This window comes from Macaca fascicularis, chromosome 18, assembly GCF_037993035.2.
Source record: "Macaca fascicularis isolate 582-1 chromosome 18, T2T-MFA8v1.1".
Lineage (NCBI taxonomy): Eukaryota > Metazoa > Chordata > Mammalia > Primates > Cercopithecidae > Macaca > Macaca fascicularis.
The window spans coordinates 53,621,565-53,764,698 of record NC_088392.1 but is presented as its reverse complement, the minus strand read 5'-3'; the positions used below and the strand labels follow the sequence as shown (position 1 = coordinate 53,764,698).

Below are 143,134 nucleotides of genomic sequence, written 5' to 3'. Positions count from 1 at the left end.
CAGTTTAGGACATTAAAAATAAAATGACCAATGAGTGGCTAGCTATCTAGAACTTAATGCATGTCATGTACTCCAGATACATTTCCAGTGACCCTCATAATACATAAATAGTAAGCATTTTCAATGCTTGACAATCTCCATGGCCACAAATAACAGGAATACTAGACTTAATGTGCACAGTTTCTACTGCTTATATTCCCAACCGAAAAGCCCATACCAATGTCATCAGACTAGCATTGTAAGAAGCCTAGTGTGTGTGTGTTGGGCCCTGGCAGGTACCCGAGATCCAGGTGTACTGCCCTAGCAGCCTGTAGCTGAGTAGAGTAGTAACTACCGCTATTGCACATTAGGGAATCGGGTGTGGAGCACACTAAGAGACTGGGGGATCACAGAGTACGCCCCATACACATGCCACTTTCTATCAGCAGGTCTTCCCGAACATCTGCCATCTGGTGGTCTGAGAGCTTGTCAGAGCAACATAGTTTTCTTTCACTACTGAATGGAACATGAGATATGTAGTGCTCTAGGCATGGTGTGATTTCCTTTTCCCAATTACCCGAAAACCTTTAATGGGAATTTAAATAATGAAACATGCATATTTTTTGACTGAGCACCTATTCCAAATATCTGATGGAAAAGTAAATTCACTTTACCAAACTTGTTTTATGTGTCATGAAGTGTAAATCTCTAAACATATACACAAACATTCAAGTCTGAAGAAAACCTCCAAGTTTCTTGGATACATAAAGGGTCACATATTTTATTTCTGTGGCAATTACACTAACAGATAAAGCAGATAACTCACATTGCTGCAGTACCTCACAGTACTAATAGCCAGGCAGAATTTGTCTCTTTTTATTAAGTGGGTTTCAAAAAGTTAAATTAGTCTGTGTTTTGTAAAAGGAAAGCAAAAAATTCACAAATGTATTAAGATCCAGCAGAAAAATACAGATTTCACTTACCAAATATATTTTAAAATAAGCCTTTCTAAACCAAATTTCTAACATTTTATACAAAAAATTCTAGTATAAACCAAAACATATTATTTTTTCAGTGTTGAATAATCAAACACTAACAGGAAAAACTACTATACTTACATGTGGAAGAAGGTGTAAAAAAGCATCACCACTCAAAGTCCCAACGGCCAGTGCAACAAGGAAACTCAGGAGAAATTTGAAAAACACCCGATTCATGAGGGGCACTAAGATAACCCCCAGCAGAGACAGGAAACTGATGATGGAAATGGCTATAAAACCACCAACCCAGGCTGTCAAACAAAACAAAACAAAACAGAGCAAAGAAAAATTATACAATTAATAAACTTCACAAGAAAGACTTTTGGAGAGTAGCATAAAGCAACATGTAAAAGGAGAGAAGCTAAAAACACACAAATTCAATGCGAATAGGACCTACTGTAGCAATAGCACAATAACCAAGAAATCTGTTGTTGGCTCAAATGAACAACCTGATGGGTACTTAAGAACTCTCCAGGTAAGGAGCATAGCTCTAATGGGAAATTCTTCAGGTTGGGGTGAAAGAGGAAAAATAAATGGTTACCAAGGATGAACTGTAGCTCACTTAGGAACTGAGCTTTCACATTCCCATAAGAGCTGAATTATAAAATAGTTTTTTTTTTTTTTCTTAGAGAAAAGGAAAAGAAAACAAAGAAGAGGAGGAAACCAGGAATTCAATAATGTCCTCAGAAAACAAAGCAGTGATTCCTTCCTCATTACTTTTGAGCAATGCGACCCTACCCTATAGCATAGCTTACCCTAGTTTCACTTATCAATAAGAATGTATCAGTATTAGGTTTCTAAGCAGCATAAATGAACCCAAGACCTCTTCCCAAACAGTGTGACATGATATAAAAATCCCAAATTTCAGGTGATCCTGACACCTTCTTGTATGATGAACACAGAGAAGTCCTAATTGAAATTTGATTTTCTGGGTTTTTTTAAAGGGCAGGGCTAACACCCCTTCCTTGCTTTCTTCACATTCAAGGCAAAGAACAACTAAGATGACATATGTGGAACTGTACTGGAAAACAAATGGGCTGATGCAAATCTAAGGAAAAGCACAACATAAATGAATCTACTGAAATTGTTTTTACATAAAAAAGGCAATTTTACCTATTTGTAATGAATAGGTCTTTGGAGGGATTTCAGCCTTCTTTTCACTTGTATGAATCAGACAAGATCTAGCATCAATTTGGTTGATGATGGCTGGACAGAGATAGTTGAATTCTGTTGCATTCAGCGGAACCTGGACGCCCATGCCATGAGATGTCAGTAGTTTTGATGCATTGAAACACTGAAAGAAACAAAGCAGTGAAAATCACCAAAAGGCATCCCCATCAGAGTAATGTGATGACACAATACCCTTTTTTACCAAAGCTACTTCTTTCTTTTCTCGAGTTAATGAAAATTAAAATCAACTTCTGTTTTGAGCACTTTGGAACTTGCCTCCAGCTACCTGGCAATACTATGTCACCATAGTGGTATCCCACCTCTTCTGTCTACCTCATCAGAGAAGCAGTACATCACGAGTCATCTGGGGAGAAAGCCTCAAGTGGAACAAGCATGAGGATAAATGGAGATTCACAAGCCTGTTAACTCACTGTATAAACGTATTAAGGAAATGAGCTTCAATTTCAAAATGGGGTTCATTAGAGATTGAGAAATATGTTGCTTCAGTACTAACGCTATCCTACTTGGCCTAAACAAGTCCAAGACATGCCCCTCTTCTAGTAATGACTCTACTTGCAAAAACTCAGTTCTGTCTACATATCTGGCAAAGTAATGCTCTGCAATGACAGGATATTAAATTATGCAGATTATTCTTGTGGAGGGCAAGGCTGGTTAATAAAACAAACCTGTACCGGCAGGCAGATGTTTTCAACTATTTAATTAGATGACTAACTTAGTTTGAAGTTATTCCTTTGTGCAATCTCTCCCCCAACCAAAAAAGAAAAGAAAACAAACAAACAAACAAAACCCAAAACTGGCTTTAGTACCAGTTTCTCATCTTCTGTAAAGACATTTTCAACTCCCACCGCAATTCTCAGTTGGTACTACTCAGAGCAAACTTTATCACCAGGGCCGCTATGGCTATGACCATTACTAGGATTAGTCCAGAATTAGTACAGTCACATGCTGGTTTGAATGAAGTACTGAAGTTTTGCTTATTAAACTGTATCAACGAATTCCTTGTTCCTTTTTTTTTTTTTGACATAATTCCCCATTCTTGACATCTGTCAGCCAAGGTGAATTATGTACAGTCTGGAAGTCTACTCTAGAAAAACCACATGAACTCAGAACCTCACTGCCCAGACTTTTCCCTTGTCCAGCATGACGTTCATGGAAATTGCTCCAATTTCTATCATTCCTCAAGTCATGGTGGACCTTCTGTCAAGGAAGCAGCAGTGGTATTCTCAGTAGTCTTCAGCCCCCTCAGTCACACAATATGGATTCTAACATCCTGCTTTCTAACATCCCTACAATATGGATTCTAACTCCTGCTTTCAACTCCTCATTTTCTATTTTGTATTAATAATGTTCACCTTTATAGACTTTCTCTAAAGATAGCCTTGATATCTTTCTCTACATATTTTATATTCTATATTACAAAAACTTTTAGGAGGCAGCACTATAGTCACCAAAATAACCGTTCCCTAAGTTCTGATTTAGGAATGTTTACAATATAGCAGGCAGCTGAGAAGGTGGAAATTCCCTTTTCAATAACTTCATCATTTTACTTTTACTTTAAACTCCTCACAACTAGAAACAGAGTAGCAGAGACAGGACAGACACACAGGTATATTAAAATAATGCACTCATCTTACCTCCTGAGGATTTTCATTCGTGTTTCTAGAATACATAAAGCCTTTTCGGGGCTCACTCATAGATTCATTTGTTTTCCTACCAGCCAGCCGGCTCACCAGGCTCTTTTCTGTGACACTGGGTGGAGTGGAGCTGCTTACATCTTTGGGGAAGAGTTTTGGAGTCTCTATTGTCTCTAGAAAGTGAGTTCCTTCAGAGACAGTGTTGTACACAGTTGAGGTCACTTCACTAGTACTAACACTGTCCTTGACATTCCTTCTACCATTGGCATGTTCTGGTCGGTGAGCTCCTTTCCCTTGGCTGTTTCTAGGATCTTTACCTGAACTATCTGAGTCATGTTCTGGGCAAAGAGCTTTTCGCTTATTTTTACCAGAAGCAGCATGATTACGGTGAGAGTGGTGCTCGTGGTCCGAGTGATGCTCGTGGTCCGAGTGATGGTCATGGTCATGGTGTATATGGATTCTTTTAATCTTATCTATGCCTATATTTTGAAGTAATTTTCTGAACCCTTCAACTGACAAAGAATTATTTTCTCCATAGCGGTAGAAAAGCTGTTGTAGATGATACTGCCGTGTGGTAATTGCCAAGTCAACATTAATGCCAGATTCCCAATTCGGACTAATTTTCTCAGTGGTCTGGGGGAAAGCAGCTGCTGATTTTAGTTCATGAAGGGGATTTGTGACAGAGAGGGTGAAGGTCAGGATCAAGATTACAGATAACTTCCTCGCCATTGCACCTTCCTAGAAAAGACAGGAAAAAAAAATTAACTCACTCTAAAACAAATTGAATTAAGAAACCTTATACTGAAAATTAATGTGTAATCAAGTAATCAAAGTTGCCAGAGCATCATGTGGTGTGACCAGTGTGGCACTAGGTACTGTGAAGATGGAAAGAACTATAGTCCTAGGCGCTACCCTTGCATTCCTAAAACACATGAAACAACTGGAGAACAGCTGAGTGCTAAGAGGCTGCCATTAGCACTGTAAAAGCAATAGTAATTCAGAGACAGGAGAGATCCATGTGGCCACAGCCATCAACTTCTTACTGAAGTTGAGAATTTATTTGAATGATTATTTGAATCACTGAGGCCAATGATTCGAAATGAAATCTAGGCCAGGTGTGGTGACTCATGTCTATAATCCCAGCACTTTGAGAGGCTGAGGCAGGCAGATCACCTGAGGCCAGGAGTTTGTGACCAGCCTGGGCAACATGGTGAAACCCTGTCTCCAAAAAAAAAAAAAAAAAAAAGAACGAAATGAAATCTAGCTACCTTGATCATCACCATCATTTCATAAAATAATCTTCAAGCACCAAAAAATAGAAACAATAATCTCAATTCACATGTTTAAAAAATTGTAAACTAATACACTCTCCTTATATACAAATCCATTTAAGACCCCTTTCTGCAATCACAATCCTCAAAGGTGCTCAATTTTGCCAGTGTATCCCTCAGGATATTTTCTATGCATACTCAAATACATGTATACTTAATTTTTCAAAAAAGATTTTTTAAAATTTAATTTTATTTTATTTTTGTGTAGAGAAGAGGTCTCACTATGTCGTCCAGGTTGGTTTTGAACTCCTGGCCGAAAGAGATCCTCCACCTCCACTTCCCAAAGTGCTGGGATTACAGGCGTGACCACTATGCCCAGCCTCAAATAGGTGTGTACTTTAAATACACACTGAATCTTTTTTTCCTTCTTGACAATGAATCAGACACGTTATGTCCATACATAGAATTCTTAAAGTAAACTGAACTTCATGAAAAACTCACTGTAGCATCCTTGTGTTACTACAAACCAGTCAACATTTAATCACAGACTGTTAATAATCCACAGCAGTGTTTGGAACCAAAGGCCTATGCCCCAAGGAGGAGGGAGCAATTGAGTTGGAGCTTGAAAAGCAGAATTCAGTTAAGCAGAGCCAGAATTCAGTTAATTCAGATCCAGTAGGATGTCCAGCACCAACGGTGGAGGTGATGGTGGTCAAACCCACATCTCCAGCAAAAGACGCAGACGTCAAGCTTCCAACTAAGCAAGAGCATGGGGCTATCCAGCTCTACCAGGGTCAGCTGTTCTTCTCTGGGCAGGGCTCTCGCATTCATTACCGTATCTAAAATACCGGTAATTCCTATTTTGCAAGGCGAATGAGGAAAACACATGAAGGAATGTACATTTTAAGTACTCGTTAAATTCATGTGTTGCACAAGTGCGGGGTATCATACAGGGAACAGTGGGAAATGGAGGTACCGGGTAGAACGACGCTCCTGAAAAGAGGAATCTTTGGGGCTTGAAGTTTCGGGAATTCTTCTACTAGGCAAAAGATAAACATTTAGAAATCATTCCCAGGAGAGAGGCGAGGAGCGGGGTGGGAGGGGACTAGCACAGGGGACAGCTCCGAGCCTTTCTCCAGGGAGGATGCTGAGCGCGGTCGCGGACCCGTTGAAGGATCTCCTTTCCTGCAAGTTGGCGTGTGCTGGACGAAAACGGAAAGCAGAGGGGAAGGGCCTTGGAGAAAAAGGCGAGTACAGAAAACGAAGAGGGCACAAAGCTCTCTTCTAAAAGATTTTTATTTCTAAACAGTCAGTCCCTTCTTCGAATATGGGATGAAAAGTACGGATCTTTTCCTCAAAAAATCCTCCGTTGCACCCCGAAGCCCATCTGAGCATCCTAAGAAGTCCGCCTCTCTAGGGAGAGGGGGCGCCTGTGGCGGGCTCCCCCCAGCATCCTCTTTCTGGAGCCCCCCTGCCCGGTCCGCAGGACACTGTTCTCCGCAGAACCCTCCCTCCCCGCCCCGCCTGTCTGGCCTGCGGAGCTCCCCTCCCAGCCGCCCTGCTCCCGGACCTGAGAGACACGTCTCCGCGGCCTCGTCGTCCCACGGCCCGGCCACGCGCGCAGGTTTGGTTCCACACGGGCGGTCCAAAGGGCTCGGAACGGGCCCACTGGTCTCTTCAAAAAATCTCTACCAGGCGCGGACACGCAGTGGTTTCATTGGGTTGGCTGCCCCTCGGTCCGGAGGTAGCGCCGCGCAGCCACCCGGCAGCCGCGCCCCTAGCCTTTGCGGAGCTGGAGGACAATCACTAATTACCGCCGCGCGCAGCGCCGCGGGGAACCACCGCCCCCTTCGGCCAGGAGTGCGGGGCATGCGCAGTGCGACCCCGGAACCCGGCTCCGCAGACGGATCCGCTTTTCCGCGTGTTCGCCGCCTCCGCGGGGGCGTGGCGCGGCCTAGCGCACTCTGAGCAGCTGGGGGGTCGTTTCCTCCAGGCCTTACTCGGTAGCCAGGGGCCCCGCGGCCAGCTGTGGCCGCTGCTGGGAGCCGGGTCATAAGGGGTAGCGGGATGTTTCTGATGCTGCTCTGGCACATGAGTCCCGGGTCCTTCAGGGAGGGTCCCGAGCCACTCGGGTTTCGCTCTTGGGACAAAGGCCTGGCTCGTGCGCGGGGCGGGGCCACGGCCCCAGAAGAGAGCTAGCAGAGCGGCGGCTTTGCACAGGGGTTCAAGAGTGTGGTGGAGCCAGAGGGCCGCAGGGGGGCGGGGCTGCCTTCGTCTGGCCCTCGGCTGCCTGCGAAACGCGGACCGGGTGATGCCCCAGGAGAAACCACTCTAGTAGTTCCGCTCGGAGGGCGGAAGTGCGCGTCTCAGTGTGTGCGGCTGACCAGTTAGCGACATGGTGGCGCCCGTGCTGGAGACTTCTCACGTGTTTTGCTGCCCAAACCGTGTGCGGGGAGTCCTGAACTGGAGCTCTGGGCCCAGAGGACTTCTGGCCTTTGGCACGTCCTGCTCCGTGGTGCTCTATGACCCCGTGGTAAGAGGTCGCTGGACCCCTGGCCCTTGTGCTTTTGAGGTTGAACCTGTGGACGTGCACCGGGCGCGCTGTAGTTGCCGCCCCAGACCTAGGAGGCGAGTCGGGTCGTCTCAGGGGAGCGGGGTTTGGGCTCAGTCTCCAGTGGACCTGTCGGACTCGCTCCTCGTCCCTCACCCTTCGCCGTCTCACGCGTGGCGTCATCCTAGGGTCATTGCTGCCTATCACCTGCCAGTAACTTGTTAGTCGCAGACAGAAACCCTAATGATGAGAATCTTACCTGAAGCCTTCTTTGGGGAACTGTAGTACCGTTAATCAATTTGGGTTTTAAAACAATTGAAATTTATATGTAAATTAAAACCATCATCCCACAGGTGCGATCTCATTTCTGTGTTTCCTTCAGTTTTGGTTCATGAACTTTTGTTGTATTGAATTTCAAGGAAATGTTACCTGTGTTTTAGCTACGGGAATGAACATTTTAGAGAAAGTGATAGTTTGGGGGAAAGATCATAGGGGATGGGGATCCTAAGCCCTGGTTAGAAGGCGGGACTTTCCTCGACTTCACCCAGTCGATTATTTTCTTGGCGCTTTCCTTACCATATTTCTCCAGTGAATAGTTTTTGTATCCTCCCCAGAATTCATTGTAACCCCATTCCCACTGGCTAATTTAGGTCGATACAGTTAGTCTTGCATCTCAAAAGGAGGCTCAGTATAAAAAATAAAATGTTGAAAATTAAAATACAATGTAGGAGATGGCTATATGTATTTCTGATCATACTGCTTTATTGATTTGATTAAAAATTTCATTATTGGCCAGGAGCGTGTCTCATGTCTGTAATCCTGGCACTTTGGGAGGCAGAAGTGGGAGCATTGCTTGAGTCCAGGAGTTCGAGACCAGTTTAGGCAACAGAGCGAGACCCCCAGTCTACAAAAAGTTAAAAAAAAAAAAAATAGCTGGGTGTGGTGGCGTGCGCCTATAGTCCCAGCTACTCGGGAGGTTGAAGTGAGAGGATCGCTTGAGCTCAGGAGTTTGAGGCTGCAGCGGAGTGGGATCACACCACCGGACTCCAGCCTGGGCCAGACCCTATCTCAAAAAAAAAAAATTATTCTCACACCCTTTGCAGATTCAAATATATTTATGAAATATTTTTATCCACATTACCCCATCTTGAGCTTGCTTGCCTCTTCCTGGTTTTTGTTTCTTGTTATTTGCATACTTGAATGGCAAGAGAAAGTGCAAAAAACAAGGGTAAACTTTAAAGGGACCATGAGGCAAGGACCGGCTGTAGAATGGGAGAGACCACAGCAGGCTCTCCATCATCTCCCACAGCGTCTCCTCATCCAGCACCGTGAGCGCGGAGCCTTGCGGCATTGCGGCACAGTTCCGCCATGGCTGGGCACTGGGAGGACCCTAGGAGGGCGGCTCTCGGGGTGGAGTTGTCAGGGAAGCAGGAGCCCGGGAGAGCCAGGGTGACACCATTTTAAAATCAACTCCGTCGTAAAATTAGCAAGGCACACTCTTTGCCAGTCAACCCACGGTCCTGAGATGTTTACGGCAGAGGAAGCAGCTTGGTAACGCCTGCAAGGACAAACTCCCACAACGAAAAATGTCCAGATGCCCCGATATCACAGGACAAGATCTGCTTTTAAGATGATTAATGGCCGGGCGCGGTGGCTCAAGCCTGTAATCCCAGCACTTTGGGAGGCCGAGACGGGTGGATCACGAGGTCAGGAGATCGAGACCATCCTGGCTAACACGGTGAAACCCCGTCTCTACTAAAAAATACAAAAAACTAGCTGGGCGAGGTGGCGGGTGCCTGTAGTCCCAGCTACTCGGGAGGCTGAGGCAGGAGAATGGCGGGAACCCGGGAGGCGGAGCTTGCAGTGAGCCGAGATCTGGTCACTGCGCTCCAGCCTGGGCGACAGAGCAAGACTCCGTCTCAAAAAAAAAAAAAAAAAAAAAAAAAAAAAAAAAAAAAAAGATGATTATACTCATGCTTTGATGTACTTACACACTGAAATGAAATTCTGATTCAGCTGTAGAATCCCATCTTTTTGCAGCAGTTGAATGGATTTGTTCCCATATATTCCATCAGATTTTAAATCATAACCTGGTGGCTGAGCTAGTGAATTTTAGCCTATTGACAAAGAAGTGTTGAGCCTAAAAAGTACTTTGTCCTGTTAAATATTTGCTGGTTGGGCTTTTTTTTTTTTTTGGAGTGTAGTGACACAATCTCTGCTCAGTGCAACCTGCAACTTCCACCTCCCAAAATCAAGTGATTCTTGTGCCTCAGCCTCCCTAGTAGCAGGGATTACAGGTGTGCACCACCACACCTGGCCAATTTTTGTGTTTTTAGTAGAGACGGGTTTTACCACATTGGCCAGGCTGGTCTCAAACTCCAGGCCTCCCAAAGTGCTGGGATTAAAGGCATGAGCCACCGCACCTGGCCTCGATTGAACTTTTAAGTAAATATGGGAATAAAAGCATGTCAAATGCTAAAATAAAGTTTTGGGAATGATGCTCATTCAGCAAATCTTCGACAACCATCTGTGGGTTGGCCCTGGGCTGAGTGATGATGACACAAGGTAATGAGTGGTAACTTGTGGCCACCAAGAAATTCTCAGTCTAGTGGGAGAGACAGTGAAATACAGTAAATTGCTTTCCAGCCTCAAATAACCTATATGTAAAATATATTAGTTTATGCACATTTGCCTTTTTCTTAGCCATGAGAATTCTAGTTGGTATATAAGCAGATAACAAAGCCATTGCCATTGACAACAGATAGAGAAAGGGGCTGTAAAGAGGAAGGTGCGGTAGTCACAGTTAAAATCTTTAGTGATGTGTGAAGTATGAGAGCTCCAAGTGTGGGGTGAGGTTGGTGAAAGCAACCTGTTGAGGATCTGTGGGGAGCCTGGCAATAGGCCCTGTAGGAATCTGATGTGTGAGGACTTTAGTAGTTGTGGCCTTGTGACATTGTGCCACTGGGTCTGAAAAACCCACCATCTCATTGACCATGGCATGCAAAGTGAACTGTGCTTGTACCCATTAATCACAGATTCCTCTATTGAAGGGCTTTTTTTTTTTTTTTTTTTTGTCAGAGAAACCCTCAGATTGGTGCAAGCATAGTAGGCCTACTTCCACAAGGAAGCAGCTACTTGTCTAGCTTGGTGTGTCAGGACAGGCTGCCCAGGTGAAAGGGATTGGGCATTGTAGGAGAGTGAGCAAAAGCAGGTGGATGCAGACCCAAGAGTTCAGTGTAATGGGAGTACAGAATGCTGGGAATGTGGAGTCTCAAGAAAGGCAGGACTGATTTAGAGGAATGGATAACTTAAGCCATGGTTAAAAGTTTATGGATTGAAGAAGGCAAATCTGTTTGATGTAATCCTGATGTTTTTACTAGTATCGAAAACACTGAAATCTGTTTTTACTTACTTATTAATTTTTCTGTAGGATAAATTCCAGTTTACTAACTGGTATTTTCTTCTTTAAAGAAAAGGGTTGTTGTTACCAACCTGAATGGTCACACTGCCCGAGTCAATTGCATACAGTGGATTTGTAAACAGGATGGCTGTAAGTATTAACCAGATTGTTAAAGTTGATCTCAATTGCTTTCTGATAAAGTATGGTTAGCTATTTTTTTCTCATCACTTCTCTTAATTTAGCATCACCTTATATGATGTTATACAATCGGAGAAACAGAAGAAAAATGGTATTCTCAGTGAGAAATCTGAACTGTATTTTTACTTCATAGCAGTTGAAGCTTTGATTATACAGCAGTGCTTAGGATGAGGGTAGTGCAGCCCTAGACTTGGGCAGGATCCCGTCCCACTTCCCCAGTTGCCCATAACCTTTGTTAAAAAACTTGTAAGCAGGGCCTAGACTGAGGCTATGTTTCAGAGACTTGGTTTCTTGGTCTGTTTCTGCCATAAACAAGCTATTGCTTTTTCTTTTTATTCTTTTTTCTTTTATTTATTTAAAATTTTAGATTTTTTTTTTGCCAACTGGTTGGAGACGAGAATATTTATTTTTTTTAGAGACAGGATCTCACTTGTTGCCCAAGCTGGAATGCAGTGGCTCCATCAGAGTTCCCTGCAATAGCTGGGACCACAAGTGTGTGGCACCATACCTCTCTAGGTTTTTAGTTTTTTTTTTTTTTTTTGAGACGAAGTCTCACTCTGTCCCCCAGGCTAGAGTGCAGTGGCGCGATCTCGGCTAACTGCAAGCTCCACCTCCCGGGTTCACACCATTCTCCCTCCTTGCTGTGTAGCCCAGGCTTGTCTCATACCCCTAACCTCAAGCAGTCTTCCCTCCTTAGCCTCCCAAAGTGCTGGGATTATAGGATGAGCTACTATACCTGGCCAGCTATTGCTTTTTTAGGCAAGACATTACATCTCTACTGACCCTAGTTTGCCCATCTGAAATAATAACATCTGAAATGTAAAAGATCAGACTAGATCAAGAGTGTCTTAGAGGTTTGTAAGACCTATGAGATCAAATTATTTTCATAATGATATCAAGAAGTTATTCACAGTATTCATTCTAATTCTGTCATGAATGTACAGTGTTTTCCAGCAGCCACATGATGTATGATACTGCAGCAGATTAAATACAGAAGCAGATAGGAAAATCCAGCTATATTCTAATAAAATCATATGTTAAAGAGATTTGTAGGAGTGTAAAATAGTTCCTCTCTTTCATTAAGTTTTTGTTTTGGAAACCATTGGGGTTTTTCCCCATCAAAATGTTATATATGTTCACACATCATGGAACCCTAAGTAAATGGTTAAATACATATTTTTCGTATTTCTCAGTTTTAATTTCTAATGTGGTTAATATTGGTACATATGGTTCATATAATCAAAAGCTTTTTGGGGTCCTCAAAAATTGTAAGACTGTAAAGGAATTCTAAGACCAACAGTTTTGAAAATTTCTGGGCAAGATTATCTTCAGGTCTCTTCCCTCTCTTAAGATTCTGACTCCAGAATTTTCAGTTAAAATATTGGTTGCCTTTAGATGGTGCTCTCAAAATCCTATGATATTTCTTTAGTTGCTTTAAATATACCTACTGCAGTGTAGTTATGGGTTCTGAATTAGTTTTATTTTTCATTCCACACTCATTTGAGGGCATTTTGAGCCAGGCACAAATACAAAGTTTTCTGAATTATTAAGACTTTGCTATGATTTTATAAATGATGTTTAAAAAAGTTTAATAAGCTACTTATTTCATTTGGTTCTGTAGGATTAGTCACGTGTTAGGTCAATAAAAATCATTAAATGGTACAAGGGATGACTGTTAGTGTGGATAATAAAACATAATTGCAATTATATTAATTGCCACCAGATAACATCAAAGACTGACTCTCAGAATAGGAATTTGTTATAAAATATTAATTTAGGCTTGTATGTTTTATCTTCCTTTTAAAAGTGAGGTTACATAAAATGAATTGCTTGTGTATTACTGTAATCTATAACTATTATGATTGATTTCCTTTAATTGAACTGTCAGATAATGCAGATAGCCTTTCCAACCATTTGTCAGTGATATATAAAATTTTAATATCATTTGGTATTTTTAATATGTCTGAATTTTAACATTACTTTTATGTATAGACATTCTTAAAATCATATAGTTAGTTAAGTGGCTTAATTACTGTGACGCATGAAGTTGAGGCCCATGATCACAGTTGGCTGGCAGCAGAGTTAGGACATGAACCTGGGCCTTCTGAGTTCAAATCTAATGCTCTTTAGTCCAGCTGCTTCCCTGAAACAAATAAAAAGAAAATCCAAACCCAAATTAGGTTATTTACCCCTTTTTTTGGGTACTACTTTTTCTTCTGTTATCACTGAGAAGTTGCAAGTGTTTAAAAGATCTATTTTTTTTTTTTTTTTTTTTTTTCTTTGAGATGGAGTCTCGCTGTGTCGCCCAGGCTGGAGTGCAGTGGCCGGATCTCAGCTCACTGCAAGCTCTGCCTCCCGGGTTTTTACGCCATTCTCCTGCCTCAGCCTCCCGAGTAGCCGGGACTACAGGCGCCCGCCACCTCGCCCGGCTAGTTTTTTTTTTTTGTATTTTTTAGTAGAGACGGGGTTTCACCGTGTTAGCCAGGATGGTCTCGAACTCCTGACCTCGTGATCCGCCCGTCTCGGCCTCCCAAAGTGCTGGGATTACAGGCTTGAGCCACCGCGCCCGGCCTAAAAGATCTATTTTGAAGTAGGTCTCTAATTTCAACAATAAGTCATATTCTTGGTAGTAGCACCTGACTACAATGTTTCATATAATGTTCCTGCCAAGAGTGTTTAGCCTGTATCTAATCATGAGGAAACAATCAAACAGATTGAGGGACATTCTGCAAAATAACTGCTGGCTACTATCATTGTCACAAAATTGAGGGGGACTAGGAAACTATTCTAGATAAAAAGAGACTAAAAAGGTGTGATATCCAAACATTCAGTGTATTTCTTTAGATTCTGAATCCCAAACAAAAATAGTTTTGAAAGGCATTCCTGAGACAATTAGGACATTTTAATATGGACAGTATATTATATAATAATACTTATCAATATTAGAATTTTTGAATGTGATAATTGTATTGAGGTAATATAGGAGAATATTTTTGTCCTTAGGAGATGTATGGTCTTTGAGGATCAGAGATCACAGTGTCTGCCACTTACATTTAAGTAGTTTGCCTCCTAAAAAGTGTGTATGTGTACGTATATAGAGGAAGAGTAAGATATTAAGCAAATATGGCAAAATGTTACCAGTTTGTGAATCTAGGTAGAGGGTACAGGGGTATTGTTTTTTGGTGTAGCTTGGAAATTTTAAAAAATTGCAGAAAAAATGAATAAAGATATTTACTGAGATATAATTTTTTTCAGCCCCTTCTACTGAATTAGTTTCTGGAGGGTCTGATAATCAAGTGATTCACTGGGAAATAGAAGATAATCAGGTGGGTAGACATGTTTATAATATTAAGAAATGACTTTTTTTGTTTGTTTGTTTTTTAAGAGGTAGAGTCTCACTCTGTCACCCAGGCTGACGTGCAGTTGTGCAATCGTAGCTCACCTCAGCCTGCTAAGTAGCTGGGACTACAGGTGCCTGACACCATGCCTGGCTGATTTTTGCGTGTGTGTGTGTTTTTTGTTTTTTGTTTTGTAGAGATGGGGTCTTACTTTGTTGCCCAGGCTGGTCTCAGAAGTGACTTTTATGTTTACTTTTATTTTTAATTTTTTTCTTCAACTGTGTTGTTCTTTTATGAAGTTAATCTTGCTCATCAGCAACACAAATGCTGTGTCTTTTGTACTACACAGGCCCCGTACCCTTTGCTCTGATTTCTTCTACTCCCATATTTGTATGCTGTTAACTGTCTCTGTGAATTTCCTGTCATTTTGGAATAATTTTCAAACTATTCTTACTTGGGCTGATCTGTTTTCAATGCTTGTGGCATACGAATATAGATTTACAAGACTATCCTCAGTGCCACCCCACCCTTCTGTCTTGTTATGTTTTTAAAAATTCTCTGATTAAGCTATAACTGTGCTTAAAGATGTGAAATGAGTATTTTCAATAGATTTAATTTTTTTAGGGGGTAATGTCAGACTTGTTTAAAAAAAAAGATTATAAATACGAAAAGTACAAAGAAGGAAAAACCTATACAAAATCTGAGCAGAGTGAACTTTCTGAAGAATGTCTTTCCACGTCTCTAGTTATATGTGTATAATTATGCATAACAGAAATTATATTGTATCCGAGGATTTTTTAAGCGTTTTTGAGGTCTGGCTGTGTTGCCCAGGCTGGAGTGCAGTGGCTGTTCATAGGTAAGATGATAGTGCACTATAGCCAAGGACTCCTGGACTCAGGTGATACTCCTACCTCAGCCTCCCAAGTAACTGGGACTGCTGGCACACAGCACTGCACCTGGCTTAAGTGTTTTTTCCAAGAAGTCAAAGGCTAATCATTCTAAAGAAAGTTAGTGTACAGACCCTTATACATGAGTATTATGTGCACCTTCTTTGGTGGTAGAATTCTGTTTTAAGTATTAGAATTGGAAAAACAAATGAGGAGACATTTAAGGAACGCCACTATTTCAGCAGACAGTTTATAGAAGATGCCTTTTGAAAGAAGTGGTGGAATGTCACACATTTGAAACTTAAAAAAAGATGAACCCAAAACATCAGTAGAAGGGATGCCAGAGGGAATAATCTTGATGGCAAGTAGATAGACTTGATAAGCAAATGGGATTTCCCACTTCTCTTTGCTTTTTTTCTGTTTTGCAGTCCTACTTGAATTAGGCAAGTATCATGAGTAGATGCTAAAAGTACTTAGTACAAGTTTGATGGGGAATAGAATGTTTACTCAGTGCCAAAGTATACTCATATTACCACCAAAAAAAAAAAAAAAAAAAAATTAACATCACAGTGAAGAAAACTGGCAGACAATACTTCTACTAAATATGAAGGTTAACATCACTAAAACTTGGACAGACTGAAACCATGTGCCTCCTGATGGGATGTGCTTATGTAGTAATGCTGTCAAAATGTATATTCTGAGTCTCTTCATAATGAAAATCACATAATCCAAAAAGAGGAACATTCCACAAAGTTGACCTATATTCTTCAGAATACCTATTATCTTCTCAGAGTAGATTCCTAGATATGAGATTGCTGTGTCACAGGGTGTTTACATTTTGTGTGTTGTTAACATGGTCAGACAGACTTCTTGAAAAGTTTTATTCTTTTCAACTTAGAGGACCTATTTTTGGCTCAGCCGTTTTATTGGCATCTTTATCCAATTAAATAAAGGTTAAAAAAAATCCTTTTTTTTTTTTCCACAACGCTTCTGTCATTCTCTCTGATTCAGCTTTTAAAAGCAGTCCATCTTCAAGGCCATGAAGGACCTGTTTATGCGGTGCATGCTGTTTACCAGAGGAGGACATCAGATCCTGCATTATGTACACTGATCGTTTCTGCAGCTGCAGATTCTGCTGTTCGACTTTGGTCTAAAAAGGGTTCAGAAGGTAGGTTTGGAGACATGATAATCCAGACAAACGAAATAATATTTAACAAATGAATGACGAGCAGAAGAGCATATATATATTTTTTTAAAACTTTCAAGCAACTTTAAAAATACTATAATTCTAATCTAAATTTTTCTTTTGCACTTATTTAAAATTCTCTATACCATAACTTTTTCATGTAAGTCATTTTGCTCTCTGTAACATTGTTAAAATTTGGCCATTTAACTTCACATGGTCAGTGGGGGCTCAGGATTGACTTCTCTCATCTCCCTTCTGCTACCTGGGGCTGTGATGATGCTATCCAACCTGTCTAGTTGGATAAGCTCTGAGGTAGTTGTTCATTGTGTTTTTTATTATTTCTTAGTAACGTGCCTTCAGACTTTAAACTTTGGAAATGGATTTGCTCTGGCTCTCTGCTTGTCTTTTTTGCCAAATACTGATGGTGAGTATCCTGTTAAGTATATATTAAAAGAGCAGTATATTTGCATATTGTCATATGATTAGAACCTAAAAGAAATGTATTGGGTCTTAATTTTGTATCTAAATGTTTCTGTGAAACAAGATGTGAATAACATACTTTTATCATAATATTCAAGTGATCTGAGTATAGAACATAAAGTTAAGGGCTTATTAGGATTTTGATAGCTATTGATAATTTAAGTGACTTACTATATACTTAAGAGTGATACTGTTAGTTATCAAATATACTGTGGATGTGTATGGATCTATGGACATGTATGGAATGAGAGGAAGGTATCTCATTCTTTAGAAGGTGAAGGTCTGGGGTAAGTTGAAAAAGTTTTGAATGAGGCCGGGCGCGGTGGCTCAAGCCTGTAATCCCAGCACTTTGGGAGGCCGAGGCGGGCGGATCACAAGGTCAGGAGATCGAGACCACAGTGAAACCCCGTCTCTACTAAAAATACAAAAAATTAGCCAGGCGCGGTGGCGGGCGCCTGTTGTCCCAGCTACTCAGGAGGCTGAGGCAGGAGAATGGCGGGAACCCGGGAGGCGGAGCTTGCAGTGAGCCGAGATCGCGCCACTGCACTCCAGCCTGGGCAACAGCGTGAGACTCCGTCTCAAAAAAAAAAAAAAAAAAAAAAAAGTTTTGAATGAAGGTGACATATGAGCATTTCTCTCAGAATGATGGCCCCTTCACATCCCGCATAATGACATTTTGCCCAAGACCATTTAAAATCTGCAAACAGAAAAATTTCCCTTTTGCTGTGAAACCTATCTGTACTTATCTTTGAGTATCTTCTACAAAGATAATAGCCAGTGTGAGTGAGTCAGCCTCTTTGCCTCCACAGTTACCTGGAAGACAGGCCAGGTGAAAAGAGGCAGGGCCTGGAAGCCACCAGCCTCTCTCGCCCTCTGTAGCAGGAGCTGCAACTCCATGGTTTCATGTTATGTTCCATTTTGTGCAAGGCTCTGTAGAAGGGGAAGCTGCACACATTCTGGCATCATAACAGAATTTCATTTCTTCCATCTGCATTCAGGCCAAGTAACTGGAGTTTTGTTTTGTTTTGTTTTTCTTTTTCTTTTTTTTGTAGTTGATCTAAAGTAAGAAAATCTTTGAAAAACACACTTGGTGGCAAGGCATGTCCTTAGAGAAAGTCTCTACTATATCTAGCAGAATCATCAGGGCTGCCCTTTGGCAATGCAAATTATTAATGATTTTTTATCTTATTAAAATAATTTTTTTTTTTTTTTTTTTTTTTGAGACGGAGTCTCGCTCTGTCGCCCAGGCTGGAGTGCTGTGGCCGGATCTCAGCTCACTGCAAGCTCCGCCTCCCGGGTTTACGCCATTCTCCTGCCTCAGCCTCCAGAGTAGCTGGGACTACAGGCGCCCTCCACCTCGCCCGGCTAGTTTTTTGTATTTTTTAGTAGAGACGGGGTTTCACCATGTTAGCCAGGATGGTCTTGATCTCCTGACCTTGTGATCCGCCCGTCTCGGCCTCCCAAAGTGCTGGGATTACAGGCTTGAGCCACCGCGCCCGGCCTTATTAAAATAATTTAACAGTCACATCTTTCATAGCTTTTTAAAATTTTTAAATTTAAAATTTATTTATTTTTTAGAGATAAGGTCTCATTTTGTCACTCAGGCTTGAGTGCAGTGGTGATCTATAGCTCACTGCAGCCTCAAACTCCTAGGCTCAGGTGATTTTCCCACCTCAGCCAAGTAGCTGGGACTACAAGCATGCTCCACTATACCCAGCTAATTTTTTTATTCTTGTAGAGACAGGGTCTGTTTATGTTGCCCAGTCTGGTCTTGGACTCCTGGCTTGAAGTGGTTCTCCTGTCTCAGCCTCCCAAAGTGCTGGGATCACAGACATGAACCACTGTGTCTGGATCCCCTTGCATAGCTTTTTAAATTTTTTATTTTATTTTTTTGACACAGGGTCTCATTCTGTTGCTCAGGTTGGAGTGCAGTGGTGCCATCACAGCTCACCTCAGCCCCCTGAGTAGCTGGGACTCCAAGCACATGCCACCATGCCTAATTGCCTTGTATAGCTTTTTAGCCACATGCTTAATTACGTGCTCTTTTATTTATTTTTATTTTTATTTCTATTTTTTGGGATGGAGTCTTGCTCCATTGCCCAGGCTGGAGTGCAGTGGTGCGATCTCAGCTCACTGCAATCTCTGCCTCCTGGGTTTAAGTAATTTTCCTGCTTCAGCCTCCCGAGTAACTGGGATTACAGGCATATGCCACCACGCCCAGATAATTTTTGTATTTTTGGTAGAGACGGTTTTGTCATGTTGGCCAGGCTAGTCTCAAATTCCTGACCTCAGGTGATCCGCCCACCTCAGCCTCCCAAAGGATCACGCCCTAGGATTACAGGCATGAGCGACTGCACCCAGCCTTTTATTTTGTTTTAAACAAAGTAAAACATAACATTTATTTTGTTTTAAACAAAATAAAACATAATTCAAACAAAACATAAGGTCCTCAAATTAACAAACATACCCTTAAATCTGTGTGCATTAGCCATGATGCTAGGGCTCATAGTAGCTGTTCATTATTTAGTTGTCTTAACAACCTTTCCTCTTGGTCTTCGGGCTGACATGGTGAAAATACTCTCTAGTTGCTCTCGAGCGTAATTTTCACTTCTATCATAAATGTCATAGAATGGAGAGAAGGACTGGATTCTTATTTAATAGTCATTATAATTACCAAGTAACCACTGAATAGATCATTTGAGTGTTCATTTTATTCCTGCAGACATTTATTGAGCATTTTCAATTATTCATATAGTGGTGTGGGAAATTGAAGTCAGGATTCTTTACCTAGCGCTTACAATCCAGTACAGCTGATAATCATAACATGTAGTGGAATAGGGAACTCACAGTGAAGCCTGTTTTTTTTTCCCCAGTACCAATATTAGCATGTGGCGATGATGATTGCAGAATTCACTTATTTGCTCAACAAAATGATCAGGTAATAATGTTTATTAAGAGGCTAGAATTATATTCTGCTTAGTTATATCTCAATACGGACTATATCCAGATTATAGAATTTTAGAGAATGTTCTAATCTAAACCAAAATAATCCAGTAGAATCTTTTTTTGATAGTCCTCTGTTAAGATGGTTGTCTACTCTGAACACCAAGTAACCACTGCCTTGATCATCAGGCTCAGAGTTGTTAGGGGGAAACAGGTCATTAGGTAGGGGAGGAGAGATGGAAGATGCTGTGGTAGTTGTTTTTCTCTTAAAAATTTAAACAAGATACAACATACGTACAGTGAAGCATTCCTAGAAGTATTTATTTGCCCTTCTGAGCTTTACTTAGATTTTAAGTGATTAAACTAAAGGAGAGAAATTTAGAAAGGGATTGGTTAACTCTAAACTCATTTATTTAATAGTGAGGATACTTGTTTCTTTGCATTCTATAAGAAGGTTAAAAATGGTTGTGAAAGTTCAGCTATTCAACTTTTTTTTTTTTTTTTGAGACAGAGTCTTGTTCTGTCTCCTGGGCTGGTGCAGTGGTGAGAACATGCGTCACTGTAATCTTGACTTCCTAGGCTCAAGCAGTCCTCCTGCCTCAGCCTCCTGTGTAGTTGAGACCACAGGCATGTATCACCATGCCTGGCTAATTTTAAAATTTTTTGTAGACACAGGATCTCACTTTATTGCCCAGGCTGGTCTCAGTCTCCTGGCCTGAAGTGATAGTCCCACCTCCTCAGCCTCCCAAGGTATTAGGATTATAGATGTGAGCCACTGCCCAACCCACCTGTTTTTCTATATTATATCTACAGTATGTATCATTTTATATCATAAACATTTAAAATATTTGAGATTACAAATATTATATTATCTACTCAGAGGTGCTCCAGTTAGTGATTTAGATATCATGTGATGGGTTTTTCATTCCCAAAGGAATGCTTTTTCCTGTCTAATCAAATAGTGTTCTCAGTAAAAGAGCAATGCAGTAGGATTGTCTGAGACCAAATGATGTCACTGGTATACATGAAGATGTTAAATTCTTATAGCAAGCCCAATGATTTTTATCTTACTAGTTTCAGAAAGTGCTTTCTCTCTGTGGACATGAGGATTGGATTAGAGGAATGGAATGGGCAGCCTTTGGTCAGTATGAAATTTTGCTAATGCACATACAGTGGGAACAAGTATGTGTTACTTCCAATAAAGCAGCCTTTTACGTTTTAATTTTTAAGTTTTCTTTGTATGTTATGTTTTTCTATTGTCCCAATTAGAAAGGAGGATGCTTATCCCTTCTGTTAATTGCTAGTTGGGTGGTAGATGATTAAATAAATTGATATTTATTAGATGACACTAGCTGTCTTGTTCACCTGCAGACCTTCTTGAAAAGTTCTTTGTAGAACTTAGTAGACTATATATGAGTATTACATGTTATAAACATGTATTAGCATTGTATGCATATTTTTCAGTGTCACTAAAAATGAATATAGATCAAATGAATTGGAGGGTAAGGAAACAAAGTGTTTTTTTTGGGGGAAATTAGAAATATATATATTATAGAGAAAAAAGTCTTATACATAAACTTCACAATATGTTTTAAAATTAATATTTAATATTATTTTTTTATTAGGTAGAGATCTTTTCCTAGCAAGCTGTTCACAAGATTGCCTAATAAGAATATGGAAGCTGTATATAAAGTCAACATCTTCAGAAACTCAGGATGCCGATAACATAAGACTGAAAGAAAATACTTTTACCATAGAAAATGAAAGTGAGTAATAATGAAAATATCTGATAGAACAATACTTAGGTCTCTTAGTTGGTTGATTTTTTTTTTCACCACCCACCTATGTGAAGGTTAGTTTTTCACAAGTGTTAGATTCCTAGATTCCTATTTCTTTTTTCTTTCTTTCTTTTTTTTTTTTTTTGAGACAGAGTTTCGCTTCTTCCCCTAGGCTGGAGTGCAGTGGCGTGATCTTGGCTCACTGCGACCTCTGCCTCCCGGGTTTGAGCAATTCTCCTGCCTCAGCCTCCCAGGTAGCTGGGATTACAGGCACGCATCACCATGCCTAGCTAATTTTATTGTATTTTTAGTAGAAATGGGGTTTCACCATGTTAGCCAGTCTGGTCTTGAACTTCTGACCTCAGGTGATCTGCCTGCCTCAGCCTCCCAAAGTGCTGGGATTACAGGTGTGAGCCGCTGTGCCTGACCTCTTTTTGTTTTTTTTTGAGACATCTTACCCAGGCTGGAGTGCACTGGTATAATCACAGCTCACTGCAGCCTTGAACTCTTTGGCTCAAATGGCTTAGCTTCCTGAGTAGCGAGGACTACGCCATCACACCCAGCTAATTTTTAATTTTTTTTGTACTGATGGAGTCTTGCTATGTTGCCCAGGCTGTTTTTCAACTACTGGCCTCAAATGATCCTTCCACCTTGGTGTCCTAAAGTGTTGGGATTACAGTTGTGGGCCACCATTCTTGGCGTGATACTTTGTATTTTCCCATTTTTATGTGAGAGTGAGTCATTTTTCATATGTGAAATAGTTTTCTTCTAAACCATATTAGTAAGATTTTTTAAGTTGCTGAGAATAATGTTTTGTGTTCTCAATAATTTGTAAAATATTACTAGATTTGCAGTTTTAGCATAGGAAGACCTAAAGGAATAATGTAAATTACTTATACATTTTATTGGCCTATAATAAAAGACAAGCTAAATCTCACCATTTGAGTAGTATATTTAATTCTGATTTTCCTATTGTCTAGCCTTAGAACAGAATCCCTGCATGGTAGATGCTGTTGGGATGTTGTTTTTGAAAGAGATGTTTTTGGATGTGTCAGTTATAAAGGGAGTTCTCAGCATTGTTCACCTAGGTGTATTCTGTTTTTTGTTACTATTCTTGGTTGTAAAGTCCATCAGAGTTGAGATTTTAGTGACAGTTTTATGGGGAGAATGAAGAAATTATATAACCAGCATATTAGGAGTAGCTATACCCAAATATTAATTTTTTTCTATTTTCATTATATTGTTTGAAAGGTCAAAATACTGGTTTCATTTTCTTTATTTCTGCATTTATCCTTTAAAAAAATGGGATTTGTAGTTGTCCATTCTTATGCTTCTATAAAGAACTTCCCAAAACTGGGTAATTTGTAAGAGAAAGAGGTTTGCTTGACTCACAGTTCTGCAAAGCTGAGGAGGCTTCAGGAAACAAATTCATAGCAGAAGGGGAAGCAGGCATCTTCTTCACAGGGCATCTCCCACCAGATCCTTTCCTTGACAGGTGGGTCTTGGAGGGATTACAATTCAAGATGAGATTTAGGTGAGGACACAGAGCCAAACCATATCAGTATTTTGGGCTATTATATTCTTATAGTGAGTGAGGATAATAAGGAGGCTGGCATGACTTTTTCTTTCCTCATGGTAGTTTAACAGTGGCTGTCTCAGAAAATTGTAAAAACAGAAGATTTTCCTTCATATTTATTTAAGACCAGCTAGAACAAAATATAAGGAAAAATGTCTAACTTTTTCTCCTATAATTTTTAACAGCAGTTGAGGTTAAAGAAATTTAGAATGCATGTTCTTTTTTTGAATCCTAACTATCATATTTTGTCCTAATTTTTTTTTACATAATTGCCCAACTGGCTTGGTTATGGAAATTTTCTTTTTAGAAGAACTTTGAGGAAATAATACCTTCATTGCTTTTGTTATAGGTGTTAAAATAGCATTTGCTGTTACTCTGGAGACAGTGCTGGCTGGTCATGAAAACTGGGTAAATGCAGTTCACTGGCAACCTGTGTTTTACAAAGGTAGGAAGAAAACCATACACATATTCCTTACTCCAGTTAGATCTTATGGCATGGTAAGCTGACCAAATCAAGTGGAGAATTGTTTTAGTGTGATTAGAAATCTCAAATACAAGGCATTTTCAAGTTGACAAAAAGTATAGTACTGCATTCCTGGTGTGCTAGACACTCAATCCCATTGAACATTGAACTCCTAAGTGGGAAAAGTGTGATTCCTGCCATGATGCTGAAACTACCACACCCCCATTAACTTTTTATCTTAGAAGTTTCCACTTGATTATTATGGAATTTAAGAAAAACTGACTTTCAGGCCAACTTCACTGGATCCTTTACCCTCGGTAATAACAAAGTTGGGACCACTCAGCTACATTATTTATGAGAAAGTAAGACTCTGTTACTGCTTCTTTCTTTTGCCCTTTATCTCCATTTATGGAGCGGCAGTTCTGTGCATGTTCAGGCTGGTGCTAGGTTTATAGCTAGATGAGGCATAGCCTCACATTCTTCCCTGGCCTCTTCCCCAAGCCAATAACAGCAATAATTAATTCTTAGGCAAACCACCATTCAGCTCTTCCTTACATTATGCCGTGTTTGCTATAATTTAAAAAACAAAAAAGTTGGAATTATAGATATTGAAGACCCCGTTGTATATTCTTTCCTGAACATTTCCTCTTCATCCTTCTCTAGAGGCAATTACACTACTGAATTCAGTGCATATCATTTTCATGCATGTTTTTATACTGTTGCTACACATCTATATAGCTATAAACAATATTGTTTTATAGCTATTAAAATGATACCAATATGTATTTATTCTTTTACAGCTTGCCTTTTTAGCTTGCCATGTTTTGGAGCTGTATCCACATCGATTTGTGAAGCTCTAGTTATTTGTTTTTATTGCACGGTAGTAGTCTATTGTCTGAATATCCTACAACCAATTTATCTCTTCTTCTAATGGTAGACATTTGTGGTGTTTGCAACTTTTTGCAATTACAGATAATGCTGCAGTGAACATCCTTGCAGTACCCATGTTGTTTGTTGTGTTTTTCTGGTCATCTACAAACATGATGCTTGTTGATCACCTAAAGGGATTAGGTTTTATTTTTTAGATGGTGTTCTACAGCAGCCAATGAGATTATTGTCGGCTTCCATGGATAAAACCATGATTCTCTGGGCTCCAGATGAAGAGTCAGGAGTTTGGCTAGAACAGGTAAGAGTGTTGGATATTTAAGGAACAGAAAATTAAGTTTTGAACTCTGTATTTAAATCCTAAGTCTATACTGATAGACCTGCAAATTTTCACTGTGTACATTAAAACAGTGGGAATTTAACAGTCTCTGTAATCAGCGGTTTCTGTTGTGAGAAATATAGACTATTGATTAAGAATTGTTTTCTGTCTGTTACTGTACAGGTTCGAGTAGGTGAAGTAGGTGGGAATACTTTGGGATTTTATGATTGCCAGTTCAATGAAGATGGCTCCATGATCATTGCCCATGCTTTCCACGGAGCGTTGCACCTTTGGAAACAGAATACAGTTAACCCAGTAAGAAAAGAGTGTTTAAATAAAGCATTTCTAGTCAAATAGAATGCATCCTAGGTAAATAGTATTTTACTTATAACAGTCTAGAGAAACATAGTAGAGGCACTTTAAGTTCAAGTGACATAACTTTTTTCTGTAGACATTGTTAAGGTATTGAAATTTGCATGTAGGTACATTTTCTACATAAGTGTACTGTATTCCTTTAAGCTATAGAATTTTTTAATGAGAATTTTTCTGAAATGTGTAACTTTCCTGTCTTCTTAAAAAATTAACATAATTGGATATCTTGTTGGACTGCTAGATCCCTATTATTGAATGAATGTCAGTAATTTATTGTGACTGACATTCAACACCTGGGCATGGTAGCTCATGCCTATAATCTTAGGAACTTGAAAGGCTGAGATGAAGGATTGCTTGAAGCTAGGAGTTTGAAAATAGCCTTGGTGACAGAATAAGACCCTGTCTCCAAAAAAAAAAAAAAAAAAAAAAAAAAAGAGGTAGTCTTCTCTCTTTCGTCATGTAACTGTCTCTCTACAGCATTCCTTCTCTTACTTTGTAATCTCATTTGCTTCTGATCTGCTTCTAGTTTGGGAAAATTAGATAGCAAAAACAGAGTGGCCAAGAGCACAGGCCCTTTCTGCTAGACAGCCTGGGTTCACTTACTAGCTATGTGTCCTTGAGGACATTAGTTAATCCCTGTCTCAGGTTCCTCATTTGTAAAATATGGGTAGTTTTTTTTTTCTTTTTTTTTTTTTTAACAGGATCTCACTGTCACTCTGCGTGATCATAGCTCACTGTAACCTCATTCTCCTGGGGTTAAGCCATCCTCACGCTTCAACTTCCTGAGTAGCCAGGACTACAGGTGCACATCAGACCCAGCTAATATTTAAAAGTTTTTTATAGACACAGGGTCTTGCTTTGTTGCCCAGCCTGGTCCTGAACTCCTGGCTTTCAAGTGATCCTCCTGCCTCAGTCTCCCAAAGTGCTGGGATTACAGGTGTGAGCCACTGCATCTGGCATGTGGATTGTTAATAGCATCTACTTACAGGGTGTTTTTTTGTTTTTTGTTTTTTGAGATGGAGTTTCACTCTTTTTGCCCAGGTTGGAGTGCAATGGCGTGATCTCGGTTCATTGCAACCTCTGCCTCCCAGGTTCAAGCGATTCTTCTGCCTCAGCCTCCTGAGTAGCTGGGATTACAGGCGCCTACCACCATGCCTGGCTAATTTTGTATTTTTAGTAGAGATGAGGTTTCACCATGTTGGCCAGCCTGGTCTCGAACTCCTGACCTCAGGTGATCCACCTGCCTTGGCCTCCCAAAGTGCTGGGATTACAGCTGTGAGCCACCGCACCCGGCCTGCTGGCAGGGTTTAAAGGCTTAAATGAGTTAACATTTATATGATATGCAAAACAAGGCCTGGCACATACTGGATGCTCTATAAGTGTATTTTATTTTATTATTGTTTTTAATTAACATTTACTGGCTTTTTATAAAGGATATTGCAAAGGAAACAGAGGAAGAGATATGTAGGGTGAGGTATGGGAGAAGGGGTGCCAAGCTTCCATGCCCTCCCTGGCCGTGCCACCCTCCAGGAACCTCCATGTGCTTAGCTATTCGGAAGCTCCCTGAACTGTGTCCTCTTTGGTTTTATGGCAGCTTCATGACATCATTATTTTTTCCCCCAGAGTGGAACCCTCTCATGATTGGGTTTAAGACACACAATCAAACAGGTGGGGAAGATTAAAGGCCTGACCCTGAAGCCTAACATACCCAACATTGTAACTGAAGGCTGTAACAAGGGCTATGGGAGTTTTGAGCCAGAAACTTTTGTCAGAGAAAACCAGTGTACGTAACACCTCAGGCCATGGATCCCTCAGGCCAGGGATCCTTCACATCAAAAAATATAGGCTGGGTGTAGTGGCTCATGCTAGTAATCCCAGCACTTTGGGAGGCCAAGGCAGGAGGATTACTTGAGCCCAGGAGCTTGAGACCAGTCTGGGCAACATAGGGAGACCCTGTCTGTACAGATAATTTTAAAAATTAGCCATGGGCATGCAGCCCTGGGCATCGTTGCAGGCGCCTGTGGTCACAGCTACTTGGGAGGCTGACGCAGGAGGATTGTGTGAGCCTGGGAAGTTGAGGCTGCAGTGAGCCATGGTTATGCTACTGCATTCCAGCCTGGGTGGTAGAGCAAGACCCTGTCTCAAAAAAAAAAAAATGTGTACACGCACAGTCCAGTCCCTCATACTGTATGAATGTCTCCCAGGATGAGACCACTCAGGTTTGCAGATTTCCTTCAATCTTGTCAGGTTTCAGAAGGAGTAGCCTCAGTAAATATTGTATACAATTTCACTTGTTAAGGTATCTGGGATAATTGAGCTAAGACACAATGTCATCTCTTGCTCTGAGACTCTTATAAGTTGTTAATGTGATACTGAATTTTCCTCAATGACCGATTTATTCATTTCTTTACTCTCAGCTACTATTTCTCCTTCTCTCCATTAATACCTACATTGAATTTTCCTTTAAAGGTTAAGTTTTAGTCCCTCTTGAAGTTGTTCAAAAAGATGCTCTGTGGACCAGGCATATGACTTTTTCTATATTTTGTTGTCATTATTTGTTTATATGGTTATTGTTGCAGGCTTCTTAATAGGTGGACCAACTAGGTTTGATTCATTTTTCTGTCCTCTACCCCTGTAACTCTTTTTACTTAATAAAGCCATCAGGCCCACATGCAGAAGCCACTGACTCATTTTATACAATATTTTTACATTTTATACAATTTTTATTTAGTTTAATAAATACATAGAACCTAGTATGTACTAGAATTGTCCTGTGTACTTTACAAATGTAACTCATTTAATCCTCATAATAACCCTAGAAGGTAGGTGTTATTATAATAACTGTTTTATTCTATAATTGAGACACAGAAAGATTAAGTAGTATCTGGCTGCTCAATAAATGATGAATGGAGGGAAATTTCCCACAGTTACTGATTTAAAGGATACAACACGTATTTGAATGCTTAAGCATTCGAATGGATGCTGTGGAAAATGGATCCTGTTATTCTGTGGTGCGATCTTGTATACTTAGCTTTTCACCTTGCCAGAGGGCTTTAGTCTTCTCTGTTATCAGACATGAGTGCTTTACTTTGGTGGTAGTCTTTGAGTATTTTGATATGTGTCATGAGCACTTTCATTGCAGAGAGAGTGGACTCCAGAGATTGTCATTTCCGGACACTTTGATGGTGTCCAAGACCTAGTCTGGGATCCAGAAGGGGAATTTATTATCACTGTTGGTACTGATCAGACAACTAGACTTTTTGCTCCATGGAAAAGAAAAGACCAATCACAGGTAAAATGTCTTATTTATTTATTTATTTATTTTTTCTTGGGATGGAGTTTCATGTCACCCAGGCTGCAGTGCAATGGCATGATCTCAGCTCACTGCAGCGTCCACCTCCCAGGTTCAAGCGATTCTCCTGTCTCAGCCATCTGAGTAGCTGGGATTATATGTGCCCACCACCACACCCACCTACTTTTCGTATTTTTAGTAGAGACAGGGTTTCACCATGTTGGCCAGACAGGTCTCAAACTCCTGACCTCAGGTGATCCACCCCCCTCATTCTCCAAAGTGCTGGGTTACAGACATGAGCCACCGCAGCCAGTCTCTTCTTATTTTACTGAATGTGTTTAAAAGAAAACATCCATGAACACAAGAAAAGTAGGGCAGCCGTGCTAGCCATTAGGAAAATGCAAATTAGAACCATGATGAGATATCACCATATACTCTCTTGAATAGCTAAAGTAAAAAATATATTAACAGGTGCTGGTAAGGATGCAGAGCAACTGAAAGTTTCATACATTGCTTCTGGGGATGCAGAATGATACAGCCACTCTGGAAGACAGTTGGACATTTTATTTTTTATTTTTTGTAGAGACAGGATCTTGTTATGTTCCTCAGGCTGGCCTTGAACTCCTGGCCTCAAGTGATCCTCCTGCCTCAGCCTCCCAAGTAACTAAGACTACACATGTGAGCCACTGTGCCCACCTAATTTTTAGATTTTTTGTAGAGACAGGGTCTTGCTCTGTTGCCCAGTTTCGTTATGTCTTGTAATTTTAGGTTTAATTCATTAGGAAGCATTATCAAGTGTACAATAAAAGCCTGAAGTCATATAGTGTTAGATAATAGTAGTGAGGGCAGTTCTTGTTTAAGGAAATTTTCACTGTGTTAGGCAACTAGAATAAAACAAAATGTAAAAGATGGATCCTGTTTTCAAGGAGTTTACCATCTAGCTACAGGGTAGGGCTATAGGTAGGGGGCAGTGGAACTAATGTTTCTGTAATTATTGGATGAAACCAGTTAATTGCTAACTGTTGGCCCTGAGTTCAAACAATTGTAAAACTTCACTACTGGTAAACTTTGAACTGCTATGTGGTAGAGAAAATCAGGATCCTCTGCTTCAGTTTCTGACAGAAATTCATGGAACTGACTATGGGTCAGTCCGTAAGAGCTAAGGAAGTTTGCCACTAACACTACTGCTTCAGTAACACATGGTAGATTCAAATAAACAGAGTTGAGAACTTTGGGAACAGCATCTATAGTCAACTGAAAAACAAGTTAAATGATTTCGAGTGATTTTCTGTGGCTCTTGGTAATTGTTACCAATACTGCCCAGTTGTGGTTTATTCATGGATGAATTTGCCCTATGGTTATATTTCCATTGTATAGTAAATAATTTTCATCTAATAATTTGCTTGTTGAAAATTCAGCTTTGGAATGATCATTTTTGTTTATCCTGTTTTACCCAGGTGACTTGGCATGAAATTGCAAGGCCTCAGATACATGGGTATGACCTGAAATGTTTGGCAATGATTAATCGGTTTCAGTTTGTATCTGGAGCAGATGAAAAAGTTCTTCGAGTTTTTTCTGCACCTCGTAATTTTGTGGAAAATTTTTGTGCCATTACAGGAAAATCACTGAATCATATGCTTTGTAATGTGAGTATTTCTCTAAATATTTTACCTAAATCTACTCCCTTCATTTTAAATTTAAAAAGATTTTTGCCATGGGCTTTAAATGGAATATATAGGCAGAAGGAAAGTAATATTGTTTCTTAATGGTTTGACAAACTTTTTTGTGCACTGTGGGCTGTAATGATTTAAATACTAAAACCAGAAATTTTGTGTACCATATGAGCTCAAAATACTATAAAGCTGCATTAGTGTTCAACTGAGATATGAATATGATGTTTTATCACTGTGTTAGGTACCTAGAATAAAACAAAATAAAAGATGGATACTGTTTTCAAGGAGATTACCATCTAGCTGCAGCGTAGGGGTAGAGGTAGGGGACGGTAGAACTAATGTATCTGCAGTTATTGGATGAGACCAGTTAATTGCCAAATCTTCTGGTACTAAAGTAAATTTCACAGAAGGAAGAGGTCATTGTATTGGAATAATGAGAACATGTTTAATGGGACTTCATTTGGGTGTCGTAAGGGTCTTTTTTTTATGTTTATACGCCCTTCTAAAAAAGATTTGAGCTACTTATAAAAATACATGGATTATAAAAGTTATGAAGTAATTTTGAAAGAAAGAAAATTAGGAAGATAGGTTACACAGAAGTACATATTATATAGCCCTTCACTTAGAGTTGAGTCACAAATTTGGTTCTGAGCTCGAAAAGGGATAAGTACCCTTTTGATAGGCAAAAAGAAGGAGGGGGAGAGAGAAAGAGAGAGCGAGCGAGTGAGCATGAGTGAGTGCAAAAGGGAGGCCAGAGCTGTTGTGGTACCTCTTAGAATGAAGACTGGATAGAAGTGGAGAGCATGGGAAAAGTCCATGGTGGAGGATCTTGGGATGCAGGCACAGTCCGACTGTGGGGTGCTGTTGGAGGCTCCTACACAAAGAATGATGAAAAGCATTTTGGAAGAGAGTTATCTGGAAGCTAAGAGACTCTGAAGGCCGTGAAACTAGCACCAGTCTGGGTAAGACTGGAAAAAATGAAATTCATTAGAAATGAAGTATCCAACTAAAATTCCTGGAGTGTATACTCAGCACCTCATGCTACAGGCTTTCTTGATTATGTGAAGAGGATTTAAGATTCTGTTGTGCTTGTTTCTAATAATGGACAATAGGAACAAAATCAAAAGGAAAGCTTTGATTGTGGTTATTATGTAGAGCTAAGCATATGGAGGTGGAGGGGCAGCTAGTTTCAGGATCTGTTCAGTTCTAGGAATTGAAATAGGGTTTTAGGATTCCATGAGAGGCTTAGTCCCAGTTGTACACTTAGTTCTGTGTCCTAAGATACAGGGATCCTATAGAGCGGCGAGGCAAGCTGCTTGCTCTCGTTTGGGTTTTGCTCCCATACTAAGTGTTGGGATAGGTATGTAGGAATGCCTCTTACTGTTCTTTTGCATGTTAGTTTTTCTTGGTTTCTGAGATAAAGCATACTGTTTCTTGTGTCCCAGTTAGCCATTTTTGATGGTTTTAAATTCTTACTGTTCATGTTTGTGTCTAGTTTCAGCTTCTGTATTAAAGTCTAAATTGTACAGAACACTCTTAGCAAATGAACATGTTCCAGTTTTGATGGTTAGCATATAGTTTCACATATAATAATTTGATTGATATAAATTGCAAAATCTAAGCAGATAATTAATTGCCTTTTCAAATGGCACTCATGCAAAGTTTTTAAATACTCAGTTAGTTAGATACATTTAGTGAAAATACTATGACTAATGCTGTAACTGTTCCCTTCTGGGAAGCATCTGTGTCTATATGAGCATCATCAGGGGATATGCCTGTGAGATTATCTTGGAAGTAGAGCTCTGGGCCTTCCATTTTCAGCCCACTGCATTTCCTGTCAGACCCTGAAACCCATTGAAATGTTATGGTTGGATGAGATCCCTTTATGGATGAGAGGATGCCCAACTTTATGGATTGCATGGGAGCTGGACACCTGGTAGGGCCTGTCTGTTGGAGAGTGATTGCTTAGCATTGCATTATTGGTTCAGAAAGTGAAAGTACGGGTAGACATCCACACAAGATGGTCTTTAAACTGTTTCTCGGCATTTATGAGCATGATTTTTTTGTAGTGTCTGAAGTAACAGTAACTTTTAGTTATAAAATTAGCATGTAAAACTTTAGCATTTAAAATTTAGATATTATATTTCCTATTCTAGCAAGATAGTGATCTTCCAGAAGGAGCCACTGTCCCTGCGTTGGGATTATCAAATAAAGCTGTCTTTCAGGGTAAGGCTTTTGTCTTCAAAATTATTAAACCCATAGTGGTACTTAAACCCCAGTCACACACTTGTGTAACGTCTACCTAATGTTTGTTACAGCTGATTTTTTTAAAATCACAATATATGTATCTATCTTTTCTATCACCTATTTCGTGATGAGTACTCTTTGTACACACTCAGACCACTGAAGTAGATGCAGTTATCACAAAGCAAGTTTTCTTTTTTTTTTTTTTTTTTTTTGAGACAGAGTCTTGCTCTGTCATCCAGGCTAGAGTGCAGTGGTGCGATCTCAGCTCACTACAACCTCCGCCCTTCGCCTCCTGGCTTCAAGCAATTCTCCTGCCTCAGCCTCCCAAGTAGCTGGGACTACAGGCATGCGCCACCACACCCAGCTAATTGTTTGTGTTTTTAGTAGAGACAGGGTTTCATCGTATTGGCCAGACTGGTCTGGAACTCCTGACCTCAGGTGATCCACCTGCCTTGGCCTCCCAAACTGCTGGTATTACAGGTGTGAGCCACCACGCCCTGCCACAAAGCATGTTTTTTGGTGTTAGAACTACCGATGAGAATGTGGGTAACCTGAAGAATTGGTTATGTAGTTTTAAAAGTTTGGAAACTGATAGATCAAAGAAAATGGAAAGAACCTTTATGGAGTTGATTAATGCCGCCAGGAGCATGTTTGGAAAATACTGGAGTAATGGAAATACTCTTGCTTTTAGAATCACATGGACACAGCTGTGAATTACACCACTTTGAATTACCGCTGCTTTCTATCTGGTGGCCTTAATATTGAGACGAGCAAAGGAGATATAAAAATAGTGACCATATTCTTGATGTGTTTCTTCAAACTAGGAGATATAGCTTCTCAGCCTTCTGATGAAGAGGAGCTGTTAACTAGTACTGGTTTTGAGTATCAGCAGGTGGCCTTTCAGCCCTCCATACTTACTGGTAAGAAGTGACAAAGACAATTTAATAAATCACTAGAACACACAGTATGTTATCTATTGCTGCTGACCTAAATAAGTGCTATAGAATTCACTTTTGTATTTGGATGAACGTAGAAAAAAATAGGTTCAATTTATTCTAGAGCCTCCCACTGAGGATCATCTTCTGCAGAATACTTTGTGGCCTGAAGTTCAAAAACTGTAAGTTAAACTGTATTTAGCTCTTTGGTCTGATTCTGTCATAACTTGTGATTTTTCCTTCCCACCCCACAATTTGATTTCTCCTTTTTCTTCCTTCTACCTATCATTTTCCTCCACCTCTATATATCTCTTAGTGGCTCTTCATAAGGAATGAGAATTAAACCTCACGTTTATTTCTGTATTACTATTTATTGTGTTCATTAGTTTTGTTTATTCATCTTATTCTTAAAGTAGAGAAGCATAACATTATATATTTTTTCTTTGTTAAAAAGACTTGGCTGGGTACAGTGGCTCACACTTGTAATCCCAGCACTTTGGGAGGCCATAGCAGGAGGATCACTTGAGGCCGGGAGTTTGAGACCAGCCTTGACAATGTAGCGAGACCCCATCTCTATGAAAAATTTTTAAAAATCAGCCAGGTGTGATGATGCACGCCTGTAGTCCCAAGCTACTCAAGAGGCTGCGGCTGGAGGATTGCTTCTGCCCCGGAATTTGAGGCTGCAGTGAGCCATGATTGCACCACTGCACCCCAGCCTGGGTGACAGAATGAGACTTTGCCTTGAAAAAAAAAAAAAAAAGACTTAAGTTTTGTTGTTAGTCATGGTTTTTTTGTCTTTGATGGTTCCTGATGAAAACCTTTCCATGGTTTATTGTTTAGATACTGGCTGGTTGAAAGTAGGAGGTGCAAACTTGTATGTTAATTGTTTGAATAAGTTATATTACTTATAGGAAACTGGCATTTTTCTCCCATCTCCCTGTCTTTCTCTCAAATGTTTGCCTGGACTAACATATAATGTTCCTCAAAAGAACTGTATGTTAGCTAAAGAGATTGATGTTACTCTTTTTACTTTCAAAAATTGTGTGGCATGAGAATAGATTTATTTGCTAATAGTATATATCTTTCTTTTTAAATTTTAGATATGGGCATGGTTATGAAATATTTTGTGTTACTTGTAATAGTTCAAAGACTCTGCTTGCCTCAGCTTGTAAGGTAGGCAATTTTACTTTTGATTCTGCTTGGTCACAGGTTATTTGGGTCGTCAGGCTCCTGCAAGTTTGGTAATGATTTAGGCAGAACTCTACGTGAAAGGCCATTAATCCTTGGTTTTTTTAATCTTACTTTCTCAATTTCTCTTACCCTTGTGTCTCTTCAAAAGCTTATGGTTTCATTTTAAGGCTGTTTCAGCTGCACATTTTGAGCTTATCTGTGCCCCCCTACTAGAAGTGATTTAATCAAATATCTCAAAATGACAACTGGAATCCCAGCTACTCAGGAGGCTGAGACATGAGAATCACTTGAACTCCAGAGGCGGAAGTTGCAGTGAGTCGAGATTGCGCCATTGCACTCCAGCCTGGGTGACAGAGTCAGACTCTGTATGTAAAACAAGGATATCTCAAAATGATGCTAAAATGTGATAAATTTTAAATAATTGGAGTCCTAGAGACACAGGGAAATGAGAAGAGGAAATCTGGAGTGAAGTCCATCAGACTTTTTTTGAGGACACTCTTGGCACTGACCTAAGGCAGATGACTTTTGCATTTACTTAGAAGGATGATCTTGAATTCATCATTCAGTATTTATCCATATCCTATGGATATAGCAGTTATGGAGGATTATCTGAAGGGTCTGAAACCCACACATTCCTCTTAAATTTTCTGAAATTTATTTACTTGTTTTAAATATGATGGTAAGAGCTGCCCACCTGCATGGGCTCGTGTCCCTGCTTTTACTGTGGATTTATGCTGCTGATCTGCATTGAGAGGCATCATAAGAAATACTGCTGTGCTTCCCCTACACCCACCACTACCCTACTTGTTTATTCTTTGAAATGGTACTGAGAGGACTTCCTTCTCTTATAGGAGCCTTTGGGGAAAATGGAGTTTCGTAGTTCAACTGTCTGGGCTTCTACTGAGTGGATAATTTGTTTCTAACTTAGGGCACTGTGAATCCTGTAATTGATTTTTTTTTCCCCTTTTCAAGTTGACTCACAAGATGTACATCCTCTAAACATTTTTTAAAACAGCTGTATTTAGGGTTATTAACATACTATAAATTGTATGTTTAATGTAAGCAATTTGATAAGTTTTGACATATTTATCCCTGTATAAATCATCATTACAGTCAAGATACTGCATATATCCATCAACCCCCAACATTTTCTATGCTCTTTGGCAATTCCTCTTTTCTACGTTTCCCTTTCCCCTCCTGCCTCCATCCCTAGGAAACCATTAGTCTGCTTTTTGTCGTGATAGAGTAGTTTGCATTTTCTAAAATTGTATATAAATAGGATCATGTAAGTATGTACTTTTTTGGTTTTGCTTCTTTCATCATAATCGTTTGAGATTTATCCATGTTTTTGCGTGCGTCAGTAGTTCATGCCTTCTTAATGCTGAGTAGTTTTACCTTGTACAGATGTACCACCATTTGCTGATCCATTCACTTATTAATGGACATTTGGGTTGTTTTCCAGTTTTGGGCTTTTAGCGATGGTACAGTTATGAAAATTTATGTACAAGTCTTTGCATGGATATATGCTTTCATTCTCTTGAGTACATAACTGTGAATGGAATTGTTGGATGGTATGGTAGGTATATATTTAAAATTTTAAGACATTGACATGCTGTGTTCCCCAGTGGTTACACATTTTTGCAGCAGTGTATTAGATTTCCAGTTGCTCTGCACCCTCACCAGCACTTAATATCAGTCTTTTTAACTTTAACCATTCTAGTAAGTGTGTAACAGCTCATTATGGCTGTGATTTGTATTTCTCTAATGATATTAAGCATCTTTTCATGTGCTAATTTTTTATCCATGTGAAAATATGGTGAAACTATTCAAATCTTTTGCCCATTTATTTATTAGATTGTTTTCTTACTGAGTTTTGAAAAGTTTTTAAAATTTTTTTTATAGATTTAGGAGTACAAGTGCAACTGTGTTACATGGATATATTGTGTCTTGTTGAACTCTGGATTTTAGCATACCCATCACTTGAATAGTATACATTGTACCTTGAGTATTTCATTCCTCAACCCCTCCCACCTTTTTGATTCTCCAGTGTCTACTATTATTCCATGCTGTATGTCCATGTGTACCCATTGCTTAGCTCCTACTTGTAAGCAAGGATGTCTGGTTTTTGGCTTTCTGCTTCTGAGTCATTTCACCACTTAGGAGAATGGCTTCTAGTTCCATCCATTTTGCTGCAGAAGAAATGATTTCATTGTTTTTTATGGCTGAGTAGTAATTCATGGGGGGTGTGTGTGTGTGTGTGTATATGCACCACATTTTAAAAAACCAATTATCCATTGATGGACACTGAACAGTTTCTTATATACCCTGGATACAACTTTATCGGATGTGCTTATGTAGATATTTTTTCCCAGTGGCTTGTCATTCTCCTAACAGTGTCTTTCAAATGGCAGATGTTTTATGTTTTGGTGAAGTCCAGTTTTATCGATTTTTTTTTTTAATTTAGGTTGTGTCCTTCTTATATCTAATCTTTAACTCAAGGTCACAAGGATTTTTCTGTTGTGTTTTGTTCAAGGAGTTTTATGGATTTTTAAGTTTTGCCTTTAGACCTATGATACTTTCAAATTAATTCATGTATTTGTCATGGAATATAGATTAAAGTTGATTTTCTTTTATTGTAGATACCAGTTTCAGCATCATTTTTTAAAAAGACTATCCCTTCATCACTGTGTTTTGTCCCTTTGTCTAAAGTCACTTGTTCATATATGTGGGTCTGTTCCCTAGACTTTATTGGGTTCTATTGATCTTTTTTGATATGATGCCAGTACCATACTCTCTTAGTAACTATAGTGTTTTAATAATACATCTTGAAATTAGGAAGTATAGAGTTATTTTGGCTATAGTAGATCCTTTATTTTGCATTTTAGAATCAGCTTAAGAGTTTCTACAAAAATACCTGCAGGAATTTTAATGGAGATTGCATTGATTCTCTAGATTAATTTGGGGAGAATTTTAACAATATTGAGTGTTTTGACATATGAATGCAATATATCTGTCATTCCTTCAGGTCTTTAATTTCTCTCAGGATTGATCTTTTTAAAAGTAAACCATTTATTTTGGAATAATTTTCATTTTTTTTTCCCCTCCATATCACAGTTTTTCATTTCATTTTTTCCCCCTCCATGTCACAGTTTTGATCATGGAATAATTTTTTAAGGTCTGAGAGCTACAGTGAAAAGGAAAAAAAAAAAAAGCAAGCATGATAGTATTAGTCCCTGATGATTCGTTTTTTCTAATCCCAGTCATCTGTAATTCTTCCTAGAGATTAGAAATGGTTGTAGTACGTTATCTCCTAGGAATTTTTTTTTAAATTCAAACAGATAAATAAAATATACTCATAGAAACAATGTGTTGTTTTTAAAATGGTTTCTCTTCAGTTTATTTTTACTTACTAGCTTTATTGTTTCATCTCTGTCCTACAGGCAGCTAAGAAAGAGCATGCAGCTATCATTCTTTGGAACACTACGTCTTGGAAACAGGTGCAGAATTTAGTTTTCCACAGTTTGACAGTCACGCAGATGGCCTTCTCACCCAACGACAAGTTCTTACTGGCTGTTTCCAGAGATCGAACCTGGTCATTGTGGAAAAAGCAGGATACAATCTCACCTGAGTTCGGTAAAACAGCTTCTGATTGGGAAAGTTACTAGTGAAACAGTTATGTCCATTTTATCTACATTAAGCAGCTTTAGTTAAGACAAAGATAACAGAGTAAAGGGTAGAGCCTCATGTCTTTGAAGCCTTTCAAAGTTCTTGGATAACTGAGGAAGACTTGACCTTCCTCGTAGGATTTAAATGGAGATGATCTTTGTTTGGGTTGACCTACTTGTGATTATATAGTCAAGATGGCATGTATTCAGATATCTCAGTTCAAGAAACATAAACGTTTGTATGTAGGAAGTTAGGTTTTGCAAATGGTGATAGAATGCTACCACAAAACCTAATGGATGACATATCCTGAGCTAGGATTTTATGGGACAGGAGTAATGAAGATACAACTAAGAAAACTCATGGTTGAGTGGTTTCTTCTCTCTGAACGATTTTATTAATATAGTACTCTTTTAAATTATGAAATATAGAGGAAACCATTATCCTTAGCTTTTTCCTACCCTCTCCAGTCACCTCCTTCATTGAGAAGGGCATACTAGGCATCCGTCTGGATAACATGACCCCTGAGCAAGGTGTTAGCCCACCTACCCACATTCTACTCTGAACCTGGCATAAACTGAAAAAAAAAAAAAGGACTAAAAACCTTTGTGTAGTTGGGGCAGTGGCCTATTCCTATTCCCCCAGTTTCTTTTGGTGGATAAGTTCTAGAGAGTGTTTAAAGTATATTTAAGTTGTTTAATCCTGTTTTTAATTTTTCCATTGATAAGACTCACATACAGTTTGGTTTTGTGATATTTCTAGTCTCTTTGTTTCTTGTGTTTTAGAGAATACCCAGGGACTGTAAAGTATACTCAGCAATATGTTCTAGAACAGACTGTTTTCTTTTGCATCACTAATCTTTTCCTAACATGCAGCATTTGCTGTTTAAAAAGCTAAAGTTGTCCAGGCACAGGGCTCATGCATGTGATCCCAGCACTTTGGGAGGCCAAGGTGGGTGGATCACCTGAGGTCAGGAGTTGAAGACCACCCTGGCCAACATGGTGAAACCCCGTCTCTACTAAAAATACAAAAATTGACTGGGCGTGGTGGTGCATGCTTGTAATCCCAGCTACTTGGGAGGCTGAGGCAGGAGAATAGTTTCAACCTGGGAGGCAGAGGTTGCCAAGATGGTACTAAGATGAGCCAAGATGGCACCATTGCACTCCAGGCAGAGGTTGCCAAGATGGTACTAAGATGAGCCAAGATGGCACCATTGCACTCCAGCCTCTGCGACAGAGCAAGACTCCATCTCAAAAAAAAAAAAAAAAAAAAAAATTAATTAAAGTTGGTTGGGTGTGGTGGCTCACACCTGTAATCCCACCACTTTGGGAGGCTGAGGCAGGTGGATCATTTGAAGTCAGGAGTTTGAGACCAGCCTGGCCAATATGGTGAAATCCCATCTACTAAAAAATGTAAAAATTAGCCAGGTGTGGTGGTGCATGCCTGTAATCCCTGCTACTCAGGAGGCTGAGACAGGAGGATTGCATGAACCCGGGAGACGGAGGTTGCAGTGAGTGGAGATCCTACCACTGCACTCCAGCCTGGGCATTAGAGTGAGACTTCGTTCTCCCTGCAAAAAAAAAAATTGTATTAATAATGTATTTATTAATTTGTTGTATCTTTATGAATTATGGAGTAATAATACAGTCTTATTCCCTCCTCATAAACAGTTATGTGGTTTTTGTTTTTTAGGGTTTTTTTTTTTTTTTTTTTTTTTTGAGACAGAGTCTCGCTCTGTCCCCCAGGCTGGAGTGCAGTGGCGCGATCTCGGCTTACTGCAAGCTCCGCCTCCCGGGATCACGCCTTTCCCCTGCCTCAGCCTCCTGAGTAGCTGGCACTACAGGCGCTCGCCACCGGGCCCGGCTAATTTTCTTTGTATTTTTAGTAGAGACGAGGTTTCACCGTGGTCTGAATCTCCTGACCTTGTGATCCGCCCGCCTCGGCCTCCCAAAGTGCTGGGATTACAGGCGTGAGCCACCGCGCCCGGCCGGGTTTTTTTTTTTTTTTTTTTTTTTTTTTGACGGAGTTTCCCTCTTGTTCCCCAGGCTGGAGTATAGTGGTGTGATCTTAGCTCACTGCAGCCTCCACCTCCTGGGTTCAAGCGATTCTCCTGCTTCAGCCTCCTGAGTAGCTGGGATTAAAGGCACCCGCTACCACACCTGGCTAACTTTTTGTATTTTTAGTAGAGATGGGGTTTCATCATGTTGGCCAGGCTAGTCTTGAACTCCTAACCTCAGGTGATCCACCCGCTTCTGCCTCCCAAAAGTGCAGGGATTACAGGCATGAGCCACTGTTCCTGGCCAACAGTTATGTGTGTTAGGTTTAGTCTGTATAAGGGCTAGAAGTTGCCTTACACTTAAATCTTAAAAGGAAAATATTTTCTTAAGATTTCTTTTTTAAACATTAAGTGGTGCATTAATCTTTTTTCTATAGCCTAATATGCAAATCTGCCTACTTTGAGTACGGCTAAATAGCTTCAGGCTTCTTCTATAGGTGTGAGTTGAACTTCAGTTGAATGTTTGGAAGATGTTTGTCATCAGTCACTAGAGAGTGACCAGTCAGTACAAAAGCATTCCCTACTAGAAAAATAACTATGTCCACAGCCTTCTGGTGAACGGTTGTCTGGCTTCAGTCTGTTTCAAAAGTCAGTGCATATAAATTGAATATTAAGTCATATGGTGTATATGGCACTTAAACATCACTTCCTAATAGGTAAAAACCCAGCTTTCTCTGCTTTGTGAATAGTGTATCCATATTTCTTTCAGAGCCAGTTTTTAGTCTTTTTGCCTTCACCAACAAAATTACTTCTGTGCACAGTAGAATTATTTGGTCTTGTGATTGGAGTCCTGATAGCAAGTATTTCTTCACTGGGAGTCGAGACAAAAAGGTAATTATTTAAAAACTTAATATTTTTTCAAATGTAAAATAATATTTGTATAGGTATGTTTGAATAAAAAATGCATAATCCTGCCTTTCAGCTTTTCAAAATCAGCTATGTATTCCTTTCTGTTTTTCATATATGTATATATAAAAAAAGACTTTTCTTGTTAAATCCTATAAGTAAATTTCTCTGAAATGTCAAAAATATGAAGAGAAGACCTTTCAGACATATGACCTTCATCAAATGGTCCCAGTGGAAGAAGAGTAATAAATGAAATTAATCAAGACCAAGAAACCAGGAGGGCAGCAAGGGAGGTAGGGGAATAAGGGAAAAACTATTTTCTAGTTTTCATACTTTTATGAATTTAACATTTTTCTATAATGAATGGTTGTTACCTTTTCATTTGGTGCTAGAAGTGGGTGGAGTATGACTGACCCAAGCTTTAAAAAAAGTCAAAACAAAGTAGCTAGGAATTTTTTTTTTTTTTTGGAGACAGGGTCTCGGGTGCAGTGGTACAGTCACAGCTCACTGCAGCCTGGATCTCCTGGGCCCAAGCAATACTCCCACCTCAGCCTTGGCCTCCCAAGTAGGTGGGACTACAGGTACTCACCACCACGCCCAGCCAATGTTTTAATTGTGTAGAGATGGGGTCTTGCCATGTTACCAGGCTGGTCCTGAACTCCTGGGCTCAAGCAGTCCTCCCACTTTGGCCTCCCAAAGTGTTGGAATTACAGGCATGAGCCACCACATCCGGCCTCTGAGTATGTTCTCCAACATGACCTTCACCTTTGTTCTCTGAGAAATGTCCACCTTGCCTCTAGTCTTTCCTTTGTTTTCATACTCTTTAAAATACCCTTTTGTTCCTACGGACTAGAGGTGGTGAAGCAGTTTAGTGTCGCCGTTCCTCTCCCTGCCCTCTTTAGTCACAGACACGGTACAGATCACTGAAGTGGAGGGCTAGCACAGGCAGGGTGTCACTCAAGCTAAACACCTACATGTCAGCCTCTTTGGCAGACTTTATGTCTCAGACCCTCCCTTCTGTTCATTTGCCTATTCTTTCTTGGCATTGGTGTGCCTGTGCTGTGCTCAAAGCTGAGGAAGAAGGACTGCTTCTGTCCCCCACAGTCATGCTGTGTTAGTCTGTTTTCACACTGCTCTAAAGAACTGCCTGAGACTGGGTAATTTATAAAGGAAAGAGGTTTAATTGACTCATAGTTCCTCAAGGCTGGGGAGGCCGCAGGAAACTTTCATTCATGGCAGAAGGTGAGGCAAACACATCCTTCTTCACATGGTGGCAGGAGAAAGAAGTGCTGAGCAAAAGGGGAAAGCCTCTTTTTATGAAACCATCAGATCTCGTGAGAACTCACTATCTTGAGGAGAGCATGGAGGTAACCGCCTCCATGATCTGATTACCTCCTACTGGGTCCTTCCCACAACCTATGGGGATTATGGGAGCTACAATTCAAGATGAGATTTGGGTGGGGACACAGCCAAACCATATCATGTGCCTATAGAACATGGTCCATCTGCTACTCTCAGGGGTAGGTCAGGGCTCCAGCAGACAAGCAGCATTTGCTGGACATTCTCTGAAATGTACTTCTGCTTGCTTGGACAAAGCCTTCTGCTCAGAATCTTGCTTTGGTTCTGCATTTTGCTACTGTTGTCCACTTCACTTTTCTCCTTTTGATATGGAGTTTCGCTCTTGTTGCCTAGGCTGGAGTGCAGTGGTGCCATCTTGGCTCACTGCAACCCCTGCCTCCCAGGTTCAAGCAATTCTCCTGCCTCAGCCTCCTGAGTAGCTGAGATAACAGATACCCACCACCATCCCCAGCTAATTTTTTGTATTTTTAGTAGAAACGGGGTTTCACCATGTTGGCCTGTCTTCAAGCTGTCTACCCGTCTCTACCTCCCAATCTGCTAGGATTATAGGTGTAAGCCACCACACCCAGCCCACTCTCCATTGCTTTGTGACCATTCACACATCCTTGAGGTATGAGCTTCCAGGGAAGCCTCATTTCTTGAGGGGTATCATGTAGGTCAGGTTTTCCTTATAGCTGAGTAGATTCCCTGAGCAATGGACAGTGTAGAGAAAGAGCTAGAAAGCTGATTAGTTCTTTTTTTTTTTTTTGAGACAGAGTTTCACTCTTGTTGCCCAGGCTGGAGTGCAATGGTACGATCTTGGCTCACTGCAACCTCCACCTCCTACGTTCAAGCAATTCTCTTGCCTCAGCCTCCCTAGTAGCTGGGATTACAGGCACCCACCACCACGCCCAGCTAATTTTTATATTTTTAGTAGAGACAGGGTTTCACTATGTTGGCCAGGCTGGTCTCAAACTCCTGACCTCAGGTGATACACCTGCCTTGGCCTCCCAAAGTGCTGGGATTACAGGCGTGAGCCACTGCGCCTGGCCCAAAAGCTGATTAATTCTTAAACATTTTGTAGTAGCTTCTTGGGGAAGTGCATGAGCCTACTGATGGGACTCCACTGGATCGTAACCAATTTGTGCGTGTAGAAGGCATGTTAGACACCTCTGTCTGGTCTCTGGGCAGGAACGTTTTGTCTTTGGACCAAAGTGAGCTCTCACAGATGCATGTCTGCTGTACTGTGCCTTCTTTGTGATGCTTGAAATGTTCTCAAGTCCTGGCACATCATACACAAATGTAAATGATGCATTTAAAAAAATACCGGAGCAAATACTTTGTTGTGTCTTTGCCAATGAAACTGTAGTACATTGCTAGAAACCTTGCAGAGAGAAGGCTTTACAGTGTGTGATCTGTCTGTATTAGGTGGTTGTCTGGGGTGAGTGCGACTCCACTGATGACTGTATTGAGCATAACATTGGCCCCTGCTCCTCAGTCCTGGATGTGGGTGGGGCTGTGACAGCTGTCAGCGTCTGCCCAGCGCTCCACCCAGCGCTCCACCCTTCTCAACGGTCAGTCTCTGTGTGGGGCTTAGTTTTAAGGGGACCACTTGGTTTCTTAATACGTAACCCTCATGTCATTTCATTTGTGAATTCTCCTGGCCTCTGAGTTACTGTCTTTTTTTTTTTTTTTTTTTGAGATGGAGTCTCACTCTGTCACCCAGGCTGGAGTGCAGTGGCATGATCTCTGCTCACTGCAACCTCCGCCTCCTGAGTTTAAGTGATTCTCCTGCCTCAGCCTCCCAAGTAGGTGGGATTACAGGCATGCGCCACCACACCTGGCTGATTTTTTTGCATTTTTAGTAGAGATGAGGTTTCACCATGTTGGCCGGGCAGGTCTTGATCTCCTGACCTCAAGTGATCCACCTGCCTCGGCCTCCCAAAGTGCTGGGATTACAGGCATGTGCCACTGCGCCTGGCCTCAGTTACTGTCTTTTCCAAAATGGTTATGTTTCTCATAATAATTTTTGAATTGATAGAACCTAATGATTCAGAATGTAAAATACAGGTTAGGAATATGGCTCAAAGAGTCTTACTTCACCAAATCTAGGACTGTGGTACTTTTTCTGTAACAAGCGTCTTCAGCGGAACAAGGGTCCCTGTAGCCAGCTGGGGAAACACTGGCTCATGGGCTTTGCCAGCAGAGGATACAGATAAATCTGTGTGCAGCCCCTGTAAAGTGGAGGCTCCTTGAGGACACAGCAGAGCAGTGCAGCATGTCCTGGGCTGATGCCTGCAGAGTCTTTTGTAAGGCAGGGACAGTTGGGACACTGTGAAGAACTACTTTAGAGCAATGACGGCGATAACAGAATTTCATGCTAAGTTAGTCACTTTTGTCCCCCTCCCTTAAAAACAGATATGTGGTTGCAGTGGGATTGGAGTGTGGAAAGATTTGCTTATACACCTGGAAAAAGACTGATCAAGTTCCAGAAATAAATGACTGGACCCACTGTGTAGAAACAAGTCAAAGGTATTTCTTTCCTATTTTTGTTTCCATCAGATTAACTAGAAATTGTGGGGTCTTTCGTGGCAAATTTGATGCCACATTTTCATGGAGAGGGACATGTATCTTTATTCATGGTGTCTACCACTTTGTTTTGTGGTAATCTGAAATTGATATATTGCACTTGATTTTTAAAAGTTTGCTTGACCAAATTGCTTGCATGCATAATATTGTTTTTATAAACAACCATTTGAGATGAAAGTGATTTTCATAATGGTGTGTTTTGGAATTTGACTACAGATTCTTAATTTGATTCAAAATGTTTGTGATTTTTAAACGTATTCTGGATTGCACTTTGGTAGTCGTATCCTTATGATTGAACCCTTCACCTCAGATCCTGCAGTGGAGCTTTCAGGCATAGCAAGGCTTATGCCCTGGGCCTCATGCATTTGCCACCTGAGCTAGCATAGAGCACCTACTGTTTACAGCCTCCTCCCCATCCCACCCACCTAGACAGCAGGGATCACTTTTAATCTACCCTTTTACAGGTTTTATTCTTTTTGTGTGTGTGTGTGAGAGACAGGGTCTCACTCTGTCACCTAGGCTGGAGTGCAGTGGCAAGATCCCAGCTCACTGCAACCTCCACCTCCCGAGCTCAATCAGTCTTCCTACCTCAGCTTCCAAGATAGCTGGGACTATAGACACGCACCACCACATCCGGCTAATTTTTTTTTTGTATTTTTAGTAGAGATGGGGTTTCATTGTGTTGACCAGGCTGGTCTGCATCTCCTGGGCTCAAGCAATCCTCCTGTCTTGGCCTCCCAAAGTACTAGCGTTACAGGCATGGGCCACTGTACCCAGCCCAGATTTTATTCTTTAAAAATGTCTAAATGTGGCTGGGTGTGTTGGCTTATGCCTGTAATCCTAGCACTTTAGGACGCCAAGATGGGAGGATTGCTTGAGCCCAGGAGTTTGAGACCAGCCTGAGCAACATAGTGAGACCCCCGGTCTCTACCAGAAATAAAAGAAATTAGCCAGATGTGATGGCGCATGACTGTGGGTCCCAGCTACTTGGGAGGGTGAAGTGGGAGGATCACTTGAGCCCAGGAGGTTGAGGCTGCAGCAAACCATAATCACACCATTGCACTCCAGCCTGGGTGAGTGAGACCCTGTCCCCCCTAAAAAAATATAAACGTTCAGAAAGCTCCTCGTATCATTCTGTGTCATATTTTCTTAGGCTTTTTCAACCTTCATATATCTGTACTGTTGAAAATACAATTTCAAATAGCAGTTTCAAATGACAATATGATGAGGGTGAGTGCTTAATGGAGAGAGATTTATGAGCAATGTCTTTTATAAGATATTTCATCCAGCAGATCTTGTCATGTCAACCAAACATGTTAGTGCTCATTATAATTATATTTATTAAAATGAGATATTGCCATGCCCCCATGGCTTCCCTCCTGCCTCTCTGGGCTGGGTTTAGCAGTTGAACTAGTTTGTGCTGTTGGCTTGCTGAAGAGGGAAGAAATCTGTTGAAATTCTATGCTTCAGGCATTTGAAAGGCACCCCTTCCTTCCACTTTGCCTGCCCACAGTGCTCCCTTCACCTCTAACCTGGTATGAAGACCTCTTCAATGGCCCCCATGTGGGACACTGGCGGGAAGCCACTTAGAAAGTGCAGGAAGGGAACATGTATAGAATTTGAGTTTTTTGTCTGAAGGGGTTGTTTTTTCCTTTGGTCATTATGGTGACTTAGGATTTGCAAGATGGAACTAATGCATGACTTAACATATTATTTGGATTGCTAATATTTCAGTTACCAAATTCCAAATACTGTTCAAATGAAAGCTTTTGCTAGTAATAGATTTACAAAGGTAATATAAGCAAACACTACCCTTTAGGTTGGTTTGCCAAGCTCCCTATCTTCTTAAATGTGACATGTTAATATGCTGGATTTAAAGGACATTACCAAAAAGAAAAAAGAAACCCACTATCTCAAAGCTTTACATAGCCAAACGAGTACTGTTCCTCAAAGTAACTCCCTTGGAAAGAATTATACCACATATGTTTATTTCAATAATTTCACTACTTCAAATCATTCTTTTAATGAAATGAGAGAACTTTAATCCATAATAATTGAGATTCCACTTATGTTGCTATCACTTAAAATATTCTTGGAACTTCTCTGTAGGAATTGTGTTCAGAACTAGCTTACTAGTGATGCAAGAAAACAAATTATAATGCCTTTTATGGTGTTATTTCAATCGTTTCCTCTTTTTAAAGCTTGCCATTCATATCTATTAAGCTTGCCATTTATATTTATTATAAAGCTTACTTCCAGGTGCTTTCAACAGTCAGATTCATCCTCAGAGGAATATGAGCTATCATTGAGAGTACTCAAATCATAGTCTGCATAATATGGAGGCATTTTCTCTAGAGTAATTTCAGAAAACAGTTGAGGCACAGCAGCACTGTTATAACCTCCCAGAGTGACTATTTGTAAGGGCTCGCAGTCATCTTGTTGCATAGGTTCAGGAGGACTGATTTTTTAAAATGGGTTTCATGACTTCATTCTTCCCTTTTAATCATGAGAATGCATCTGGTGACAGGGACTGTCAGCAAATGAGAGTGTAATGTGAGTGTTCTGGTATTGTTTTCAGTGTTTACTGCCCTAAAACCTACTTAGGTTTTTCACTTTAGTCGTTTCTGGTTTGGGAAGCTAATTTGGAGGTTAAATTTATAGAAGAAGTTGTATTTTCGTAGAGATTTGTTACTAACATACCTTGGTAATATTCTGGGTCTGCCTTTTTAAAGGGCTGGGGGTGTAGGGGGTAGGGAGCATTAATATGATGGTCTTGCCCAAGGTCACGCAGTTAGAGGTCACACTGGAGACCAAGACTCCTTCATTGGGCAGTACATTAAATCTTTCATTGTCTTTCTTTACCCAGTATTAAAAATGCAATTCCATCCCCCTCACAGGGATGTCAAAAAAATAAAATAATCTAGAATATATAGTAAAGTTGAAATCGTTATAAATACATTTAGTAATGTTATCTAAAAGACTAACTGGAATATCCATTTCATGAAATTCCATTGATCATTAAAACAACATTTATTTAAAAAATTTTTATTTTTTGTATTTTTTAAACAACATTTGACAGAGATTCATTGTCTGTTTCTTGCTCCTTTTGGTGATGTTATTGCCAGTGAGTAAGATTAAAATTTAGTCTTGCAGTTTTATGTAAATATAGTAAAATATTTTCCAGGTTAAAATAAAATGGCTAAAATGTTAACGATGGTATTTTAAAACCTGTACATTTCAATTTTCAGGTTGTAACTTCCATTCATGTTTACACCATTAATTGGAAAAACATTTCATGACTTCTCTATCTTTGTTTTAGCCAAAGTCATACACTTGCTATCAGAAAATTATGCTGGAAGAACTGCAGTGGAAAAACTGAACACAAGGAAGCAGAAGATGCTGAGTGGTTGCATTTTGCAAGCTGTGGTGAAGATCACACTGTGAAGATACACAGAGTCAATAAATGTGCACTGTAATGGACTTAATAACTACATGCTTGCAGTCACTGGTATCTTAAAATAATATCAGGTAAATAGATCATCTTTGCCTTCATAATAGAACTGAGTTTCTTTTTTTTTTTTTTTTTTTTTTTGAGATGGAGTCTTGCTTTGTTGCAACCTCCACCTCCCAGGTTCCTCAGCCTCCTGAGTAGCTGGGACTAGAGGCACACGCCACCATGCCTGGCTAATTTTTGTATTTTTAGTAGAGACTGGGTTTCACCATTGACCAGGCTGGTCTCAAACTCCTGATCTCAGGTGATCTGCTCACCTTGGCCTCCCAAAGTGCTGGGATTACAGGCATGAGCCACTGCGCCCGACCTGAGTTTCATTTTTTAAGTTACATAGCGGTAGTCCTTATTTGAGTGCTAGACCCTTTGAAATGCGATGAAAGCTATGGACCCTTCACTTTGTTATATAACATATGTACACACACCCAGAACTTTGCACATACGTTCAGAGATTCCTAGACCCACAGACCTGCCTCTGTGTGTCCCAATTTAAGAACCTCTGTTCTTTCTTCATGACTGGATTTGCCCAATTTTGTGTTATTTTGGGACTTCATTTGTCCCTCTTTGGGACATTTCCTTATTTATTGCCCTCTTCAGAGAGTAGACATAGGAAAAACAAGATAGGAAACCTAGATTACTTAATTTTTATTTTAACATTTTCTGTAGATAAGCATACCACGCCAAGTGTGCTCTGTCTTGATCCCCTTCTTTTTAGCATATGCCAGACATTGTAGAGTTTGGCAAGCAGTTGTAGGTTTGAGCTGCAGCCAATCATTTCTTTTGTTCTTTAGAAGTACATAGATTCATCTTTTTAGGGCTTTACCGAAAGTAAAATATTCTGACATTTAAACTGATAGATGTAGAAGGTAAAAAATAGAGTTCCGAAACATCTGAATTTATGTGATAGCTAAAGTCACAAGATGAGGGATGTATGTCCTCCAGGGAGGATGCAGAAAGAAGAAAAGGGTGCTGGAAACAGCCTGTCAGTTGTGCCAGCTGTGGGCTGGAGGCAGCCAGGAGAGTTGGGAGCCTGGGTGTTGGGTGGAGAGAGGTTAACGGGGAAGACATGGGAAGTACTGTGAACACGGCTGGTGTGAGCAGAGGACTATTCTGACCCTGTTGGAACATAGAGCCATCTGACAGATTGACAATGCAGTGAAGGCTGTATATAATAAATGTGTTGAAAGGAGGAAGGTGAGGATTTTCTTGGTGGGAGTTTACGCCATTATTTAACATATTTTGCTTCCAAAGGGGTTACAATGTTTTACCTAAATGGATGTTTCTAGGTCAGTGCTATAGAGTATTTCTAATCTGTGTTTTATAGTGTGAGCTACATATGTAATTTTAAAATTTTCAAGTAGCCACATAATGAAACAGGTGAAATTTAATGACCCATTTCCTTTAATACGGTATATCCAAAATATTATTATGTCAACCTGTAATCAATATTAAAACCTGTACTGAAGTATTTTATAGGGCCTCTCTCAGTTCAGACTAGCCACATTTAAGTGCTGCATAGCCACATGTGGCTCATGGCCATCCATATTTGAACAATGTACTTTAGACTATTGCATCTGTATACTCTTGTGCCCTCAGCTGGGGGATGGGGGGTATGTGCGTGTGTGTACCAAGGCAGTGAGCATCTGAGCTTTGAACCTCAGAGACCAAAATGCCATGCCCATTTCCCTGCTATCAGCTGAGGAATCTTTACTCACATTGACACACGGGCTTATTCTGACCCAAGTGCATGCAGGCTTCCAGAGCAGATTCAGAGGCCTAACTTAGTCCTTTAGCTCCCCTCCCAGCACAGAACCCTCCAGGTTATCTGAAAGTAGGCCTCGCCTAGAGTGACTGAGTTTCCAAGTTGTCAGTTTTCCCAAATGGTCCTCAGGCATCTTCCTTAGCAATCACCTTACAGTTTAGTAAACATTCAGAGGACTTGCTACACATCTGGGCAGTCTGCATTGTAATTCATATGTGTTTACACACTTATGTCTTCATCTGCTAAAGCACCTTTGAACCGTATTGTAATTCATAATATCTGAAGCAATTATTTTGAATTGTAGTAATTCATAATATTGAAGCAATTCATAATATCTGAAACAATCCTCAGATATGGGTTAGGCATGGCCCTGCTCTGAGCAGGATGGCAAAAGTGGCAGTCTATGACGCAGCCCTTGTTACCCAGGCTATTCCTAAATGGTGATGGTGGTTTTATGTTAATTAAAATGACATCATCAACAACGCACCCTTTCCTGTCTGCCAGGAAAAGTTTTCTGTAGTGACGCATGTGTTTGTGTGTGTGCGTTTGAGGCTATATTACCCATTGCTACAGCAGTTCAAAATGACTTGGAAAAAAACAATGAATGCTGGTCATTGATGTGTATACTGACATGTTTAAGGGAAGTTACTGTGGTCTGTAACTTAAGAAATAAATAAAAAATAAGATGGGTGGAGTGACGGACACATGGATAGATATGAAGCCAGCACTGTAAAATATTAGTGGTAGTTTTGTATGCCCATACTCACAGTACCATTATTCACAGTAGCTAAGAGATGGAAGCAATACGTGTCCATCAGTGGGTGAATGATCAACAAAATATGTATTCATACAATGGAATATTATTCAACCTCTAAAAGGAAGATATGCTGACACATGCTGCAACATGGATGAATCTTGAGGACATGATGCTAAGTGAAGTAAGCTAGTCACCAAAAGACAAATACTGTATGCTTCCATTTATATGAAGTATCTAGAGCAGTCAAATGCATAGAAACAAAGTAGAATGGTAGTTTCCAAGCTCTGGGGGAGGAGGAAATGAGGAGTTGTTTAATGGGTATAGTGTTTCAGTTTTGCAAGACAAAAAGTTCTGGGGATTGATTGCACAGTTATGTGAATACTGTATATCGACTGAACTGTACACTCTAAAATAGTTACGATGGTAAATATTATCTTTATTTTACCACAGTGTTTTTTAAAGCATGGTAAACAACATTTTCCAGGATGTAAATTGGTACCAAAAAAAAAAGTGCTCCAAAGTAAGATATATTCGGGAAACACAGGGCTAACTAAAGTTAGATAGGTGTCTTTATTGTAGGAATTCTAAGAGCATTTAACAAATTAATTTACATTGAGAAATTTCAATGTGGAGGGTCTGGCTCATAACATTTCACAAACATTAAACTTCAGAGTCCCAAAGCCTTTAAATAAAATGTTAATGGTAGAAACTCCTTAAGGGGTGTTCATTGTACAAGTCTTTCAATTTTTCTGCATGCTGGGAGGTTTGGTTTTTTTTGGTAACAACATGTTGGGGAAAATGGCCTTGGAATATTTCATTCAAATTGGAGCCAAGCTAACACAAAGCTGTTGCTGCTAGTGGGAACAGCCCTGATGTCCATGTAACAAGCTGCTCTCCCCAACTCCCTCCCTCCTCCTTCTCCTTCCTCGGAGCCCACTTCTAGGATTAACAGGCAGGGAGGCAGAGAGCCCAGCTCAGGTAAGTTGGGCCACAGCAGAAGGAGGGCCAGGGCAGAGGTTTGGGCCTTGGCTCTGATGCTTGAACATAAACATACCTAGTCAGAAGTACATCAGTACAAAGTGGACCCTACAAAATGATAGGGCCAGAAAACAGGTATGTGGTTACCAGGGGCTGAGAATGGGGAGAGGAGTGACTACAGAGGGACCCAGATTCTTCAACAAATACATTACAAGAGGAAAAGGGAAAGGAAGCCTGGAGATTGAAAGATACTTGAGACGTGAATCCAGTGCAATGTATGAACCTTGTTTGCATCCTGATCTGCACTAGCCAATCAGTCTTGTAAAAATACACTTAAGGGACAAAGCAAATTTGAACTCTGCCTGGATATTTGATGATTTTAAGGAAACAACATTTAAATATATGACAGTGGGGCTGTGGTTATGATTGTTTTTTTTTTGTCTCTAGAGACTGGGTTTTGAAGTGTTGCCTAAGCTGGTCTTGAACTCCCGGGCTCAAGCAGTCCTCCCACCTCAGCCTTGGTTTCTTTAAAAAAAAAAAAAAAAAAAAGTTCTTTTGAATCATACGTGCAGTATTTATGGATGAAATGAATTTATGTCTTAGGTTGTTTCATAATGATTGTGTGTGTGGCAAGGATTAGGTGGGTTTTAGATGTGTGGATTATTAGTGAAGCTGGGCAGTGGTGGGGTGGTCATACTATTCTAATTTTTTTTTTTTTTTTTTTGAGACGGAGTCTCACTCTGTAGCCCAGGCTGGAGTGCAGTGGCCGGATCTCAGCTCACTGCAAGCTCCGCCTCCCGGGTTCACGCCATTCTCCGGCCTCAGCCTCCCAAGTAGCTGGGACTACAGGCGCCCGCCACCTCGCCCGGCTAGTTTTTTGTATTTCTTAGTAGAGACGGGGTTTCACCGTGTTAGCCAGGATGGTCTCGATCTCCTGACCTCGTGATCCACCCGTCTCGGCCTCCCAAAGTGCTGGGATTACAGGCTTGAGCCACCGTGCCCGGCCTAATTTTTTAATATATTTAAAATTTCCTTGTAAGAATTGTTAAATGAAAAGGCAGGGCACGGTGGCTCACGCCTGTAATCCCAGTACTTTGGGAGTCCGAGGCGGGGGGATAACGGGGTCAGGAGATCGAGACCATCCTGGCTAACACGGTGAAAACCTGTCTCTACTAAAAATACAAAAAAATTAGCTGGGCATGGTGGAGGGCACCTATAGTCCCAGCTACTGGGGAGGCTGAGGCAGGAGAATGGCGTGAACCTGTGAGGCGGAGCTTGCAGTGAGCCGAGATCGCGCCACTGCACTCCAGCTGGGTGAAAGAGCGAGGCTGTCTCCAAAAAAAAAAAAAAGAATTGTTAAATGGAAAAAAGAATGAGCATATCCATAAGTTAAATACAAGAAGTGTTACATTGTGAGGAATTCTTCCCCTCCTAGCATGTAGTGGATGGTCCAGTAGTAAGGCTCTGCCACGCTTAAATAAGAGACTGGCACTCCAAGGACAATGAGGCTGAGGCCAGAAGAGAGACAGAATGTGGGATGGCTGCATGTGGTTGGTGGATAGGGGACTCTGAGCCCCACACTCTGGTGGACTCAGAGATCTGGCACCTGGGCTGGGCGTGGTGGCTCACACCTGTAATTCCAGCAATTTGAGAGGCTGAGGCAGGTAGATCACTTCAGGTCAGGAGTTCGAGACCAGCTTGGCCAACATGGTGAAACCCCATCTCTACTAAAAATACAAAAAAAAAAAAAAAGCCAGGTGTGGTGGTGGGCACCTATAATCCCAGATGTTCCAGAGGCTGAGGCAGGAGAACCACTTGAACCCAGGAGGAGGAGGAGGTTGCAGTGGGCCAAGATTGAGCCACTGCACTCCAGCCTGGGCAACAGAGTGAGACTCCATCTCAAAAAAAAAAGTATCTGGGACCCAGAACCAAGTGAAACACCAGAGTGAAGGAGAGAGGCCATGCTTTGTCCGAGAAGCTCCTCCTGGGGTGGAAGGCACAGCTCCACAAAGACTGCTCTTGCGGGGGCTCCCCTGCAGCCAGGTGCCTGCTGACTGTCCCCAAACTGCCCGCCAACAGAGGCATGCAAAGGGAGCCTCTTCCTGCTCAGTGGAATAGGCAAATTATGTCACCTTTCACTCCAGACTCTCACTTCTGCCCCTGCTACCCTTAGTCTTTGGCTTTTGCTGACATTTTCCCCTACATCTTTTCTCCTGACCAAGTTCTAGATATTTCATAGGGAAGTCTAGGTAAGGGTTGGAACCTCAATGAGTCGAGCAACAGAAACCCAGCTCACACTGGCTATCACTGTGGACAAGCTGTTCCCCTCATTTCTAAAAGTGGAGATAAGATTAGTGTATGAGTCTGGCTGCCTTTCAACTGTGTGTGAAAAACATTGTAAAATTTTCTTTCTGGTTTACACAAGTTAAAAGTTTATTTCTCTCATATGAAAGGAGTCAAGGCAGACAGACCAGGATGGGCAGGGAGATGTCTACAGGATCAAGGACCCAGGCTCTTATTTCGCTGTCTGACGTCCTCAGTATGAGGCTTTCACCTTCCAGGATGGCTGCTTGGCTGCCTGCCATGATCTTTGCATTCCAGCCAGTAAAGAGGAGGAAGGCATGAAGAAAGGCCTGCCCCTGACTTTAAAAACATTTCTTGGAAGTCCCATACGATTTTACTTAGTCTCCTCAGGCAGAATTTAGTGTTGTGGTCATACGTAGCTTCAGGAGAAGCTAGGAAATTAAATCTTTATTGCAGATGCCCGTGTGTTCAGCAGAGAACTGGGGTGCTTCATTCTGGCAGAAAGGTAGAACAGCAGTAACCAGTTTGTAGGATTGTCCTGAGAATTAAATGAGCCAATGTATGAAAAACACTAGTTTGGTGCCTGGGATATAAATAAGACAGCAGTGGTTTGTATCTGCTACTATTATGATTAAATAAAGCTCAGCTCATGTCACCTCCATAGAGCCTTTAGTAAACCCCTCAAGTATTCTTTTTTTTTCTCTCTCTGAATTCCGTAGTATTTTATTCCAATTTCCTTTTATGGCACTTGTCACCTTCTATCTTCTATCTTTGTGTATGTTTTATGCTGTGTCAGGTAGATGCCTTCTTTTGTAAGGAAGTTCATCTCAAACACAAAGGAATTACTGGCTCATATGACTGAGAAAAGTTCAGTGGTGGGATAGGCTTCAGGTGCAGTCTGATATGGGCCCTGCCTTCCTTTCTCTAGTTTGCTCAGCTCTGCCCTTTCCATGGCAGCTTTCTCCTTTTGTTATTATTTGAAACTGAGTTTCGCTCTTATTGCCCGGGCTGGAGTGCAGTGTCCTGATCTCGGCTCACTGCAACCTCCACCTCCTGGGTTCAAGTGATTCTCCTGCCTCAGCCTCCTGAGTAGCTGGGATTACAGGCACATGCCACCATGCCTAGCTAATTTTTGTATTTTTAGTAGAGACGAGGTTTCACCATGTTGGCCAGGCTGGTCCTGAACTCCTGACCTCAGGTGATCCACCCGCCTCAGCCTCCCAAAGTGCTGGGATTACAGGCGTGAGCCACTGGGCCTGGCCCGTTATTATTTTTAATAGAGACAGGGCCTCACTATGTTGCCCAGGCTGATCTTGAACTCCTGGACTCAAGCCATCCTTCTGTCTTGGCCTCCCAAAATGCTGGGATTATAGGGGTGAGCCACCATGCCTGGCCACATACATGGCAGCTTACTCCTGAGGCTATTCCTCATTGCCGTAAGAGGAATGCAAACAGCCCCTACGTTACTTTTTTCCTTGTTAATATCAAAGGAAATAACCCTTAGCATTAAGTCTCTAACTTTACTCTGACTGGACCATTCCTCAACTAATCACAGTGGGCAGGGGAAAGCCACACATTGAGTGACTTGTGCTTGCCCATCTGATGTAATGAGCTGTGAGATCACCTATGCTGGCCTAGAGGCAGAGTAGGTCCCAATGAGATCACATGGCTGCTCTAATGTGGGGTGGTTTTCCAAAGCAAAATCAGAGGGGCCAATGGATACAGGATGGGCAAGCAATGTGAGCCCCCTGTACAAGCCTGCTAAAGCCTAAACACCTGGCCATCAGATGGTTTTCCTGTTGTCCACAGTATCTGGCAGTGTATTGTCACATATTTGCTGAATTCAGGGATGAATGAGTTTGACAACATTGATGGCTGGTGGAGAAACGATTCTCAAATGTAATCTGCCAGTCAGTAAATAGAGTATCTGAGATTCCTGTCTTGGTGGTATAAAGGGGTAGGGGGCGAAGAGTAGGAAGGAGGTGCTAGCACAGAAGGGACCAAGAAGGGGCTGGCCTGGCCCAGTGGATCTGCTCATGAATGAACATGGGAGAAGCCAAGCCCCTGGGAAGACAGTGCCAGGAAGACTGCTGCTCTGGGCCCTCCACCCTCTCAGTCCTGTGGTCAGCCTAGTACTGGTGGGTTTGGTTGTTTCAAACATTAGATATAATGGAGCCTTGTTCCCAATCATGTCATGATGTTGAACTGCCCTTTTAGTTTCTATTCACAGGAAAGGTCTTGTGTCAGTCTAGGGGAGGGAACTTCCTGGGGTTTCTGACCTTTCTTTCCACTGCTTTCAGTTTCTGCTGGGGCACTCTGCCAGTCTTTGGAGAGAAACTTGCTCCAATGCTGTGTCTGTCTCGCTGCTTCCTGTGCCAGCCCACTTCTGATTTCCTAGGTACCAGGATATCCAGGTTTGTGAGCTCTCATTGTTGGAAAAGTGTGCATTGCACTCTAGTAGGACACACTTAAGTTAATTTCACTATCCAAACCAAATTCAGCCTTCTTGGACATACCTATTCCTATCCTGATAAATTTGGTGGGAAATTTGATCCCTCAAAATTGCAGCCCCCAACTGTAGGTTGGTGCGAAAGTAATTGCGGCTCTTGCCATTTTGATGCAAAAGGTGCAATTACTTTCGCACCAACCTAATATCTTCCAGACTAGGAGGCCAAGGTTTTCAGGGGGGTTGCCAGTGGGAAAACTTCTACCCTTACTCACCATTTAGGACTTGACCATTATAGTGGAGCTGCCATCCCCGCCTGGTAATAATAGAGCTGTTCCTGCTTAGACCACTGCATATACCGCCTACCCAACAAGTTTAACAGTCTCTCCTAATTGTTTAAGTTTAACCCTTGTCCTAATTGGCCTTATGGCCTTAGATATTGCCAAGGTGCTCTCTTCTGCACTTCTCTGAGCCTTCCCAGCTGTGGCATGAGACAGAGACCCTTTAAATGCCACTGTCCCCAGGGCTCTGTCCTCTTTCCCTAAACACTTGAGAGCTCCTGAGATGACCTGTGCACAAGCCCCTGACATGACTCAAGTCTCCAACCCCAGACACTCTATCCCTTTTGAGCCCTGAATCTCCACTGAGATGTCCTGAACCGAGTTCCATATTGTCTCCCTGTGCCTGAGACTCCCTGTGTCCACTCAGTATCCCAGTCTGACAGCATCAAGTCACCTTGGGCCAGTCTTCAGTCCCATTAGTCCCTGAATTTCATCACTTCTGCATGATCTGGGCCTCAGACCAGGCCCTCACTGCTCTTCACCAGGACTTTTGCCCAGCCTCTGGCAGCAGTGCTCCCTGCAACCTCCCCACTCCCACCTCCTCCACTGCTGCCTGGGGTCTAAGCACACCCCTGATCCAGCCACTCTCAGGAGGAGACTCTAGAGTGTTCCTGTCCCTTCTGGACCAAGGTCAGCTTTCTTCTCTGTACCAGAAAGTCTGACCCCTCTTACTTCTCTCACTCCCCTTCGCACTTATCCCCACAGAGAGGCAGTCTGTGCTCCAGCTTCATTAAAATTCCTGCATCTGGAATTTTCTAAGCCTTTTTGCACTTCTAGACCTTTAAGTATGGAATGCTGCTCTCCCTCCCCCACCTCCTCCTCCAGGACCCTCTGGGCAGGTCTCCTAGCAGCCCCAGGTCTGGGAGGCTCTTTACCCCAAGCCTGGACCTTTGTGGGAAGGACTCTTCTCTAGCACTCTGCAGCCTTGGAGGGGTGACCTGACTATGAATCTATCTCCTTCCCCGTCCCAGGGGCCTCTCAGGCACAGAGCCTGCCTTGCTGACTGTTGTCTTCCTAGTGCCTACCATGTTTGCAGCAGGGCGCAGCTGCCCACTGAACACTGAATGAATGCCCCTGCCAAAAGCGCTAGTAATTTTCAAGTGAATCTTCTAGTGTTTCAAGCCAGGACAGTTGCAAGAAGTTATAGCTGGTTTCCCTGCTCCCATTTCTCACAGGCTTATCCAATCTGGTCATGGCCTTTGGATAGTTCTACCTAAATCACCCACAGGGCACTTTCTAGCTTCAAAGCCTGCCTTTCGTTGTTTTTTCATCGCCAACTCCGAGCCTAACTCTGACATTCATTCATCTTCTGCTGAGCAAGTGAGTGAGTGAATGAAAGAATGAATGAATGAATGGAAGAATACATGAATGAATGCTTTGTATGTAGTAGAGAATTCTTGCACATGGAGCCCATTCATTGCTAGGAGACATTGGGGGTGGGAGTTGTTAACCTGGGAGCAAGGGGATTTGGGGAAACATCATCAGGAGGTAAGGAATTAGGCTCAGTGAGCGGCACCAGGGACTAAGATTCACACAGGGGGAGAGATTTAAAGTACAAAATTGAGGGCATCTCACCTGTCTGCCCAACTGACTCATAGACACATAATTTTTCAAGTTCTTAGGTGAGAAAGGGCTGTAAGTGGGAGTTGAAAGAGCTGTTTTCCTACCTAGCTGTAAACTTTAGGTGCAGAAGCTGGCCTCCTGGGACCTCAGCATGGACCAGCTCAGTTTGCTTGGAAGCCCCAAGGCCATCAGCTGGACCAGGTGAGAGGTGGCCATGGCAGCCTGTAGCACAGGGCCCAGGAGATCACTCCTCTTCCCAGGTCAGACATTCCTTGGTGGGGATAGAGGTTCTGCTTAAGGCAGGGTGACAGCAAGCAATCTGACTTCTGATAGTCTCTTTCTGGTAGGAGCGGCCCAGGGAATCCTGATGAAATGCACCTAAGGGTGCCAATTAGAGGCCAAGACTCCCAGTGTTTCTCATATCCTATTCCTCCCCTCTTCTTGACCGGCTCACTGCTATGGCCCACTTCAAAGGCTTCCTCCTCTGGGTTACCTTCCCTGGATATCTTGCTAGGAAGTAGCCACTTCCTCTCTTGGAAACCTGTACCTGCATCCTGAACCAGTGCTGCCTGGGCATTCAGCCCACATTGCCTTGTGGCTAGTGTAGGTTCATCTTCCTACTCAGCTGTAGGCACTATCTTCACATCCACCCTCCCAAGCACACAGTGCCCTGGATGGACATAGCCAACTGCTTTAAAGTATTTCTTGATTAACGGTAACTCAGTGATTTTTAATAACCTTCAGGAGTTCTGCACTGACTTGGCTTCTTCCAGTCCATTACTGGGCAAGCTTGTCTGAAGCAGCACCCCCGTGGACCGGTGGTTGGTTAGTCGGCCGCAGAACTCCTTGAAGAGAGGTCCTCCTTGCATTCCCAGGGAAACGACCTAGGCCCCTCCTCCTCAGAGTGCCATTCATGAATGAGGCATCAGCATCACCCGGGCTACTTAGAAACACAGAACCTCAAACTTAAAGAGTCAGAACCTGCCTTTGAATAGGCTCTCTAGGGGATTCATGCAAATGAATGCCTGGAAACCCTGGCCTAGGGAAGACTCTCACTGGGAAGCAGGGCTTTAAAAGGAGGGGCGAGGAGTGACACACTGAACAGCTGCTGGGAGGATCAACCCCACCCCTCTCTCAACTTAGGTGGGGAAACTGAGGCCCTGGAAACCACAGAGGCTCACACCAGAGAGTTAGCAAAACACACTTCCCTGCCTGGGCTCTGGAGGCTGACTTCCCAGCTGCTAGCTTATCTTCTAGCTGTGTGCCCTTATGCAAGTTATTCTGCCTCTCTCTGCCTCAACTTCCCCATCTGTAAGAGCAACCTCCTAGATCTGCATATTTGATTATTGAACGACCAGGACAGGTAAGAGTGTACACAGTGCAGTGCCTGGCACACAGTGAGGCCCTGTATGTAGCTCTTGTTATTAGCGCTGCCCAAAGCCACATTCGCAGAAGACAGTCCAGCATCTAAAGTGCTTGCTTGAAGCATGGCCAGAAGGCAAGCAGATGGTGGGGTAGGCAGTGATGTCAATGAGCAAAAGCCTGCATCCATCCATCAGTACATTCACTCCTCCTCGAACAACTATGCGTGTTTGTCAAGTAAGGTCCTGACCGTTCAGCAGTGGGGGAGAGAGCTGGGGTGGTCAGTGGGCAGAGGCCGCTGAGGAATACCGGTACCTGGGCATGGACTCTAGTGCTGCAGTCCACAGACCCCGGGTCTCCGGCCAGGGGAAAATGAGCTCTTAGTGACGGGCCTTTCTCTGGCCTGGTATCAGGGGCCTGGGCCAGAGAGCCAGGGCTGTGTGCTGCCTTCCCATGGCTCTCATGCTGGGCACCACTACGCATCATGCTTCAGCAAGGATCCTAGGGCATCTGCAGCCCATACCCTGGGTGACAGCTGGCCTGGATGCAGCACAGTTTGAGCTCTTGGGGCATACGCCTTCTTCCCACCTCGTCCCCACGCTGTATGCTTCCAGGGCCTGTGGCCGCCTGTACCTGATCGCCCGCCTTGGGTTCTCCACGGAGCCAGCCTCTGAGTTATTTCCCGTGAGCCCCCAGCACCTGCCTCCCATCTGCAGCGGGTTCCGCACTGTCCACCACCCATGACATTCGACTCCCCACGAGGCACTTCGCCTGGGCGTGCAGTACCTGTTTTGCTTCCACCCCATTCCCAGCAGCGGGTTCCGCACCTGGGATCACACGTGAGATTCCCCCCACCCCACAACCGCATGCCTGGGCTTTACGTCTGCAACTGCCGCCCCATCCCTGCATCCCGCTCCGCACTTCCCGCGCATAAGGTTTGGCCAGGCCCTCCCAGTTGAAGCACCTGTTGTCCAAGACAGAGCCGCTGTGTCTCCGGTGCTCTGGGTGCAGGCCCGAGTAGGGATGGGAGGAGGTGCTCTTATTCCACTCCCTGTCCGGGACAGGGGCGGCTTTTCCTAGGGCACTCTTGCCTCAGTAGAGAGGGCCCGGCTACACCCACGTGCGGGAAGTGCGGGGCGGGATGCAGGGGTGGGGAGGCAGGGAGGAGGGCCCAGTGCGCGGCTGGGAGGTTGGGAGGGAGGGGAAGCTCAGCTCACGTGGAGTTGCTGTGCCGGCTCCAGGGAAAGCCCCCGAGCCTCCCGGTTCCGACAGTGTGCAGCCACTGAGAATTCATTAGCTTCGTGGATCCCTGATCTTTTCCCTTTTCTAACCTTTGCTCAGCCGCATTCTCACAAACTGCAAGCACGCGCCCCGCTGGGTAGCAGCAACCCGAGAACGCCCCCTCCCCCCGCCCCCGCAAGACGCCGGTACCTGCTTGAGAGGGTGAGGGTCCCGGGACCCCTGCGAGGAGGAGGGTCGCTGGGTTCCAGGATGCCAAGCAGGAAAGATCACCTCGTTGCTTCTTCCACCAGCCTCTCCGCGGAACATAGCTAAAGTTGAACTTAGCATTCCAAGGGTCTGGAAACATCTTCGTGGGACCCATCGAGAGGTTGCTTAAAGACTGGCACCCGCTCACGTGGCCAGGTGGGAAAAGGGCGGGCCAGAAGTGAAAGTCCGGCCGGGGCGCCACACCTAGGCCGTGGATTCCGAGAGGCTGCAGGCTGGCGGCCCGGGAGGCGCGGCAGGGGCGGAGTCGCCGGGGGCAGGCTTCGCGCACTTCCCGGGCCGGGTCAGCCTGGATGGACGAACCCGAGCCATGGCCGGCGCCGTGGCGGAGTCGGGGCGGGAGCTGCCGGCCTTCGCGGGGTACCGGGACCCGAGCGCACCGCGGCTAGCCTACGGCTACGGCCCAGGCAGCCTGCGCGAGCTGCGGGCGCGCGAGTTCGGCCGCCTGGCAGGTGAGGCGGGAGGGGGGGCAGGCGTGGGGACACGAGGTTTCTGGAACCGACGTGGACGGCTCTTTTGCTGCTAGTGAGAGCGGCGCTACCTAATTTGTCAAGTAAGGTCCTGGCCATTCAGCAGTGAGGGAGGGAGCTGGGGTGGTCAGTGCGCAGAGGCCACTGGGGCATTTTGAATAAATTGGGGCGCATTTTGAATCAAAACTCCAGGAGCGACGTGTCCACGCGTCCGCTTCGTAGACATGGCTCCCTGAGGTCCCACCTGCAGCCCCAAGGCTTCTTGCTACTCTTACTCTTCAGACTTTCCAGTGGGCAGGACTGACCCAGCCCTCTTCCCCTTTTCCCGCCCTCCGCGAGAGGGCTTAGGATGGTCCTTGCCCTCTCTTGTGGGAGACCCCTCACTCTAAAGGGCCTGCTGGGGCCGGGGTTGCAAAAGACAGCATGTCCAGCGGCCGTGACCCTTCGGATGTCCGCCCGGGGTAGGAGCGGTGCGTGGGCCGCCAGCGCCCGGGCTGGGACAGCACCTCTGCCGGCGCGCCAGGTTGGCACCCAGAGGCCAAGGCCTTCTGGTAGGGGCCTCCCAAGGCTGCACTCTGCAGAATCCTCTGGGTTAGCCCGTATTCAGCTTTCATTTTCGAAACCTCATTTTCCTCACTCTTGCAGCGTCAGAACAATCCCTCTGAGCTCCAGTTGGCTGGAGGACTAGAAGAATTAGCAAACAGTGCGATTTCACCTTTAAGAACAGGGAGCGCCTGTGAATTAGATAAGAAGACCAAGATCACATCGTGCCTTTCCTCAGAGCGGAACAGGCTGATGAAATTGCAAATCAAGCTCCATCTGGCCTTGGCCCACCCGGCCCTCTGCTGCCCGGGCCCAAGTTAGTGACTCATCCCTGTGACAGGGACTTTGGGTGCAGGGCTTCATCAAGCCCCAGAGCCGCCTACTGGACGGTCAGGGAGGGTCTGCAGGTGAAGTGGGCACCTCGTGGCACAGGGCACCGGGGTTTGAGTGCATCTGCTCTGTCGCAATGAACAACTGGTAACTACTCCCCTTTTCCGGGCAGAACAGCAACCATGACTTACGTTTCACTACTTGGGTAGCTGATTTCAGCGCTCCGGGTCACTTCCTAGTGCTGTGGAGGGTAACTGTGTTTTCCCTTTGGGGACTGTGAGAACTGTGGCCTCCTCCTGTATGTCTCCTCTGGCTTCCTAAGTAGGGAGAGTCAGGAGGGAGACAGGGGTGCCTTCTGCCAGCCTCTGTCTATTCACTCCTCATCCTTCCCTGTCCCAGGGTCACCTGCTGGAGACAGCTCCTCACCCTTCTTTTGTATTCTGTCTCTCTCATCTGTTAATTATGGAAATTTCCTACCACTCAGAAATAGACAGAGACTATGAATGCCCACAGGTGCTGGGGAGGGAGGCTCTCCATTCTTTGAAGCAGCTCTTAAAGGCTACCTGAGTAATTATGTCAGCACCACACCTCCTTAATCCCCTAAATCTCCTCCAGCTGTGATCTCTCACGCCTACTATTGGCCAACCTCTCCCCTCAATGCTACCCTGGGAAAGTAGAGCTATATTCTTGTCCCCTCCTGGTTTCACTCCTGTTCCTCAAAGAACAGTACATTCCCCCTCAAATGCAAAATTGGGATGTGTCAGCCAGACTGGCCCTCAGAACTCCTTTACCGCTTACTGTATTTCTGGTAGTGTTGTGGGCATCTTTTATTTAATGCAAGTTCCCCGTATTTCCTCTACATTATGGTTAAAGTGGACATTTGTGCACTAACCTGATGCCCCTCCCACTGCTGGGAGTCTTGGAACATGTCCACTTGTTTTTCTCCTAGAAACAAGCCAGAGAGAGGGCAGGAAAAACCAACCAAAATAATATAATCTCTTCCTCGCTCCTCCTCTCCCCTCATGAAGTTTTTCTGCCAGTTTGAGAATTCTCTGGTTAAGTAGTAGCTCAGAATAATTAAATGCTTAAGCTTTAAGGGCTGAAATGTGTTACCTAGCGATTTGGATGGGAACTTCCTTGCCTTTGTGAAGGGAGCATATTGAATACACAGATGTGTGTCAAGGGTCTCTGGAAGCCTTCGTGCTGAATGATGACTACTCATCATGCTGGAATGAGAACTGGACAAGGATGACCTAGAGCTGACTCTGGAATTCTCTTTCCTGAAGAAGATCTGATGCCATTTAACTTTGGTGTCATTCACCTGTTTCTAATAGCAGCTACACCTGTGTCCCGAGCATTGGACTAGGTGCTGCCATATACCAGCTCATTTAACCTTTGTCCCATCTGCAGATGAAGGAACAGGGGCCCAGAGTGGCTAGTGGTGGAGCCAGGATTCAAGTCTGGGTTGATTGACTTGGATTCTGTACCATTAATCCCTATGCTGCCTGACTTTCTCCTAACATCACATGTATGACTGATCTAACACAACTTTCGCACCCTTTTGTTTTTCCTGCAAAATTAACCGTTGGACCAAAAGCCAAAGCAGCTTTTTCTCCAATAGCTACTTGGGCCTGCAGAAGACTGTGGCACAGTGTGAGACGCTCCCCAGCAGCTTCCAGGTCTCACCTGTGGCCTTGATGCCTAGGTGAACAAAAGCCTGCCTTCTGGTTTGGTAGCTTTGTATTTCTGAATCTTTAGTAAAAGATTCAGAACATTGTTTTAAAAGTATCTTTTTGGACTAGGTCATACATTTGATATGGTTTCGCTCTGTGTCCCCACCTAAATCTCATGTCTAATTGTAGTTCCCAGTGTTGGGCAAGGGACCTGGTAGGAGGTGATTGGATCAAGGGAGTGGATTTCCCCCTTGCAGTTCTCATGAGAGTGAATTCTTACAAGATCAGGTTGTTTAAAGTGTGTAGCACAAACTGGGTATGGTGGCTCAAGCCTGTAATCCTAGCACTTGGGAGGCTGAGGTGGGCCGATCACTTGAGCCCAGGAGTTCAAGAACAGCCTGGGCAACATGGTGAAACCCCGTCTCTACAAAACATACAAAAATTAGGCAGGCTCATGCCTACAGTCCCAGCTACTGAGGAGGCTGAGGTGGAAGAATTGCTTGAACCTGGGAAGTCAAAGCTGCAGTGAGCTGAGATTGCGCCACTGCACTTCAGCCTGGGCAACACAGTAAAATACTGTCTCAAAACAAACAAACAAACAAACAAACTTTCTTTAGCCAGGTGCAGTGGCTCATAACTGTAATCCCAGCACTTTGGGAGGCCAGCCTGGCCAACATGGCAAAACCCCATCTCTACTAAGCCCAGTATGGTGGCACATGCCTGTAATCCCAGCTATTTGGGAGGCTGAACCCAGGAGGTGGAGATTTCAGTGAGCCGAGATTGAGCCCCTGCACTCTAGCCTGGGTGACAGAGCAAGACCCTCTCTCTCTCAAAAAAAAAAAAAGAAAAAGAAAAAGAAAAAAAGTGTGTAGCACCTCCCCCTTCACAAGTGCTTTCTCTCCCCCACCCTTTCTCTCCCCCACCCTTTCTCTCTCTCTCTCTCTCTCTCTCCCCCCCCCTCCCCCTCCCTCCCTCCCTCCCGTCACCATATTAAGATGTGCTTGCTTTGCCTTCCATCAAGATTGTAAAGTTTCCTGAGACCTCCCTAGCCATGCCTCCTATATAGCCTGTGCAACTGTGAGTCAATTAAACCTCTTTTCTTTATAAACTACCCAGTCTCAGGTAGTTCTTTATAGCAATGTGAGAATGGACTGATACAACATTTAATGGTATCAGATTCAAAAGTTGCCAAAGGAAGGTGAAGAATCACCAGGGAGCCTCCCTCTCACTCCAGCTGCAGCCACTGTGGCCACCTCAGAGTCAACTGCTGTCACTCATGTCTTGTGTATCTTTCCAGTGGTTGTCTATGTGTGCATGTGCGCACTTTTTGAGACAGGGACTTGCTCTGTCACCCAGGCTGGAATGCAGTGGCATGATTATAGCTCACTGCCACCTTGACCTCTTGGTCTTAAGCTATCCTCTTGCCTCAGCCTCCCAAGTAGCTGGGACTACAGGTGTGCACCACCATGCCTGGATATATATTTCTATAGAGAAGAGGTCTCACTATGTTGCTTATTCTGGTCTCAAATTCCTGGCCTCGAGCAATCCTCCTACCTCGGCCTCCCAAAATCCTGGGATTATAGATGTGAGTCACTGTATCCAGCCCTTACACTTTTTTTTTTTTTTTAAACCAAAAGTGAGCTGTATGTCTCAACACCTGACATAGTTTGTGTTTAAGGTCTTCCTCTGCCATTATCATACTAGCTTCTATTTTGTTCATTGCTATGTCCCCAGCACTTAGAACAATGCCTGGCACATAGTAGGTGCTCAATAAATATTTATTGAGTGCAAACACAATAAACTAGGAACGAAAGGAAAATTAACTAACTGATAAAGGTCATCTTCAAAACCCCCACAGCTAACATCATACTTTGTGGTGAAAGACTGAAAACTTCCATCCTGAGTTTGAAACAAGACAAAGGTGCCTGTTCTCACCACTTCCATTCAGCATTGTACTGGAGGCTCTAGCCAGGGCAATTAGGCAAGAAAACAAAATAGAAGGGTTCCGCATTGGAAAGAAGTAAAACTATCACTACTTGCCAATAATGTAATTTTGTATATAAAAAATTTCAAGGAATCCACACACAAAACTATTGGAATTTAAAAACAAATTTAGCCAAGCGGTAGGATATAAGATCAATATGCAAACATCAGTTCAATTTCTATACATTGGCAATAAATACTATGAAAATGAAATTAGAAAAATAGTTCCTAAGGCATCAAAAATAATAAAATACACAAAAAATTTATCAAAAGAAGTATGACATACACTGAAAATTGTAAAACATCATTGAAAGAAATTAAAGAAGACCTAAATAAATGGGAAGATATCCTGTATTGATGGGTTGGAAGACTTAATATTGTTAACATGGCAATAATCCCCAAATTGATATATAGATTCAATGAAATTCCTATCAAAATCCCAGCTGCCTTTTTGCAGAAGTTGACAAGCTGATTTTAAAATTTATATAGAAATGCAAGTGACTCAGAATAGCCAAAGCAATCATTTTATTTTATTTTATTTTTTGAGTCAGGGTCTCTGTCATAAAGACTGGAGTGCAGTGGTGCAATCTCAGCTCATTGCAATCTCCACCTCCCAGGCTCAAGTGATTCTCCTGCCTCAGCCTCCCAAGTAGCTGGGATTACAGGCGCACATCGTTACTGCCTGGCTAATTTTTGTATTTGTAGTAGAGATGGGGTTTCACCCTGTTGGCCAGGCTGGTCTTGAACTCCTGACCTCAAATGATCCACTCGGCTTCCCAAAGTGCTGGGATTACAGGTGTGTGCCACCGCACCTGACCTCAAAGCAATCTTGAAGATCAAAGTTGGAGGAATCACACTTTCCAGTTTCAAAACTTACTGCAAAGTTACAGAATAAAGACAGTGTAATATTGGCATAAGTATACACATATAGACCAATGAAATAGAATTTTAATTCAATAAACCCATATGTCTATGGCCAATTGATTTTCAACAGATTCCAAGACTATTCAATGAGGCAAATAATAACTTCTTCAATGAGTGATATTGGGACAACTGGATATTGATATGCAAAAGAATGAACTTGGACCCCTACCTCATACTGCATTCAAAAATTAACTCAGTGGATCAAAGACCTAAATATGAAACAGCTAAAAGTATAATATTCTTAGAGTAATACATAAGCATAAATCACTAGGACCTTGTTGGATTAGACAATAATTTATGACACCAAAAATGCAACAACAAAAATAGACAAATTGTATTTTATCAAAGTTAAAAAGAACTTGTATGTTTTAATGAACACCATCAAGAAAGTGAAAGGACAACCCACCAAATGAGAGAAAATACATCCACATAAAAACTTGTACACCAATATTCATAGCAGCAATCATTTATAATACACAAAACTGGAAACCCAAATATTCCTCAGTAAATGAATGGATACATAAAATGTGCTATATTCATACAATGGAAAACTATTCTGCCATTAAAGGAAGTTCTGATACATGCTGCAATGTGGATGTACCTTGAAAACATTATGCTAAGTGAAAGAAGTCAGACACTAAAGGCCATGTATTGTATGGTTCCTTTTACATGAAATGTTCAGAATAGGCAAATCTAGAGAAGCAGAAAGTAGATTAGTGGTTATCGAGGGCTGGGGTTGGAGGCACTGGGGAGTGATTGGTAATTATATGGGATTTCTTTTGGGGATGAATGAAAATATTCTAAAATTAATGGTATTTATGTAATTTTATGAATATGTTAAAACCACTGAATTGTATACTTTAAGAGGGTGAATTTTATGTTACGTCTCAGTTAAGCTTTGATAAAACAACCCATTCTATACAAAACATTTGATAAGTGAATGAATGAATCTCTTCTTATTATATGTACTTAAAAGTGTATCTCAGAGTTTGTTTCATGTCAGTACTTATTAGATAGTGTACAATGTTTATTTTAAAAGCGCATCGATGGACATTTAAGTTGTTTCCAATCTTTTGCTATTGCAGGCAATAGTTCGTCGAATATCCTGATATTCAGGTCATGCCACAAAAGTGTGGGTATTTGTAAGATGAATTCCTGCAAGAGGAATTGCTAGGTCAAAGGGTGTGTACATTTTAAAGCGTGAACTGATGTTGCCAAATTGCTGAGCATAAAGAAGGTGTACCTGTGTACCCTCCTACCAGCCGTGTACCAGTGAGTTTGTTTCGCCGCAGCTCCATTCACACAGTGAGGGATCCAACCACTGATCTCTGCCAATCTGATCAGTAAACCACAGTATCTCGTTTTCATCTAAATTTGCATTTCTCTGTGAGAGAGGCTGGAAGGATCATTTGCATTCCTTGTATTCTTAGAAGCTCTCACAGCTGCATTAGGGTTGAGGGGTGCAGAGCAGTGTGGGAAAGTAGGATCAGGGCTCTCCCCTCAGGAATCCTCCCAGAACCTCCAGAACAGGTTGTGAGTCACAATGTGAAACAGCTTTGCCGTCATTCATCACCAATGTCTGCTGGGCACCTTCTTTGTGAGGGATGCTGTTCCAGATTCACAAAAGAGTGAAGAGAGCTGATTAATCAGGAGGGCTCTCTCAGGGCTTGAAAGGTCCTTCAGCATTAGAAGCGCAGTCCTTCCACTGCTCATGCCTACACTTGGATTAAGAGGCACATATCAAGAGGCACTGGGCTCAAGTCAGTGGCCTGGTGTTACGTCGACACGCATTAGATGGCATCGGTTGGGCTTATACAAACCAGATTCAGGTAAAAGGACTGAAATACCCATGAAAAACAACCTGCAGGTTTATTTTTTCTTTCAGGAACTGTCTACCTTGACCATGCAGGTGCCACCTTGTTCTCCCAGAGCCAGCTCGAAAGCTTCACTAATGATCTCATGGAAAACACTTACGGTAATGAAAAATGCCTGAAACGGGTTTTAGTCAACTACATGCAGCTGATATACCTATGCATATTAAATGTTGGATTAATAGACTGGGACTGTTCTGACCACAAAAAGCTGAATAAGCCCCATGTAAGATAGGGGCCAGGCAAGCACCCTGGGGCATTCTGTACTGTAAACGTGTGGCCGGGATGGAGGGAGCTGGCTCAGGGACAGACACACAGGTTACTACCAGAAGAAGGGGCCAGTGTTAGGAAGGGCACAGAGATTCAAAGGTGCTGTGTTTGATGGTGGTGAGTGACCCTGTACAGTGCAGAGAGTAGGGCAGCAGGAGGGATGTTAATTCAGTCATTCACTCTATAAATGCTCATCGAGCCACTCTGATGTGTGTGGCACAGTGCTATAATGGGAACAAAATAAACAAATCCCTTTCTTCTTGGACACTGTGATCTAGTCCTGGAAGACAAGACCTTAAGTGAACTCCAAATAAATGTGATTACCAACTGTGTGAAGGACTATGGACAACAGGTGCCTAGTTCCAGGCCAGCCTGTATCTGTAGTGACAGTGGGGTTGGCTTGTGTATGTCAGGGAAAGTTTCCTTTCGAGTGGAGTGGATGAGGAGGATGAGCCAGAATTCACTCAGACAAGATGGGGAGAAGTGCGAGCAGGCAGGGTAACAGCCTGAGCCAAGATCCTGTAGTGGTTTCAGGAACCAGTCCAGGAACATGGAGGGAGGAGAGTGGGAGAGGTCCGAATGGGGAGGGAGGGAGAAGAAGCCAGTGCAGGGCATTGTAGATGCTTGATCTTTGTTCTAGGAGCAATGGTATTGTCGTCAGTGGCATTTATTAGCAGCACAACATGATCCTCACATGCTTTGGAAAGGGAATTTGAAATCATAGTGGCAGTAACAATTGTAATATTTGTGATGAGAATAGTGATAAATAACATGTATCAGGTACTCGCTATGAGCTTTCTCTTTTCAGCCTCACAACAACCCAAGAAGCATAAGTTCTGGTATCACTCCTGTTTTATAGGTGAAGAAATAGGGCCCCAGAGAGGGCAAGTAACTAGTCTGAGGCTTCACAGGAAGGACTGGAGCTTGGGGGAGCTAGAAGCTGGGTTTCCAGGTAGTTTAGCTCCAGAGCCCAAGCCGTTAGCCTCCACCAGAGTGCCTTGATTCAGGATACTTCTGTTATGCCACATTAAGGGGTTTGTATCTTGGCTCTATGCAGCCAGCAGATATTTAAATCTGGGGAACAGTCTTCTGGGAAGGTGCCAAGGAGGGATTTATCTTGATTTGAATCTACAATTTGCAAAGGGACTTGTAATTCTCCGTCTTTGACCTTTGCAAGAGCCATAACCGTGGGAAAGCCTGAGAGATGGCAGAGATGAGATTGCAGGTGGTCCTAATGATGCAGAGCTAAAGCCAAGCAGAGGAAAGATAATTAGGATAATTACCAGGTCCCACAGGTTACTAGCAATGTGGAAACGGAACATGTGGTAGCTGCAGTGGCCACAAATCCAGTGCAATCTTTCGGTGTATTTTGAAGGAAAAAAATAAATCTAAAACAAAAGGGCAAAGTCTGTGTTAATGAGCACATGTAGCTCCTGAGAAATGCTGGTGCCTGGCCTGATAGGTCAGGCCCTACCAAGGCCTGTCTGGGGGCTGAGTTTGAGGGAGGTCATGATACTCTAGGACACACTTGGTGAGGACACCGGGAAGGCAGCAAAACTAGAAGTTAAAAGGAAGATTGAAATTGGGAGGAGGGCCTTCATCCTTGAGAGTGGGTGGCTAAGGGCAGCACAGTGGCCCCCTTCACATATTTGGAGGCTGGGATCAATTATTTCTGCAGGAATGATATCAGTAGTGGTGGTGGGATCTGCAGGGCAATAGGTGGGGACTTAGATTAAGTGGTGTTCATGGCTCTGCTTCATGCTTGGAGAAAAGAGCTGCCTCCTGAGGCTGTATACTACGTTCTCTGGAGTTAAAACAGAGCCACTGCCACCTGTCCGGAACACGTAGAAGAGCCTCTTACACTGGCCTGCTTCTGAGCGGACTTCCAGCTCTAAAATACTCTTCCCGATCACATTTGGTTTTACTAGTGAGGAGAGATTTTTTTTTTTTTTTTAACCGTATCATAAAATTTACCAGCTGGGTACAGTGTCTCAGGCCTATAATCCCAGTGCTTTGGGAGGCCAACGTAGGAGGATTGTTTGAGCCCAAGAGTTCAAGACAAGCCTGGGCAACATAGCAAGCAAGAGCCTATCTTTACAAAAAACCAAAATTTACAATATCAGCCAGGTGTGGTGGCACATGCCTGTGGTGCTAGCTATTCAGGAGGCTGAGGCAGGAGGAGCCCTTGAACCCAGGAATTCAAGGTTATAGTGAGCTATGATCATGCCACTGTACTCCAGCCTGAGTGTTAGAGTAAGATTCTGTCTCTAAAAAAAGCAAGCAAACAAACAAACAAAAAATCTATTTCAGGTGTCCAATAATGATTTTTTTAGTAATTGACCTAGTGATGCAATCATCACTATAAATCAGTTAAATGTTTTCCTTCCCCCAAAAAGATCCTTCATGCCCATTACAGCTAATCCTTGTTGCTGCCCTCAGCCCCAGGCAATTGCTAATCAACTTTGTGTATCTCTTTACAATTCTTTTGCTGGACATTTAATGTAAATTGATTCATGCATTTTGTATATTCTTGTGTCTGGAGTATTTCATTCACCATGCTTTGAAGTTCTTTCATGACATAGCCAGTAGTTTGTTCCTTTTTATTGGCAAATAACTTCCCTGGCTGGGTGCAGTGGCTCATGCCTATAATCCTAGCACTTGGGGAGGCTGAGGCAGGAAGATTGCTTGAACCCAAGAGTTCAAGACCAGCCTGGGCAACATAGTGAGACCTCATCTCTACAAAAAGTAATTTTAAAAAGTTAGCCGAGTGTAGTGGTGCACACCTGTAGTCACAGTTACTCAGGAGGCTGAGATGGGAGGATCGCTTGAGCCCGGGAGTTTGAGGCTGCAGTGACCTATCATCATGCCACTGCACTCCATCCTGGGTGACAGAGCAAGACAGCAAAAAACCAAATCACTTTTATTTTATGGATGTAGCATATTTTGTTTATCTGTTCGCCCGTTGATGGACATTTATATTGTTTCCAGAATTTGGCTTTCTGAATAAAGCTATGAACATTCACGTGCAAGTCTGTATGGACATAAGTTTTCATTTTTGAGGGGTAGAAATCTAGAAGTGGAATTGTGAGGTGATATGGCAGTTTTATGTTGAGCTTTTTGAGAAACTGAGGGAGTGGGTTTGGAAGGAACACAAAAGAAGAGACCCTAAGTAGTGACTCGGTGGCCTTGTCTTTGTAACCTGCCAGGTAATCCTCACAGCCAGAACATCAGCAGCAAGCTCACCTATGACACTGTGGAGCAGGTGCGCTACAGGTAAGCATCAGGGACACCTGCCGAACTGGGCATACCTAGGCAGACAGACTTCCTTCCTAAGACTTGCCTGCATCCCACAAAGGTTCTGAGTTGGTTTCAGGAGGATCACAGTTGGCTAAAAGGCAATGCATGCATGTTGAGAAACATCAGAGTCAGAGCTCAGAAAGGCAGGGGTGAGTAGATGCAATGTAGGGCAGGTGAGAGGCACAGGTAGATGCACACAGCTGTTCTGTGTGGCTCCAGAGACTCTGTAGTGCCAGAGTGACAGGGAGTGACCCAGGATCCCAGGTCTTGTTTTCGGAAAGAAGAAAAGTACTAATTCTCTGGTTTTCCTTTTCATAAGAAGTTTTATTAGGCACCTTGTTTTCTTCCTGTCTTTTTTCCCTTTTTTCCCCCTTTTCTTACTAGTATTTGTATGTTAAACAGCTCTCTATACTTTCTACATGTAATAGTATCTGGCAAATAATTTCCAGGTGGTACTTAAAATTATTAACACAATTTCGAGTTATTTCAAATTTGAAAGTGGTACTGTTTTGGTATTAGGGTTGCCAAAATTAAAAGCAATGTAAACAGGTTGATTACTACTTAAACCTTGTTATGTTAGAGCTGCATAGAAAGCACCAAGGAGAGAGGGTAGTATTAAGTTTATCGTGGATTTTCGTCATACCAAATTGGAGATATCCAGTGATATTTGGGAGGTAAGAGGATTTCGCCAACTGGAACTCGTTCCCACGGCTTCCATTGCCCCTGCTCTAATTTCACAGCTGTGGCAAAGCCTATCTATCCATTCAGGTAGAGATGTCATAGTTAATAGAAACAAAACAGCCTGCAAACATTCAGCGCTGGGGCTGAGATCCGGGGGTTGCGGGGATGTTGTGCTTCTTCCAGAATCCTGGCGCACTTCCACACCACCGCGGAGGACTACACTGTGATCTTCACTTCTGGGAGCACGGCTGCTCTCAAACTGGTGGCAGAGGCCTTTCCATGGGTGTCCCAGGGCCCAGAGAGCAGTGGGAGTCAGTTCTGTTACCTCACCGACAGCCACACCTCTGTAGTGGGCATGAGGAATGTGACTATGGCCATAAATGTCACGTCCACCCCGGTCAGGCCAGAGGACCTGTGGTCTGCAGAGGAACGTGGTGCTTCGGTCAGCGACCCAGACTGCCAACTGCCGCATCTCTTCTGCTACCCAGCTCAGAGTAACTTTTCTGGAGTCAGATACCCCCTGTCCTGGATAGAAGAGGTCAAGTCTGGGCGGTTGCACCCTGTGAGCACGCCTGGGAAGTGGTTTGTGCTGCTCGACGCAGCCTCCTATGTGAGCACCTCGCCTTTGGACCTGTCAGCTCACCAGGCCGACTTTGTCCCCATCTCCTTCTATAAGATCTTCGGGTTCCCTACGGGCCTGGGTGCTCTGCTGGTCCATAATCGTGCGGCTCCTCTACTGAGGAAGACCTACTTTGGAGGAGGCACAGCCTCTGCCTACCTAGCAGGAGAGGACTTCTACATCCCGAGGCCATCAGTGGCTCAAAGGTAACCTTGCCACAGGGGAGGGGCCAGAGGAGTTCAGCAAGGTGGGGGCTGGTCTGTTTCTCCTGGAGGATTATGCAAGAGGTGGGTCTGGCTTTGGGGGTCAGCAGAATTCAGGTTGCTGGCAGGGACAGGCTGATGGCAGGGCTCAGATCTGGGAGGCAGAGGTTGACTGGAGGTGACACAGGTGGTTCAGTGAATTCTGCCCCCATTTGAGAGACTTCTCCAGAGCTGTGAGAGGACCGGGGCCTGCAGATAAGAACTACACACAGGAGAGGTGAAAGGCCCCCACGGTGTAAGGAGGGTGAGCTTCCAGGCCTTTGCCCTCAGCACTGACAAGAGATTGCAGCAGTTGAAGCAGTGGCTTTAAAAGGTGAACCCAGTGGTTTTAAAAGGTGGCACCGTTTGGAATAAGTCTACCCACACATTGACAGCATAGCTGGTTCTCCAGCACCTAGGATCAGCTCAGCCTGGCACCTAGTTAGCTGGAAGAATCAGTTAAAGCAGAGACCCCCAGACTTGTGAGGCAGTGTTAGCAGCAACCTCAGTGAGCCCCACTATGAGTGTTAAAGAGGGAGTCTGGGTACAGGCTGTCACTTGCCCTCAAATGCCAGAGGCCTCTGCCTGGGTTGTTGGCATATGCCTCATCCCCAGGCTGCAAGGGCAGGTGGTGTGAGTTATGCTCAGGAATCTTTCAGATGGTGACAGCTGGGACCTGTAAGGTCGAATGTGTCAAGGCTGAAAATGGTGGCTGACCCAGGGTTCTGCTGGATCAACAGTGGTGACACAGGGTTGGGTAGGCAACTAATCACCTACAGGATTCCGGAGAAGGCCTTGGACATAGATGGGAAGGGCTTTAGATCCCCATGGACCCCACACAGACTCAAGGGTCCTGCATGTAGGGCCATGGCCTTGACAATGGAGTCAGCATTAGCTGTGTATGCCTGAGGCTGGACCACTGGGGAACGAGTCCCCGCTCCACTGCACACCAGCCAGGGGACATATGACTTGTTCTCTGCACCTCATGTTTTTTCTCTAAAGTAGAAATGATAATATTGGGCCAGATGTGGTGGCTCACGCCTGTAATCCGAGCACTTCGGGAGGCCGAGGTGGGTGGATCACGAGGTCAGGAGTTCAAGACCAGCCTGCCCAACATGGTGAAACCCTGTCTCTACTAAAAACACAAAAATTAGCTGGGTGTGGTGATGGGTGCCTGTAATCCCAGCTACTCAGGAGGTTGAGGCAGGAGAATCGCTTAAGCCCAGGAGGCGGAGGTTGCAGTGAGCCAAGATCACACCCACTGCACTCTAGCCTGGGTGACAGAGCAAGACTCCACCTCAAAAAAAAAAAAAAAAAAAAAAAAAAAGGAGAGAAATGGTAATACTGTTGTTTTAGAGCTAACATAGGTGAAGTATCAGAATGGTAGGGATCAATGTTAGGAGGCTATTTGATGTCTCTTTTATTTAGGACTTGTCCATAGTTGGGGGGCTTCTAAAACAGGAACACTCATGTAAAACCTTTTGACTCCAAGTGCGATAATTTACCATGTAACAGAACCAAATGAGAAAAAAATGACAGGCATAATATAATGTAACTTACAGGCAGAACAAAGCGACACCTCAAATTTAATTTGGCCAATAAGGGCACCTGAAGGCCAAGAGAAGTGGGGCAGCTCACTGGGGGCCAGGGCATGGGTGGGCTGGGGGGGATCAGACCTCTTTCCTTTGATTCAGGTAGAGGACTTTACAACAGATGACACGCCAACATTCCCAGAAAGCTGAATATATTTATTTACCATTATAAGCCAATTTTTTTTCTTGTGAACTTAGGACTAGAACTCAAGAGATTTAATACTCAACCTAAAGGTTTATTGAACGGGTACCTTGACTATGTTCTTAACTTTATGTATTTTATAACTCAGTGAAGTACATCCCTTGACAGAAACAAAAAACTCCTCTTTTAAGAAAGAATCTATTAAGCATTTGATCAATAAATAATTATCAATCGATTAATAACTGGCTAGTTTTAACAAAATTTTTGTAGAGATGGGGTCTTGCTGTGTTGCACGGCAGGTGGTTTCAAACTCTTGGCCTCAAGTGATCCTCCCACCCGGGCCTCCCAAAGTGTTGAGATAACAGGCATGAGCCACTGCACCTGGCCACCCTACGAAATTTAGAGCAGCCCAAGAAAACTGCAGAGCGGGTCAGGGCCAGAGGCAGCCGGACAGGTCTTGGTGTACAAAGTCCCCCTATCCTGAAGGGCAGAGCAATGTTTTATAAGACAGCAGAGGGAAGGTATTAATAGATTACAGCTCTATTAGTCCAATTTCACACTGCTATAAAGATACTACCCAAGACTGGGTAATTTATAAACAAAGGAGGTTTAGTTGGCTCACAGTTCTGCATGGCTGGAGGGGCCTCAGGAAACTTACAATCATGGTGGAAGGGGAAGCGGGCACTTTCTTCACAAGGCAGCAGGAGAGACAGAGAAGAGCCCAGGGGAACTGCCATTTATAAAACCATCAGATCTCGTGAGAACTCCCTCACTATCACAAAATGAGAACAGCAAGGGGGAAACCACCCCCATGATCCAGTCACCTCCTACCATGTCCATCTGTCAACACCTGGGGATTACAATTAGAGACGAGATGTGGGTGGAGACATAAAGCCAAATCATATCAACAGCTAAGCCTAAAATCTAAAGCTCATTATATACCACAAAATACACATGGATTGTTTTGGCCACAGCTTGACCTATTCTCCTCACCCTGTGGTTATAGGTTTGAAGATGGCACCATCTCATTCCTTGATGTGATCGCGCTAAAACATGGATTTGACACCCTAGAACGCCTCACAGGTCAGTGGACGTTTCTATCCCTGTGGAATTTGCTCCTGTTGTTTTGTCCTTGAGGGAGCTCTGGCACAGGTGTGATTCAGGTGAAGGAGACAGAGTCTGTGGAAGTGACTGGCACTCTATGCAGTTAAATTTGATTCCTAGTAACTTCAAAACCACTTCAGAGAGCAAGAGAATGAGGTGGGGTTTTTGGATTGCTTTCTGTTTTTTCAGCTGAAATAACATTTTAACAGGTAGAAGACATTCCAAATCAGGAGACTGATAGCTTCACAGAATGGGAGGAGCCTCCCTGGGTCCTGGGAATGGTTACAGAGCCTGAGGCCTTTACCCGCTCTTGCCTTTCTGAGTCCTCCCCACTGCCCCACGGGGTAGCTCTGCCCATGAATAAGCTGATGCTCCAAGAGGTTAAACACATTCCAGGCCAGGGAGCTGGAAACCAGGAGGGCCAGGATTTAACCCAGGTCATACTGATGCCTAACCATGGGCACCCAACCACTGTATCTGCCGATGGTCTTCGCATGACGCCTGCTTTCTTTCCTGGCCATTGCTCTTTTGTCACAGTAATGGGACCCTTCAGCGCCTTAACCTTAGTCTTAGCCCAACACGAGGGGCAGACAGGATTCACGGGAAGAGAGGGTTGCCCTGATGGCAATGCAGGGAGGTGAGTGGGCATGATCTGGGACAATGGGAGGAGTCAGTGAAGACAGGCACTAAGTAGTGAGTACTTTCCAAGGAAAGATATTAACAGGGCCCCCAAACTGCAGTTGACAGGGTCTATCAGGACCAGGCACCTTGGAACGCAAAGGTTGACTGTACCAGTCCACAATATGGCAAACCCTGATATTTTTTTTCTATGTAATTTTTCCTTTTTTAAAAAATAAAAATTGTGGTAAAAAATACATAATATAAAATTTACCATTTTAACTATTTTTAAGTGTACAACTCAGTCATAGTAAGTACATTCACAATGTCGTGCCACCATCACCACTATCTATTTCCAGAACTCTGTCATTCCAAACAGAAACTCTGTACCCATTAAAAAATAACTCCCTATTTCCTCCTCCCCCTCCAACCCTTGGAACTACTTTTTTTCTCTGTGGATTTGCCTATTCTTGGTAACTCCTCTAAGTAGAACCATACAACATTTGTCCTTTTGTGTCTAGCTTCACTTAGCACATTTCCAAGGTTCATTCATGTGGAAGCATGTATTCTTCATTGCTTTGTGTAGTTTTAAAATGATTTAAACATTAATAAAAACAAACAGCAAAAACATGTTTAGAGGAAAAAACATACATTTTGTGATCTGTTACCAAAGGGTCTAAATATCTAAATGTTTAAGTAACATTATATATAAAAAAGAGGATGACAGGAATGCCTATGGAAAAATTCTGTTGTTCAGTACTGAACACCTAAACATTTGTCATAAGGGCAGTACCATCCACTATTTACACGCATTTAAAATTATTAATGTGAGGTCAGAGTTTGCCAGTTATAACAAACTTGTTTTCTTAAAAGTGAGTTAGTGGTGCCAGGCGTGGTGGCTCATGTCTGTAATCCCAGCATTTTGGGAGGCTGACGCAGGTGGATCCCTTGAGCCCAGGAGCTGGAGACCAGCCTGGGCAACATGGTGAAACTCCATCTCTCCAAAAAATACAAAAATTAGTCAGGCATGGTGGTGAATGCTTGTAGTCCCAGCTACTTGGGAGGCTGAGGTGAGAGGATCACCTGAGCCCAGAAGGTTGAGGCTGCAGTGAGCCGTGATCTTACCACTGTACTCCAGCCTGGGTGACAGAGTGAGACCCTGTCTCAAAAAAAAAAAAAAAAAAAAAAGAATGAGTGAATTTACGTAAAGGTCATGATTCTCTTGTGTTTCATGATTGATTTCAGGTGGAATGGAGAATATAAAGCAGCACACCTTCACCTTGGCTCAGTATACCTACGTGGCCCTGTCCTCTCTCCGGTACCCCAACGGAGCCGCTGTGGTGAGGATTTACAGCGATTCCGAGTTCAGCAGCCCCGAGGTTCAGGGTCCGATCATCAATTTTAATGTGCTGGATGACAAAGGGAACATCATTGGTTACTCCCAGGTGGGTTTTCTTTCCATCCTGCTGACCTTATTACAACTCGTGTGAGTTCCAGACGAGAGCAATGCAGTGTGACAAAGTCCATGCACTGTTGAAGAGGCCACCTGGTCCTCAACCACATGCCTTTTCACCCTCATTCACCCTTGTTTTTCAGCCCTCTTTACTCAGCCAAAAGTGGTAACTTTCAAATGGGAAGAAAGAGGCCAGTTCTTCTGATGGCAGGTGGGGAATCGTTGGGTCTCTGCTATAGTTGAATAAGCTGCTCACTTCGCTTCCTGGTCCACTAAAATGTCCAGAGTTGCACTGAGCACTCAGGCATGGTGGTAGGCGGTTATCAGACGGGATGTCACAGATGGACAACAGGAACCAAAGGTCATTCCCAGAGCAGCTCTGTGGGGAATGGATTCAATTGTTGGGTGTTTGGAAGATGGTGCTGGTTTTTCCTTGAAAGCACATCCGCATCCACATTTTTATTTATTTTTTTGAGATGGGGTCTCGCTCTTTCACCCAGGCTGGAGTGCAATGGCATGATCTTGGCTTACTGCAACCTCCACCTCTGGGGTTCAAGCGATTCTCATGCCTCAGCCTCCCAAGTAGCTGGGATTACAGGCACGCACCACCACACCTGGCTAACTTTTGTATTTTTAGTAGAGATGGGGTTTCGCCATTTTGGCCAGGCTGGTCTTGAACTCCTGACCTCAAGTGATCCACCTGTGTTGGCATCCCAAAGTGCTGGGATTATAGGTGTGAGCCACTGTGCTCGGCCCACATTTTGTTTTTAACAAAGAAAAAAAGGTTTATTTGGCTCATGGTTCTGTTGACGGAAGACTGGGCATTGGTGAACACCTTAGTTTGCTTCTACTCATGGAGGAAGGCAAATGTGAACTGGTATGTGCCGCCAGAGAGGAAGCAAGAGAGAGGGCGAGGGAGATACCTGGCTCTTTATTTTTATTTTATTTTTTTCTTCCAACTTTTTTTTTTTTTTGAGATGGGGTCTTGCTCTTGCACCGTTACCCAGACTGGAGTGCAGTGGCGTGATCTCGGCTCACTGCAACCTCCACCTCTTGGGTTCAAGTGATTCTCCCACCTCAGCCTTCCGAATAGCTGGGACTACAGGTGTGCGCCACCATGCCTGGCTAATTTTTGTATTTTAGTAGAGATGGGGTTTCACCATGTTGGTCAGGCTGGTCTTGAACTCCTGACCACAGGTGGTCTGCCCATCTCAGCCTCCCAAACTGCTGGGATTAGACGTGAGCCACTGTGCCTGGCGTTCTTCCAGCTTTTATTTTCGGTTCAGGGGATACATGTGCAGGCCTGTTACATGGGTACCTGATAGGTAGTTTCTCAATTTTCCCCTCCTCCCACCTTCTACCCTTAAGTAGGCCCCGGTGGCTGTGGTTTTCTTCTTTGTGTCCATGTGTACTCAATGTTTAGCTCCCACTTAAAAGTGGGAACATGCAGTATTTAGTTTTCTGTTTCTATGTTAATTCACTTAGGATAATGGCCTCCAGCTGCACCATGTTGCTACAAAGGACTGGTTTCATTTTTTTTTCTGTGGCTGTGTAGTGTCCCAGGGTGTATATGTACCACATTTTCTTTAACCAGTCTACCACTGATGTGCATATAGGTTGATTCCATGTCCTTGCTGTTGAGAAATTGCTTCAATGAAGATATGTGTGCATTTGCCTTTATGGTAGGATGACTTATATTCCTTTAGGTATACCCCAGTAATTTAATTAAGGAATTGGGATGGCTGGATTCAGTGGTAGTTCTGTTTGTTTGTTTGAGACAATCTCGCTTTGTCGCCCAAGCTGGAGTGCAGTGGTGCAATCTCAGCTCATTGCAACCTCCACCTCCTGGGTTCAAGTGATTCTCCTGCCTCAGCCTCCCAAGTAGCTGGGATTACAGATGTGCACCACCACACATGGTTAATTTTTGTATTTTTAGTAGAGACAGGGTTTCAGCATGTTGACCAGGCTGGTCTCAAACTCTTGGCCTCATGTGATCCACCCGCCTTAGCCTCCCAAAGTGCTGGGATTACAGGCATGAACCACCATGCCGGGCCAATAGTGGTTTGGTTTTAAATTCTTTTAGAAATCTCCAAACTGCTTTCCACAGTGGCTGAGCTAATTTACATTCCCACTAGCAGTGTATAAGTGTTTCTTTTAATCCACAACCTCACCAGCATATGTTAATTTTTGACTTTTTAATAATAGCTATTCAAACTGGTATGAGATGGTATCTCATTGTGGTTTTAATTTGCATTTCTCTCATGATTAATGATGTCAAACATTTTTTCATATGCTATTGGCTGCATATATGTCATCTTTTGATAAGGGTCTGTTCATGTTCTTTGCCCATTTTTAATGGAGTTGTTTGTTTTTTGCTTGTTGATTTAAGTTCCTTATAGCTTCCAGATATTAGACCTTTATTAGATGCATAATTTGCAAATATTTTCTCTCATTCTGTAGGTTATCTGTTTACTCTGTTGATAGCTTCTTTTGCTATGCAGATGTTCATTAGTTTAGTTAGGCCTCATTTGTCAATTTTTGCTTTTGTTGCAATTGCTTTTGGAGTCTTCATCATGAAGTCTTTTTCAAGGCCTATGTCCAGAATGGTATTTCCTAGGTTTTCTTCTAGGATTTTTATACTTTTAGGGTTTACACGTAAGTCCTTAATCTATCTTGAGTTTATTTTTGTATGTGGTGATAGGAAAGGGTCCAGTTTCAATCTTCTGCATATCTGTAGCCAGTTATCCCAGCACCATTTATTGAATAGGGAGTCTTTTCCTCATTGCTTGTTATTGTCTACTTTGTCAAAGATCTGATGGTTGTAGGTGTGTGGCTTTATTTCTGGGCTCTCTAACCTTTTTCATTGATTTATGTGTCTGTTTTTGTACTAAAACCATGCTGTTTTGATTACGATAGCCTTGTAGTATAATTTGATGTCATGTAGTATGATGCCTTCAGCTTTATTCTTTTTGCTTAGGATTGCTTTGGCTATTTGGGCTCTTTTTTGGTTCCATATGATTTTAGAGTAGTTTTTTTTTCTAATTCCGTGAAAAATGACATTGGTAGTTTGATAGGAATATCATTGACTCTGTAAATTGCTTTGGGCAGTATGGCCATCTTAACAATACTGATTCTTCCTATCCATGAGTATGGAATGTTTTTCTGTTTGTTTGCATGGTGTCTGATTTCTTTTAGCAGTATTCTGTAATTCTTATTGTAGATATTCCCCCTGGTAAGGTGGATTCCTAGGTATTTTATTATTTTTGTGGCTATTATAAATGGGATTGCATTCTTGATTTGGCTTTCAACTTGGCCATTATTTGTGTATAAAAGTGCTACTGATTTTCATGCATTGATTTTGTATCCTGAAACTTAAGTTATTTATTAGTTGTAGGAGCCTCTGGGCAGAGATTATGGGATTTTCCAGGTATGGAATCATGTTATCAGTGAAGAGAGATAGCTTGACTTCTTCTCTTCATATTTGGATGTCTTTTATTTGTTTCTCTGGCCTAATTGCTCTGGCTAGGACTTCCAGTATTATGTTGAAAAGGAGTGGTGAGAGAGGTCATTCTTATCTTGTGCCAGTTTTCAAGGGAAGTGCTTTCAGCTTTTGCCATTCAGTATAATGTTGGGTGTGGTTTTGTCATAGATGGGTCTTGTTATTTTGATGTATGTTCCTTGGATTCTTAGTTTGTTGAGTTTTTAACAGAAGGGACGCTGAATTTTGTTATAAACCTTTTCTGTGTCTATTGAGATGATTCTGTGGTTTTTGTTTTTGGTTCTGTTTATGTGATAAATCACACATATTGATTTGTGTACGTTGAACCAGCTTTGCATCCCAGGAATAAAGCCTACTTGATTATGGTGGATTAGCTTTTTCTTCTTCTTTCTTCTTTCTTCTTTCTTCTCCTTTCTTCTCCTTTCTTCTCCTTTCTTCTCCTTCTCCTTCTCCTTCTCCTTCTCCTTCTTCTTCTTCTTCTTCTTCTTCTTTTCTTCTTCTTTTCTTCTTCTCCTTCTCCTTCTTCTCCTTCTTCTTCTTCTTCTTTTTTTTTTTTGGAGATAAGGTTTCACTCTGTCACCCAGACTGGAGTTCAGTGGCACGATCTTGGTTCACTGCAGCCTTGACCTTCCTGGCTTAAGTGATCCTCCCACCTGAGCTTCCTGAGTAGCTGGGACTACAGGAACATGCCACCATGCCCAGCTAATTTATTTTAATAGTTTTTTGTGGTACAGGTGGTTTTTGGTTACATAGATAAGTTCTTTGGTGGTGTTTTCTGAGATTTTGGTGCACCCATCACCCAAGCAGTGTACACATAGTACCCAATATGTAGTCTTTTATCCCTCCCTCATCCCATCCTTCCCCACTGAGTCCCCAAAGTCCATTATATCATTCTTATGCCTTTGAATCCTCTTACCTTAGCTCCCACTTATAAGTGAGAACATATGATATTTGGTTTTCCATTCCTGAGTTACGTCACTTAGAATAATGGCCTCCAGCTCCACTCAAGTCGCTGCAAAGCCCATTGTTTTGTTTTGTTTTATGGCTGAGTAGTATTCCATGGTGTATATACGCCACATTTTCTTTATCCACTCATTGGTTGATAGGCATTGAGGTTGGTTCCATATTTTTGCAATTGTGAATTGTGCTGCTATAAATGTGTATGTGTGTGTCTTTTCCACATAATGACGTTTTCTTTGGGTAGATTCCCAGTAGTGACACCTGGCTAATTTTTTGGTATTTTTTATAGAAACAGGGTTTTGTCGTGTTGCCCAGGCTGGTCTTGAACACCTGAGCTCAATCAATCTTCCCACCTCGGCCTCCCAAGGTGCTGCAATTACAGGTGTGCACCACTGTACCTGGCTGGATTAGCTCTTTAATGTGCTGCTGGATTTGATTTGTTAGTATTTTGTTGAGGATTTTTGTGTCTATGTTCGTCATGGATATTGGCCTGAAGTTTTCTTTCTTCATTGTATCTCTGCCATGTTTTGGTATTAAAATGATGCTGTCCTTATAGAATGAGTTAGGGAGTCAACCCACATTTGCTAAACCCTAGATTTCCCAAACAAAATTCATCTCCCAAGGAATCTTTTCCCCCACTTTTCTGAATAGCCATACACTTTCTAAAGAATACACTTGGGGAATGTTCTCCTGGGGAAGATGTTGGTCCTCACTGGTGTTCAGGGGCAGACACTGTACAGCCACAGGTGGTCTTTCGGGTATGGCAGCTGTGCAGACCCCTCGCCCCCATGCCCTCAGCTGTCACTACTGGCAGAACCAGCCCTGACATTACTAAGAAGCACAATATTTTAAATACTTTTGGAGGGGTGAAGGTGGAAAATGCATCAGAGGCAAAAGGTTTGCCTTCTTAAATATGTTATTCTAGGTCATTGATAACATAAGTTTTATTCTTGAATCAAAAGTAAATGTGCCTGGGCATGGTGGCTCACACTTATAATCCCAGCACTTTGGGAGGCCGAGGTGGGTAGATTACCTGAGGTCAGGAGTTGGAGACTAGCCTGGCCAACATGGCAAAACGCTGTCTTTACTAAAAATATAAAAATTAGCTGGGCGTTGTGGCACACACCTGTAACCCCAGTTACTTAGGAGGCTGAGGCAGGAGAATCACTTGAACCCGAGAGGTGGAGGTTGCCATGAGCTGAGATTGCACCACTGCACTCCAGTCTGGGTGACAGAGCAAGACTCTGTCTCAAAAAAAAAAAAAAAAAAAAAAAAAGTAATTGTGTGTGCTGTGGCAGGGGCATGGGATTGGTGGTGGAGAAGAAGCCTCCAATAAGAGGAATCACCAGGATGTGAGGCTGCGTGTCTAGGTGTCTGGGGAGTCTTATTCCCCAGGGCTAGACACAGGACGAGTTTCTCCCTCCGTGCATTGGTAGAGGAAGCTCACCATGTGAATGGATTCAGTGGCTAAGGCATGACTAACTGTGCCAGTTCAAGCAAGTGCAGTTATGATTTTTTCCTGGTTCAGGGAACTTCACGATGTGGTCATTTCCACAGGGCTTTTAGTGGCCTTCAGAAACATCAGTTGGGTTTAGCTGTCTCTTTTTCATCAGGAGATGTGTAAAGAATTTAGCTGCCAATGAGAAGGCTTTGGGTTCTTGTTTTGGTATATCCAGGCCTCTAATTTTATTCTCCTACTGTTGGAAGTCACTCTGCATGGTGGTTAAGAGTGGGGACTCAGAGTCTGTCTGCCTCTTGCCGGCTCTGTGAACTTAGGCAAGTTAAGCCCTCCAAGACTGTGAAATGGGGATAACAATATACCCTGATTATAGTGTTGATATAAGGATTAAATGAGATACAGTATATACATCCCTTAGCACAGCACCCAGGATAAAGTAAGTGCTCAATAAATGTTGGGTACAAAGGCTCCCAGGCTGGGAGCCTCCAGTGCATTGTTGCTGGGCCAGTTTCTCAGTCCTCCCTGAATGCTGTGCTCATCTTGCCATAGCAAACAACGTCCTTCACCTGGCTGGGCACAGTCTGGGCCTGTGTGGGATTCCCCAGGGCTGAGGGCAAGAGGAGACAGATGCATAAATGGGAAATTAGGACAAAGGGTAAGTGTGGCTGCAACAGCGTCTTCTGCTCACATCCTCTCCTACCATGCGACTTTGACACTCCTCCATGGAGGGCTGGGGATCCATGGGTCTTCCCCTAGAATCTGGGCTGATCTGTGACTCGCTCATAGCTAACAGGTGCCGGGAGGGTGACACTGCATGGCTTCTAAGGCTAGATCAGAAGAGGTGATGCCATGTTGGCTTTGTTCCCTGGGACACTAGCTTTGGAGCCTGGAGTTACCCTGTCAGCTACTGTCTTGTTCCCTGAGGCTGCTGTGCGTGCTGCAAGGATGCCAAGCCACACGGAGAGGCCAAGCTCAGGACTGTGGTTGGTGGTCCTAATTCTGAAGCCCTTCCAGCCTGGGGACCACAAAGACCCAGGAGTAAAGGAATCTCCAGATGATCCCAACCCCCAGATGCCAAACTACTCCCAGCCTTCGAGTCTTCCTAGCTGAGACTCCGGACATTTTGAGACAGAGAGGAGTCATCTCCTCCGTGCCCTGTTTGAATTTTAATTTTTCCCACACTGTAGCCGTGAGCTGCATAAAAGGGTAGTTGTTTTATTCTCCCTAGTTTGGGGTGGCCTACTTCATAGCAAAAGTAACTGGAATGGTGAATATGGGGGAGCAGGTGAGGGGCAGCCACGCGGACTCTAATTCAGCCTGGTGGGAGCTGGACAGGGGGTCGGGGGTCTCCCTAGGAATTGCCTGGTGAAGGGAAACCTGACTCTGGAGATGGAGTTGGCTGGGCCCAGTAGAGCTGCCAGGACTCACCTTAGAGCTGGGAGACTCCTTCTGCATGCCAGTGGGCCATTAGCCAAGGGTGAAGAAACAGAATTGTTCATCTGAAGCCCCTCGATTCAACCCAGAGAATGGTTTCTTCTCACTGACACACCAGAGGAGATGGCCAAGATGAAGGCTGCCATGGTCTTGATAACGGTCTGTGGGAGGCATCATTGCCCAGCCAAGATCCCTGGCTGACCACACGGTGACCTCTGGCCACCCCACATGTGACTTCCCAGGGAGAAAAATTCAAAGGCTCACCCAGCCGAGCAAGATGTGTTTATTTTCCTGAATGCAGTTCAGTGACTCTTCCCGCTGAATTCAGCCTGAGCCGCAGGGTGAGGACTCCCACTGGGCCCCCAGGCCCTTGGGGGAATGGAGTCCTTGACTCACAGCCTGGAGGAGCTGGGGCAAACATCCCAAGGCCTCACGTGAATGGGAACCACCTCCCAGAGCCTCCAGGGGGCAGGAAAGAGCTTTGGGAACTTCTGGACTGAAAAGCAATTCTATGATTAAACCGAAGGTTGGAGAAAGTAGGAAAAGCAAATCAATCACACTCAGCATGGACACAGTAACACCTGGAGTCCAGCCTGCGAGCTGAGGCGGGGCTGCTCGGAATAGCACTTCATGGGGCTTGCTCTGTGGTCCAACCCTGTGCGGAATAGCATTTCACGGCGCCCGCTCTGTGGTCCAACCCTGTGCAGCTGATGCCAAGAAGGCACTGTCTTCAGCCCCACTGCAATATTTTATACAATGTTTAACCTATGATAGATCATGGCATTTTAGGGGACAGTTCCAGGCTTGTATCATCATTTTATTATTAGGAAAGAGAGGTCCAAATCCTGTTCTGAAACTCTCAGAGTAAAACTGCACGTTGGTAACAGCTCATTCCATGTTACATTAAATCCACAGGTGGACAAAATGGCCAGTCTTTACAACATCCACCTGCGAACTGGCTGCTTCTGTAACACAGGGGCCTGCCAGAGGCACCTGGGCATAAGCAACGAGATGGTCAGGAAGAATTTTCAGGTTGGTACAGGGTTCTGCAGTCTGGACACCAGTCAGCGAGACCCAGGAACACCTGTTGCTGCCTGCGCGTCTGGGGTGGGGGCTGCTGTGCAGACTCATTTCTCCACGCCTACTCTGTGCATGTACAAAGGAAAGGGAATACAAATGGAAAATGCTTCAAGAAGGCCGGCTGTAGTGGCTCACGCCTGTAATCCCAGCACTTTGGGAGGCCAAGGCAGGTGGATCACCTGAGGTCAGGAGTTCGAGACCAGCCTGGCTAACATGGTGAAACGCCATCTCTACTAAAGATGCAAAAATTAGCCAGGCATGATGGCATACGCCTGTAATCCTAGCTACTCAGGAGACTGAGGCAGAATTGCTTGAGCCCAGGAGGCAGAGGTTGCAGTGAGCCGAGACCACACCATTGCACTCCAGCCTGGATGACAGAGCAAGACTCCGTCTCAAAAAAAAAAAAAAAAAAAAAAAAAAAAAAAAAAAAAAAAAGCCAGGTACAGTGGCTCAAGCCTGTAATCCCAGCACTTTGGGAGGCCGAGGCAGGCGAGTCACCTGAGGTAAGGAGTTCATGACCAGTCTGACCAACATGGAGAAACCCTGTCTCTACTGGAAATATAAAATTAGCCAGGTGTGGTGGCGCATGCCTGTAATCCCAGATACTCAGGAGGCTGAGGCAGGAGAATTGCTTGAGCCGGGACTGTGCCATTACACTTCAGTCTGGGCAACAAGAGTGAAACTCTGTCTCAAAAAAAAAAAAACAGAAAGAAAAGAAAATGTTTCAAGATATTATCTTTATAGCAGACTTTCGGATTTGGTTTTTACTTTGGGGCCAACCATTTAAAGGCAAGAGAGGGGTGTTAACAAGGGATGTGTAAGGATGTGCCCTTACCTGGTTCAGCCCTCCTGAAGTACAGCCTCCAAGCTAGAGTTAGCGGACGTCCGGGTTGGTTGCGGAGTGGAATCTTCTAGGGCTCCAGGGATTCTGCGTCTCCCAGATTCCCCACCCTCCCTGTCTCTCCCCCAGGCTGAGGTTTTTCACTTCAGGGTGTAGCCTGTTTTGAACCATTTCATTAGGAATAATTTGAGTGGCAAAGAGTCTTTATTGGTTTGAGTTTCTAATTTGATTTTCCTTTGGTTGCCATGAAATATTGTATATACTAGATCTCAACTAACCATGAACTGAGTTTTGTTTAAAAAGAAAGAGGGATAGGAGAGAAGGAGAGGGAGGAGATAGGAGAGAGGGAGGAGAAGAAATAGAGAGGGAGAGGGAGGCTCAGAACACAAACACAGCTCCAGAGAGAATATTTGGTCCTATGGAATGCTGTGGCTCCATTTCTTCGGGTGTCTGACCCGGATCCAGTACCGAGGTTTGTCCGGGGCTGCTCCATGCACTGTGCTGACCAGTCACCAACACCAGGTAGCCGGGCTCGGAGACTGAGATTCTCCTGTCTTTCTTCCGCACCTCCCGGCAGAGGCACTCAAGCTGACCTTGACCTTCACAGTGGCCCGAGGCTGGTCATTTGCAGGGGAAGCATCTCTGCCTTTCCCTGTTGTCAAGGGGCAGCTCTCAGGGATGTAGGCCTCCCCTCAGTACTGAGAGGCTAACGAGGGTGACCAGTGATGTTTCTCCCATCTCAGCCTTGGGTAGACTTTGAGTGCTTCTGAAACCTTAGTCTGTGTTTTGACCCCTCTGTGAGCCAGCCCTGTGCCTGGCTCTAGGTAAATGCTTTCCATGAAGTATTTCTATTAAACTTTTTAATGGCCCGTTGAGATTGATATTGGTCCCAATTTACAGTTGAGCAAAATGAGATCCAGAAAGTTGTCCCCTGCGTGTAGAGAGCTGAGCTATGTCTCAGATGCACAGCGCATATTAATGTTGCAGTTCTGTTTTCCTGGGTTAATTTTAAAATTAACAAAATTTATTTTGTCAAACTGTTTGCAATGTCTCTATGAGAAAGGGGTCACTCTGGCTGATGCACTTCCCTCTTATCCTAGGCTGGTCACGTCTGTGGGGACAATATGGACCTCATAGATGGGCAGCCCACAGGATCTGTGAGGATTTCATTTGGATACATGTCAACGCTGGATGATGTCCAGGCCTTTCTTAGGTTCATCATAGACACCCGCCTGCACTCATCAGGGGACTGGCCTGTCTCTCAGACCCATGCTGACACCAGGGAGGCTGGAGCCCCATCAGCAGAGAGCCAGGCTGACGTTATACCTGCTGTCATGGGCAGACATAGCCTCTTGCCTCAGGAAGATGCCCTCACAGGCTCCGGGGTTTGGAACAACTCATCTACTACTGTAAATGCTGTGCCTGTGGCCCCACCTGTGTGTGACGTTGCCAGAACCCAGCAGATTCCTTCAGAGAAAGCTGCAGGAGTCCTGCAGGGGGCCCTTGGGCCACTTGTTGTCACTAACCTTTACCTCTATCCAATCAAATCCTGTGCTGCGTTTGAGGTAAGGATTTTCACAGCAGCACAGAAAGTCCTTCTCTTTATTTATTTTATTATTCTCTCTCTCTCTCTCTTTTTTGATAAAGTGAAGAAAAGCATGAAGAAAATCAAAATCATTCGTCAGAGTGTTGTGGTGAGAAAAGCCATTCTCATGCTTCCCTTCTTGGTCTGTGTTGACTTTTGAACATGACTCCGCTCACAGGGACTCCTGAGAGGACCCTGTTTCTGAGTGGTGAATATGTCATTACTCTTACTAATTATAGCTGTAACTTTCACCGAATGTGTGTGCTGGCTGTGTGCTGAAGCATTGTCTGTGTTTATTTGTTTCATTTGATCCTTAAAATGGTGAAATATGAGGTGGATAGTAATATTATCCCTATTTTATAGATATGGAGCCTGAGGGTTTTGAGGTTAAGCACTTTGCCCAGGTGACCTGAAGATATGTCAAAAGGACACAGGAGCCAGCTTGAAGGAGCTCCTGTTGGCCAAGTCTTTGGCAATATGTACATCAAAATAAGTACTGATAGTGATGAGTGGTGAGCATTTGAGCAACACAGGACTCCATGAGTCCAATAGAAAGTAAAAATGAATTAGCGAATAAATAGAGAAGAAGCTCAACCCTACTATAGAATACCAACTAATAAATCAATGATAGAATTTTAAAAACCACTTTGCAACCATCGTGCCAATAATTGGTTTAGGCAATAGTTATCAATAGATGCTAAATTGAATGAATGAAAATTTGATAAGTAACAGGATATCTGCATATTCTGAAAATATCTCTCCATAAAATACTTATTAATTAGTAAGTACCACCTACTTATTGATGAATTTTACAATGGAGAAACCTAATAGACCCCATGTTAACCAAGTGACAAAAGTTGACGTCACCAACATTGGGGCAAATGAATGGGATGTGTCTCCTGGAGGTCAGGAGTTTGAGACCAGCCTGGCTAACATGGTGAAACCCTGTCTTTACTTAAAATACAAAAATTAGCCGGGCATGGTGGCAGGTGCCTGTAATCCCAGCTACTCAGGAGGCTGAGACAGGAGAATAGCTTAAGCCCAGGAAGCAGAGGTTTCAGTGAGCCGAGACTGCACCACTCACTACACTCCAGCCTGGGCAACAGAGCAAGATTCCGTCTTAAAACAAACAAACAAAACAACAGAAAAAAAAAAAAAAAAAAAAAGAGCAACGGCTGGAGCCAGCTGGGAAAGGAGGCTTGCTTTTCACTGCACTCTTGTACTCAAATCTTAACATTTGTTAAAAGTTACCTACTTAAAACATTACCTACTTAAAACATGGCTTGAAGTGGAGAAGGGTGGAGTGTGGACCTGGAGGCTGAATGGGAGATATCCAGCTCCCATGTCATCTCCTTTGCATTGTCCTCTTTGTTTTAGTTTCTTCTCTTCCTCCCTTTCTTACTTCCAGAGTAGGTGCTGAATTCATGAAGTCCATCTGTGTTTGTGTAGCCACTGTACAAATAGGTGAAGACCATCTTTGGGAAGCCCTGGCCTAAGACACATCTACCTTTTTGTTTAGGTGACCAGGTGGCCTGTAGGAAACCAAGGGCTGCTATATGACCGGAGCTGGATGGTTGTGAATCACAACGGTGTTTGCCTGAGTCAGAAGCAGGAACCGCGGCTCTGCCTGATCCAGCCCTTCATCGACCTGCAGCAAAGGATCATGGTCATCAAAGCCAAAGGTGGGAAAACCACTTCATTTTCACAGAGCCGCTCCTGAGAGCAGTTTTTATACTCATATGAAATGCTCTACCAAACGTTAGAATAACCCAACAGCCTGGACAATACAGTGAAACCTCGTCTCTATAAAAAAATAAAAATTATCCTGGGTGTGGTGGCACGTGCCTGTAATCCCAGCTACTCAGGAGACTGAGGCACAAGAATCACTTGAACCCGGGAGGTGGAAGTTGCAGTGAACTGAGATCGTGCCACTGCATTCCGGCCTGGGCGACAGAGCAAGACCTTGTCTCAAGGGAAAAACTGGGTAAAATAACCTGAAAGTAAGGGAAATAGTGTCTAGGAAACGCAACAAAGAGTTTGTTCCCCTTTGGTTTTGGGAAATTTCGGGAGAGATAAAGATCTGACAGTCCAATCAGACAGTAAAGAGGGGCCAGGTGCAGTGGCTTACACCTGTAATCCCAGCCCTTTGGAAGGCCAAGGTGGGCAGATCACTCGAGGTCAAAAGTTTGAGACCAGACTGGCCAACATGATGAAACCCCTTCTCTACTAAAAATACAAAACTACGAAAAGAAGTTGGGCATGGTGGCATGTACCTGTGATCCCAGCTACTCAGGTACTCGGGAGGCTGAGGCAGGAGAATTGCTTGAGCCCTGGAGGTGGAGGTTGCAGTGAACCCAGATCGCACCACTGCACTCTAGCCTGGGCGACAGAGGATGATGATGTCTCAAAGAGGTATACACTTGATATGAATGAGATGATATCCTTTTTACTTAAGTTTCCTTTATTTTCTTCACTCATCATGTATACTGCAGGCTTTAATTTATCCTTGTTGATTTTTATTATGAATGATATGAATGATCAAACCTATAGAAAAGTATAGGCCCGCTCTGTTCAGTAGAACTTTCTGTGATGATGAAAATGTTCAAACTATACCTTGTCCAGTTTAGTGGCCACCAGTCACATGTGACTATTGAAATGTGGCTAGTGGGACACTAGAACTGAATTTTAAATTTTACTTGATTTTAATTAATTTAAATAGCTACGTGTAGCTATGCTACAGTGTTGGGCAGCACAGATAGTAAAGAATAATGCACAATTACAGCGTTCAATTTTAGCAAATCTTAACATTTGGCCACATTTCCTTTAGGTCCTCCTCCTCCTCCTCTTCCTTTTTCTTTTTAAACATGCATACATATATACATACATACATACACACACAATACATACATAAAACATTACATAGCAGTTGTGGTGCTGGCTTTAAAAAAGATAAAAAACATTACAGATACAGCAGAAATTTCCTGTGGATCTCTCCTGAGTCTCACTCCTCCTCCTTCCCCATCCTACTTACCATTTTTAGGACATTCCCATTTCCTCCCTAACTTGTAGTTGTACTTTTGTGATATATAACATTTCCACATATTCATGATTGTGTTTCTTGGCTGTAAGTGTTCTATTCTGTTCCCGTGGTTTATTTTTCCTTGAACCAAGAGGCCAGTGTTATTATTAGGGTTAGAGAATGAGTCTTGATATCCCACGCCCCCCCACTTTTTTTTTTTTTTTTTTTTGAGATGGAGTTTTGCTTTTGTCGTCCAGGCTAGAGTGCAATGACATGATCTCTGCTCACTGCAGACTCTGCCTCCTGGGTTCAAGCAATTCTCCTGCCTCAGCCTCCTGAGTAGCTGGGATTGCAGGCAGGCAGCACCACGCCTGCCTAATTTTGTGTTTTTAGTAGAGACAGGGTTTCTCCATGTTGGTCAGGCTGGTCTTGAACTCCCAACCTCAGGTGATCTGCCCACCTTGACCTCCCAAAGTGCTGGGATTATAAGCATAAGCCACTGTGCCGGCCCCAGTATCCCAGTTTTTAAAATTGTCTGTTGTCACATATTGCAGAATCTCTTTTAAGATTGAGTAGTATTCAATAGAATGACTATACCACATTTACTTTACTCATCTCTTAATGGTCATTTAGATTGTATCCATATCTTGGCTATTGGAAATAGAGCTGCAATGAACATTGGGAGTGCTAATATCTCTTCAGCATTCTGATTGAAATTATTTTGGATAAGTACCCAGAAGTGGGATCACTGGATCATATGGTAGTTCTATTTTTAATTTTCTAAGGAATCTCAATATTGTTTTTCATATTAACTGAAAATTTTTGCATACCTACCAGTGGTTGCAAGGGCTCATGTTTTTCCACATTCTCACCAACACTTACTGTCTTTTGTTTGTTTATTTTCTTTTGACAGTAGCCATCCTGACAGGTGTAGAGTGATATCTCATTTTGATTTTAATTTGCATTTCCCTGATTGTTAGTGATGTTAAGCATTTTCCATATACACATTGACCATTAGTACATCTTCTTTGGAGAAATACCTATTCAGATCTTTAACCTGTTTTTTTTTTTTGAGACGGAGTCTCGCTCTGTCGCCCAGGCTGGAGTGCAGTGACACTATCTCGGCTCACTGCAAACTCCGCCTCCCAGGTTCACACCATTCTCCTGCCTCAGCCTTCCGAGTAGCTGGGACTGCAGGCGCCTGCCACCATGCCTGGCTAATTTTCGTATTTTTAGTAGAGACGGGGTTTCACCGTGTTAGCCAGGATGGTCTCGATCTCCTGACCTCGTGATTTGCCCGCCTCAGCCTCCCAAAGTGCTGGGATTACAGGCATGAGCCACTGCGCCTGGCCACTAACCCATTTTTAAATTAGGTTATTTGGTTTTTTATTTGTTTGTTTACTGTTGTTTACTGTTTGTTTATGTTATGTGGTACATATACACCATGGAATACTATGCAGCCATAAAAAAGAATGAGATCATGTCTTTTTCAGGGACATAGATGAAGCTGGAGGCCATTAACCTTAGCAAATCAGCACAGGAACAGAAAACAAAATACATGTTCTCACTTATAAATGGGAGCTAAATGATGAGAACACATGGACACATAGAAGGGAACAATAGACACTGAGACCTACAGGAGGGTGGAGGGTGGGAGGATGGGGAGGATCAGGAAAAATAACTAATGAATATTAGGCTTAATACCCGGGTGATGAAATAATCTGTATAACAAACCCCCATAACACAAGTTTACCTATGTAAGAAACCTGCACTTGTACCCCGGAACTTAAAAGTTAAAAAAAAGATGAGATCTCTCCATGTTTCCGTATTTTTGCAATTGTGAATTGTGCTGCTATAAACATATGTGTGCAAGTGTCTTTTTTGTATAATGACTTCTTTTCCTCTGGGTAGATACCCAGTAGTAGGGTTGCTGGATCAAATGGTAGTTCTACTTTTAGTTCTTTAAGGAAACTCCATATTGTTTTCCATAGTGGTTTTAATAGTTTACATTCCCACCAGCAGGATAAAGTATTCCCTTTTCACCACATCTATGCCAGCATCAATTATTTTTCAATTTTTAAATTGTGGCCATTCTTGCAGGAGTAAGATGGTATTACATTGTGGTTTTGATTTGCATTTCCCTGATAATTAGTAATGATGAGCATTTTCTCATGTTTGTTGGCCATTTGTATGTCTTCTCTTGAAAATTTTCCATTTATGTCCTTAGCCCAATTTTTGATGAGATTATTTGTTTTTTGTTGTTGATTTGTTTGAGGTCCTTATAGATTCTGGAAATTAGTCCTTTGTCAGATGCATGGTTTGCAAATATTCTCTCTCACTTTGTGGATTGTCTCTTTACTCTTCTGACTGTTTCTTTCGCTACGCAGAAGCTTTTAAAATTAGGTCCCATCTATTTATCTTTGTTTTTGTTGCATTTACTTTTGGGTTTTTGGTCATGAATTCTTTGCTTACCCCAATATCTAGAAGGGTTTTTCCAATGTTACCTTCTAAGACTTTTATGGTTTCATGTCTTAGATTTAAGTCTTTGATCCATCTTCAGTTGATTTTTGTAGAAGGTGAGAGATGAGGATCCATTTTCATGTTTTTACATGTGACTTGCCAGTTATCTCCGCACCATTTGTTGAATACAGTGTCCTTTCCCCACTTTGTTTCCATTTGCTTTGTCAAAAATCAGTTGGCTGTAAGTATTTGGCTTTATTTCTGGGTTCTTTATTCTGTACCATTGGTCTGTGTGCCTGCTTTTTAATACCAGTGCCATGCTGTTTTGGTAAAAATAGCCTTGTAGTATAGTTTGAAGTTGGGTAATGTGATGCCTTCAGATTTGTTCTTTTTGCTTAGTCTTGCTTTGGCTAAATGGGCTGTTTTTTTGTTTCCATATAAATTTTAGGATTTTTTTTTCTAGTTCTGTGAATAATGATGATGGTATTTTGATTAGGACTTCTTTTACCATTTTTTTTTTTTGTAGTGCTGGATTGTTAGTCACAAATTCTGTCAGTATTTGTTTCTCTAAAAAAGACTTTATCTCTCCTTCATTTATGAAGCTTTGTTTTGCTGGATGCAAAATTCTTGGCTGATAATTATTTTGTTTAAGGAGGCTGAGGATAGGACTCCAATCCTTTCTGACTTGCAAGATTTCTGCTGAGAAATCTGCTGTTAATTTACTAGGTTTTCCTTTTGGGTTACTGATGCTCTGGCCTCACAGTTCTTTAGATTCTTTCCTTCATCTTGACTTTAGCTAACCTGATGACTATGTGCCTAGGTGATAATCTTTTTGCAACGAATTTCCCAGGTATTCTTTGAGCTTTTTATATGTGGATGTCTAGATCTCTAGTGAGACCAGAGAAGTTTTCCTAGATTATTTCCTCAAATAGGTTTTCCAAAGTTTTAGATTTCTCTTATTCCTCAGGGACACCAATTATTCTTATGTTTGGTCATTTAAAATAATCCAAAATTTCATGGAGTCTTTGTTCATTTTTTAAAATTATTTTGTATTTGTCTTTGTTGGATTGGGTTAATTTGAAAGCCTTGTCTTTGGGTTCTGAAGTTCTTTCTTCTACTTTTTCAATACTATTGCTGAAACTTTCCAGTGTATTTTGCATTTCTCTAAGTGTGTCTTTCATTTCTAGAAGTTGTGATCATCTTTTATTTATGATATCTATTTCTCTAGAGACTTTTTCATCCATATCCTGTATTTTAAAAAATTTCTTTAAAATAGTTTTCACCTTTCTCTGGTGCCTCCTTAAGTAGCTTAATAGTCAATCTTCTGAATTCTTTTTCTGGCAATTCAGATATTTCCTCTTGGTTTAGATCCATTGCTGGAGAGCTAGAATGATCTTTTGATGGTGTTATAGAACCTTGTTTTGTCATATTACCAAAATGACTTTCCTGGTTACTTCTCATTTGGATAGACTGTTTCAGTGGGAAGATATGGAACTCAAGGGCTGTTATTCACATTCTTTTGTCCCAGGGGTGCTCTCTTGATGTTGTGCTCTCCTCCTTCCTGTATGGATACGGCTTCTAAAATGCCAGACTGCACTGATTGTTATTGCCCTTCTGGTTCTAGCCACTCAGCAGAACTCTGGGGCTCCAGGGTGGTGCTAAGAACTGTCTGCGAAGAGTCCTGTGATGTGATTCACATTCAGGTCTTCCAGCCGTGGATAACAGCACCTGCTCTAGTGAAGGTGTCAGGGGAGTAAAGCGGACTCTGTGGGAGTCCTTCGTTGTAGTTTTGTTTTAGTGCGTTGGTTTTAGTCCTTGGTTGTAGTTTTGTTTAGTGCGCTGGTTTTCTTGAATGCTGGTTATGTTAGCAGTGAAGTTGTCACATGGACAGACTCAGGACCTCTGGTTAGCCAGGGTGTTGCAGGTGGTGGAATGAGCTGTCGTTTTCTCCTTCTTTGGAGCAGAGTTGTTGTCTTATGAGTTGCTGTAATGGCTTGAGTTCGTTGGCCTCCAGCCAGAAGGTGGTGCTTTCAAGAGAACACCAGCTGCAGCAGTAGAAGGGGGATATAATCTTGCCCTGCCTTGGCTAGGATAGGTACTTGGGTTTCTCAGATAATGAACAGGGCCACAGAGCTCCCAAGAGATCATATCTTTTGTCTTTGGCTATCAGGTCAAGTAGAGAAAAACCATCAGGTGGAGGCAGGTTAGGTGGGTCTGAGATCATACTCTCCTTGGGCAGGACTTGCTGTGGCCACTCTGGGGGTGGGGGGCTGGTTCTCAGACGAATGGAGTTATGTTCCCAGGGAAATTTTGGCCATTTCTGCTGTGTCAAATAGGTCTCCAGAGACATGGGGGAAAGCTGGCAGTGACAGACCTCACCCAGCTCCCACACAGGCAGCCAGGTCAGTCTCACTCCCACTGTGCCTCCCCAGCTGCGCTGAGGTTTCGGTACAGGCATCTGGTAAGCAGGGCTGAGATCTTGCCCCAGGTTACAAGCCCCCTGCTGAGAAAGCAAGCAGGGCTCCCAGGCCTTGCTCCTCCCTGCCAGTCAGGACCAATGGCTACAGCTTCTACGCTTGTATCTTTACTTCCCTTTTGTCTCCTCCTCTGGATTCTACTTAGGAAAGTTTGTGCTCAGTTAAAATTATTACAAAGTCAAGCTAGGAACTTCCTTCACCCTGTGGCCCCTCCCCATTTCCACTGGCTGCCTTCCCTTCCCCAAGGACCCCTGTGAGATAAGTCCAGGAATGGCTTTCCTGGGGTTCAGGCTGGGGACCGGGAGTCCCTACAGGGCGCTTCCCACTGCTTCTTCTACTTTTATATTTCACTTGGCTCCCTAAATCCATTTCAGCTCTAGGTAAGGTTAAATCCTTCTCTTGTGATCTGGATTTTCAGGTTCCTCAATGGGGGTGTGTGTTCAGAGGCCAACTTCTTGCCTTCTCACTCTTTGGGAACTCAAAGTTTTGGCTATCTTGTGGTGTTTGGAGCAGCAAGCTGCTTCTTTCAAAGTGTCTGTGAATTTTATCAGTTTTCCTGGTATGTTCCTGCAGTGGTTCGTGGAGCAAAAGTTCACAGTGTGAGTCTCTACATGCTGTTCTGTCCATCTAACTGGGAGCTGTACATTAGTCCTGTCTCCTATCCACCATTCTTTTTTTCCTCTGATTTTCCTTTCCTTTGGATAAATACCCAGAAGTGGGATTGCTGGATCATATGGTATTTTTATTTTTAGTTTTCTGAAGAACCCCAGTAGTCTTTTCCATGATGGCTATACTAATTCACATTCCCACCAACAGTGTGTAAGAGTTCCCCTTTCTCTGCATCCTCAACAGCATTTGTTATTTATTTGTCATTCTGATAATAGCCATTCTAACTGGGGTAAGGTCTCATTGTGGTTTTGGTTTGCATTCCCCTGATGATTAGTGATGTTGAACATTTAAAAAAATGTATCGATTAGCCATTTGCATGTCTTCGTTCAAGAAATATCTATTCAGATTATTTGCTCATTAAAAAAATTGAATTACTTGGTTTTTTTTTCACTGTTGAGTTGTTGATTTCCTTATATATTTGGTTATTAACCCTTGCTGGATGGATGTTTTGCAAACATTTCCTCTCATTCTGTTGGTTGTCTCTTCATTCTGTTGTTTCCCTTTGTTGTACAGAAGCTTTTTAGTTTGCTGTAATTCTAGTTCTCTATTTTGGCTTTTGTGGCTGATGCTTTTGAGGTCTTATCCAAAAATTCTTTGTCCAGACCAATGTCCTGAAGCAGTTCCCCGATGTTTTCTTCTAGTAGTTTAATAGTTTTGGGTCTTATATTTCAGTCTCTAATTCATTTTGAGTTGATTTGTGTATATGGTGAAAGATAGGGGTCTAATTTTATTCTTCTGCATATGGTAATCTACTTTTTCCAGCATCATTTATTGAAGAGAATTCTTCTTGCTCCAGTTCAGAAATCAGTTGACTATAAATGTGTGGATTTATATTTTGGTTCTGTCACATTGGTCTATATGTCTATTTTTATGTCAGTACCATGCTGTTTTGGTTACTATAGCTTTGTAGTATATTTTGAAGTCAAGTAGCTGTTGTTTTTACACAATGTTAAATTTGTTTTTAACCTTTGTTCATTAGGGATGGAGCCTATAGAGGTGCCTCTTGAGGAAAATAGTGAACAGACTCAGATTCGCCACAGCAGGGTCTGTGCTGACAGGTGAGACTCTGAAGCAGGTGAAAATCTCAGCTTTATTGACAGGCTGACAAAGAGGGGAAAAGAGTAATGCCCTATGCAGTCTATCCTCTGCTACCCTTCAGTCTAGTTGCTGCCCATTTCTCCCTCGCATGCTTCTCTCTAACTACACTCTTGGCTCTTTGGTCTTCAAACCTCCCAAGCATGCTCCCTTCTCAGGTCTTTACACTTGCTGTTCCCTCTGCCTGGTGCTATTCCCCTAGTTATACCTCCACAGGGCTTGTTCTCTCACCTCTGTCAGTTTCAACTCCAACAGGTGTCTGCTCAAAAGCCCCTTTCTCAGAGGGCCACATGACTACCCACAGAAACCAGCCCTTCCCTCTCCATTTCCCCTGTTGTATTCATCTCCTTTGTCTTTGTTGTTTCCAAGTTAATATATATCTGTTTATTGATCTTTAGTCTCTCCCACTAGAATGCCCATGTTGTTCCCGTCAGAGCCTGGGACAGTGTCAAGAGGACGGTGTGGGGTGGGAAGACAAGGTGATGCAGAAGGAACAGTCTGGAGGGCATTGCCACACTCCAGAGGAGGCTTAATGGGGAGGGAAAATACCTAATTTGCATGTTGAGAAGACGGGCTGGTGCCTGTGGAGTGGCTGGAAGGGGGAAGGGGTGCAAGCAGGAAGGCCACATAAGCACCTGTGTTAGCAACACAAGTGAGACAAGATGGAGGCTTGGACCAGGGTCAGAGAGAAAGTCAGGAAGCTGCAGGTATATATTCTGGAAATAGAATAACCTGAACTAGCTGATGATTGGATAAGGAGGCTGGGGGTGAGGGGGTTATCAAGACATCTCTCAGGTTTCTAAAGCCCAGCTTTCAGGTGATAACTCATAGATTATATACCCATGTTATAGGTTATTATCTAATCTGGGTTGCTGATGATAAATCATCTACTGAATTCTAGGAAATGTAAAGTGGGGTTGAATGTACTAGCATTGCTATTTTGTTTATTGATTGTACATGTTTCTAAGTCTTTTTATTGAACAAATCAAATGTCTGCATCCCTTTTTATCTAATCTTATCTGTACCTGAATACATGTGGAATAGCAAATTTTCCAATCTTGGGAAATTTATCCTATCTTAAGCCCCAACCAATTCCCCTTTCATCCCCACCCACATACTAAAACAGTTAACTGTGTAACACTTCACTAAATATTTATGTATAATAAAAAGCTTTCAAAGTGCTGATTGCCTACCAGTTAACACAATGCACTCATTAGTGGGTAGGTCTGTGCTCGGTAGATGGTGATACTGCATGGTATCAAACCATATTGCACATCTTTGTGCACTGCCCTGAACATATGCTATCATGCAAGGCAGGAAATGGTATGTTAAATGCTAAAGCTACATCCAAGTTGGACCCCAGTCATTAGTGCTGTGGATGATAGGCAGAGGATCACTCTGGGAGTGTGAAGGGCTATACCCCCAGGAAAGCACAAAGGTGATGATGTGATGATTGTGCTTGACACAGTGGAGCATCCTGGGCACTGGTCCCCACCTTGTAGGATAAAGAGTGAAGCACACTCTACATCTTCTCGCCAGTACTTGCACCAATGTTACCAACTTACACATCCATTTAGCACATTTTCAGTCAGAACAATAAATTTTGGATAACAAAATTCTAGAGGATTCTTGAGTTTTCAAACACCAGATTGATAAATGCAGTACTTATATCTGTAACTCACAGGCACAGTGTTCATTTTACAAACCAAACATGTCAGTCCATGTGAGAGAAGATATTTCAATCAGGCCCATGGTGAAAAAATAGGACACATTTCTGGGTTCAAGGGCTTCTGAAAGCAATATATCACTTTGGAAGTTCCCAAATTCTAAGCTTTGTGGTTCTCTGTGTCAATAATTAATAGTAAAAAGGTCTTTCCAGGAGAAATGTTTAAGCTTTTTATTTGGTCTGAAAGCTTCACACAAGCCCCAGATGGCAGGTCTTCCTGCCTTGGAAATCTCCTTGCAGCATCTGACACTTCAGGCTGCCTTCTCTTCAGGACTCATGCAATGTTTTGTTTCATTTCATTTTGTAATCTAACTTTTTGCAATTTAGATTATTATTTAAATAAATACGCTGTAAGAGTTCACCCTTTCTCTCTCTCTTTTGCCAGAGTAAATACTTATGACTGTGGAGAAAAAATTTCAAGCTGGTTGTCCACATTTTTTGGCCGTCCTTGTCATTTGATCAGACAAAGTTCAAACTTTCAAAGGAATGCAAAGAAGAAACATGGAAAAGGTATTACATTTTGAATTGGTTCTTAGAGGACAGGAACCCTGGTTTACCCTTGCACACATCAAAACAGCACATGAACTGCACTTACGGGTGACTTGCTCATGTATGGAAAGCAGGGGTGGTCAGCCTTTAGCAGAAACCTGCTGCAGTAGCCCCAGGTCAGCAGGAGAAGTGGGCTCCAGGATCCTCTTAAGGAGGCTGAGGAGGGCATAAAGCCAGCTGCCCAGCCTCTGCCCAAACATTCAGCCTCACTCCTGCATGTTCAAAAATCACAATTAATTCAGTTGTATTAGATAAAAACCCTAATAGCTTGCTATGTCCTCAGATTGGATCTGGAAGCAAGGAAATCTGGCTTGCTAGCTTTTAGCTCTAACACCAAACAATGGTGTGACCTTGGTAAATCCTTGAACCCCATGGTGCTTCAACTTCTATAGACCTCAGCTCCTCAGACTTTTATAAGTTTCGGCAATTTTTCCCACCATAAACCATTGTTAGAATGAAGTGAGGCAGTAGAGATGAAAGTACTTTTAAAGTTAACAGTCCCAGATGTGCAGAAAAGATCATTCTCCTGTGTCTGCTCAAATGTCACCTCCTTAGGGAAGACTGGTTGGCAACCCTCTTCAGAACAGCACCCTGTACCTGAATCTGCAGCAATGTAGCAACCTTCCCTGCCTCATTTTTCTCGGTGGCACTTTTTTTCCCCACATCTTTCTGACTATATATTTTGCTCACTTAGTTTGTTCTGTTTTCCTTTTAGAAGATGTAAGCTCTATGAGGATAGGGATTGTTGCTTGTTTTCTTCAGTGCTGTCCCCCCATGCTTAAAATAGCACCTGGCGTATAGTTGCTCCATAAATGGCTAGACGAATGAATGAATGATTACCAGTTTGTTCATGTATTACCTGGCCTAGTGATCAGTTCCCAGAGGAACTAGTTTGTAATCGAAATAGCATTTAGAGTTTGGGCGTGGTAGCTCACACCTGTAATCCCAGCACTTTGGGAGGCCAGGAGGGAGGATTTGTTAAGCCCAGGAGTTCAAGACCAGCCTGGGCAACATAGCAAGACCCTGTATCCGCAAAATAAGATACAAAAATTATGAAACCCCATCTCTTCAAAAAATACAAATACTAGCCAGGAATGGTGGTGCATGCCTATAGTCCCAGCTACTTGGGAGACTGAGGTGGGAGGATCATTTGAGGCTGGGAGGTGGAGGTTGCAGTGAGTTGAGATCACACCACTGTACTCCAACCTGGGTAACAAAGTGAGACTCTGTCTCAAAAAGAATTAAAAAATTACTAGGTATGGTGGCAGGCACCTGTAGTCCTAGCTGCTTGGGAGACTAAGATGGGAGGATCTTTTGAACCCAGGAATTCGAGGCTGCAGTGAATTATCATCACACCACTGCACTCCAGCCTGGCCGACAGTAATATTTTATGTTTTATGTTTCTAAAACATAAAATAAATAAACCAAACTAATAGCATTTGACCATATATGGACTGAAAACTGGGTCTAAGGCAGCTCTCCATAGTTTAACCTATAAATCCCTAAAAGTGTATGCTATAGAGAGGAGTCAAAGGATGTAATATACTTAGACTTTTTAAAGTTCTGATGATTTTTCATGCCATAAGCTGTTAAGAATTTGAGTTGCTGTGTGATAGAAAAGGGGAATAGATTTATACTCATTTTATTGAAGGTCGATGGTGGTGTTTGGGCTATGGATAAGCTTAGAGACATGATGAAAGGGGAGAGAGAAATAGGCATTTCCAGGGGTAGAGACATGAAAGGAGTGGGGTTTGTCAGGACCTGCATGCCACCCTTGTAAATTATCTGGAGAAGAGAGCAGCAGTGAAATCTCTAAGTGCCAATTATTCATAGCACCCATGGCCTACCTGGGATTTGCTGGGTTTTCAGGAGGTTGGCTGAGATCATTAAGCCTTAGTCCTGGTCCTTTGGGGTCTCAGTAGGTGAGATCAATCACCAGCAGACAGCGATACTACAATGTAAGAGATGTAATAAAGGTTTACATAAAGGGCAGAATCCTCTACACCTGGAATGAGTCACAGAGGGCTTCAGGGAGGAGGTGAGTTTGGAGCTGCGTCTTAAAAGGAGAGTAGGAGTTTTTCAAGCAGACAGAGGCGGGTTGGTTACCGGGGAGCAGTGTGGCAGGGCTTGGCATTCATGGGCTCAGAGAAGGGTTTAGAGGGTCAGATGTGAGCAGGGGAGTGATAGGGGACAGATGGGAAGAAGGGGCGAGTGTGCTACTTAGGAGTCAGTAGTACTTTATCTGTGGCTGCGGGACTCACCGGAGGATTCTAAGCTGAGAAGCTTCATAACACTGCTTATGTTAGAAAGTCAGCCCTGACTTGGCGAGGGGGCTGCATTGAGTGGGAAACTCAGGCAGTAAAGGCACAGGTGGGCGGCAGCCAGGACTGTCCTGGTGGGAGATGGGGCCTTGGTGGAACGAAGGTGGTGGGTGCAGAGGAAAGAAGAAAGCTTGTCTTCCTGCTCCCTGCACGATGCAGAATCAGGGAGTGTCAGCTTGTGACTACTTATACTTAGAGGATGCCCCTTAGGGTGCCATGTTCTCTGGCAGTCTCAGTCACTGGTCTTGAAACAGTTTTTTTGAGTTGGTATACTTTAGAAGGATTTTTAAAAACTAGATTCCTCATTCATACATTTTTACATTGTCATCTAAATTTTGAAAATAGTTTAAACAGCTACAAAGGATATGATTTCCAGCATATTGTAAACATTGTCATTTTAAATTTAAACTTGTACATTATTCTTTTCAACATAGCCAATAGAATCTCAATACTGTAGCATTTTTTTAAACCATAGCAATTTGAATCTCATGAGTATTCATTACAAAATACATTGTGTGTGTGTGTGTGTGTGTGTGTGTGTGTGTGTGTATAAATATATATAGAAAGAGAGAGAGAGAGAGAGAGAACAAACTGTCCTTTAATGGTCAGTTTTCTTTCTTTCCTTTTCATATATATTATATATATATATAAATGAACTATCTTTTAGTGGTCAGTCTTTTATTTCTTTCCCTTTCCTTCTTCAACTTGTATTTCCTTTCCATGTCCTCAACAGAATTTGATCTTAGTGTTATATATTCTGTACTTGGAAATCTTTTATTGACTACTACCCTATCATACTTCTGTGAAATTAAAATGTGTATATAAATTGACATGGATAAACATTTTTTAAAGTTTACTGTGATTGTGAGAGTTTAAGTGCTAGAAAATTTCTTCTGGATTGAGTTTTTTTTTTAATTTTTTTTTTTTTTTTTTTTTTAATAGAGATGAGGTTTCTCCCATGTTGCCCAGGCTGGTCTCAAACTTTTGAGCTCAAGTAATCCTCCCACCTTGGCCTCCCAAAGTGCTGGGACTACAGGCATGAGCCTCTGCACCCAGCCCGTAATTTTTAGTAGTACATAGTTGATCAAAGCAACCTAAGGATATTATAAATTTTGAAAAATAATTATTAAACATAAGAAAAAAATTAGCAAAAGTAAGTCTCTTAATGAGGTGGCTGGGCACCCTGCCATTGGTTCCCACTCCTATGAATGACTGTCACTCATGGCCAGAATAGCTGGTGTTCAGCCTCGGGTCTCTTCTGAGAAGCTTAAATAAAGGGCTACGAAAAGGGGTTTCGTTAGTGCACTGTCACTCAAACATTTCTTCTGAAGTATGTGACCGAAGCACTGGTCTCTAAGATTGAAATGCCTTTCATCATCTGTCACTTGACAACTTAATTAGGTCCTGCGGTTTTGTGGACAGCAAATAATTGGAATCCATCTGGCCTACCGGAGGATCATTCACACAGGCTTTAGAGCCTTTTATTTTCTCAGCTCAGACTCCAGGGTTTCAACTGGGGCTTTTGTCTTCTACCCTGGAGGTTGTTGGTCCCTGAGGGAGTGTGCCTTAGGAGACCTTGGCCTTTCCTCTGTGAAAGAGGAAGGGTCTTTGTGGACAGCGCTGGGATTACACCTCCCTTCTCTGGCAGAGCCATTTTAGCAAAGAGCATATATGCAAGTGGCAGATCTGGAGGGTAATTCTCTCAAAAGTATCCGTTTGCATCTACTCTGGGGTCCACACACCTGATTTGGAGACAGCTCAGTAGGCCCTGGCCCAGGCAAACCTTTTCATCTATAATGATAGTGATGCTGGGCCTGCCAAAGGGAGATGGCAGCTGGGTGATAGGGTGCCAGCTATTCTGAATACACTTAATATTTTCTTTCAATAGTTTCGTCCCCCTTTTAGTAGTTTTTTTTTTTTTTTTTTTTTTTTTTTTAAGACAGAGTTTCGCCGTTGTTGCTGAGATGGAGTTTCACTCTTGTTGTTCAGGCTGGAGTGCAATGGCGTAATCTCAGCTCACTGCAACCTTTGTCTCCCAAGTTCAAGAGATCCTCCTACCTCAGCCTCCTGAGTAGCTAAGATTAAAGGCATGTGCCACCGCGTCCAGCTAATTTTGTATTTTTACTAGAGACGAGGTTTCTTCATGTCGGTCAGGCTGGTCTCAAATTCCCGACCTCAGGTGATCTGCCCGCCTCGGCCTCCCAAAGTGCTGGGATTACAGGCCTGAGCCACCACACCTGGCCTTCCCTTTTAGTAGTTTTTAAACATCTACTATCTATTTCGAAAGTCAATATCTGGCACTTGCCCAAGGGCAAACAGCTTTTCCCTGATTAGATTCAGAAGCTCTCCCTGGGCCTTTTGCCCTCACCAAGGCTCTCTGCCTTGCTCCGTCCTATCCTGGGGAAGGACGCACCTACCATCACCCCTCCTCCTCCAAGTCTTGCCTCCAAGTCTAATTTGCTGGAACAATTTCATCTCAGCATTTTTTGTTTTATTTTTTAAATTTTCTAAATATTTTTGTGGCAGAGTCTTGCTGTGTCACCCAGGCTAGAGTGCAGTGTGCGGTGTGACCTCGGCTCACTGAAACCTCCGCCTCATGGGTTCAAGCGATTCTCCTGCCTCAGCTTCCCAAGTAGTAGGGATTACAGGTGTGTACCACCACGCCTGGCTAATTTTTGTATTTTTAGTAGAGACAGGGTTTCACCTTGTTGGCCAGGATGGTGTCGAACTCCTGGCTTCATGTAATCCTCCCACCTCAGCCTCCCAAAGAGCTGAGCCACTGTGCCCAGCCCTTATTGTTATTTTCTCCAGGTTATTTTAAACAGAGTATTCTGGGATCTCCTTTTCCCTCTTTATTGAGACATATGCACCATACTTAGGATATTTTTATTATTGCCAGGGCGTCACTTTTTTTCCCTTGTAGAAATAGTCTCTACCTTTTAAAAAAAATACAAGTCTATGGAAACATGATTCACTGGCATTCTGAGAAAGCAACTCTTCTCTTAAATACTCCATCATTTTCAGATCAACTTCCTGGTACAATGGCCACCCTTTCTCTGGTGAACGAGGCACAGTATCTGCTGATCAACACATCAAGTATTTTGGAACTTCACCAGCAACTAAACACTAGGTAAGACCTCATACCTCGGGACTAGCAGACAAGCATAACCATTTGCCACTGGGAGCAGGGCCTGGCCCCCCCCTGGGGAGGAGAGATCTGAGAGTTCAGCCCGGCTTCATTTACAGATGAGAAACTGAGGCCCTGAGAAGTAAGCAGGACCTTTCATCCAGCTTCCATTCATCTTTATAGAGGGTTATCTTTTATCTTACAAAGAGCATTTTTGATATCCTCAAGATGATTAATGGAGAATCCCTAGCTCTCACTGTTTAATCATTCAATTTTGTAATGTTTGTTTTAATTGAACTGCCACCATTTGGCCAACTTTTATTGTCCACCCTCCCACTGTCTCCTGTCCCCGAGGATCTCTGCCCTACTTCACACAGTCATTTTAAAGGCTAAAAAAGAGTGGTTATGAAACCTTTTAAAGTTGTAACTGCAGGCACGCTTTACTTGAAAGATGTGCCACAGATGGAACCAGCACCCCTCCCTGCCCACTCCCACCTGATGCCTTCCCAAGGACCCTAACAGTGTTAAGAGGTCAGCTCCAGAAAGGGTCATGGTTGGGCCAACCCTCTCGTTGTTCATTAGAGCAAACTGAAGTTCCAACGTAGCCAGGCAATGAGGAAAGATCACCCAGCTCTCATGCCACAGGATGACTGGGACGGTCTCCTCATTCCTGGTCCACAGGCCAGAGATGAGTGTTGTGTTAGTGGCTCACCCCTAACCGCGCTGTGACTGTCATGTGCCACGTGGTCAAGTACACACACATATATATTTGCAAAGACATAAAAATACAGCTTAATAAAGCTGACTAAGGCCACCTCCTCCACCTCTGCAGGGTGGGCTATTTGTAGTCATTCTTGTTTCTAGCCGTTGTTGAAAACATACAACATCATTCTCATACTGTGGCCCAGCTTGCTGTCTTTGGGAGCAAAAGTATGATGCAGTCGCATGTTCTCTGGGTATTCACTGAGTTCTCCTGGCACTGAGGGACCCTTTTCCTCAGGCATCCAGAGTCCTGGAAAAAGTAGGTATGCAGTTTTTTGGGGTTCTTGGTGTAGGAAGACAGGAGGTGGGGACAGGCTTGCTGCAACCCCAGTTCCTACCAGGAGGGCCCACATTCCCTACCATCTAGTTTCTAGCAGGGCGGGCCTGCTGGGCAGGTGGTTCAAGAGCAGAGCAAGGGTCCCCTGCTAGGTATTTCTCTGTGTGTTATTTGCAAATTTGAGAGACTATCATGAACATGTTAACCATGATAGCTTTTGGACATAAAACATGCCCTTTTACGAAGCCCAAACTGAGGGTTTATAACCCAGAGAGTTGATCCAGAATCAAAGGATTTCAGGACTGGAAAAGTGCTAACCCTTTTGTTGCAGAAGAGGAAACCGTAGTCCTCATAGGTTGTGGGAGTTGCCCTTAGTAAGTGGCAAAACCAGACTCAGGTATCCTGGTCTCTGGCTTTTCATACATTGTTTGCCATTCAAAGGGGATTGGGATATAACCTTGGGACTCCTCCTTCCCAATCCCATAATCTTTCAATTCTGTCTCTGGGGCATACTCTAACCATGCCTGAGGATTTACCCCGCACCAACTTAATCAATTAAAAATTTACTGAAGCACAAAAAAGTACAAAAATCATCAATACACAGTTAAATAAAGTTTTACAGATGTATACACCCATGCGCCATCATTTTCAGATCAATCTCCTGGTACAACAGCTACCCTTTTTCTGGTGAATGAGGCAAAGTATCTGCTGATAAACACATTAAGTATTTTGGGACTTTACCATCACCTGCCACTACCTAGATCAAGCTAAGAATGTACTCCAGAAACCTCCCTTGTACCCCATCCCAGTCAACCTCACTGAAGGTCACCACTATTCCGACTTCTTTCAGCATAGCTAGTTTCACCTGTTCTTCAACTTAATATGGTGGGATCATACAGAATGTGTTCTTTTGGCAGAGAAGTTTTAAGATGTATTTTCTGTGCATTCTTCTGGGAGGGGGTGGGGGGTGCAGAGGGCCATTTTTTTGGGGAAACTTATGACAATAAAAATTACAAAAATAAACAAGAGTTACAAAAATAGGCCAGGCACAGTGGCTCACACCTGTAATCCCAGCACTTTGAGAGGCTGAGTTGGGAGGATCACTTGAGCCCAGGAGTTCAAACCCAGCCTGGGCAATATAGTGAGACCCCATCTCTAAAAAAAATAAAAATAAGTTAGCTGGGCATAGTGGCACATGTGTGTAGTCCCACCTACTTGGGAGGCTGAGGCAGGAGAATTATTTGAGCCTGGGATCCTGGTCAAGGCTGCAATGAGCTGAGATTGTGCCACTGCACTCCAGTCTGGGTGACAGAGCAAGACCTTGTCTCATTTAAAAAAAAAAAAAAAGGAATTAGAAAAATAGCAGATGTTAGTTAAAACTGCAACTAGAATGGAAATTAGGAAATACTGTCCTCTTTATTTATAATGTTTTAATACCTGAGAAAAGGGGTGAGATCTCAACACCTGTGAAAAGAAGGGAGGGGGGAAGGGAGTGAGAGCTCAGTGCTTTTTAGGTCTTTGATCATTAAGCCTGTTGACAGGTCTTTAAATGCCTTATGCCGCCCCACCTTATAGAACTGGTATGTTCTCAGAAGTTCCTTCTTCACTGGAGCTCTGTTCTTCTGATTTCCAAAGTCCTTCATCTCTTCAGCTAAGATCTGCTCACCCTTTGCCTGGCTCTTGTGGGCCTCTCACTAGAGATGGGACCATATCCCAGGGGAGGCCCTGATGCCTGTTTAGCAGATGTGTGTCTCTTGGCCTTGCACTCATGGTAAAAGTCTGTTCTGATTATTCAGGGCACAGGCCACAGTAGAGCTGATGAAGTTAGGTGTTGCATGGCAGGCATGATGAATTATTACAGTGGTGTGATTATCTGCCACCCTCCCCCGACTTACTCTTTTTGGTTGCCTTAAACAGCAATGAGAATGGAAAGCAGGAATTGTTCTCAGTGAAGGATCTCAGCTTGCGTTTTCGTGCCAATATTATTATCAATGGAAAAAGGGCTTTTGAAGAAGAGAAATGGGATGAGATTTCAATTGGCTGTTTGCATTTCCAGGTAAGTTTGGGGAAGTTCTATTATCCTTCCTCCAGGGTTGTCAATGAAGATTGACCTCAATCCCAGACCTGGAGAGCTGCAGGTGGGACTCCCTCCCTGTCCTTGTCTCTTAACTACAAAATCTTGGTGGGAGGTTATGTCAGCTCAGCCTTCTGAGACACCCCATGGAATAATCCATCCTTTATTCCCCAAGAGGATGGCAGTGGTCACTTTCACACAAGGCACAGAAGGTGTGTCCCATCAGAGGGCTCGGTGCTGCCTCCATGCTGTCGTTATGTCTAGGCTTAAACTCTGGTTTTTTGTAATGCTCGTGTCATGAGACTGTCATCCTCCTGAAACTTGTTGGACTGTGTGGCAGTCTGGAGCTTGTGGAGGGAGGCCCAGAAGCCTGGCGGTGCCTCTGTGCCCATGGCCACCCCCTCCTCCACACGCTTCACCTTTTTCTGCCTTTGCTGGTGGCTGGGAAGGAGATTGTCAGAGGCAAAGCCACCAGCTTTGGACTCCCAAACCTTTGTTATGGGACTCAAAGATATGAGAAAGAGGAGAAAGGTCTTAGGCAAAAGTCTGTGCTCCTCACATGATTGACAAGGCTCCATGAGATCCCACGCTGCCACTGTCTCTGAGCTTATTACCCCTTCCCTCTCTGCCTCTGTCACAGTGACCTTTTCTCTGTTCCCTAAACAGCCACCCTTCCTGCCTTAGCCCTTACCATCCCTTCTGCTTGTCATGTTGTCCAAATGTCTCAGGTCAGATGTCACCTTCTTGGAAAGGATGCCCCTGAACTGCCGCAGGGTCACGTTCTGCTTATTCCTGCAGTGTGTAGGAGGGTGAGACCAAGTCTGTTTTATTCCCTGCTGTACCTCTAGGTCCTTGAACGACACTGGCCCAGGGTCAGTGCTCAATCAGTAATTGTTGAGGGAAGAAATGGACAGGAGAGATAAGGAATATCTAATACCAGAGAATGTGCTCTGTTCTTTAGTGGGGGCTGAAATTATTTTTGTAATACAGGCTGGGCATCCCTAATCCAAAAATCTGAAATCTGAAATGATCTAAAATGTAAAACTTTTTGAGCACTGACATGACATTCAAAGGGTATGACAATTGGAGCATTCTGGATTTCAGATTTTCGAATTAGGGATGCTCAACTGGTAAGTATACCAGAGATATATAATGCAAATATTCCAAAATTAAAAAAAAAAAATCTCAAGATGCTTCTGGTTCCAAGCATTTTGGATAAGGAGTACTCAACCTATAGTAGTGTAATTAGCCACTGGTATAAACTGACTATAACGAGCTACCTTGTATTCAGGCTGTGCACTCAGAAGGAACACTACTCTAACATCTAGGAAAGCAGTAAACAGTCATTTGAGTCTTTATTAAAGAATTTTAGAGGTCTGGGATATAGGAAATAAATTTCATGGCACAACAAAATGTCCCAATGATGTTTTTAACTCCCTAGACTTCCTCTTACCCTGGCAGTCGCTCCCCCTTGACAAGCAATCTATATTATCTCCTACATTCTCTCCCACAAGCCCATCTCTGGCATTAGCCTCCTGCCATTTCCCTCATCCCTCCATCCTTACTTACTCTTCCCTATTTTCTATCCCTGTGTCTCTGCCATGTTTTAAAAAATGCCTACTGTTTCACATCCTGCTGGGCATAAAATAGACACTGAATATATATTATCTGATAGGTGGAGAGTGAGAGGGAGGAAGAAAGGAAGAAAAGAAAAAGAAAGAGAAAAGGGAAGAGAACTAGAACTAGACTGAGATTACTCTCAGAAACTTATCTGGCAACAGTAGCACCTGTGCCTCTCCAGATATCTGGAGACATAAATACAAGGAAGACTCTTTAAGGAACCTTCCTGAGATGACTTAGCAGGCTTTGCTTTCTTTAGGTCGCCTTTCTTAACAGACCGCAACTAGTAAAAATCAAAATATGCATGCCCTTTGACTCAATAATTTCACTTGTAGAAATCTATCCCATAGAAATGCTAATACAAGTACTAAAAAAGTATAAAAATACTTTTACCAACCTGGGCAGCATAGCAAGACTCCGTCTCTACACACACACACACAAAAGAAAAATTAGCCAGGCGTGGTGTTGTGCAGCTGTGGTCTCAGCTCCTTGAGGTGGGAGGATTGCTTAAGCCCAGAAGCTCAAGCCTGTAGTGAGTCAAGATTGCCCCACTGTACTCTAGCCTGGGTCTCAGAGCAAGATCCTGTCAGTCAGTCAATCAGTCAATCAATAATACCTATACACATTAGTCCAGTGCAAGCATTGAAGAGCATAAGATATGGTTAATACTGCACCTTTCTTTTCTCTTTTTTTTTTTTTTGAAACAGGGTCTTACTCTGTTGTCCAGGGTAGAGTACAGTGGTGCAATCTTGGCTCATTGCAACCTCTGCCTCCTAGGTTCAAGCAATCCTCCTGCCTCAGCCTCCTGAGTAGCTAGGACTACAGGTGTGTGCCACCACACCTGGCTAAATTTTTTATTTTTGGTAGAGACAGGATTTCACCATGTTGGCCAGACTAGTTTAAACCTCCTGGGTTCAAGTGACCCGCTGGCCTCAGCCTCCCAGTATTGGGATTATAGGCATGGGCCACCATGCCTGGCACTACTGTACCTTTCAAGAAAGTAAATGCTTGGCTGGGCACAGTGGCTCACGCCTGAAATCCCAGTGCTTTAGGAGGCCAAGGAAGGAGGATCACTTGAGCTCACAAGTTTGAGACCAGCCTGAGCAAAATAGCAAGACCTCATCTCTACTGAATAAAAAAAATTAGCCGGGCATGGTGGTACGTTCCTGTGGTCTCAGCTACTCAGGAGGCTGAGGTGGGAGGATTGCTTGAGCCTGGGAAATGAAGGCTGCAGTGAGCTATGATGAAGCCACTGCCCTCCAGCCTGGGTGACAGAGTAAGACCCTGTCTCCAAAAAAAAAAAAAAAAAAAAAAAAAAGCAAATGCTCAAAAGATGTTTGTTGATGATAATACTCAGTGCTGAAGCAATTACAGTGAAACTAGTACATCTCTTTTGGAAAACAAAATTTTCTTTTTTTTGGAAAACAATTTTTTACTGGGTATTGTCAAGTCATAAATATTTTTTTATTCCTGTTTGCCTTGTAATTTCATTTTGGGAGATTGATACTACAAAAAAAAAAAAAAAAAAAAAAACAGGAAAGAGAGTTATGTGAATTAGGCCTTTATTGCAAAATTATTGATCACAGGAAAGCATTAGAAACTATTCACATGGCTTCAAAGGAGAAGAACTAGGTGTTTCAACCCATGGAATGCCAGGCCATCCATTGTGAAAATTGCAAAATGCAAGGATGAAGTGGCTCTCCATGTCCTGATGTGGAAGGATGTCCTTACATATTTCAGAGAAAAAGAAATTGAAAAAGAATTTTTCAATTGAAAAGATTGAAAAAGAAACCCAAGTGGGTTCTGAGATCCCAGCAAATCTGTTTACACAGGTGCACATACATACACAGTTGTGTGCAGTTACATGCCACAGTCTGGGATGGTCTGGGATGGCTTGGGACAATCTGGGATGTCCTGGGATGGTCTGTAGCCACATGAGCAGCACCTGCCTCTATGGATGGGGAGAAGGGGACCACTGCTGCTGAGTGCTTTCTCTTTTAATTCTTCAAGCTTCTGTATTGTTTGACTTGTTTTTTAATGAATATATATGCGAGTAAACAAGTCTTTAAAATACTAGTTGCTAAGAATACCAGAAAAGAAACTTTAAAATGATGATGTTTTAAGAAATTGTTTTCTTTGCATTGGTGTTTGAAAATAGTGTTTGTAGCTGGGTGCCGTGGCTCATGCCTATAATCCCAGCACTTTGGGAGACTGAGATGGGCAGACCACCTGAGGTCAGGAGTTTGACACCAGCCTGACCAACATGGTGAAACTCTGTCTTTACTAAAAATATGAAAATCAGGCGGGTGTGGTGACTGGCACCTGTAATCCCACTTACTCAGGAGGCTGAGGTAGGAGAATTGCTAGAACACGGGAGGTGGAGGTTGTAGGGAACTGCCTGGGTGACAAGAGCGAAACTCTAGTCTGGGCGACAACAGTGAAACTCCATCTCAAAAATAAAAAAAAAGTAAAAGAAAATAGTGTCTGGAAAATGCCCTTTCTTCTGCTAGTTTGAGAACCTGTTCTAAGAGGGTCTTTCATTGAAGTGACAGGATTTTTACAGAAGGTGTTGCCTGTCGGGTGGCTGCTAGAGCTGGGGCTGGTGTGAACTTCAGGGCCCTGGCCTCCTTTCTGCAGGAGATGGGCCTATGCATCAGCTGTTTTCTAGGCGAAGAGGTAAGAGGGTGCAGGAAACGAAGAGCCACACTGGCTCCTCGAGGGCACGGCTTTGTGGTGTTACAAAAGCCCCGTTCCACTGCAGGGATCCTTGTATATAATAGTGATAGTTTCCACTCTTGAGCACGATCAAGTGCCAGGCCTGGGCTTGAGTCCCTGTATCTCTGTTATAGTTCTCACCAAATACAGCCCAGGATCTAGACAAGGAAATGAGATCTGGAGAGGTCACAGGTTTGCCAAGTCCTTGGTAGAGCTCCTTTCCAGCATATTCTGGGTGCTTATGTGGCTTGGGAATCTTGACTTTGGTACCACAGGGAGCCTATATTTCCACTGGTTTGGTACCCAGTGCCAGAATGTGAGCATCAACCTGAAAAAAAAAATTAGACCTTTGTACAGTGCCAGTATCAGAGCCAATGAGGTTTATCTGAGGTGTGATTATTGCTAATTGAAAACTTTTCCCAATTAAAAACAAAAACAAGATAAATTTTAAAAAACACACCAGAGAAAATAATCTCCTAAGGTGATGAATGTATTCAGGAGTAAGCAAAAAGGATTATAAACTAGGATGCATAGCTATGGCAAGCCACAGGTGCACCTGAAGAGGAGAGAGTAAGGGAAAGCTTTCATGGGCAAAAATAAGTTCATACAAGTTGCTTGAAAACATAATTTATTGGTTCCTGAGGCTCAAAGTCAGAATTGGCATCAGTTCATTGGTGGAGACGCTGTTACTAGGCAAATGTTCCTTCAAGAACGTCTTATCTGAACTGCAGTCCTAAAGAATGTCTAGTGATAAACCCAGTCTAGAACTATGTGCATACATGCAAGACATGGATCCTGAAAAGCATGAGATGCATGAAGGACATGGAGGAATTTCTTGTGGGATTATTTTAGAAAGTCCTTGACAGTTGTTATCTCAGAAATGCAAGCATGAACTCCCCGCCTTCGTGCCGTCCTGGCTCCAATTTCTTTGGGTCTGATGAGTGATTTCATCCTGGTATCTGCAACTTTCACACCAGTAACAGGAACAGGCCAAGACACATCCAGATTAGGTGAGTGTTTCTAATTTCAGGCATAATTTGTCTTTGCCCATGAGTGAGCTGAGGAGAAAATGGTTATAAGAAAATCAAGTACCTTTGCACTTTTTACATGTGCAGTAAAAGAAGTCTCAGTATTGCTGAGCTGCATACTTTCTTATGTTTATATTATGGGGGATTTTAAGCTCCACCAGACAGTATGACCTGTGTTAAGAAACTGTAGCAATGCGCTTTAAGTATTGTGTATGTGTGGCATGTAGGTCTGGGTACATATGTGTATATATATGTGTGTATATATATATGCATACAGATATGTATATTAAAATAATTTTTTTCCTACTTATTACAGTTATAAAAACATATCCCCATTTTATTTAAAGATTTTTATAGACTCCTTTTAATACCTGCATGATACAATTTTAATGCCTGTGCCATATACATCATATATGTGTAGCATGATTTACTTAATCATTTCTCTCCACTATATGATGTTAACAAGTTTATGATGTTAACAAGGTTTTCCTATTTTGAATAATGTGAGGATAAATCTTTGTATACGACTGTGGTTGGGCTTCTGATTCCTTTCTTAGGTTGGATTCCTAGACATGAAGTTGCTGGGTCAGAGGGCATTGACACATGAAAGTTCTCTCTGATGACCTTCTCACAGGGGCCAGCACTGGCTCTGCGTCCTCCTCCTCCTCCTCCTCCTCCTCCTCCTCCTCCTCCTCTTCTTCTTTCTTCTTTCTTCTTCTTTCTTGCTCTGTTGCCCAGGCTGGAATGCAGTGGTATGATCTTGGTTCACTGCCACCTCTGCCTCCCGGGTTCAAGTGATTCTCCTTCCTCAGCCTCCTGAGTAGCTGGGATTACAGGTATGCATCACCACTCTGAGTAATTTTTGTATTTTTAGTAGGGACAGCATTATGCCATGTTGGCCAGGCTTGTCCTGAACTCCTGGCCTCAAGTGATCGGTCTGCCTCCACCTCTTGAAGTGTTGGGATTACAGGTGTGAGCCACTGTGCCCGGCTTCCTGTGACTTTTCTCTTTTTCCAATTTGTCTTCTCAGTCAGTGAGTGCTTTTCTTCCTCAAATCCATTGTTCAACATTTCCTGAGAACACTCAAGATTCTCAGCCCCTCTTTTCTTTCTCTGCAAAGCCCTTAAGCAGTGGTCTTTTAGCTGACAAACAAAGGCAGATGCTTCCCCAGCAGAGATGGTGAACAGGTGCTGCATTCTGGCTCTCCGTAATTAGGGGACCGGGCATTTCTGCGTGCTTCCTGCCTCTGAGGTGCAAGGCTCTGGTCACTTTTGTGGCAATGCTGTGTTTTCCTTCTCACCTGCCAGGTTTTGGGGCCTTGTCACAGATGCCAGATGATTTGCATCGACCAGCAAACTGGGCAACGAAACCAGCACGTTTTCCAAAAACTTTCTGAGAGTCGTGAAACAAAGGTAAGCGTGATTGCAAAATGTGACACCTGGTTTCCAATCCTCGTGTTATGAATACCAGAACTATGTTCATAATAATGCAGAGTTATTTTTTTTAAATGGGGGATTTGCTGCCCACCCAAAGCTGTTGGGCTGCCATTAACCTATCCTTGTTTGTAGTTTCATTTTATTTTTCCTTTCCATCCAAGTTCTCACTTATTTTTTATTTTACTACATGTGTTTTTATTCTTTCCAATCTTGTTGAAGAGATATGGAGTACAAAAAAACAAAAACAAAAACAAAAAAACACCAAGTAAAGTAATTCTATTGTCTTGATCATTAGTTTCTTTACCACAGAGAGCTCATGAAGAGTAAAGTGCCTTACTGTGAATAGGGTAGCTGCATAGAACGAGTCAGTACATTTCATTAAACTGGAAATGCATTCATTAAGCCTGGAAATTCATTTTCTTGAGGGTTAAAACAACAAAGTGTTATGCATTCCAGATTATAAAAACTGAACTTCCAATGTGTTGATTCTTTAGAAAGATTTATTTTCAGGCTTATACTTTCTCTTAGGACTTTTTGTTTACAAAGAATTCCAGGAAGCCAAGTAAAGCAGTCAGGCTACATAGAGCGATTCTTGAAAATTAACAGAAATAATGCAAACACTATATCTACTTCCAATAATAAGCTGGCAAGTTAATTCATGGTAAAATGTGTTACATTGTTTCCTGTGTTTCTTCAAAGCCAGGGTTTTGTTTCACAGTATAGAGATTTGATTTATGTAAGTTTTCTTACCAATATGGGATAGAAATGGCCTGCAGAGTAGTGCATTTGACTGTTACAGCAGCATGTCTGTCAATGCAGGCTGTGTCTTCTGGGTGGGTACCTTGAGCCTGCACCATGCAGGTTGCCAGGAGAAGAAAGAAGAAGGCACAAATATAATACTAAGGTCCATGAAAATAGTGTTTCTTACCATCACTGCAGTTTTCATGTGCATGAACCTTTTATTTTTAAATTTTGAAATAATCTTAGATTTACAGAACAGTTGCAGTGACAGTGCAGAGGCTGCACCCTTCACCCACATTTGCACAAGTCATAAGGAATTGCCCAATAGCCTAGCCTGGGGCCTGGAACGTGAGGGTGTCCAACAGATGTTATCACAGGAACTAACAGATCGGAGAGCACGTCAGGTCCTCCAAAGGGTCCTGAGTGGCTCACTTGCATTGATGGTTAACACTGAACAGACTTACCTACTCTTCATTTTGGACCTTCCATCCTTATTCAGGAGAATTTGATAAAATGAACTCATATCATTCTTTCTCAAGGAAAATGCAGAGTTTTGCCACTGTCTTCCCAAAAGCCTTTTATATCAGGCAGCAAACAGGAAATGGGCCTGGTGATGGTCACGAGCTGAGAGTAGGAAGAAGGTCCTTCTGCAGGAAGTTCTGGGCATGTGGGACAGAGATGTGGCCAGCAAGAAAGAGGTATGGGGAGACCACAGGGAAAGGACACCTTAGGATGAGAATCTTTGGGGTCTAAAGTTAGGATTCTTTTAATGTCCCACTGCATTCTACTATGTAACAGATAAGACTTATCAAGTCTCAGTATATGTCTTTAAAGATCTGACTTGATTTTAATTAAACATTAATATTGACAAAGTTATTTTAACTGCTAAAATAATCTAGCCTCTTTTGTTATTGTTGCTGTTTTGTTCGCAGGTCAACTTTGGCATGTACCTGATGCATACATCATTGGATTTATCCTCTCCATGTTTCCTGTCTGTAGGAACTCAGGTGCTCCCTGTGTTGAAACAGAATGTGGAAGGTCATGATTTACCTGCATCTGAGAAACACCAGGATGTTACCTCCTAAAAAAAAAAAATTAGCACACATTAAAGTTTCTCTTTTACAGTGATCTCTATTATTGTTAAGATCTGCAACTTGGTTCAGTAGAACTTGATATTTGGAATAAGGAGAGCTCTTTCTTTAGAGGCAGGGAATGCTCTCACCTGCTTCCTTCTGCCTTTGACTTCTCACCCTGCACGTTTGCACTGGCTCTGCTCAGAACAGTTCTGAGGCCTTGGGAATGAATGCTGCACCCACATCCGGTGAGGCTCCCATAGGTATTTAAAGTATAATCAGATGAAATTTTTAATGAAGTTCACGGGGAAGACTGAACTTACTCCAGGTCCCTATTTTGCCATTTTCTCACATTGTTACTTTGTCTTTAGAGAGCATCTTTGGATCTCTCCAACCCCTTTGTAGTGAGGAAGGGATTCTATGCCCAGTGATCCTGGGTATGAGAAGGTGCTCCTCCCCTCCTCCTCCCACACATGATGGTGTGGGTTTATACTCAGGGGCCCAGAGGGTGACTTGTGACCACATTCCTTGGGGGGAGTTTCTACTAGGATATTTATATTCTGAGCAAAGGCGCAGACCAGCAATTCCTTTCCTCTTGCTTCCCATCCCTGGCCTCCATCCTTGCCCCCCACTGAGTTGATGCACTGAGGATGGCTCGTGAGCCTAAAGTTACACTCAGTGATGGCTGTGCTTATGCAGGTGGTCGTCCTCCCCTCTACAAGCCCACAGGGTGGTGTTGGTCCATCCACCTGAGAGCTTCCAAATCCCATCGAGGGAGGAACTTTGGCATTCAGGAATCCTGTCTGTATCATCTTTGACCACTGCTCCTGCAGCCTCCAGATGAAAATGTCCAGTGAGGAAAGCTCATCTCTAATGAAGTTACCCATCCCACTGAGTTTCTAAGAAGTTTCTCCCTGTGCTGAGCTTGCATGTGCCTTATCTGCTTCCTCATGACTTCCAGCCTGAGGTCCTTACCCTGTCCTCTGGAGCAATGCAGAGTGAGTATATCCACTCCACATCCATTCTGCTGGTGTCCTTCTGAAGCTTGCTGTCCATGTGTGAACCCAGTCCCTTCATCATCTTCCACCTGGATAGTTGTATTTTTCCAGTCACTTCTCCCCCAAATGCCTGCCCACTATGACCAACTGCATCTTCTGAAAGCCTGTGCCACCCCATCTCTCCTGCTGCTCAGTTGGAGAGCAGGCTCAGGCTTCCTTAACTTATCTGTTCAGAGCCTGTGGGATTCAGGGTCAGTTTGTTTCATTATCACATTTGTAGAACTTTGTGTTGTTCCCAGCACGAGGTGGGATTTGAAAGATGAGGTGTGCTCTGTTTGCAAGGATTGTTGAGATGGAGCCTAATGATTGCACACACATGTGCTGTGAAGAGTTAAGGGTAAAAAGTACAACTCTGACTCAGTGGTTCCTGAGATCAGTGAAAGAAGAGGCAAATGAAGTTAAGTGGGGGTGGGGTGGGGTTTATTGTTTTGAACTGTTCATTAAAAACACAACCTCTTCGAAGACTCAGCACTGCCGCATCATGCAAGTGGGCTTGTCCTCATCAGCTAACTAATAGGAGAACAGTGCCCTAAAGTAATGGATTTATCCACCTGCTCAGGCCAGTTTCATGCAGGGGAAACTTCCCAGATGGCACATTGCCCCATTTCCAAAACCTTCTGACAAATACATCACATTAATTATGATGGAAAACAAGTAAGAAGACATGTTCTACAAAAATTAGGTCACTTGTCCAGGTGCGGTGGCTCATGCCTGTAATCCCAGCACTTTGGGAGGCTGAGGTGGGTGGATCACAGGTCAGGAGATCGAGACCATCCTGGCTAACACGGTGAAACCCCGTCTCTACTAAAATACAAAAAAATTAGCCGGGCGAGGTGGCGGGCGCCTGTAGTCCCAGCTACTTGGGAGGCTGAGGCAGGGGAATCGCTTGAACCTGGGAGGCAGAGGTTGCAGTGAACAGAGATCGTGTCACTGCACACCTGCCTGACAACAGAGCAAGACTCTGTCTCAAAAAAAAAAAAGGTCACTTTTGTCACCAAGAATATTTTTTTCTTATCCACATCTATGTCACCTTTTGCAGTAGATACTTTCATGGTTGATTTCAGGCTTTTTGTTTTTTTGAGACAGGGTCTTGCTCTGTTGCTCTGTCACCCAGGTTGGAGTTTAGTGGCGTGATCACAGATCATTGCAGCCTTGACCTCTTTGGCTCAAGTGATCTTCCTGCCTCAGCCTCCCAAGTAGCTAGGACTACAGGCACACACCACCACATCCAGCTAATTTTTTTTTTTTTTTTTTGGTAGAGATGGCGTCTCACTTTGTTGCCCAGGCTAGTTTTGAATTCCTGGGCTCAAGCCATTCTCTCGCCTCAGCCTCCCAAAGTTCTGGGATTACAAATGTGAGCCACTGTGCCCAGCTTTTGATTTCGGACATTGTAATGCAGATCCTCTCCTTTACAACACTATTATTTGGTTATCTACTTATAATTACTGATTTCACATTGGTCTGTTTTCACTAGATTGTAAGCTCCATGGGGACAAGCCCTGTGCCAGTATGTCTCTAGTGTCAGCAGACAATACTCGAAATCTGTTGACAGACTGATTTTATTTAAAGCTGGCCCTTTTTTAACATTGATTGATTGCATATTAAACGTATGTATTTTATTAATTTAAAATTAATTTTAAATGCATTTTGTCTTTAGTGTCTAACTTCAAAATTTCTTGTATGAAGTTTCAGCTAAAAATGTACTTTGTGTATTCTGTAGAGTAGCTTCATATTCAGAGTTTATGAATATTTATGATTTTATGTCCACTCCTTGGTTCTTATCTCCTGGAGTTCAGCCTTATGTGCTTCTCAAAGTGTATAAAAAAATCAAAGACAGTGTCATGTCACTTGAATTTAATTCTAACATCAAACCTCCAGGAGTCACAAAAAGTCCTTTTTTAAAAAAAGCATGTGGTGAGAACAGACAACAACTTATCTTTCTGGGCATTCTTTAGCCAGAACAGAGGTTTTCTTTCACATAGTTTGGTGAGCATCACGAATCCTTTAAGGAGGGCGGCAGTGCTGACTTCTCCCCATTGAGAGTCAGCCTCATCCCCTCCTCAGCCTTGTGGATGGAGAAGAACAGGCAGTGATTATTTTCTCATGTTGAAAGATGTCCGCTTCTCCTTCTCTTTCAGTGAACAGTTGCTTTTTTTTAATTCAATATGTACTGAACAGATTCTAGAGTTTCAGAAATAAAAGAAACAGAACCGACATTTATAGATCTCACTATCGAGGCATCACTAATTGGGGAAAGACAGACTAGACAATAGTCAGATGTGATATAGTATGTTTAAGCTATAGGATGGCAGGTGCATGAGTTTTGGTTGTATTATTCTTTATTTTTTGTATGACTTACGATATTCATGATAATTCAAAAGTTTTGGAACAATTCATCTCAATTTTCTTTTCTTTGTTTAAAAAGCAAACATAGGCCAGGTGTGGTGGCTCATGCCTGTAATCCCAGGACTTTTGGAGGCCAAGGTGGGTGGATCACTTGAGGTCAGGAGTTTGAGACCAGCCTTGCCAACATGGTGAAACCCCATTTCTACTAAAAATACAAACCCAGGCATGGTGATGGCACTAGTAATCCCAGCTACTCAGGAGGCTGAGGCAGGAGAATTGCTTGAACCTAGGAGGTGGAGGTTGAAGTTAATGGAGATCCTGCCACTGCACAGCAGCCCGGGTGACGGAGTGAGACTCCATCTCAAAAAAACAAATAAAACTTTTTAAAAAATGAAATAAAAATTAAGAGCAAACATTGAGCAAGAAAAGGTGCCAGCCTGCTGAGGTACCATCTCTGTCCTTGTAACTAAGCCAAAGGCAGGTGGATGAGAGAAGGGAACTGCACTTAGGCTGAAAGATTCATTATGTTGGTAGCAGGGGTGTTGTCTGGAACTTATGAATTGCATTTTCCTTTTAGCTTTTGCAGAAAGCAAGCTATTTTTTTCTCTTATTACAGCTACTATATTTTGAGTTATTCTCACCTTTATTCCATTTTTAAAATATGGGCCTGCAAAAGTATATCTAGTACTATAACAATATCTTTTTTCCTCTAAATTTTTATTTTTTAATTTTTGTGGGTATGTAGTAGGTTTATATATTATTGAGAGTATAACAACACCTTAATAGGGAGAAACAACATTTGAGTGGAGGGAAAATATGTATACAATACACAGAGTGGGGTCACGTGATACCATTCTAGGCATTTTTTCAGAGGTGGACCTAAAATTTGAATCTGAGCATGCTGGTATCTTCAAAAGGGGGAAACGTACAGCCACCAAATTCACAATTTCCAGATGATAAAAGCAAACATGTTTGCTCAGGGCAAGTGGTTCTCAGGCTTGAGAGAAAGTTGTCTTCATAAAGAGAATACTATAAAACTTCCATTCCTGGAGCGGCCTTAGCACCTGCACGATGGGAGCAGCCAGCCAGCCTCCCCAGCCAGCTCGCTGAGAATGGGTGGGCCAGCAGTGCCGCCATGATCCTCCTACCATGTAACTCCCACAGTAACTAGCTGCTCTACACCAGCTGGTCTACAGCCAGGACCACGGCTGCCTTGCTTGCAGGATGGAAAATGGATTCTGAGTCTATAACACCAATCCATTAAAAGAAAAAGAGAAACAAAAATTTCTAGGAGAAAGAGTTGGTCATAATGAAATGTTATTTTGCTGCAACTATTTAGCTTTAGTTGTTGGTGGAAAAAAGCCAAAATACCTTCCCAACAAAGTGATGATCTGAGATGACTGAAAAAGGAGACTGTTAATGAAATAGAATTTGCTACAGAAATCAAGGCAGTGAAATTGCAGCGAGATAGAATTGTGGTTGTTTTGGACTCCATGATTAAGGTGTTCACACTCACACAGAACTCCCATCAGTTGTACATCTTTGAAACCTCCTGTAACCCTAAAGGCTGCTGTGTCCTCTGTCCTAATAGCAACAACTCTCTTCTGGCCTTGCCAGGCAGGCACACAGGCCATGTGCAGCTCATGGACCAGGCCAGCACAGAGAAGCCACCTGTGGACATTCCCACTCCCGAGGGCATCCTGAGCTGCATTGCACTTAACCTGCAGGGAAAAGAATTGTAACCACACCCGAAAAGGGGACGCTTATAAGAATATTTGATACTTCATCAGGACATTTAACCCAGGAGCTATGAAGAGGATCTCAAGCAGCTAATGTTTTCTGCATTAGCTTCAATCAAGATGTGTCCTTCATTTGCATATCCAGTGACCACAGCACAGTGTACATTTTTGCAGCTGAGGACCCAGAAAGGAATGAACAGTCCAACTTGGTGTCAGCTAGTTTCCTTCCAAAATCCTTTAGTTCCAAAGGGGTTTCTCCAAGTTTCAGGTTCCCTTGGGCTCTCCATGCATTTGTGCCCTTGGAGCAGAGCCAAATGCAGTCACTGTGATTTGTGCAGACAGTGGCTACTACAAGTTCCTATTCAACCCTAGAAGGGAATGCATCCCAGCCATCTATGACAAGCTGTGATTCCTCAACCATGAGTGCAACAGCACCCAACACTCATTGTCCCTGAGACCCCTGGGGTTGGTGCCAGTGCCCCATGGGACTCTTGGATCATGGGCTGGCGGGACTGCCCAGTGGCCTTGGTCTGAAACCATACGTGGTTGTCTGCTTTCCTAAGAAGGACTTCCATTTTTGGTATTAAAGAGAGAATCCTCATCAAAGCACTGCAGACACTCAGTGGCTCTGACCAGACCATGCTGACTGCCTGGCTGTCCCCGTTAGTTCAGCTGGGACTGACAGGGCCTGCATACAAACCTGGGGACTGGGTCAAGAGGATGGACAAATTCAAGTTTGTTTTTGCAACAGACTCCGTTTTTACTGAGTCTACAGTGGGAAAATGAACAAGTGCGTAAATGTTAGTTCTTGCATTATAAGCAGATCACTTGAGGTCAGCAGTTTAAGACCAGCCTGGCCAACATGGTGAAACCCTGTTTCTACTAAAATACAAAAGTTAGCCAGGTGTGGTGGCGGGCACCTGTAATCCCAGCTACTAAGGAGGCTGATGCAGGAGAATCGCTTGAATCCGGGAGGCAGAGTTTGCAGTGAGCCGAGATCGTGCCACCCAGCCTGGGCAACAGAGTGAGACTCCGTCTCAAACAAACGAACAAACAAACATAAATGTTGAAATGAAGAAATTAAATAAGTAATTAAAGACATAAGAAAAGAACATGATGTTAGGCAAGTTGAAAAAGTATCAAAGCTAACTTGAAATAAAACATTAATGATTGAATTTCAACACTCAGGGACTGGGAGCTTCAGCTGAGACACATCTGAAGAGGGATCTGGAAAACAGATATAAAGAGGACGTCCAGAAGGCATGGAGGAGACAAAGGAAGGGAATGAAAAGAGGGAGACTCAACCAGGACTAACTGTTCAAATCAATCACAGAGGGAGAAAATAGAGAAAACAGGGCAAAGATAACATTCGAATTTTTAAGAATTAAGGAAAATCGTGATTTCTTAACTTTAGGAAACACAGTCCTGAGCACAATACATAAAAATAAATCCATGATAGGCACAGTGTAATGCAACCATAGAAACCCAAAAGACAAAGATAGAATCTGAAGTCGCAGCCACAGCAAAGAGATAAATTCCTACAAAGCAACAATAGACCAGAATACAGAACATTGACTCTGTCCAAAGTGCTGAGAGAAAAATCACAGTCCTTCTAGGGTTTTCTGCTCAGTGAAGCTAAGCTATCAATCAGACAAGAACAAGGGGAAAATACATATTTTCTTTTCTTTTCTTTCTTTTTTCTTCTTTCTTTCTTTCTTTCTTTCTTTCTTTCTTTCTTTTTTCTTTCTTTCTTCTCTCTCTTTCTTTCTTTCTTTCTTTCTTTCTTCTTTCTTTCTTTCTTTCTTTCTTTCTTTCTTTCTTTCTTTCTTTCTTTCTTTCTTTCTTTCTTTCTTTCTTTCTTTCTTTCTTTCTGATTCTTTCTTTTTTTGAGGGAGAGAGGTTCTCACTCTGTCACTCAGGCTGGAGTGCAGTGGTGTGATCTCAGCTCACTGCAACCTCCACCTCCAGGGTTCAAGCAATTCTTCCACCTCAGCCTCCCAAGTAGCTGGGATTACAGGCGTGCACCAAGACTCCTGTATATTTTGGTAGAGATGGGGTTTCACCATGTTGGCCAGGCCAGTCTTGAACTCCTGACCTCAAGTGATCTGCCTGCCTCCGCCTCCCAAAGTGCTGGGATTACAGGCATGAGCCACCGAACCCGGCCAAGACTCTCAAAAACTGAGATAGTTTACCCAAAATAGATCTTCTCTGAAAGAACTTCTAAAGTTTGTAATTCAAGGAGAAGAAAGTTGAACTTAGAATCAAGGACTGATAAGGAAAGAGAAATAATGAGTAAAGAAATAGATAGAAGAGTAATTGTAAAAATACAGAATGATATTAACACTAATGACTAATTGAAGAGTAAAGAAAAAGAATCAAATTATCAAAAAGTAACATTTTGTCATTGGTCATGCTAAAGAATTTTAAAGTTCTTAGAAGGAGGGTGAGAGTAATACAGCAGCAGTAAGAATAACTACAATTAATTTAAAAGCCTACTCTATGCATGGCATGGTCTTAAGCCTTTTTAGGTAATTAACTCATTCCCCAGAACAGCCCCGTGAGTTTGGTATTATTATCATCACTATTTTACCCAAGGGGAAAACCGGCCCTCGGGAGGCCAAAAGTGACTTCCCAAGGGACACAGTGGGGTGTGGCTGAGTCGTGATTCAAACTGGCACAGTCAGGTTCTGAGCAGATCTTCCTAACCATGATAATGATAAATTGATACTTTGTTAAGAAGTGGGTCAGCATTTTATGAGAAGCATTAAAAGAACAGAAACAGAGTTTATAGTTTCTAAATCAATTGAGCAAAAATGGAATTAAAAATACTTGATCCTGTCGGGCATGGTGGCTCATCCCTGTAATCCCAGCACTTTGGGAGGCAGAGGCAGGCAGATCACTTGAGGTCAGGAGTTCAAGACTGGCCTGGCCAACGTGGTGAAACCCTGTCTCTACTAAAAATACAAAATTAGCCGGGCGTGGTGGCACATGCCTGTAATCCCAGCTACTAGGGAGGCTGAGGCAGGAGATTCGCTTGAACCTGGGAGGTGGAGGTTGCGGTGAGCCGAGATCGTGCCATTGCACTCCAGCCTGGGCAACAAGAGCAAAACTCCATCTCAAAAAAAAAAAAAACAACAAAACAACAACAACAAAAAAAACTTGATCCTGTCAAAAGAAGACAGGAAGAGAAAAAATCATAGAAAAAGCACAGGAAATAAAAATAATCATATGGAAGATATAAATCCAAGTATATTAGTAATATCAACAAATGTAAGCAACTAATGGTATGTTTTGACCCCTCAAAGCATTATGGTTAAATTGAATATAAAAAAATCCATATGCTGCAGAAAGGAGACAAACCAAGGAAGCAAAAGAGATGAAAGTAAAAGAATGGAAAAAGATGTTCCAGGCAAATACTAATCAAAAGAAAGCTGGTATAGGTACATTAGAACCGATATTTTAATTATTACCTGTTTAATATTTGTCTTTAAAGCAAAAATCATGTTTAGGGATAAAGTCACCACATAGTGATAAAGGGTTAAATTCTCCAGGAACACACAACAGTTTAAACCAATAGGAGCATAATACTAGAGTCTTAAGGCCCATGCAACAATGAAACCAAACATGACTGAATTATAAGAAGAAATTGAGAAATCCACAGTTATGATGGGAAAGTTCTCTCCGTGAACAATAAATAAATCAGACAAAATTTAGTAAGGCCATGATACAGCTGAAGAACACAAATGGTAAAGGAATCTTCATGTAGTGAATACACATAAATTCCTTAACCAAACAATGAGCAAATACATATTTTTACGTGGAATATTTGTGAAAATTGACCATGCGTTACCTAGACCTAGGGCAAATTTCAAAGAATAGGTATCATACAGACTACTTTCTCTGACTACAACAAAATCAAATTATAAATGAAAAATAACAACTAGGATATATATATAAAATATTTTAAAAACACTTTTGAATAGCTCATAAGTGAAAGAAAATCATAGAAGTTAGAAAACATTTAGGATATACCAATATTAAAACATCGTACATAAAAATTTGCAAATTAAGCTAAAATAATACAAAGAACAAGTGTTCTAAAATGCTTATATAAGGAGAAACCTAAAAACTTCATCTTAAAAAGTTAGAGAAATTATAGCAAAATAAATTCTGAGAAAATGGAAGAAGAAACTAACAGAAAACAAATTAATGAAACATAGAACAAAAGGGCAGTAAACGTAATTTAAAAACCTAAAAATTACTACAAACCTCTGGCAAAGAAAAGCACAAACATTATTAGGACTAAAAAAGGAAACATACAACAAATTCAGCCTAAATTTTTAAAAATTGTAAGAAAGACTTCTAAATTTTCATGTTCCTCAAAACAAACTCTCAAGAGATATAAGGCAAAATGGGAAGAACATTCTAATCCAACTAGAAACTAAGGTTAAAAAAATAATAGGAAGAGCTAAGAAGAGAAATAAACAATTCTATAATCACAAGAGGGAAATTTGAATACATCTTTTTCAGTTATTGACAGAAACAGCCTTCAAAAAATTAGTAAAACTATAAAAGATTTGAGCAATGTGTTTAACAAATGTGGCTTAGTAAACATATACAGAATGCTGAAGTATGGTATTGGTGTTACCATTCTGATAAAAATGTTTAGTATATCCAAGTTGCTCTTGATGGATCACACATTGCTGCACTGCTAGCAGTTACACCTGGCTCTATGTACAAATCTTCAATGGTTGGATCACACTTGAGGACAAAATAGGACTGAATGAAGTGGATAGCAAATGGTGACTTGCCCCTGACACCTCTTTCAATCTCTTGTCCATATCCTTGGAATGTTGCTTAGCCCACACTAGCCCACAGAACTTCAATTCCTAGGTCCAGCTCCAGATGTGTGCCTGGCAGGCTGATAGAGAGTGATCAGGTGAACCTCCAAAAGAGCGAGTTCACTTTGGGGTACCACTGCACCAGAGGCTGGTCAGGGTTCTCTGAGGGATAGAGATGTGTGGTATCTGGCTGGAACATACGGTGGTAGCTAGTGAGGGGCTCTCTCCTCAGCACCTGCTCCCTCTTAATATCTTTGGATTTAATTTACTGCCGTTGTTGTTGTTGTTGTTTTACTAACTTTTGGAATGAATGCTTAATTAATTTATTCTCATTTTTCCTAATATATTCTTACAAGGCTATACATTTTCTTTTAAGTACTATTTTGGCTTAATCTCACAGATTTTGATACATAGTATTTTTGTTACCATTCTGATAAAAATGTTTTCTAATATTCCATTGTGATTTTGTCTTTTATACACAGGTTATTTAAAAGTGTGTTTTTATTCATTTCCAAACATATGGGGCTTCTCTAGGTGCTTTTTGGTTATTTCTAGTTTAGTGGCATTATAGTCAGAATACACACTTTGTATGATTTCAGTTGTTGAAATTTGTTGAAACTTGCTTTATGGCCCTGTCCAAAAAAATGGTTCATGGTTTATGGTCATCATAAAAATGGTCAATTTTTTTTTTTTTTTTTTTGAGAAAGAGTATCTCTCTGTCGCCCAGGCTGGAGTGTGGTGGCGCTGTCTCCGCTCACTGCAAGCTCCACCTCCGGGTTCACGAAAAATGGTCAATTTTTAGAGATACTCTGTGTGCTTGAAAAGAATGTGTATTGTGTAGATATCTTTGCTTTCTTCCTGATTTTAGGAATATGGCTTTCAATCTTTCACCATTTTGTATGATTTAGCTATAAGGTTTTTGTAGGTGCATTTTATGAGGTTGAGAAAGTTGCCTTCTTATTCCTAGGCTGCTGATAACTTTTATTATGGATGGATTTGAATTTTGTTAAATAGTTTTCCTGTATCAATTGATATGATCATGTGATTTTTCTTCTGTGGTTATTATGGTGGACTGTATTGATTGGTTTCCAGATATTGAAATAGTCTTGCTAGTCCTGGATAAACTCCATTGATCCTGATATTTTATTTTTTTCATATATTCCTGTGTTTGATTGCTAATATTTTGTTGAGGATCTAAGCTCATGAGGGATACTGGTCTGTAATTTTCTTTTCTTGCACTGTCTTTGTCTGGTTGCTAAAATCTCTAAATACAATGTGTATTTGTTTTATTAGTATTTTACTTTCTGCTGCATCAGTTTTTGCTTCACATGTTTTGGAGCTATGTTATTTGGTGCATTTACCCCTAAGATTGCTATGGCTTCTTGATGAACTTATTCCTTTATTGATGTGTAATATTCTTCATCCTTAGAAATTTTCTTTGCTCTTCAGTCCAATTTAATATTCATATAGCCATTTCTGAGGATTATGAGCTCCTCTCACTTATGAACATAAATTCAGAAATTCTTTAAGAAGTAGCAAACTTACTTCAGTAATATCTGCAAAGATTATGTTGTATTAATTTCAAGGATGCCAAGGTTTAATTTTAGAAAACAAGAGATTAAAGGAGCAAATCAAATTGTCTCAGTAAATGAAGAGAACAATTTTGATAGAAATTCAACATTCACTTGTAATTAAACACATCTTTTAGCAAGTGGAAGAAATATTAGTGTAAATAATACTCACTGCTCTAACAAGCAAAGCAAAAATCTCCATGGCTTACTGGTGGTAGTGATGGAGGCAGTGAGCATGGTGGTACGATCTGTGGTGCGATGCCTGGCATAGCCTATAGTGGTGTCTACCTTGGAGTAGCTATGCAATCTCCGAAGCTGATTCTTTGGCTCTCTGGGGAGTCTGCAAGCTACACAATGTCCTTTATTACACATATTTTCTGCTTAGTTTTGTGAGAATTAGTTTCTATTGTTTCCAACTAAGAATTCTGACTGATAGAAAATGTGGTGCCTGATGTGTAGCACATCAGTGAATAGTAAGGACCCAAATATTTCAAATTGGAAGGTTGATAACCTTTATTATATTGTGGCAAAATATTTACCAAACTGTTGCCTGTTGTCTTTCGAGACATTGGCCATATGCCAACCATATGGCATATGTTAGAAGAAATACAGAAAAAAAATCACAGCACTGGGGCTCGTTTTTGCAGAGTTCAGCAAAGTTCTAAAGAAGAGAAACAAACTCAGGCTCGGGCTAGGAGGGGACTACATCAAAATCATGGCCATCACATAATTAGTTAAGAACTCTTAAATAATTAAGGTACACTTTTGGGCTTCTAGAAAGTTTTAAATGTGTAGTACCATAAAAGCCCAATGTGCTCAATTCTTGTCAATAATTCCTCATTAGATTCGTTGTGTGAATAAATAGAATGGACAAAAATAAAAACCTTCCATTTATTTTTGAAAGATCTGTATTAGCAAAAGCACCACCAGTCTGGACTAAAGGGGACTGATTATTCAAGATATAAAAAAACTTCTAAGCTTCTGACTTCATATGAAAAGAGAGAAAAAAGATAAGGCTATTCAGCCACCAAAAAGTGCACATTCTCAAAAGTGCCCTTTTCAGAAGGGCACTTTAGAAGGACATAACCCAAGGAGTATTATGGAGAAGAAAAGACCTTTCAGAGGATGGATCTAAGAGTCACCGAGAGCAATGAACTGATGCAGAAATATAAGCTTATTGTGGGAAAAGTAAAAATAGAGATGAGCAAAAAGAAATAACCTCTCATCCTACCACCCTGTCAGAGACGCATTTAACCCTGAATGCTTTGGTGAATAGGATTCCAGACTTTCCCCTGTGCCACCAATAACTCATGCCCTTCTGTGTAGCTTCTGTTAATGCTCCTGTGACTCTGTTCTTTGCATTGAGCCACATGTGGTGGCTCTCCAGGATTCTTGAAAACAACTCAGCCCTGGGCTTTCTGAGCAGCTTATTGGGAGTATAGAACACCTTTTATCGTCCCTTTGAGATCTTGGCTGGATGCCACCCTTGGCTCCTCTCTGGCTCACTACCCTCCTCTCCTGGCCTTCTTCACCAGCTCTGGTTAATGAAACTTGATGGATCATAGTGCCAAGAACTGTGCTTGGTGCTGGGGGCACAAAGATGCATTTTACAGAGTCCCTGCTCTTAAGGAGCTGACCGAGGATCTAGTGGGTAGAACCAATGTATAAGCAGAAACCACTAAAATAATCTAGTCACTAATTTCAACATTGTTCCCATGAGGGAAGCATTTAAAAATGATTTCACACACAGAGTTTTGTCCCTAATTTAAGAAAAAACTTATAAATCCTGCTAAAACATGGCTTCAGCTAAGAAGTCCCAATGAATTTTAAATGTTCATTTAACATTTAAAGCAGCAGATTTATGAGAAATCTATTCAAAATGTTGAATTTATGGTAGTTGTACCCTTTCTACATGTTTTGCTTATAGCTCAAATTAGCCTTTTTAAAAAACACAGTTGCTTAATGATGCTGAATTAATCATTCACTCAGCAATAATTAGTTTTTACCAGTGGAAGCACGATGACTTTTCTTATAAAACATGGAGGAAAACAACTCATTTAGTGATTTAGTGGCAGAATAGTATGTTGGAATTTTGACTGCAGTAACTGAAGATGAGTAGGGTTATTGAGATCATACTTTTTTGCACGTTAAAATCTATTTCTTATTAATTTATTAATACAAATAACACTTGTTTTCTACTTGTGAATGCATATAGAGCCACTCACTTTTATTTTATTTAATTCTCACAAAACCCTAAGGGTGGCCGGGCACGGAGGCTCATGCCTGTAATCCCTGTAATCCCAGCACTTTGGGAGACCAAGGCAGGCGGATCACGAGGTCTGGAGAGCGAGACCATCCTGCCTAACATGGTGAAACCTCATCTCCACTAAAAATACAAAAAAAAAAAAAAAAAAAAAAAAAAAATCCAGGCGCAGTGGCAGGTGCCTGTAGTCCCAGCTACTCAGGAGGCTGAGGTGGGAGAATGGCAGGAACCTGGGAGGCGGAGCTTGCAGGGAGCCGAGATCGCGCAGTGTCCAGCCTGGGTGACAGAGCGAGGAGACTCTGTCTCAATCAAAAAAACAAAAAACAAAAAACAAAAAAACCCTAAGGGTAGGTATTTATATCTACATTTTTCAAATGAGGAAACTGAGGCTTAGAGGGATTAAACGACCCAATCAAGATCAGAGGACTTATATAGAGCAAGGAGAAGATTTGAACCTAGGTCTGCCTCTTCACCATTGTGATAAACTGCTGAATAATGGTCATTGTGAGCACCATTGTAAGCACTTCACAGGTATTAAATTACTTAATCCTCTTTAACAAGTTTATGAGAAATCTATGACTATTACCACCTCTATTTTAGAAATGAGGGGCCGGGCACGGTGGCTCAAGCCTGTAATCCCAGCACTTTGGGAGGCTGAGACGGGCGGATCACGAGGTCAGGAGATCGAGACCATCCTGGCTAACACGGTGAAACCCCGTCTCTACTAAAAAATACAAAAAACTAGCCGGGCGAGGTGGCGGGCGCCTGTAGTCCCAGCTACTCGGGAGGCTGAGGCAGGAGAATGGTCTAAACCCGGGAGGCGGAGCTTGCAGTGAGCTGAGATCCGGCCACTGCACCCCAGCCTGGGCGACAGAGCAAGACTCTGTCTCAAAAAAAAAAAAAAAAAAAAGAGGGAACAGAGGCAGAGAGAGAGTAAGTCACTTGCCCTAGGTCCCTGAACTCATAAGTAGTGGGGCTAGGTTTTGAACCCAGGCCTCTAACTCAAGCATCCATTTTCTGCTCATCTCACTCAAGGAAAGCCATTATTGTTTATTAAACAAACTGCTTTTTGATACACATAAAATATTAAAAAAATAAGCATTAGCAAGTGATTTGTTCATGAGCTGTGATGGCCACTGTGCGCTTCCCATTGCACTGGACGGTGATTGTGAGAAAAGACAAGACCACAGTTTTTTTTATAAAGCAGCATCTCACTCTGTCACCCAGGCTGGAGTGCAGTGGTATGATCATAGCTCACTGTAACCTCACACTCCTGGCTCAAGTCATCCTCCCGCCCCAGCCTCCCAAAACACTGGGATTACAGGCTTAAGGCATGGGCATGGTCCCACAGTTCTTGTGTTCAGTGAGCTAGATGGCTCTTATCAGATGATTACAAGGACAATGGTGCTTTCATGGAGGTTCAGGAGCCAGGTGTATATCTAGCAGGGAGCAGGCTGGGCCTGCGAGATTGAGAGCGAAGTCCCACAGATGGTCAGAGCCGTGCCATCTCCTTGGGATGACAGAAAGCTGTCCATGAGCTGGGTGTAGTGGCTCACGCCTGTAATCCCCACACTTTGGGAGGCCGAGGTGGGCAGATCACGAGGGCAGGAGATTGAGACCATTCTGGCCAACATGGTGAAACCCTGTCTCTACTAAAAATACAAAAAAATTAACTGGGCATGGTGGCAGGCACCTGTAATCCCATCTACTCAGGAGGCTGAGGCAGGAGAATCACTTGAACCCGGGAGGCAGAGGTTGCAGTAAGCTGAGATCGCGCCACTGCACTCTAGCGTGGGTGACAAAACAAGACTCCATCTCAAAAAAAAAAAAAAAAAAAAAAAGGAAAAGAAAAAAAAAAGGCTGTCCATGCAGAAGCTGCCATGTCCATTTCCACAAACAACGACCTCTGGCCCCCAGGGCCTTCAGCCAGCGAAGAGAGGAAAAGGCATTTGGAGCGTGTCACAACTTTTCAGCGTGCCACAACTTTTCAGCTGTGATGAGAGACGCTAGGCACTGGAAGGCTGGCTCCAGTGAGTGGCATTTGTTCTTTGGAGTGACCCTCTGATCAGAAGAAGCCATCTGGACCAACTGTGTCCCATCCTTCTCAGCTCTCCTTTATCCGGGAGGGAGGGGTAAGATGCTGAGGACAGCACAGGCTACAGGGATCCAGCGGATCCAGAGATCCACTGCTAGGGCTGAACGCTGGCTAGCACTTGAAGGGGGTGCTGATACAAAGAGCCATCCAAGGACACTGGAAGCAGCAGAAACCTTCACTGGGCAGGAAGTGTTCCCAGCACCTCGAATCTCCAAGAAAGGCTGAGGCTCTTCTTGTCAAGGGAAGAGTTCGGGACGCTCTTGGTAGCAGGAGGAAAGCTAGGATTCAGCCACCTAGCAGCCTGTCTTTCCTTTTTGTTTTTAGTCTTTCCTATTCTCCTCTTTGTGCAGACAGAATTAACTTCTGCATAACACCTTGCAAATCTCCAAATAAACATCATGGAAAACATTATACCATATGAGCAAGTTATTGGACATCTCTAAGTCTTACTAAGTCTCATCCGAAAGGTGAGGAAAACCACAGGATCTATCTTATAAAATCGAGATCAAATGAGCCAGTTTGTGTTTTAGCTCAGTGCCGCAAAATAATTATGCCTGAGTAATCCAAGTCTACCACCTGCTGGCAGCATTAGGTAAGTGCAGAATTTGTTTCATCAAGAGGCTAAAAACTGCAAATTGGGATAGCAAATGCTCAAGAGAAGAATGGCCCACATGATCACTCCTCTGACCCTCTGCCTGGCTTACTGAATGGACCAGATTTGAGATGATTTTCAGTATTGATGTTGGTGTCCTTTAAAAGTTGGTTTCTGAATTATTTCTTGATCAGATTACTTAAACCTGCTTTACATTGACCATTCTTTTGGGGTTCCCTATTTTTCTTAGAATTCTTTAAGGACGCTACTTTGAATTGGTGATTTCATTAGGTAGAGTCTCTCTCTGAGTGGGTGTGTGACTGTATGCACAAATATATAAATATATGTACATATAGAAAATGTTTTAATATGTATAGAGATGTATATATATACACACATATACAGAGTATTTTAATGTATCTATGTAGAGTGTGTGTGCATTGAGAGAGCTTTAATATATAGTACCCATTCTCAGCAGCAGATCTAGGTTTTGTGAGCCTAAAATTTATGCAATTTTAAAGTCATCTTTAAGGAAAAGAATACAAAATCGGGCCAGGTGTGGTGACTCATACCTGTAACCCCAGAACTTTAGGAGGCTGAGGCAGGAGCATCACTTGAGGTCAGGAGTTTGAGACCAGCCTGGGCAATATAGTGAGACTTCATTTCTATAAAATATTAAAAATTATCTGAGTATGGCCACATGCACCTGTGGTTTCAGCTACTCTGGAGGCTGAGGTGAGAGGACTGCTCGAGCCAGGGAGGTGGAGGTTGCAGTGAGCCAGCCTGAGTGACACAGCAAGACGCTGTCTCAAAAAAAAAAAAAAAAAAGAAAAAAAGAAAAAAAACCCTGCAAAACAAAAAACAAACCAAAAACCAATAAAAACCCAACCCCAAACAGAAACAAACAAACAAAGAATATAAAACCACGAATTAAAAATTAGATACAAAAAGATTGACTTGTATGAGAAGAGAAGGGGCTTTGGAAGAAGTCTGCACAGTAACAGACCTGAGCTGAAACCTTGTTACCTTTGTAACACATCTCCCTCTGCCTGGTTTCTCACTGCCTCCTTTCCTTGTCCATCTAAGTGCCCCCCAACCTCTCCAGGGTTACTTTTATTGTGCTTTTTGCAGTTTACAGAGTGAAGCACTTTTTGTTAACTTTCTAAAGGGTCCCATGAAGACCTGTCCTGGTCTTTTCTCTTCAACTTATGGGTGCAAACAAATTGTTTTGACATCACTCTGAGACACTACTTGCTGCAGTCAGGACAGAGTCCTCCATTGAGACCTGGGGATTTCCTTTCCACCTGGATGCTGAAGCTGTTGCAGGAAGCATGTTTGGTTATCAAAAATTATTATCCTCAGCTGGGCACGGTGGCTCACACCTGTAATCCCACCACTTTGGAAGGCCAGGGCGGGTGGTTCACCTGAGGTCGGGAGTTCCAGACCAGCCTGAGCCACATGGTGAAACCCTGTCTCTACTAAAAATACAAAAATTAGCTGGGCATGGTGGTGGGTGCCTGTAATCACAGCTACTTGGGAGGCTGAGGCAGGAGAATTGCTTGAACCTGGGAGGCAGAGGTTGCAGTTAGCCAAGATCGTGCCACTGCACTCCAGCCTGGGTGACAAGAGCAAAACTCTTCAAAGAAAAAAATATATATTATTCTCCTATTTCCTCCTGGGGCACAGCAAATATTATGTCATGTTTATCCACAGTTTGGTAAAATAGCTTTGCTTTTTCTTTATTTCTAAATAGGTAACTAGCTAAAACTTTTTAGCCGGAAAAGGTGATGTTACCTTACAAAAACTAATTGAAAATTGGACACCCAAGACCCTTCTACCCCCACACAATTGCTTTCCAGTGGCTAAAGTCAATGTACATTATTTGTATTCTGTTTTACTCTAAAGATTTTGTGTATTTCAACATGGTCTTCCTAAGTACATTTAAACAATGCATGGTTGTATTCATGTATTATAAGTAGTAAAACTATACCCCATATTGATAGACATATACATTTCTAGTTTTTTATTTTATAATTAATACTACAATAAACCTTGTTTTTGAACATGGCTATTATTATTCATATTTTTTTGCTCTTGCTAAATGATTTTCTAAGATTATGAATGGAATTCCAGGATAATATTTACGAAAATATTGCCAGGTACAGTCATAGTATTTTCCAGTAGAAATATGCAATATAAAGTGTGCAGTGTTTCACTAGCATGCAGATCCACGTGTTCAGGTTCCCTGGAGTCAGGCTTTCAAGCGTGTCATAAGGAACATACACTCCAGCTCTTCCCTGGTGTAGCCCATTGTGTTTATGGCACCTTCGTAGGACCAAGGAGGCAGCATGTACAGTCTCTAGAGAAAATGAACCAGAGTGGCTTCAGGATTTAGAGAAGGTAGAGGTGTGCGTGACAACAAGAATGCGGGGAGAGTAACAGGAACTGAGGAGTGGACAGAGTGACCCTGCTTCTTTCCCCACCCAGTTCTAGGTAGGCTAGAAGGCTGAAAGATGCAGGCCTACTCCCAGCACCAGTGGGGCCTAGGACAAAAGTTCAAATGCATACCCATATGTCATATGTCTAAATATTTCACATTCATAAATTAAACATAAGAAATAATTAAGTAAAATATGTGCCAGCCTCCTACTCTAACAAAATCCTTGGCACTCTGCATAGGAGCACAATGGCATGTGAAGAGCTGGTCCAGCTCCTGGTTGCCAGCCATAGCCTACAGCCATTTTCTTCCCATCCCTGAGCCATGAAACCCAGATGTGTAGACACTAAAAACTATACATTCAAACTCTGTCCATACCCTCCCCTGCAATCAGCTGCCATTTAGCCCCTTTTCAGGCTTAGGGGTGCATCCCTACAGATGCACTGGAGAAGACACACACATACAGGCATAAAGGGAGCATGTTCAGAGCCATGTGGGCAGGGAATTCTGAGGTCCTGGTGCCTGGAGGATAGTCTAGGGAGCAGCTTGGGGTGGGCATAACATCTTGGTCCTGTGGACTTGCCCTACAGGAAAGGATGGCAGGAGCAGGGCCAGGGTGAGGCCTTCTAAAGCATGGAGCCCAAGGCAGGGACCTCTCTTGTTCTGGACTAAGGGCAGTGTTGTTAAATTTTTTTCTGGAGAAAGTAAACTACCCTGGAGGAAAGACCTAAAGATAGTCAAGAAATGAGCCATTTGTTCACTGGTTTGGTCTGCAATGAAGTCCACCAGGCAAAGTGCCTTTATTATACCTGAGAGTTTCCAATCAGCTTTCTTTCTTTTCATTTCTTTTTTTCCCTCTTTTTCTCTTTCTTTCTTTCTTTCCTTCTTTCCTCCTTTCCTCCTTTCCCCCTTTCCCCCTTTCCCCCTTTCCTTCCTTCCTTCCTTCCTTCCTTCCTTCCTTCCTTCCTTCCTCCCTCCCTCCCTCCCTCCCTCCCTCTCTCTCTCTCTCTCTCTCTTTCTTTTCTTTTCTTTTCTTTTCTTTTCTTTTCTTTTCTTTTCTTTTCTTTTCTTTCTTTTTTCACAGAGTCTCAGTCTGTTGCCCAGGCTGGAGTGCAGTGGTGCAATCCTGGCTCACTGCAACCTCTGCCTCCCAGGTTCAATCAATTTTCCTGCCTCAGCCTCCCAAGTAGCTGGGATTACAGGCACCTGTCACCACACCCAGCTAATTTTTGTAGTTTTAGTCGAGACAGGGTTTCACCATGTTGGTCAGGCTGGCCTCAAACTCCTGACCTCAAGTGATCTGCCTGCTTCATCCTCCCAAAGTGCTGGGATTACAGACGTAGGCCACATTGCCCAGCCTCCCAATTGGCTTTCAATATGATGAACAGCCAAGGATCATGCCATTTGAGGAAAATGTCTACTATAAAAGAGAAAAAAAAAAAAAGAAAGAAAAAGGAGAAAGGAAGAACCCAAAGTGCACAGAAACAGAAACAGTGCAGCAAAAACAAGAAAATGTCAAAGAAAATGTAGTTAATAATATCAGGGAAATCCTGGAAATAACAATATATTTTAAAAAAAGAAAAATCAAAGAACAAGACCGAGTTCTTGAAAAGTAAAAACATGAATGCTGCAATACAATATTCAGTAGAAGAAAAGGAAATACAGTTTAGGAAATCTCCCAAAAAGAAGAAGAAAATAATCAGAGAGACTAACAGCACAGAAAAGTTGAGAAAATTAGAGAATCTGCTTAGTGGTCCAACATCTGAATAATAGGAGTTCTAGGAAGAGCAAGCAGAGAACACTGTGGAGAGGAAATGATCGAAAACAAGATACAAGAACGTTTCTACATCAAAGGGCAGGATCTCTGGATTAAATAATATCCATACAATGACAACAGGATGAATGAAAAAGAACCCACACCAGGGCACCTCATCATCATGGAATTTCAGTATATTGGGAATAATGAGAAGGTTCAAAAAGCTTCCAAAGGGAGAGGAAAAAAAGGTTACCTATACAATGTAGAGTAACCTATACAGTTGCCCCTTGGTATTCATGGTTGTTTGGTTCCAGGACCTCCCTTGGATACCAAAATCCATGGGTGCTCAAGTCCTTCACATAAAATGGTGTAGGTGTAGTATTTGATATAACCTATGCACATCCTCCTACATACTTTAAACCATCTGTAGATTACTTATAATATCTACTACCATGTAAATACTATGTAAATAGCTGTTGTGTTGTTTAGGAAATAATGACAAGGAAAAAAAGTCTGTACATGTTTAGTATAGATGCGAGCATCTGTTCTGTTTTTGAATATTTCCAATCTGCATTGGTTGAATCCATGGATGCAGAGCCTACAGATACAGAGGGCCAGCTTATAACACAGCACAAATAGTCTCAATAGCAACAAGAAAAATTAGAAGACAATGAAGTAATGCCTCAAAATTCTGAGTAAAAATCATTCTAACCTAGAATTATATAGCATGTGTTATATTGTTGCAGAGATGACTACAACATTTCTTCATATCCAGGTACTTGCACCTCTTTGCAATGTGATTTCACTTCTTCCATCAGGGAGTGAAATCTATTTCCCCACTTCTTGAATCTAAGCTGGCTTTGACTTACTTCAACCAAAAAAGTAGTAAAGTTGATACAGCATAATTTCTAAGCCCAGGGTTCAAGAGATCTTGCAGCTTCCACTCTTGATCTCTTAGAAGGCTATCCTAAGTCTACTAGTGTGAAGAAGCCAGATCTAACCTATTAGATGAGAAACTCAAGGAGGAGAGATGAACCATTCTAACTGGTTCATTCTAACCCCATCTAGACCAACCAGCTGATAGCCAGCATACATTACCAGTCTTGGAAGGAGGCTATTTTAGTTCCATCTGCCCCAGTCAAGTTTCTGGATGACTGCAACTACATGGGTGATCCCAGCTAAGACCAGCTCAAATTGCTGACCTACAGAATCAACAGAAAATAAAATGGTTGTTATTTTAAGCTATTACATTTTGGGGTGGTTTCCTATACAAAAAAGACTAAATAAAACAGAAATTGGTGCCTGGAAGTACAGTGCTACCATAACAAACCCCTAAATTGTATGACATTGGTTTTAGAACTGGGCAAGGGGCAGAGGCTGGGAAAGTGGTGAGGAAACCATTATTTGAATCTGCATGCAGATGAGGACTTTATCCTCAGATACAACTGCTCTGATGCAGAGACCTGTTACCTAAAAAGACAAAGTGTATGGCCCTTTCACACTCAATATACAATGGTGAAATTGGGACAGAATAACTTCAAGAGGCACTCACATTTAAAAATAGACAGACTGGGGTCAGGTGTGGTGGCTTACATATGTAATTATAGCACTTTGGGAGGCTGAGGCGGGTGGATTGTTTGAGCCCAGGAGTTCGAGACCAGCCTGGCCAACATGGTGAAATCCTGTCTCTACTAAAAATACAAAATTTAGATAGATGTAGTGGTGTGTGCCTGTAATCCCAATGACTTGGGAGGCTGAGGCATGAGAATCTACAGGGGGCGAAGGTTGCTGTGAGCCAAGATCGTGCCACTGCACTCCAGCCTGGGTGACAGAGTGAGACCCCATCTCAATAATAATAATAATAATAATAATAATAATAATAATATACAAATAAAATAGATTGGAAGACACACAGCAGTCATTGATTCATAGCAATGCTGAATTCTAGCCAGACATATGTTGCCAGTTTCTCTTACTCCAGGAGACTATGGCCCAGTTCCGCTTATATGGTTTCCAAGTTTTTGGTTCTCCATGATCCTTAGTTCCCATGCTCTGATAGAACCTTCCTTTTCCAAAAGAAATGGCTGCGTGGTTGCAGCTGAGAAACTTTCTTACCTTAGCTTTTAAAAAAAATTAATTTTAGTTTTATTTCATTATGAATTCAGGTACAGTTTTGTTATATGGGTATATTGCATAATGCTGGGGTTTGGGATTCTAGTGAAACCATCATCCGAATAGTGAACACAGTATTGAGACGGTATTCAGTAAACATAATAGGTAGTTTTTCAACCTTGCTTCCTTCCTCTTCCCCTTTTAGAGTCCCCAGTACCTATTATTTCCATCTTTATATCCATGAGTGCCCATTATTTAGCTCTCACTTATAAGTGAGAATATGTGGTATTTGATTTTCTTTTTCTGGGTTATTTCACTTAGGATAATGGCCTCCAGCTCAATCCAAGTTGCTGCAAAGGACATGTTTTCATTCTTCTTTATGTTTGTCTGCTTCTTATCCATTTCAGGTTGGAGTTCCAGAAGTTTCTTTTTATTTTGAACAATCTCAGTCCCTTTTAGCCTAAGCCGACAGTGCTTTCATAAATACAACTATCTGAAAAATGTTGTGGATTTTCTATGAATCTTATTAGGGTTTACTCCACGTGCCAAACACTATACCCATAATTCTTCCTCCTCTGGGCCTGTCATGCTGTTGTGGAACACCACCCTTAACATTCTTAGAAGCCCTTTTGTATAAATG

General features: G+C 42.6%; 3 protein-coding genes, 1 long non-coding RNA gene and 2 pseudogenes across 24 annotated transcripts in view; 4 read left to right on the top strand and 2 right to left on the bottom strand.

Moving 5' to 3' along the window:
- Positions 1-6,972, bottom strand: part of SLC39A6 (solute carrier family 39 member 6) — a 21,255-nt gene extending 14,283 nt beyond the window's left edge. For both annotated transcript variants that reach the window (XR_012427176.1, XM_005586866.3), the window contains exons 1-4: positions 6,683-6,972; positions 3,842-4,579; positions 2,130-2,310; positions 1,098-1,267 (exon numbers count right to left, since the gene is read on the bottom strand). Coding sequence is in view for 1 of the 2 variants with exons in the window: in XM_005586866.3 (XP_005586923.2) it covers positions 1,098-1,267; positions 2,130-2,310; positions 3,842-4,570 (1,080 nt within the window). In the remaining variant the exon portion in view is untranslated. The remainder of the gene's footprint in view (positions 1-1,097; positions 1,268-2,129; positions 2,311-3,841; positions 4,580-6,682) is intronic.
- Positions 6,973-7,480: 508 nt separating this feature from the next.
- ELP2 (elongator acetyltransferase complex subunit 2) lies at positions 7,481-52,057 on the top strand. 12 transcript variants are annotated; one of them, XR_012427168.1, is made up of 23 exons: positions 7,481-7,645; positions 11,135-11,213; positions 14,517-14,587; positions 16,498-16,654; positions 17,019-17,096; positions 20,026-20,090; positions 21,170-21,236; positions 21,721-21,861; positions 23,799-23,894; positions 24,998-25,098; positions 25,300-25,431; positions 28,631-28,780; positions 30,238-30,426; positions 32,610-32,679; positions 33,525-33,620; positions 33,760-33,817; positions 34,736-34,808; positions 38,267-38,459; positions 41,255-41,376; positions 44,158-44,303; positions 45,148-45,261; positions 48,638-48,846; positions 51,376-52,057. XR_012427168.1 is itself a non-coding variant. In XM_005586861.5 (22 exons), the coding sequence occupies exons 1-22, from the start codon at positions 7,508-7,510 to the stop codon at positions 48,792-48,794; spliced, it is 2,493 nt and encodes an 830-aa protein (XP_005586918.2). In that variant the 5' UTR covers positions 7,481-7,507; the 3' UTR covers positions 48,795-52,057. The 12 variants fall into 12 exon arrangements, 2 of the variants coding, with proteins under 2 accessions (XP_005586918.2, XP_073878686.1); XR_012427167.1 differs by having other exon boundaries at positions 51,373-52,057; XR_012427170.1 differs by lacking the exon at positions 51,376-52,057 and adding an exon at positions 41,551-41,684 and having other exon boundaries at positions 48,638-48,803.
- Positions 52,058-62,112: 10,055 nt separating this feature from the next.
- Positions 62,113-124,372, top strand: MOCOS (molybdenum cofactor sulfurase). Of its 9 annotated transcripts, XM_005586859.5 has the most exons (15): positions 62,113-62,297; positions 69,654-69,743; positions 73,116-73,182; positions 74,071-74,712; positions 77,489-77,565; positions 79,450-79,649; positions 87,925-88,041; positions 90,031-90,495; positions 92,035-92,197; positions 100,120-100,198; positions 102,347-102,471; positions 107,856-107,961; positions 110,915-111,053; positions 117,742-117,846; positions 119,544-124,372. In XM_005586859.5, exons 1-15 carry the CDS (start codon positions 62,156-62,158, stop codon positions 119,694-119,696), a joined length of 2,670 nt encoding a protein of 889 aa, XP_005586916.3. In that variant the 5' UTR covers positions 62,113-62,155; the 3' UTR covers positions 119,697-124,372. The 9 variants fall into 9 exon arrangements, with proteins under 9 accessions (XP_005586916.3, XP_073878679.1, XP_073878683.1 ...); XM_074022578.1 differs by lacking the exon at positions 74,071-74,712; XM_074022582.1 differs by lacking the exon at positions 79,450-79,649.
- LOC123570145 (U4 spliceosomal RNA) lies at positions 115,752-115,872 on the top strand (annotated as a pseudogene).
- Positions 124,224-125,364, top strand: LOC102120452 (WD repeat domain phosphoinositide-interacting protein 3 pseudogene; annotated as a pseudogene).
- Positions 125,365-138,185: 12,821 nt separating this feature from the next.
- LOC135968249 (uncharacterized) lies at positions 138,186-141,853 on the bottom strand. The gene is made up of 2 exons (XR_010582874.1): positions 141,481-141,853; positions 138,186-138,548 (listed from the first exon to the last, which is right to left on the bottom strand). It is a non-coding gene; the product is annotated as an uncharacterized lncRNA (long non-coding RNA).
- Positions 141,854-143,134: the final 1,281 nt, after the last annotated feature.

What these genes read in the sequence shown, in the direction of transcription:
- ELP2 (XM_005586861.5), top strand. Translation starts at nt 7,508, where the DNA reads ATGGTGGCGCCCGTGCTGGAGACTTCTCACGTGTTTTGCTGCCCAAAC. An exon ending in TGGTGCTCTATGACCCCGTG is followed by an intron (nt 7,646 to 11,134) that starts GTAAGAGGTCGC and finishes TCTTCTTTAAAG; the next exon opens with AAAAGGGTTGTTGTTACCAA. An exon ending in CTGGGAGTCGAGACAAAAAG is followed by an intron (nt 41,377 to 44,157) that starts GTAATTATTTAA and finishes TGTCTGTATTAG; the next exon opens with GTGGTTGTCTGGGGTGAGTG.
- MOCOS (XM_005586859.5), top strand. Translation starts at nt 62,156, where the DNA reads ATGGCCGGCGCCGTGGCGGAGTCGGGGCGGGAGCTGCCGGCCTTCGCG. An exon ending in TGGTCAGGAAGAATTTTCAG is followed by an intron (nt 88,042 to 90,030) that starts GTTGGTACAGGG and finishes CTCTTATCCTAG; the next exon opens with GCTGGTCACGTCTGTGGGGA. An exon ending in CACCAGCAACTAAACACTAG is followed by an intron (nt 107,962 to 110,914) that starts GTAAGACCTCAT and finishes TGCCTTAAACAG; the next exon opens with CAATGAGAATGGAAAGCAGG.